Below are 144,179 nucleotides of genomic sequence, written 5' to 3'. Positions count from 1 at the left end.
GACTGGGGCTGGCGGCGAGAACTCAGCCTGGAGGGGGCTAATGCGCCACAGCTAGCCGGGAGGGAGTCCGGGAAAACTCTGGAGCTGCCGAAGAGGCAAGAGACTTTTTCTTCCCTCTTGGTTTCCTGGTGCGCGAGGAGAGGGGATTAAGAGCGCTGCTTAAAGGAGCCTCACAGACGGGCGCGAGCCGGGCTAAAGGCGCGGACCCCAGAGACGGGCGTGGGACGCTGGGGCTGCTGCTGCCACCGCCAAGAGGCCTGTGTGCGAGCGCAGGTCACTGTCCACGCCGCCCTTCCGGGAGCCTGTACAGCCCGTCACTGCCGGGGTCCCGGGATCCAGGGATGGCTTCCCTGGGAGAACGCACGGCGCGCCTCGGGCTGGTGCAACGTCACGCCGGCCTCTGCCGCTGCAGGATCGCCCCGCACTCCGTGCCCCTCCCTCCCCCCCGGCCTGGGTGAGCCAGAGTCCCCGAAGCGGCTGCTCCTTTAACCCTGTCCTGTCTGAGCGAAGAACAGACGCCCTCCGGCGACCTACACGCAGAGTCGGGGCCAAATCGAAAGCTGAGACCCGGGAGCTGTGGGAATAAAGAAGAGAAAGGGAAATCTCTCCCAGCAGCCTCAGAAGCAGCAGATTAAAGCTCCACAATCAACTTGATGTACCCTGCATCTGTGGAATACATGAATAGACAACAAATCATCCCAAATTGAGGAGCCAGGAGTCAGTGCTGTGCCTCTGAGGTGGGAGAGCCAACTTCAGGACACTGGTCCACAAGAGATCTCCCAGCTCCACATAATATCAAATGGCGAAAATCTTCCAGAGATCTCCACCTCAACACCAGCACCCAGCTTCACTCAACGACCAGCAAGCTACAGTGCTGGACACCCTATGCCAAACAACTAGCAAGACAGGAACACAACGCCACCCATTAGCAGAGAGGCTGCCTAAAATCATAAAAAGTCCGCAGACACCCCAAAACACACCACCAGACGTGGACCTGCCCACCAGAAAGACAAGATCCAGCCTCATCCACCAGAACACAGGCACTAGTCCCCTCCACCAGGAAGCCTACACAACCCACTAAACCAACCTTAGCCACTGGGGACAGACACCAAAAACAACGGGAACTACGAACCTGCAGCCGGCAAAAAGGAGACCCCAAACACAGTAACATAAGCAAAGTGAGAAGACAGAAAAACACACAGCAGGAGAAGGAGCAAGATAAAAACCCACCAGATCTAACAAATGAAGAGGTAATAGGCAGTCTACCTGAAAAAGAATTCAGAATAATGATAGTAAAGATGATCCAAGATTCTATTTCCAAGATCCAAAATCTTGGAAATAGAATAGACAAAATGCAAGAAACAGTTAACAAGGACCTAGAAGAACTAAAGATGAATCAAGCATCGATTAAAAACACAATAAATGAAATGAAAAATACTCTAGATGGGATCAATAGCAGAATAACTGAGGCAGAAGAACGGATAAGTGAGGTGGAAGATAAAATAGTGGAAATAACTGATGCAGAGCAAAATAAAGAAAAAAGAATGAAAAGAACAGAGGACAGTCTCAGAGACCTCTGGGACAACATTAAACGCACCAACATTCGAATTATAGGGGTTCCAGAAGAAGAAGAGAAAAAGAAAGGGACTGAGAAAATATTTGAAGAGGTTATAGTTGAAAACTTCCCTAATATGGGAAAGGAAATAGTTAATCAAGTCCAGGAGGCACAGAGAGTCCCATACAGAATAAATCCAAGGAGAAATACGCCAAGACACATATTAATCAAACCTGTCAAAAATTAAACACAAAGAAATCATATTAAAAGCAGCAAGGCAAAAACAACAAATAACACACAAGGGAATCCCCATCAAGATAACTGCTGATCTCTCAGCAGAAACCCTACAAGCCAGAAGGGAGTGGCAGGACATAATTAAAGTGATGAAGGAGAAAAACCTGCAACCAAGATTACTCTACCCAGCAAGGATCTCATTCAGATTTGATGGAGAAATTAAAACCTTTACAGACAAGCAAAAGCTGAGAGAGTTCAGCACCACCAAACCAGCTTTACAACAAATGCTAAAGGAACTCCTCTAGGCAAGAAACACAACAGAAGGAAAAGACCTACAATAACGAACCCAAAACAATTAAGAAAATGGAAATAGGAACATACATATCGATAATTACCTTAAATGTAAATGGACTAAATGCTCCCACCATAAGACACAGATTGGCTGAATGGATACAAAAACAAGACCCATATATATGCTGTCTACAAGAGACCCACTTCAGACCTAGAGACACATACAGACTGAAAGTAAGGGGATGGAAAAAGATATTCCATGCAAATGGAAACCAAAAGAAAGCTGGAGAAGCAATTCTCATATCAGACAAAATAGACTTTAAAATAAAGACTATTAGAAGAGACAAACAAGGACACTACATAATGATCAAGGGATCGATCCAAGAAGAAGATACAACAATTGTAAATATTTATGCACCCAACATAGGAGCACCTCAATACATAAGGCAAATACTAACAGCCATAAAAGGAGAAATCGACAGTAACACAATCATAGTAGGGGACTTTAACACCCCACTTTCACCAATGGACAGATCATCCAAAATGAAAATAAATAAGGAAACACAAGCTTTAAATGATACATTAAACAAGATGGACTTAATTGATATTTATAGGACATTCCATTCAAAAACAACAGAATACACATTTTTCTCAAGTGCTCATGGAACATTCTCCAGGATAGATCATATCTTGGGTCACAAATCAAGCCTTGGTAAATTTAAGAAAATTGAAATTGTATCAAGTATCTTTTCTGACCACAATGCTATGAGACTAGATATCAATTACAGGAAAAGATCTGTAAAAAATACAAACACATGGAGGCTAAACAATACACTACTTAATAACAAAATGATCACTGAAGAAATCAAAGAGGAAATTAAAAAGTACCTAGAAACAAATGACAATGGAGACACGACGACCCAAAACCTATGGGATGCAGCAAAAGCCGTTCTAAGGGGGAAGTTTATAGCAATACAATCCTACCTTAAGAAACAGGAAACATCTCGAATAAACAACCTAACCTTGCACCTAAAGCAATTAGAGAAAGGAGAACAAAAACACCCCAAAGTTAGCAGAAGGAAAGAAATCATAAAAATCAGATCAGAAATAAATGAAAAAGAAATGAAGGAAACGATAGCAAAGATCAATAAAACTAAAAGCTGGTTCTTTGAGAAGATAAACAAAATTGATAAACCATTAGCCAGACTCATCAAGAAAAAAAGGGAGAAGACTCAAATCAATAGAATTAGAAATGAAAAAGGAGAAGTAACAACTGACACTGCAGAAATACAAAAGATCATGAGAGATTACTACAAGCAACTCCATGCCAATAAAATGGACAACCTGGAAGAAATGGACAAATTCTTAGAAATGCACAACCTGCCAAGACTGAATCAGGAAGAAATAGAAAATATGAACAGACCAATCACAAGCACTGAAATTGAAACTGTGTTAAAAAATCTTCCAACAAACAAAGGCCCAGGACCAGATGGCTTCACAGGCGAATTCTATCAAGCATTTAGAGAAGAGCTAACACCTATCCTTCTGAAACTCTTCCAAAATATAGCAGAGGGAGGAACACTCCCAAACTCATTCTACGAGGCCACCATCACCTTGATACCAAAACCAGACAAGGATGTCACAAAGAAAGAAAACTACAGGCCAATATCACTGATGAACATAGATACAAAAATCCTCAACAAAATACTAGCAAACAGAATCCAACAGCACATTAAAAGGATCATACACCATGATCAAGTGGGGTTTATTCCAGGAATGCAAGGATTCTTCAATATACGCAAATCAATCAACGTGATACACCATATTAACAAATTGAAGGAGAAAAACCATATGATCATCTCAATAGATGCAGAGAAAGCTTTCGACAAAATTCAACGCCCATTTATGATAAAAACCCTGCAGAAAGTAGGCATAGAGGGAACTTTCCTCAACATAATAAAGGCCATATATGACAAACCCACAGCCAGCATCGTCCTCAATGGTGAAAAACTGAAACCATTTCCACTAAGATCAGGAAGAAGACAAGGTTGCCCACTCTCACCACTCTTATTCAACATAGTTTTGGAAGTTTTAGCCACAGCAATCAGAGAAGAAAAGGAAATAAAAGGAATCCAAATCGGAAAAGAAGAAGTAAAGCTGTCACTGTTTGCAGATGACATGATACTATACATAGAGAATCCTAAAGATGCTACCAGAAAACTACTAGAGCTAATCAATGAATTTGGTAGAGTTGCAGGATACAAAATTAATGCACAGAAATCTCTGGCATTCCTATATACTAATGATGAAAAATCTGAAAGTGAAATCAAGGAAACACTCCCATTTACCATTGCAACAAAAAGAATAAAATATCTAGGAATAAACCTACCTAAGGAGACAAAAGACCTGTATGCAGAAAATTATAAGACACTGATGAAAGAAATTAAAGATGATACAAATAGATGGAGAGATGTACCATGTTCTTGGATTGGAAGAATCAACATTGTGAAAATGACTCTACTACCCAAAGCAATCTACAGATTCAATGCAATCCCTATCAAACTACCACTGGCATTTTTCACAGAACTAGGACAAAAAATTTCACAATTTGTATGGAAACACAAAAGACCCCGAATAGCCAAAGCAATCTTGAGAACGAAAAACGGAGCTGGAGGAATCAGGCTCCCTGACTTCAGACTATACTACAAAGCTACAGTAATCAAGACAGTGTGGTACTGGCACAAAAACAGAAAGATAGATCAATGGAACAGGATAGAAAGCCCAGAGATAAACCCACGCACATATGGTCACCTTATCTTTGACAAAGGAGGCAGGAATGTACAGTGGAGAAAGGACAGTCTCTTCAATAAGTGGTGCTGGGAAAACTGGATAGGGACATGTAAAAGTATGAGATTAGATCACTCCCTAACACCATGCACAAAAATAAGCTCAAAATGGATTAAAGACCTAAATGTAAGGCCAGACACTATCAAACTCTTAGAGGAAAACATAGGCAGAACACTCTATGACATAAATCACAGCAAGATCCTTTTTGACCCACCTCCTAGAGTAATGGAAATGAAGACAAAAATAAACACATGGGACCTAATGAAACTTCAAAGCTTTTGCACAGCAATGGAAACCATAAACAAGACCAAAAGACAACCCTCAGAATGGGGGAAAATATTAGCAAATGAATCAACTGACAAAGGATTAATCTCCAAAATTTATAAGCAGCTCATGCAGCTCAATAACAAAAAAACAAACAACCCAATCCAAAAATGGGCAGAAGACCTAAGTAGACATTTCTCCACAGAAGATATACAGACTGCCAACAAACACATGAAAGGATGCTCAACATCTTTACTCATTAGAGAAATGCAAATCAAAACTACAATGAGATATCATCTCACACCAGTCAGAATGGCCATCATCAAAAAATCTAGAAACAATAAATGCTGGAGAGGGTGTGGAAAAAAGGGAACAGTCTTGCACTGCTGGTGGGAATGTGAATTGGTACAGCCACTATGGAGAACGGTATGGAGGTTCCTTAAAAAACTACAAATAGAACTACCATATGACCCAGCAACCCCACTACTGGGCATATACCCTGAGAAAACCATAATTCAAAAAGAGTCATGTACCAAAATGTTCATAGCAGCCCTATTTACAATAGCCCGGAGATGGAAACAACCTAAGTGTCCATCATCGGATGAATGGATAAAGAAGATGTGGCACATATATACAATGGAATATTATTCAGCCATAAAAAGAAACGAAATTGAGCTATTTGTAATGAGGTGGATGGACCTAGAGTCTGTCATACAGAGTGAAGTAAGTCAGAAAGAGAAAGACAAATACTGTATGCTGACACATATATATGGAATTTAAGAAAAAAAATGTCATGAAGAACCTAGGGGTAAGACAGGAATAAAGACACAGATCTACTAGAGAATGGACTTGAGGATATGGGGAGGGGGAAGGGTAAGCTGTGACAAAGTGAAAGAGCGGCATGGACATATATACACTACCAAACGTAAGGTAGATAGCTAGTGGGAAGCAGCCGCATAGCACAGGGAGATCAGCTCGGTGCTTTGTGACCACCTGGCGGGGTGGGATAGGGAGGGCGGGAGGGAAACACAAAAGGGAGGGGATATGAGAACATATGTATATGTATAACTGATTAAATTTGTTAAATAAAAAAATAAAAAATAAAAAAATAATAAATGTAATATGTACTTAAAACAGAATATTATTCAGCCATAAAAGGAATGAAGTTGTGATACATGCTTCAACACGGAGGAAACTTGGAAACGTCATGCTAAGCGAAATAAGCCAGACACAAGAGAATATTGTATGATCCCATTCATATGAAATATATAGGATAGGCCAATTCATAGAGACACAAAGCAGATTAGAGGTAACCAGGGCTTGAGAGGAGGGTAGAATGGGGAGCTGTGGATTAATGGGTACAGAGTTTCTGCTTGGGATAATGAAAACATTTTGAAAATAGGGGCGATGGTTGAACAACATCGTGAAAGTAATTAGTTTCATGGAATTGTACACTCAAAAATTGTTAAAATGGCAAATTTTATATAATATGCATATATATCATAATATATAAACTACATATAAACCAAACTAAAAAAAACACAATCAAAATAATTCAGTACATTCATTCTACTTCATTAAATTTATTGTGAAACTTAAAAAAGTTTTGAGATCAGAAACTATTTATAGGAGAAAACATTGAAAGATTTATCATTGTTTCGTATGTGCACACACACAGACACACACACACAAATACACGAGCAGAGAAGTATAAAGTCTCTTAGATCTTAGAGATGATTTGTTGATTTTTGTTTTTCTAAATTGAAAAGGGTAATTCATTCAACAATTTCACTTGAGGGAGAGAATTAAGTATAGACTTTTTTTTTTCCAGTTTATGTGTTTCTTCTCAGAGATCTATGACTGAGTATCTATGAAGATATGCCTTAAATCTATTTAGGATTTTAAGTAAGCCATTATGACAGAATTTCATTTTCCAATATATTATTTTTATTTGCTCAGAGAGTAACGCAGGTTTTAGTTCCCCATCGCATCCTCATTTGTATATTTGTATTAGATCCTCTGTCTCTAACCCATTGCATCATATCATAATTTATATATTATCTTATATCTGGCAGTATTTTTTAGACTGCTGATTTTTTTTTTTTTTTGCGGTACGCGGACCTCTCACTGCTGTGGCCTCTCCCGTTGCAGAGCACAGGCTCCGGACGCGCAGGCTCAGCGGCCATGGCTCACGGGCCCAGCTGCTCCACGGCATGTGGGATCTTCCCGGACTGGGGCACGAACCCGTGTCCCCTGCATCGGCAGGTGGACTCTCAACCACTGTGCCACCTGGGAAGCCCTATACGACGTTTTAAAAAATTCTTTACCAATAACCTTTGAGGGCAGGGGCTATGGACCAGGCCTCACCTCCACTTAAATCAACATTCCCTAGCAAAACATAGATGCCCAATATATGCTGGCTTGAAGACAGGATGAAGTTTATGTCCCTAACCATTCATAGAGGACCTCTGCCTGCCTCTCTGGAGGATCTGAGGAGTATGATTGTGGCCACAGAGGCATGAATGGAGGCTGGAGAGGGGAGACCCAGAACCATCACCTGCTCTGGGAAACATACAAGTTGAAACACTGCTAGGAGATAGTTAGAGGGGGGCTTAGAATCAATCAACCACCCTGTGGAGAAGCATGTTGTGGGCCAGCTGATAACACAAGAGCTCCTAAGGGGCATGAGTTGCTTGTCCAGCTTTTGTGCTTGTGCTAAAGATTAGGTGCCTTAGAGGACAGAGCAAGCCTTAGGTGGGCAGTGAAGTTTCAGTGGAATAAAGGGAAAGGAAAGTGAGTGAAAGGATTATAGAAGACAACGGAGAAAGGGCCAGAAAATTGAAGTGAGGATCAGAAAAGAGCCAAGGGAAGGTCTTTCTGTGGGTAGGATGTTAAAAGAAGATGGGAAATCAGGGTGTTCCTCTGGGTCCCAAAAGAATTCAGGAAAATAATTCTTCACCAATGACTAACCCCTATGCAGGCCCAAGCAGGAGTTCCTGTGCATGCAGGTTTGGGAGGGTTAAGGTGGGGCTGTTATCTGAACCCAGAGACACAGGCCCAAACTTTTAGCCCCTTCTAGGACTTGGAGTCTTATCTCTTAGCCACATACCTTATGGTCTCTAACCACTCCCCTCCCAAGCTTTGCAAATACAGCCCGCCCCCCTACAGTGAATGAACTAGAAGAAAGGCTCTAGGAAAGGGGCAGAAAACAGTCTCTAATGTCTCAATGTGGTTCAGATGGAAGAGAACTGAACACAGGCACGTGAATTTGCAAAGCCCTTTAACCACTGGGTTTTAGTCATTTCTTTGTTAACTAGAATAAAGCCATTTTTAACAGAGGTTTTTGAAGTTAAGAAGAAAAATGACGTTTCTGATGTGCTGACTTGTCACAACAGAGACACTCGCACAATGTATGTATTCAAATGTATCTTCTTCCTTAAGCATTCCCCCTGTTTCTATTCTCATTATTTCATGCCTCACAACCAAATCTTGACCAAGATGAAGCATTTCCCGGTCCTTGCTCAGCAGTTAGTAAGGACTCAGACATTCTTTAAAGTTTTACTTCTACCAAGGCAAAACTACCCCTCTTACAATTACACCTCACAAGTAACCTCAGCTTCACTTGGCTCTTTGCTTCTATGGAGCCACCAGCTCACTCAGATTTGTTGCACCTTCAACCACTTAATTATGGCTCAGCATGGGTAGTCCAGTTATGATCTCTCTGGATTTCTAAAAACTCACTGTTTCATGCTTCTCTATACATAAACTAGTGCAGTACTTTTGGAATCAAACGGTCTGGTTTAGAAGGTCAGTTTCCACTTACTGGCTGTGTAATCTAGCAAATCACTTCATGTTTCTGTACTTTGGTCTGTTTGGTGTGTTGGATTGTTTTAATGATGAAATGCATTAATACATGTAATGTGCCTAATTGTTCCTGGCCCATAGTAAATATTATAGATGTTTTAGTTATTATTATTATTACTATTATTGTTATTATTAGACATTTTGTGAAAATGGGATTATTGGATATTCAGGATGAGTAGAGACCTGGTCTGACCTGCCTCAGAAAGCAAGGACTTTGTAAAACTTTGCTTACAAGCACAATGCTCGATAGTATGTAAGATATTCTAATGGAAAGACTTGTATTCTATTCTTACAAGGGCCCTGTGAGAAAAACAGGACCTGGTGGAAGTTTTAGTCCTATGTATCACAAGATTTTTGAGGTTGCCAGAGACTGAGTGACTTAAGGTGTTATGCTTAGAAACAGGAAGAACCAAACTTACAGAGCTAGTGGTGGCTTTCCTCTGTAGGCCAAAGTGTTCTTGGGAGTAGAATGTTGAACGTGCACATTCTCATGAGGATTCAGGGGAACTCTTTTCTGAGGATGTTAGAAGCATCTACTCAGAAACTTTTGCCTTCCTTGTGGCCCTCACAAATCTAGTATAGACCTGTAAGAAGCCTACATCATGGGTCAGTCATGTGAACCAGATTAGACAGATGTTCATTTACCAACATTTTTTAAGTGCCTTTGAAATAGAATCTGTGCTAGAGTGCTTGGGATATCAAAATATATATGGCTATATGACCAGGATCTAGGATTAGACATTTAGGGAGGATGGAGTTTTTAAAGGTAGGTATTCATTCATTCACAAATATAAGCTAAGCACGTGCTTATTATCTAGCACTGCATGAGGCCAACATGATAGAAGATGATACGTACGTGCATGCATGTGGGGTGGGAGGCACAAAATGATAATTAATAGTTAGTAGAAATCCATTAGCAGTGGTATTTTAGCAGCCACTGTGAGCCACATGCAGGACTATTAGGAGATTTACATTCATTATTCCTCAACAAAACTCTATGAAACATATTTTTTACATCTTATTTTTACTAATAAAAAAATAAAATACGATAATTTGAGAAAATCTTTTAAGATCATGTAACCAGTAAATAATTAAGTCTTTTAAAAGTTCCATGAATACTTTAAATAGTTCCATGATAAAATATAACATAATAGATATACTTCATACATGTTAAATATAAAGTGGAAGACCCCTCACCATTACCTTCATACCTTCCTTAGAGAGAATCCCTATTTATAATCCCTCTGCCCTTTTTTCAACACACTTACATGCACATGTATGAAAATACTAAAGCATACAGTCTTGTTTTTGGAGCCAGGAGCTGTGTGGGGCTCTTTCCGTCATCCTACACTAAGAGCATTGTTGGCTTGTGTGCATTCTTGGGTTAACGTAAATACAGACTAAGACTCCAAAGAAGCCAGTGTTTTTTTTAAGAGTAATGATCTTGTTGTCTTTGTTGTCAACAATGGAAAGAAAAGGGACTTATTTTTAGCATCTCCCCTCGGGAAAAAGAAGTGGGGAAAGAGACCTTGGTTTCCCACCTCCAACACTCTTTGTATGGGGTCTACAAGTTCTTCCCTCAAAGTACCCTCTGGATGGCCCCAGCTGAGTCAGCAGTTCCATAAACCACTCCTGCCATCTTGTGGCTTGTACAGCATCTACAGGCTGCTCCTGGGGAAAAACGGAGAAAATAAGAAGAAAATGCTACCACTTTCTCATTTGGTCACTCATTTCTTCATTCATCATTCAACATTCATTTATTCAATCATTTATTGAATGTTTCCCATGTTCCAGGTCCTATATCAGCTGCTAGGTGGAGGACAGTGACCTTCCCCACCCCAGGAACCTACTTCCTTTGGACACCACCACAGAGCTGAACATGGAGCTGTTGAGCTCAGTCTCCAATGAGGCTAGAGCAAAGATTCCAAACACACAATCAACAGTTGAGGGCTCTCCATAGGAGAGGACCAGAAAACAATCTGATAAATGAGCACTCTCTTCTCTACCCAGGACTTTTAGACCCAGATTCCCACCTACTGTCTGCCTTGGTGAGCTGGAATTTACGTCACATGAATACTCAGGTTTTTCGTGGCCCATATGAAAGGTAAATAAAAGCAACATTTCTTTCCCTGAATTTTTTCTCAGACCTACCTGGCCTTCCAAGGGCTGTAATTAGAGATTACAGTATACAACTTCAGCAGTCAGAAGCAGTCCCAGAGCCTTCTTAGTTGCAGGAAATGAAGAGGCAAGACTTTCGTCTGTCTTTCCTCTAGCCCCACCATAAACAACAGTTCATTTGATCTGGACAAGAACTCCCTCACTGATGGGGAGTGAAGAGGGGGTAGAAAGGAGATTTGAAGCCTTGTGCTCCACCTAGAGTTTAAAACATAAAACAATGGGAGAAAGTTGCCCCCAAAGCCCATTTCATCTCTAAGCCATGTGCTGGTAGCTAAAAGGTGAAGACAGGTTGGTCCAAGTATCCTAGGTTCCAGGCAGAACCTGTTTCTCCCTAAAAGGACCCCCAACACTGAGTCTCTGACTTTTAAACAAACACCATGGCCACTTTTACTATAGTGGTATCCTCTTTCAAAGATCCCTTTCTTTCCTTGACAAGAATATAGCATTAGATTTTTGCTTGTTTGTTTATACCCCCATCGATGATAAAACTCTAACAGAGTGTGTTTTGTGTGTATGCTCATACACGTGCACAAAAGTGTGCCCATGTGAAGGTGTATTAAAGGGTGAATATGGGGCTTCCCTGGTGGCGCAGTGGTTGAGAGTCTGCCTGCCGATGCAGGGCACACGGGTTCTTGCCTCTGTCCGGGAAGATCCCACATGCCGCGGAGCGGCTGGGCCCGTGAGCCGTGGCCGCTGAACCTGCGCGTCCGGAGCCTGTGCCCCGCAATGGGAGAGGCTACAACAGTGAGAGGCCCGCGTACAGTAAAAAAAAAAAAAAGAAAAGAAAAGGTGAATATGCATTTTGTGTTAAGGTATTACTCCATAGTGTGTTTACCTGTGTGAGCCCAGTGGCACATTTATTTGCTGGAAGGCATGGTTCACTCACTTGATTCATGAATTGTAACACTTTTGCCCCAGAAGCACATGGGTATTGAGAAGCATCCCTGAGTGCAAATGAGAATTTAGTCTGAGATGCTGAGAGCACCTCCTGTGTGCTGTGCACACCCTGCCGCAGCACCTTTGTACATAATGGTTCTTCTGCTGAAATACTTTTCCTTCCCCTCTCGAATCTGTACCTACTTCATTCTTACCACTTTTCAGATTTTAGATTGGAGTACCTGCTCACAGAACCCTTCCCTCTCTCCCCAGACTAGACCAAGTCTCTGTTACGCTATTTCACAGTTCCCCATCTTTTATAGCACTTATCATAGTTTATATATAAACTATGATATATATATATAAACTAATTATATATATATGATATATATATAATTATATAATATATATGGTATATATATAATATATAGATAGATTATATACATGATATATATATAAACTAATTATATATAGTGATTATATATAATTAGTACTGTTTGAACAGTTCCAGCTACCATCATACACTCATGAGGGCAGGACCATGCCTCTTTTACTCGCACTGAATTCCTAATCCCTAGCAGAATGCTGAGCACAGGGTAGGCCCTCAGTTTCTGAGCTAGCTATTGCAAGAAAGACAAAATCCAGAACAAGCTGGGTCCATGGCAGTGGAATCAACTATAAATCTGGCTACCAGGGACAGTAACTTTGTAAACTTGGTGAGATCAGGGAATCTTAGAACTCAGCCTGATTCTTGCTCTGTTGCGATCCACTCAGAGATCAGAATCAAATCCCAAAGGTGAGAGCCACCTGTAGGATAGTGTTCAGAGGCAATAAAAATAAGAAGCTGTGCCCAATTTTCAGTCTGGCTGATGGTAGAGAGCCCCAAAGAACACAGAGTGTATGGTGGCAGCTCCTACAGGACACCAAATCTGGGGGGACCTTTGGAAGGACACCAGGAAAGCTGCAGTCTTCATCTCACCCTCCTCTGTTCCCCGTGCCTCTGAATCTTCTAACTTGAAACCTTTTGGTTTCCCATCCAAGCCCTCCCATCCATGCAGAGACAGCTCTTACCACCACCTCTTCTCCTATACACCCCCCTTTTCTCATAGCCCACAAAAAATCAGACTCAGGCAGCAGATGACACGGGAGATTGGATGTAACTGCATCTCAAGATAGGCATTAGCAGAGCTCAGACTGGAGTCCCACGATGGTACAGTGGCAGGGATGGCTGGGTCACTCACAGCACCCCTACCCTGTTCTGGCTCTCATTCTTCCCAATGACTCTGGAACAACATTGTCTCCACAGTAAAGAGCATCATAGTAAATTTGGTTCATAGTGCAGCTGCATTCAAGAATGGGGGACTTAGGGTAGGGGATATGGGGGGAAAGGCGCAGAGGAAAAGATACGGTCTGAACAACTAGGGCTCCTACAACTGCCTCAGCTTCTTCACAGCAGCATCTATGTCACCTTCGGCGGCAATGAGGGCCTGTAGATTGGCTTCAGTATTCAGAAAGCCCATGGCCCGCAATTGCTCTAGCTGCACCCGGAAGTGAGTCTTGGGCTGCAGCTGCTGGGGATTGGCGCCAGCTAGGGCTTGCAACCTCTGGAGGAAGGGCATGGAATGGAGGCCCAGCTCCACAGAGCCTTGTGCTGAGGGAACTTCAGGAGCTGGGGCTAGGGGAGGATCCGCAGGCATGAGGGCACCCTCTCGAGGCTCTGTACTTCCTGCCATACTTCCCAGCCCTGCTGGGCAATGCATGAACAAGAGGAGGAGGTGAGGGGCTTCAGTAGCCAGGATCTGCAGACCCTGCTCAATCTGCAGCAAGGCCTGCATGGCATGAGGGTTTGCCATGGCTGCCTGAAGGTGCAGCAGCAGTGGCAGCTTCCAGCACATCTCGTCCTGCAACTGTAGGGCCTGATTCATTCCGGCTGGCCTCAGAGATCTTGGATAAGCTGGTGGCGGCAGCCAGACATGCTCAGGGGTTCCAGGAGTGACTGCTGTGGGTGAAGGTGGGGAAGGAACAAATGGGTCCTTGTTGGCAGCACACTTCAGCCTGGAGACAAGATCAGGCATGTTGGTGCTGTGGGCAGTGGAGCCATTCCCTGCACCATCTTGGCTTCCAGCTTTTCTAGCACTGCTCTCTGTGGGATATCTCAGGAATGCGGGGCAGGAGGGCTTCCCCTTGATAGCTACTGACTCCCTGGGGAGAGGCTGGCCTGACTCAAGTTCCTGGGATGAGGGTGAAGTTGGGGGAACTTGGCTTCCTGGTGGTGGTGGTGGTTCTTGGCTTGGGCTGAGCGTAGATGCAATCCCCTGCAGATAGGTTCCCAGGGACAGGGGACTCTCATGTAATTGCTGGAGGTAGTTATAGAGCCTTATATTACCTAGAATATTGGAAACGCTATTTCTAAGTTCAGGTACATCCTGGTCCCCAGGCCTCCTGCCTCTCCTACCAGCTGAGCCTGCAAATGTGGAAGCCCAGGGGTTGGGGAGAGGGTCACAATTCTCTATCCTTGAAGGTTGGCTGCTGCTGGTGGTAGCATTAGCAGTAGTGGTGGTAGCAAAGGGATTGCCACCAAACTGCTCCTGCACTGCATTAAGCATTGGGTGCATGATATCTGTATACATGGTACAGAGCACATTGTAGCCACCAGGGATGCTCTCCAGGTTTCTGAGTGCCCGGTCCTGGCTACGCATCATCTTTTGCATCATGGCAGGGTTGCATAGAAACTCCATTGTCTGCCTCATGATTTCAGGGTTGTTGAGAATGTGCCCAATCTCAGGGTTGTGCTGGATCAGCTGCTGCATACAGGGGTTGTCAAGAACCAGCTGGTGCACCAGGCCTGTGTTGGACAGCAGACACTGGATGAAGCGGTCATCAATGACCTGAGCCACAAACTCAGGCACAGACTCATGCTGCCACATCAGTGAGCTTGGCTGGTCGGGGAAACTACCAGAGGTCAGGCCTAGCCCACTGACACCTGTGAGGACACCTAAGCTAAAGGTGGGTAGCCTGTCTGCTGGGTAAATGGAGCTTGGCTGAGGGAGTGATCTAGGGCTTGAGGCTGGGATAGGGACTGAAGCAGCTGGGCATTCAGTGCCCACAGTACAGCGCTGCATCTTGATGACCAGGTGGACAGTGAAGCCATCTCGGACCCCACACTGTGCCAGTGAGTCAGGGTCCTTGAGGATTTTGCCAGCAAAGATTAGGATCAGCTGATCAGGGTGGGCCTTAAAGTACTGGGATATCTCTTCCTTCAGCTGCTGGATGGTGCAAGTGTCTGTAACTGAGAAATCCTCCTTGTCCTTGGGCGTCTTCACTGTCACCTTGATGAGGTGAGGATCCTGGACCAGCACTCGGCTGCCCTGTGGCAGGGCCTCTCCACTTTTGGCCATGGTGGGCAGCAGGAGGCCCAGGTCTGTGGGAACACAGCTAGGGGGATGGGGATGGGAGACCGGGATCAGCCTTTTGGGCAGTGGTGAAAGTAGGAAAGGTGAGCAGGAAGAGGATCTGGGATCTCAGGGTCGGGGAACTGGAGGGTCCACATGGAAGGGGTTATGAGGTCCCTGGGATAGGATGCTTTGGGAAGATTGGGGGTTTGAGAGATGTCGGAGGTCATGGGAGGGAAACCTGAGGCCCTGGGAAAGAGGTCTATAGTTGATGAGTGAAGGGGCAAGGGCAGCATGAAGGGCCCAGTTTGGGGAAACATACCAACCAGCTGTGGCCCCGTCCTTCCTCTTACACAAGGCTCGAAACTGCCCTCATCTTGCTGAACAGCCACCACTGAAGCCTTCTAAGCCAGAGCTCACTCCATCAGGTCTCCTCTGTGACCTCAGCACTGACATCACTGCCTCATACAATGGATTTTTGAGACTTCTCCAAGGTGCTCTGAATCCCTGGGTGCTTCATCTCCCCCCACCCTTCAACTCTTCTATTTCCTTTGTCTCAATTGCCTTCTTCATAGTGAGGGGCCTGGGCTGACACTTCCTTCTCAAGCCAAGAGTTCTGTTTTCACACAGCTGGTATGTGGTATTGGAGACTCAGACTGGGATTGGACAATTAAGAAAAGTTCCTTAATCCCTTTTGTGCCCATGAAAACCCAAATTAGGCTACTTGTCAGTTGAGCCTCTTCCTGGCATCGTATGTTCCTGTTTCCTCTCTGATTCAACATTAGCCATGAATTCTTTATTTATATTTCAACATATTGACTTTCTAATGGGTAGGATCTAGAGTATGAAAGAGAGGTTCAGGATGAAATAAACTTTTTATTTTTTTTCCCATTATTATTATCCCCCAGAAAAATTCAAAGAATGGACTGGTTATTTGTTGAGGTAAAAAAGACCAGGATATAAGGTTGTTAAATGGAAAATTGAGTTCAGTTTTACATATATTTAAGATGTCTATTTCACATCCAAATGAAAGTGTAGGAAGGTAGTTCAACATTGTGAGTCTAGAATTCATCAGCATCAACAGAGTATTTAGAATTGTGCAATTAGTGAGCATAGTAAAAGGACAGAGGTAAGAAAAAACAGTCATGGATAGTACAATATTTAGAAGTCTGGAAGATTAGATGAATTCAGCAAAGGAAATTGAGAAGAAATAAAACATTAAGTCAGAAAAAGAAGTTAGAGAGAGAAAGAAGCCAAATGAAGAAGGAGAAGAGTTTCAAAAAAAAGGAGAGAGTAACCAACTGTGTCAAATGATCCTGGTAGGTCAGTAAGATGAGGACAGAGAATTGATCACTGGATTTGAACAAGAGAGAAAGGTTAGATTGGGGGTCATGATGAGGCCAATTTGGAAGAGTGGTGAGGACAGAAAACCTGATTGGTGTGGGTTTAAAAGTAAATACATAGGAAAGAAAGTGAATCCAATAAGAGTACTGTAAATGAGAAAAGACAGATGGCTGCATGGAAATGGGGAAATAAAGGCTTTGTTGTTGTTGTTGTTTTTTCTTAAGATGAGATGATTGCAACATGCTTTTTTAAAAATTAATTAATTAATTAATTTTGGGCTGCATTGGGTCTTCATTACTGCACGGGGGTTTTCTTCAGTTGCTGCGAGGGCAGGCTACTCTTCCTTGTGGTGTGCAGGCTTCTCATTGTGGTGGATTCTTTTGTTGTGGAACATGGGCTCTAGGAGAGTGGGCTTCAGTAGTTGTGGTGTGCGGGCTTCAGTCGTTGTGGCTCCCAAGCTGTAGAGCACAGGCTCAGTAGTTGTGGTGCACAGGTTTATTTGCTCCGCGGCATGTGGGATCTTCCCAGACCAGGGCTCGAACCCGTGTCTCCTGCATTGGCAGGCGGATTCTCAATCACTGCACCACTAGGGAAGCCTCACAACATGCTTTTATTCTGATGGGAACAATCCAATGAGGAAGAACACAGTGATGTAGGAGAAAGAGAAAACAATTGCAAGAGTAAATTGTTGAGAAGACAGAGGGATTGGAATCAAATGCCCAAGTGAAGATCTTGATTTAGGAGTATGGACCATTTATTCATTATAACAAGATGCAGGGCTGAGTATATGGGTACAGATGCAAGTTAGTTTGTTGATTTAGTGGCGGACATAGGTGAAAGTCACTTCTGATCGCTTTTATCTTCTTGTTGGAATAAGCAAAATATCATCTGAGACTGAGAATAGATAAAAGGGGTGTTGAAGGATTGAGAAGAGGATAAAAGGTATGAAATGATCATCTCAAAAATATAAGATAGTGAATTGGTTAGGGCACTGGATCTCCAAGTGTGGTCCCTAAATTGATATCATCAGCATCACCTGGAAATTGTTAGATATGCAGAATTTGGGGCCCTACCCTAGACCTACAGAATCAGAAACCCTTGGAATGAAGCTCAGAAATCTGTGTTTTAACACACTCTCCATGTGATTCTGATGCAGAGTCTGTCAAAAGAAAAACACCAAAACATTAGAATAAGAAAATGTAGTAGGAATACAAACAGACCAATTAAGGCTTTGGTAATAAATTTAAATAAGACTAGTCAGGATAGTTGTATATCTGTGCCTACACAGAGATTAGGCAGAGTCGGATATAACCGATATTACCATGGTGAGTTTGCTAAGTGGATATTATATCAGAATAATTATGATAGATTGAGTAGTGTTGAAGCTAGAAAACTATGGTTAGGAAGTAAAAGAAGGTTCAAGAAGGACACCTACCCCACTTCTAAGTTCACAGGGAATGAAAGAAGCAGCCATCACTGCTGGAGAAGCAGTATCCTCAGTGGACAGCCAGATTTCAATCACAGCAAAAAGGTGAGGGAACATTTAGAGAGAAGGTTGTAGATATGAGTTTCACTGTCACCAAATTGAGTTCTAAATGGTAGCGTGGAAAGGTTTGGAGAACTGACAAGCGGAAATTGAGTCAGATGAGGGATTTTCCGAGCATATTGGGAGAATCGGGAAGATGATCTGGAGAACTTTGGCATTTTATGTAAACTGAGGGTATAAGGCTTAATTGGATTAATAGAGACATCTTAATGGGGAGGTGAAAAATCTGTTTTTAGCTATAGTTTTCTTTCTTGAGCTGTATCTTTTTGGTAGGTTGTGATGGTGGAATGAGGGTCTTTGGCAGTAGATTTACTAGAAGCACTGAGAGCTTAGTGGGGCCTCCTTTACTCTTGCTGATTGTCATGTCAGGGCTGGAGGATGGGTGACCTGTGAGGACCACACAAATCTGTGAGCTCCCTTTGCAGTCCAGAATCTGAATACTGCTCACTTCCTCCACTGCTCCCGCCCTAATCCCAGACACTGCCATCTCCCAACTGCTCTAACTAGTTTTCCTGCTTCCAACTTTTTCTTCAACCACAGTCTATTCCCCACTCAGCAGCCAGACTGATATATTGAATCACTCCATTCCTTTGCTCAAAATCCAGCAGTGATTTTCTATTGCATTCATAGTAAAATCCAAAGTTATCACCAGATCTACAAAGCTCTTCATGATTTCTAATAATTCTCTTTTTTCCCCCATTTTGGGGTTCACTCCACTCCAGCTACCTTGTTCCTTGTTATTCTTCAAACACAACAAGAATACTCTTATCTCACAGCTTTTCCTCTCATGAAGCCTTCTCTGCCTTGAACATACACCTCCCAGGGAATTGCACATGAATCTTTGGCTGCATGAGCCACGTGTGCACAAGTGTCTGAGGTTATATGTGCATGTTCTTGGGTATGTGAGTATGGTATGATATCTGTGCATGTGGTTCTGTGTGTGTAAATATGATTCTCTATATTAATATATGCATGTGGTGTGTGTGTGTGTGCATGCACATACAGTAGTTGAGGCAGGGGTATTACACATAGACAGTTGCCTTTTTTGTAAAAAATAAAATAAATCCAAACCTCAGATAGGGGCAAGTTCGTGTAGCCATTTTATTGACAGATCTTTCAGCCATGGTCAATGGTCTATTATTCAGTAGAGAAAGCATTGTTTGGTTTCTCCTATTCCAGGACTTCTCCTGGCTGGAAGCATCAGAAAAGATGGAAAAGGCAGATGAGGTGGTCAAATGGGTCAGCAGGAAGGTAACAAAGCAAATAGGTAGGCACAGTGGTTAGAACCCCTGGGATCTCCTGAGCTTATGGATGGCAGCACTGGGTGTCTCCCTCGGTGACAATGAGGGCCTGCAAATTGGCATGGTGGTTCCCAAACCCCATGGCCTGAAGAGATTCCATTTGCTTGCTGAAACGAATCTCAGGGGCTTGTAGAAGGTGGGAAGGGTCTCTAGCTAGGGACTGTAGCCTCTGCAGGACTGTTCCAGATTTGTGGCAGGACTCAGAACCTTTGGGCTCAGCCATATCTGGCACATCCCAGGTCCAGGGCACTGTGTCAGGATAGATGCAGCTGGGTGCAGGAAGCCAACCCAGGCCCCACAGGTAGGGTGCAATCCAGGGTAGAAGAACAGGAGCCTCAGTGGCCAATAACTGCAGAACCCACTCAATCTGCAATATTGCTTGTGTTGCTTTAGTGTCGGCTGGGGCTATAAGTATATTGGAAAGCTATGTCTGCTGCAGAAATGTGGGCAGCTGCTGCCTCCACTGTTCAATCAGCTGGGGCAGACTCATGAACAACATAATCTGGGCTGCCAGGGAAGGGTTGTTCAAAAGCAACTGCATCATGCTTCCTGTAATTTGGGAGCTGGTATGCTCATCTGACTGCTGGAGCTCACCCTCTAATTTCTGGTGAGAGCTATCTAGAGAGATGGTGGCATCTTTGCCTTCTGCCCAGGGCTGCTGCTTGAGCCCTATGCTAGGTAAGGCTGGTACCCCAGCTGGCTGCTCAACGGCACATGTATGACTCTGACCATTAGTGGAGTTAGCGGCAGTATTGGCCCTGGAAGTATGGTTCACCTTGTTGGGGGTAGCATTGTCTGAGTTGGTTGAGGATAGACCACGAGAACTAGCATAGATGACCCGGGCTGTAGAGGACTGTACAAGATGTCTGCTCCTTTCCTGGGGTGGTGGTGGAGATGGGGGTGAGGACTGGACTTGTTCTGGCACTTGTCCTCTCAGGAGAGCTGTGAAAAGGTTGCCCCCAAATGGATCTTGTGAGCAGTTGAGCATCTGGTCATTGAAATCAGCAGAGCTCTAACCCAGGGTATTGTCCCATCCAGGGATTGTCTCTAAGCCCACATTTGACTGTGGGTTCGGTGAATGCTCAAGATTCTCTGCAGGTTGCTGGATCTGCATTATGTCTTGAATCACAGCAAGGTTCCTGGCCAGCTCCAGAGTCTGCCATAGGATCTCAGAATTTTCAAGGATGTGTGAGACCTTCGAGTTCTGCTGCATCAATTGTTGCATGTCTGGGTGTTCTGAGATGAACTGTCTCATGAAGTCCATGTTGGACAGAAGCTGCTGGATGCGAGGATTTTCCAGTATCAGTGCTATGTGATCTGAACTACCCACTTCCAGGTACTGGGTATGCCCCTTGGGCACATCCACTGACAGCGATGACTCCACTGGGGTGTGACTCATACCAGCAGGTTGGTATACTCCACTGCTGTTTCCTTTGGTGTTTTTGCCCTGATGGCAGGGCTCACTGGTTGACAGTTTCCGGGAGGAATGGGCTAGGGAACTGGAGCTGTTTTGGGGGCTTGATGACCATGTAGATGGTGTGGCCATCCAGGATGCCCCTCTGGCTCAGTGTGTCATGGTCTTTAAGAAGGGGCGGCCCATGAAGACGAGCACTAGCTGGTCCATTTGGCATTTAAAGTGAGCCGATAGCTTCTCCTTGAACTGCCTCACCGAGGTATCACTGGCTATCATAAAGTCTTCCTGCTTGCCTGGTGTCTTCGCTATCACCCGAGTGACACTTGAAGAGATGTTCTTGTCTGCAAGCAGCCCTGAGGGATGCCCACACTGGGCCATCCTGGGTGTTCGAGCGATGACATGTGGCATGGACTTTAGTCGGTGGGTAGATGGGGGGCAGGTGGAAGCAGGGGCAGAGGGTTGAGGGCAGAAAAATATTTCCTCTGGCCTCCGTCTCAGGTGTCACATTCTCAGGCCACAGGCTGGTTTCCTTGTTGCCCCAAAAGGGATGAGTGACCAGACTTGGGCCAGGTATTTTGCGATGTTATACCCCAACCCCAATTCTCCAGATATGGCCCAACTGAGGCCTGTCGTGGCTACTGATTCATACTTGATATAAGGTAGACTAAGAAGAGATGACTCGTCCCCAGGCTGCACCTCCCCCTGCCCCACCCACCGAAAGCATAACCTCTTCAGAAAAGGGATATTGTGATGTCAACCCAAGCCTCTCAGTCTCTGCCTGAACTAGTTGGGGAAGGAGACGTATTTGGGGAGTCCAGGTCTCCATAATAAAAGAAAATAAGACAATTTTCCAGGAAATAGGGGACAAAGTTCTCAGAACACAACTATTAAAATAAAAACAGATTGCTTAAATAGGGGGTGTATTTCTCTGTGGTGTTGTATGTGAGTCCCTTGTAAGGATGTCAGGCTTCCTGTCTGAAAAGCTGGGGCTATTGAAGCCATAGATAAAACCGCATACCTGCAGGTAAGAAAGCAATTTCTCCCATAGAAAGGAGCTCATTAGTTTTTTTTAGTGATCTGGAAAAAGTGAAGCCTTAGAAAGGAAAATGGAATAAGAACAAAGTTTCTTGAGCAGAAGAGGAAGCCATGTTTTTCTCTGGGTCAAGATTTTGGGATTCTAGACTTAATTGAGAGTGTTCCCATGTGGTGGGAAAAGATTTCCTCTATCCTAGAAGCAGGAGCAGGGCTAGCCAGGGAGGCTCCTGCTAGAGGTGTAACAAACTAAAGTGAATGAATCATTCCTTGCAAAGTATTTTTTATTCACTTGTCACTTGGTCTTTTCTACATGGTGTTATAGCAGAACTTTTAGAATGATTTCTTTCAATGTCCTAGCCCAGTCTTCAGTGCCTACCTTTGTGTCAAAGCATTGAGGGGGAGAGATGTCTGTAGATCAAGAGGTGAGCGTAGAGGTAGTCAGCAGGAAATTCCTAACAGGGGCAGGTTTAGGTATCTAAAAAGCCAACGTTTCTTATTTAACTTTTATTTCGTTAGTAGATGAATTTTCTGTTAGTGGGTATATTACAACATTTTCATGTCTATTGATATTTGGGTATAGATGGAAATATTGTATATGTAAGGGTGAGAATGCATGTCTGATTGGATGTATATTAGTAAATATATGTATATGTGAAAGTGTAAGCATGAGACAGTGTGTGTGAAGTAATCTGGTATCCTCTGTGTGACTGTGAAGATTTTAGAGTCTGAAACCTTGAACATTCCATCTACCTGCATGGACAGGAGGTACATCATACAGATAAATAAGTCACAAGCAGAGAGTCTGGGTCATCTGTTCTCAGTATGTTGAAAATCAGCAAAGAAACTACAGACAGTTGGCCAGGAGACTTTCTGCTATCATAGCAAAGGATTCTTTATCTAAAAGGCTGGACCTTTAGCCCAATCCATGTCAGAGCTTCCTCATACTCAGCTTTCCATTGCTTAATTCCTAGAGCAGGACTCAAATCTAAGCCCCTCTCTCAATTGTGCTCAAAATGAGATTGATCAGGACAGTGAAACATTGATTTTCACACGAAGACACTGCCCGTTTTCTCCCCAGGTACAGCATAAGGGGTCAGAAATATGAAAGGAAACTTCCACATCCCACTTTAATGATCAGCTCCCCTGGATCTTCAGCACTGGAACCAGAGGATCTTAACCTGAGACGTGCAATTCTAAACCTAGCTCACAGACTTCTACAACTGTAAGAGCTCCAGTCACAGTTTTCAAAACACGGAATGAGATTTGTTTTAAAAACTGTGAATCCAGCTCCTACAATTCTAGGTTCCTGGTAAAGAGGCGGTAACATTGCCCAGTTAGTGTTTTATTTCCCAATCAAACTCCAGTCAAATCCACCCAGACCATGGTTAAAGAGAGCTTTAACATGCTGATTGAGATATTTATTGTAAAGAACTAATCAGATATAATCAATGTCTCCCAATCATTAGAGATGATGGCCATTTTAGGGAGTGGTCCACCTGGAGGGTGAGGAGAAGGACACTATTCTATCAATGCTCTGCCCTGAGGTCTCAGGGCCTGGAGGATTTGTTCGTTTTGACAAGTTTGAGTGGCGCCCAAGCCCCAGAGGGCATTTTGGCTGGTGGTCTTGGTAGCCTGTGCTTCAGTGCCAGGAAGCTGAGGTCATAAATAATTAGGCAGCCATCACTGTAGACATAGAGCTTGTGATCAGAAGGGCAGTAATTGATGCCTTGCAGCGTTTCCAGCATCTTATCCAGCAGGATGCTGAGAGGGCACTCCTGCCCAGTGGGGGTATCAAAAGCATAGAAGATCTCCTCTCGGCAGATGCCCAGTGGGTGTAAGGCATACAGCACCCCGCAGGCCATGAAGGCCCCTGACAGGGCTGGCTTGTACTGGCTGGTGCACCAGCTTTTCTCCACCTCTAGAGTGCTGGTGTTGAGAAGACTCACAACCCGGTTACCCTTGCTCTCTTCAGTGACACAGAGCACCCACAGTCCTTCTCATCACCATCAAAATCTAAGCCCTTCCAGGGCACACCAGCATAGGAGAAGCGGTTGTTGTAGGTGGCACCAGGCAGTGGGCGTCATAGCACCAGTGTGTTGGAGGATAGGTCCACCTTGGCCATGTCAGCTGTGCCATAGTAGTTAAAGTACGTGAAGTTCTTGTACACAGTATTGCCACTGCCATCACCATAGCCCATTTTCCTCTCCTCGTAGTTCTTCAGCAGTACCAGATCATCATAGAACTTGTATAGCTGATAGTAATCAAAGTACCTAGGCCAAGTCCCACACCAGAATCATCAGGGTAAAAAAAAAAAAGGCGGCGAACTGAAGGGAAGATGGCGGAAGAGTAAGACGCGGAGATCACCTTCCTCCCCACAGATACATCAGAAATTCATCTACACGTGGAACAACTCCTACAGAACACCTACTGAACGCTGACAGAAGACCTCAGACCCCCCCAAAAGGCAAGAAGCTCCCCACATACCTGGGTAGGGCAAAAGAAAAAAAGAATAAACAGAGACAATAGGATAGGGACGGGACCTGCACCAGTGGGAGGGAGCCGTGAAGGGGGGAAGGTTTCTACACACTACAAGCCCCTTCGCGGGCGGAGACTGCAGGTGGCGGAGGGGGAAAGCTTCGGAGTAGCGGAGGAGAGCACAGCAACAGGGGTGCGGAGGGCAAAGCGGAGAGATTCTGGCACAGAGGACCGGTGCCCTCAGGCACACACCAGCCCGAGAGGCTTGTCTGCTCGGCCGCCGTGGCGGGCGGGGCTGGGAGCTGAGGCTCGGGTATCGGCTTTCAGTCGGAGCGCAGGGAGAGGACTGGGGCTGGCGGCAGGAAGAGAGCCTGAAGGGGTTAGTGCACCACGGCTAGCCCGGAGGGAGTCTGGGGAAAGGGTCTGGAGCTGCTGAAGAGGCAAGAGACTTTTTTCCCTTTTGTTTACTGGTGCGCGAGGAGAGGGCATTAAGAGGGCGGCTTGGGGAAGCGCCGGAGACAGGCACGAGCCGCGGGTAAGGCACGGACCTTGGAGACGGGCGTGGGACGCCGCCGCCGCCGCCGCCCGCCGCCGCGGCCCGCCGCCGCCGCCGCCGCCGCCGCCACCGCCGCCGCCACCACCGCCGCCCGCCGCGGCCCGCCGCGGCCCGCCGCCGCCGCCGCCGCCGCCGCGGCCCGCCACCGCCGCCGCTGCCGCCGCCGCCAGGGGGCCTGTGTGCGAGCGCGGGTCACTGTCCGCCCCGCCTTCCGGGGGGCCTGTGCACCCCGCCACTGCCGGGGTCCCCGAGACCCGGGGACGGCTTTCCCGGGAAAGCGCACGGAGCGCCACGGGCTGCTGCAACGTCACGCCGGCCTCTGCCGCCGCAGGCCCGCCCCACACTGCGCGCCCCTCCCTCCCCTCTGCCTGAGTGAGCCAGAGCCCCCGAATCAGCGGCTCCTTTAAACCCGTCCTGTCTGAGCGAAGAACGGACGCCCTCCGGCGACCTACGCGCAGAGGCGGGGCCAGGTCCAAGGCTGAGACCCGGGAGCTGTGAGAGCAGAGGCAGGGAAATCTCTCTGTGCAGCCTCGGAGGCAGCGGATTAAAGCTCCACGGTCCATTTGATGTGCCCTGCGTCTGTGGAGTGCATGAATGGACAGCGAATCATCCCAAATTGAGGAAGTGGACTTTGAGGACAAGATTTAAGACTTTCCCCCCTTTTCCTCTTTTTACAACGAATTATTCCAAATTAAGGAGGTGGACTTAGAGAGCAAGATTTCAGACTTCTCGCCCTTTTCCTCTTTTTACAACGAATTATCCCAAATTGAGGAGGTGGACTTGGAGAGCAAGATTTTTGATTTTTCCCCCTGCTCTCTTTTTGTGAATGTGTATGTGTAATCTTCTGTGTAAGATTCTCTCTGTATAACTTTGCTTCCACCATATGTCCCAGGGTTCTATCGGTCCGGTTTTTTTTTTTTTCAATAATTACTTTCTAATTTTAATAACGCTACTATATTTCATACTTTATTCTATTTTACTTTACCTGCTCTTTCTTTTTTTCCTACTCTCCCTTCCTCCCTCCCTCCCTCCGCTCCTCCTTTCCTTCTTTCTTTTTCTTTCCTCCCTCCCACCCTTCTTCTTTCCACTTTCTTTTTCTTTCCTTCCTCCCTCCCTCCTGTCTTTCTTCCTTTCCTTCCTCCCTCCCTCCCTCCTTTCTTTCCTTCTTTCTTTCCATCCTTCCTCCCTCCCTCCCTCCTTTCTTTCTTCCTTCCTTCCTTCCTTTCTTCCCTTCTTCCTTTCTTTCCCTCTCTCTTTCTTTCTTCTACTAATTCTTTCTTTCTACTTTTTCTCCCTGTTATTCTGAGCCGGGTGGATGAAAGGCTCTTGGTGCTGCAGCCAGGAGCCAGTGCTGTGTCTCTGAAGTGGGAGAGCCAACTTCAGGACACGGGTCCACAAGAGACCTCCCAGCTCCACATAATATCAAGCAGCGAAAATCTCCCAGAGATCTCCATCCCAACACCAGCACCCAGCTTCAGTCAACGACCAGCAAGCTACAGTGCGGGTCACCCTATGCCAAGCAACTAGCAAGGCAGGAACACAACCCCACCCATTAGCAGAGAGGCTACCTAAAAACATAATAAGGCCATAGGCACCCCAAAACACACCACCAGACGTGGACCTGTCCACCAGAAAGACAAGATCGAGCCTCAACCACCAGAGCACAGGAATTAGTCCCCCCCACCAGGAAGCCTACACAACCTACTGAAACAACCTTAGCCACTGGGGTCAGACACCAAAAACAACGGGAACTACGAATCTGCAGCCGGCAAAAAGGAGACCCCAAACACAGTAACATAAGCAAAATGAGAAGGCAGAAAAACACACAGCAGGTGAAGGAGCAAGATAAACACCTACCAGACCTAACAAATGAAGAGGTAATAGGCAGTCTACCTGAAAAAGAATTCAGAATAATGATAGTAAAGCTGATCCAAGATTCTATTTCCAAGATCCATAATCTTGGAAATAGAATAGACAACATGCAAGAAACAGTTAACAAGGACCTAGAAGAACTAAAGATGAATCAAGCATTGATTAAAAACACAATAAATGAAATGAAAAATACTCTAGATGGGATCAATAGCAGAATAACTGAGGCAGAAGAACGGATAAGTGAGGTGGAAGATAAAATAGTGGAAATAACTGATGCAGAGCACAATAAAGAAAAAAGAATGAAAAGAACAGAGGACAGTCTCAGAGACCTCTGGGACAACATTAAACGCACCAACATTCGAATTATAGGGGTTCCAGAAGAAGAAGAGAAAAAGAAAGGGACTGAGAAAATATTTGAAGAGATTATAGTTGAAAACTTCCCCAATATGGGAAAGGAAATAGTTAATCAAGTCCAGGAGGCACAGAGAGTCCCATACAGAATAAATCCAAGGAGAAATACACCAAGACACATATTAATCAAACTGTCAAAAATTAAACACAAAGAAATCATATTAAAAGCAGCAAGGCAGGGCCTCCCTGGTGGCGCAGTGGTTGAGAGTCCGCCTGCCGATGCAGGGGATACGGGTTCGTGCCCCGGTCTGGGAGGATCCCATATGCCGCGGAGCGGCTGGGCCCGTGAGCCATGGCCGCTGGGCCTGCGCGTCCGGAGCCTGTGCTCCGCAACGGGAGAGGCCACAACAGTGAGAGGCCCGCATACTGCAAAAAGAAAAAAAAAAAAAAAAAAAAAAAAAAAAAAAAGCAGCAAGGCAAAAACAACAAATAACACACAAGGGAATCCCCATCAGGTTAACAGCTGATCTCTCAGCAGAAACCCTACAAGCCAGAAGGGAGTGGCAGGACATAATTAAAGTGATGAAGGAGAGAAACCTGCAACCTAGATTACTCTACCCAGCAAGGATCTCATTCAGATTTGATGGAGAAATTAAAACCTTTAGAGACAAGCAAAAGCTGAGAGAGTTCAGCACCACCAAACCAGCTTTACAACAAATGCTAAAGGAACTTCTCTAGGCAAGCAACACAACAGAAGGAATATACCTACAATAACGAACCCAAAGCAATTAAGGAAATGGGAATAGGAACATACATATCAATAATTACCTTAAATGTAAATGGACTAAATGCTCCCACCAAAAGACACGGAGTGGCTGAATGGATACAAAAACAAGACCCATATATATGCTGTCTACAAGAGACACACTTCAGACCTAGAGACACATACAGATTGAAAGTAAAGGGATGGAAAAAGATATTCCATGCAAATGGAAATCAAAAGAAAGCTGGAGTAGCAATTCTTTTATCAGACAAAATAGACTTTAAAATAAAGACTATTAGAAGAGACAAGGAAGGACACTACATAACGATAAAGGGATCGATCCAAGAAGAAGATATAACAATTGTAAATATTTATGCACCCAACATAGGAGCACCTCAATACATAAGGCAAATACTAACAGCCATAAAAGGGGAAATCGACAGTAACACAATCATAGTAGGGGACTTTAACACCCCACTTTCACCAATGGACAGATCATCCAAAATGAAAATAAATAAGGAAACACAAGCTTTAAATGATACATTAAACGAGATGGACTTAGTTGATATTTATAGGACATTCCATCCAAAAACAACAGAATACACATTTTTCTCAAGTGCTCATGGAACATTCTCCAGGATAGATCATATCTTGGGTCACAAATCAAGCCTTGGTAATTTTAAGAAAATTGAAATTGTATCAAGTATCTTCTCCGACCACAATGCTATGAGACTAGACATCAATTACAGGAAAAGATGTGTAAAAAATACAAACACATGGAGGCTAAACAATACACTACTCAATAACGAAGTGATCACTGAAGAAATCAAAGAGGAAATTAAAAAATACCTAGAAACAAATGACAATGGAGACACGACGACCCAAAACCTATGGGACGCAGCAAAAGCAGTTCTAAGGGGGAAGTTTATAGCAATACAATCCCAGCTTAAGAAACAGGAAGCATTTCGAGTAAACAACCTGACCCTGCACCTAAAGCAATTAGAGAAAGAAGAACAAAAATACCCCATAGCTAGCAGAAGGAAAGAAATCATAAAGATCAGATCAGAAATAAATGAAAAAGAAATGAAGGAAACGATAGCAAAGATCAACCAAACTAAAAGCTGGTTCTTTGAGAAGATAAACAAAATTGACAAACCATTAGCCAGACTCATCAAGAAAAAAAGGGAGAAGACTCAAATCAATAGAATTAGAAATGAAAAAGGAGAAGTAACAACTGACACTGCAGAAATACAAAAGATTATGAGAGATTACTATAAGCAACTCTATTCCAATAAAATGGACAACCTGGAAGAAATGGACACATTCTTAGAAATGCACAACCTGCCAAGACTGACTCAGGAAGAAATAGAAAATATGAATAGACCAATCACAAGCACTGAAATTGAAACTGTGATTAAAAATCTTCCATCAAACAAAAGCCCAGGACCAGATGGCTTCACAGGTGAATTCTATCAAACATTTAGAGAAGAGCTAACACCTATCCTTCTCAAACTCTTCCAAAATATAGCAGAGGGAGGAACACTCCCAAACTCATTCTACGAGGCCGACATCACCTTGATACCAAAACCAGGCAAGGATGTCACAAAGAAAGAAAACTACAGGCCAATATCACTGATGAACATAGATGCAAAAATCCTCAACAAAATACTAGCAAACAGAATCCAACAGCACATTAAAAGGATCATACACCATGATCAAGTGGGGTTTATCCCAGGAATGCAAGGATTCTTCAATATACGCAAATCAATCAATGTAATACACCATATTAACAAGTTGAAGGAGAAAAACCATATGATCATCTCAATAGATGCAGAGAAAGCTTTTGACAAAATTCAACACCCATTTATGATAAAAACCCTGCAGAAAGTAGGTATAGAGGGATCTTTCCTCAACATAATAAAGGCCATATATGACAAACCCACAGCCAACATTGTCCTCAATGGTGAAAAACTGAAACCATTTCCACTAAGATCAGGAACAAGACAAGGCTGCCCACTCTCACCACTCTTATTCAACATAGTTTTGGAAGTTTTAGCCACAGCAATCAGAGAAGAAAAGGAAATAAAAGGAATCCAAATTGGAAAAGAAGAAGTAAAGCTATCACTGTTTGCAGATGACATGATACTATACATAGAGAATCCTAAAGATGCTACCGAAAAACTACTAGAGCTAATCAATGAATTTGGTAAAGTAGCAGGATATAAAATTAATGTACAGAAATCTCTGGCATTCCTGTACACTAATGATGAAAAATCTGAAAATGAAATCAAGAAAACACTCCCATTTACCATCGCAACAAAAAGAATAAAATATCTAGGAATAAACCTACCTAAGGAGACAAAAGACCTGTATGCAGAAAACTATAAGACACTGATGAAAGAAATTAAAGATGATACAAATAGATGGAGAGATAACCATGCTCCTGGATTGGAAGAATCAATATTGTGAAAATGACTCTACTACCCAAAGCAATCTACAGATTCAATGCAATCCCTATCAAACTACCAATGGCATTTTTCACAGAACTAGAACAAAAAATTTCAAAATTTGTTTGGAAAAACAAAAGGCCCCGAATAGCTAAAGCAATCTTGAGAACGAAAAACGGAGCTGGAGGAATCAGGCTCCCTGACTTCAGACTATACTACAAAGCTACAGTAATTAAGACAGTCTGGTACTGGCATAAAAACAGAAAGATAGATCAGTGGATCAGGATAGAAAGCCCAGAGATAAACCCACGCACATATGGCCAACTTATCTTTGATAAAGGAGCCAGGAATGTACAGTGGAGAAAGGACAGCCTCTTCAATAAGTGGTGCTGGGAAAACTGGACAGGGACATGTAAAAGTTTGAGATTAGATCATTCCCTAGCACCATACACAAAAATAAGCTCAAAATGGATTAAAGACTTAAATGTAAGGCCAGAAACTATCAAACTCTTAGAGGAAAACATAGGTAGAACACTCTATGACATAAATCACAGCAAGATCCTTTTGGACCCACCTCCTAGAGAAATGGAAATAAAAACAAAGATAAACAAATGGGACCTAATGAAACTTAAAAGCTTTTGCACAGCAAAGGAAACCATAAAGAAGACCAAAAGACAACCCTCAGAATGGGAGAAAATATTTGCAAATGAAGCAACTGACAAAGGATTAATCTCCAAAATTTATAAACAGCTCATGCAGCTCAATAGCAAAAAAACAGACAACCCAATCCAAAAATGGGCAGAAGACTTAAATAGGCATTTCTCCAAAGAAGATATACAGACTGCCAACAAACACATGAAAGAATGCTCAACATCATTAATCATTAGAGAAATGCAAATCAAAACTACAATGAGATATCATCTCACACCAGTCAGAATGGCCATCATCAAGAAATCTAGAAACAATAAATGCTGGAGAGGGTGTGGAGAAAAGGGAACACTCTTGCACTGCTGGTGGGAATGTGAATTGGTACAGCCACTATGGAGAACGGTATGGAGGTTCCTTAAAAAACTACAAATAGAACTACCATATGACCCAGCAACCCCACTACTGGGCATATACCCTGAGAAAACCATAATTCAAAAAGAGACATGTACCAAAATGTTCATTGCAGCTCTATTCACAATAGCCCGGAGCTGGAAACAACCTAAGTGTCCATCATCGGATGAATGGATAAAGAAGATGTGGCACATATATACAATGGAATATTACTCAGCCATAAAAAGAAACGAAACTGAGCTATTTGTAATGAGGTGGATAGACCTAGAGTCTGTCATACAGAGTGAAGTTAGTCAGAAAGAGAAAGACAAATACCGTATGCTAACACATATATACGGAATTTAAAAAAAAAAAATGTCATGAAGAACCTAGGGGCAAAACGGGAATAAAGACACAGACCTACTTGAGAATGGACTTGAGGATATGGGGAGGGGGAAGGGTAAGCTGTGACAAAGCGAAAGAGAGGCATGGACATATATACACTACCAAACGTAAGGTAGATAGATAGTGGGAAGCAGCCGCAGAGCACAGGGAGATCAGCTCGGTGCTTTGTGACCGCCTGGAGGGGTGGGATGGGGAGGGTGGGAGGGAGGGAGATGCATGAGGGAAGGGATGTGGGAACAGATGTATATGTATGACTGATTCACTTTGTTATAAAGCAGAAACTAATTAAAAAAATAAAAAATAATAAAAAAAAGTATTAGTTACAGCAGAAACTAACGCAACATTGTAAAGCAATTATGCTCCAATAAAGAAGTATTAAAAAAAAAAAAAAAAAAGGCGGCTATAAAAAATGATCAGGCTGGGCTTCCCTGGTGGCGAAGTGGTTGAGAGTCCGCCTGCCGATGCAGGGGACACGGGCTCGTGCCCCGGTCCAGGAAAATCCCACATGCCGCGGAGCGGCTGGGCCCGTGAGCCATGGCCGCTGAGCCTGCGCGTCCGGAGCCTGTGCTCCGCAACCGGAGAGGCCACAACAGTGAGAGGCCCGCATACCGCAAAAAAAAAAAAAAAAAAAAAATGAGCAGGCTAGTTTTCTAACTAATAGCGGGGGTTTGGGGAGTCAAACAGAATTGATTTGAAATCTCTCTTCTTTTACTTACAATAGACTATGACAACACATAACTGTAAAAAAAAAACTGTAACAGTAATAAGAACATCAACTGCAATGATGCCTAATGGGCACTGTGCATGCGTTATCTCCTTTAATTATTAGTAAGAACAGTGTAAGGAAGGTTTATCCCCACAGATTAAGAGACCAGGTCTCAGAAAGGTTAGGTAATTTGCTCAAGGTTATAACTAAAATCTGTGGAAAGAAAAACAAAAAGCTCTATCTCATTGATTGTCAGGACTGACTTAGATAATGAAAATAAAACTATTAGATATATATACACTACCAAACGTAAAATAGATAGCTAGTGGGAAGCAGCCACATAGCACAGGGAGATCAGCTCAGTGCTTTGTGACCACCTAGAGGGGTGGGATAGGGTGGGTGGGAGGGAGGGAGATGCAAGAGGGAAGGGATATGGGAACAGATATATATGTATAACTGATTCACTTTGTTATAAAGCAGAAACTAACACACCATTGTGAAGCAATTATACTCCAATAAAGTTGTAAAAAAAAAAAGTGGAAGTTCTGGACTTCCCTGGTGGCTCAGTGTTTAAGAAGCTGCCTGCCAATGCAGGGGACATGGGTTCGATCCCTGGTCTGGGAAGATCCCACATGCCATGGAACAACTAAGCCCATGCAGCACAAGTACTGAGCCTGCCCTCTAGAGTCTGTGTGCCACAACTACTGAGCCTTTGTGCCACACCTACTGAAGCCCACATGCCTAGAGCCCATGGCCTGCAACAAGAGAAGCCACCACAATGAGAAGCATGTGCAATGCAACGAAGAGTAACCCCCACTCGCCGCAACTAGAGAAAGCCCCTGTGCAGCAACAAAAACCCAATGCAGCCAAATAAATAAATAAATAAATAAATTTTATTAAAAAATTAAAAAAATAAAAAGTGGAAGTTCTGAAAAAAGAGGCTGCCAGAGAGACAAATTTTAAGCAGAGTGCCTGAGGTTGCTCCCTGGTTTGAGGGTGTGGCAACATCAATGGGTACCTGAATTGGAGGAAAACAGAAGTCACATAAATGAATGATGGAGAGATAATGTAAACAGAGTCTGCTTGGGAAGCTGATAATTTAGAAAAAGAACTGAAATCAGAGAAGAAAAGTTTATGCAGGTGCTGATGGGACTGAGAAAGATGGGAGCATGTAGTGGAGGATAACATGTTGAACGATGCTGTAGAAAGAATGAGCACAATGAATGACTACAGACAAGAAAAGAATGTGAGGACAGAATATCTATGATTATAAATCCATGATTTTTATGATATTTTTATGTGTCCTTCACAGTGTGAACTCACATGGCTGAATGGGTGGGAACTTACCTATTCTGTCATTTTTTTAACATTCACTACATGTCAACTCTATCCCAGACACCAGTGAATAAGACACAGCCTGACCTTTAGAGAGCTCATATTATATTGGGGCTGAAAATATTTCAGTGTGATAAATCCTAGAGAGAGAAATAGATAACTGCAGGGGAATATAGGAGTACAGAGGAAGTACATAACCCAGCCTTGGGAAATGAGGAAAGTCTTCCTGAATGAGAAATATAAACTGGCTAGATTAAAGGGGAGATTGGGGATAGAGGAAGTGGAATTTATAAAAGAGCCAGTTCAGAGACATGCATCTGACCCAGTATCAGTGGAGAAAGCATAGTATGTGTGTATGAATCTATTAGGCAATGGGAAATTATTATCTGTGATCAAGTAAGTAGTGTGCTCAAAATTACCTTTTGGAAACACAATTTATATATGGAGGCTGGTTTAGAGACTGGAAGGACTACAGGCTAGAAGACAAGTTGGGAGGTCTTTGGATAAGTAGATCTGGAGCCTGAAAAGCATTATAAATGGCAACTATAGATTTGGAATGTCTCAGCACAGGCATGCTAAATGAAACCAAAGCAGGTGACAAGGTGGGCCGGGTAGAGTGAAGAGTGAGGGGAGCATAGAGACCCCAATAGAAAATACCAACAGTAAACCTTCCTTCAGGGACAGATGAACCCTTTATGAGGCCTAAAAAGGAAGGTCAGGGACAAGAGAAGAACGAGTGGATGGTAAAGAAATCAAAGCCAAAAGAAGTATCTAATGAAAGGTGTGATTTTGAAGGAAGAAGTGAGACAGGCTAGGTGGATAGGATATTTGTATTGTAGTTGTTAATTTTTTTGTTTGTTTTTTATTTTATTTATCTTTTTTATATTTGGCTGCATTCGGTCTTCACTGCTGTGCGCGGGCTTTTCTCTAGTTGTGGCGAGCGGAGACTACTCTTCGTTGTGGTGTGCAGGCTTCTCACTGCAGTGAGTTGCAGGGCATGGGCTCTAGGTGTGTGGGCTCAGTAGTTGTGGCACACGGGCTCAGTAGTTGTGGTGCATGGGCTTGGTTCCTCCACGACACATGGGATCTTCCTGGACCAGGGTTTGAACCCATGTCCCCTGAACTGGCAGACAGATTCTTAACCACTGCACCACCAGGGAAGCCCCTTGATTGCTTTTTTTTTTTTTTTTTTTTTTTTGCGGTACGCGGGCCTCTCACTGTTGTGGCCTCTCCCGTTGTGGAGCACAGGCTCCGGATGCGCAGGCTCAGCGGCCATGGCTCACGGGCCCAGCCACTCTGCGGCATGTGGGATCCTCCTGGACCGGGGCACAAACCCGTGTCCCCTGCATTGGCAGGCAGACTCCCAACCATTGCGGCACCAGGGAAGCCCCCCTTGGTTGCTTTTAAGATTAAAAATATTTGAATTTTCATAAGTAAAGGTTCAGGAAATTAGGAGTAACTGCTGGTAAATAAGAGGGGGGATAATTGATGGAACAAAGTCCGTGATGAGGTAGGAAAGAAAGTAAATTCGGAGAATAAGTGGTAAAATTGTTCTTGAAAATATACATACATACATATGTATATACATGTACATGTTTTAAAACATATGCCTGCATGCAAGTATCTATATATGTACATTTGTGGGGTTTTTGTGTTTTTTGGTGTGTGTGTGTCTGTATGTCCAGGTTGTTTTAAAAATAATTTAAGTTCACAAACATAAAATGACAACTGTGTGAGGTAAAGGACGTGTTAATTAACCTGATTGTGGTAATTATTTCACAATGTATACATATATTATCATGCTGTGCACTTAAATATATAGTGTTTATTTGTCAATTATACCTCAATAAAGCTGGAAAAATTAAACGTTAAAACTACATATTTATTTTGAGAAAATTGATATTTTAACAATCAATCAGGACTTCTGATCTGTGTACATGGTGTACTTATCCATTTATTTACATTAAAAAAAATCTCTTCTGGCAATATTTTGTAATTCTTTGTGTAGAGGCTTTGACAATTTGAGTTACATATAAAAAGAAAATGTTCAATTTAATTTTATAGTTGTTTGCTGCTAGTATAAAAAATATAATTGATTTATATTGTCTTTGTACTCTCTAAATAAATAAACAAATAAACAAATACATAAACTACTTAAGGGGGCTTTCTCATGCCTAGGTAAAGTAAAATATATTACAGCCCTAAGGTAGGAAACATCAAAATGCAGGAGAGACATCAACACTACTTCCTCTGAGATTGGAGGAAAAGAGAGGAGGATGCTTTCAGAGATAAGATCAATTTACAGGAGTGGAATAAAAAGATGAGGAGTTGGTTCCTGACAGTCTCGAAATCTCAGGTAAATAGGAGGGAACATAGGAAGAAACAAGAACCTGGGCAGTGGTAAAAGTTGTATGGTCGTTGTGAGAATAATTTAATAGGACTGAGGAGGGGTAAAGTAGCCTAACATGTAATAAAGTCTATTGGTATGATTATGTCATTTTCTTCACATCCTGACTACGTGAGCTGAGGAAAGCACTGGTTAGATTTAGCTGAAGCCTGAGCATTTTCACAGAGAATGCAGTAGAAACTAATTGGGACTGAGAAGTTATCAGTCCTGTGAGATAGACATCTAGACCAGATAGGGAAGAAAGTAAAGACGTTCTTACATCAGTGGTTCACAAACTTTCACATGAATCAGAATCATCTGGTGATCTCGCTTAAATAGAAATTGTTGCTCTGACCTCAGAGTTTCTGTTTCATTAGGCGTGTGGTAGCGTCCAAGAACTTGCAAGTTCCCTGGTGATGCTGTTGATGCTGGTCTGGGGACCGCACTTTGAAAAACATTGTTCCACACCTTCCTTCATGTTCTGGGTGATAGCACCACACTTCAGAGCTACATAGGTGACTCAGGAAGCACCACACAATTTAATAAGGCTTCCACAGGCAAAATTTAATTTAACATACCATATAGAGAAACAATTATGTTAGTTTCAGGATCAGAAAATTGTTTCTCAGAAGAGAAAGAAAAATACCATATGATATCACTTACATGTGAAATCTAAAATATGACACAAATGAACTTCTCTACAAAACAGAAACAGATTCACAAACATAGAGAACAGACTTGTGGTTGCCAAGGGGGAGGGGGGTGGACCAGGAGTTTGGTGTTAGTAGATGCAAATTATTACATATAGAATGGATAAACAACAAGGTCCTACTGTATAGCACAGGGAGCTATATTCAATATCCTGGGATAAACCATAATGGAAAGGAATATTAAAAATAACATATATATGTATAACTGAATCATTTTGCTGTACAGCAGAAATTAACACAACATTGTAAATCAACTATACTTCAATTAAAAAATAAATTTAAAAATCTTTTTAAAAATTAAAAAAAAGAAAATTGTTTCTCAGAAAAGACAGTGACTTGTCCAAAATCACACAGTCTAATTGACAGAGATCTCTGAATTAGAGTTACTCACACCCTGTCCAGTGTTCTTTGTAAATGCCAGAGTAGCCTTCATTGCCTTTGTAGTTGTCAGAGCATCTGTGACTGGGGGAAAAGAGACATAGGGTCTACAGTGCCTACTGCCCTCAACCCTACTTTTCCACATAGTCCACCAGGCAGAGGCAATTGCTCTTTGGTGTGAGACTGTGACCCTTTGTGGGAGAACCTGAGGCTTTTGCAGAGCTCAGTACAGTTCACATACCCATAGAGACTGTTTTTGATTTCCTAGCTATTCCTGCTCTTTTCCAAACTGGTGGCACTCTACCAAGTCTGGCAATGTTTTTGAGACCTGCAGGTGCCTGAAAGTCTTATAACTGTATGAGGGGCCTCTGAATAAGGACACAGAGCCTGTCTGTGGGGGTCTAGAGCTCTGTACTTTGTGCAGATGTTGGGTGTGATTCCCTATAGAGAATATGCCTGTGTGAAGAGCCCAACTTGGTTGTAGGATCTGTGAGTGTGTGCAGACCTTGTGGCTGATGGCAAGCCTTTATGTGCACTCTGCTAATATATATGAAGTCTGAAGCTATTTTTCCCTTATGGCACAGGTGAGGTTTCTGCAGAAAATCATGGCTGTTCTATCTGCTAACAACACAGTGGCTGTGAACAACTCTGATACTTGCCTGGTGAGCTGCTTCCTTATTGGCATCCCTGGGCTGGAGCACCTACACATCTGGCTCTCCATCCTCTTCCGCACCACGTATATAGATGCTCCGGCAGGCAATGGCATTTTAATTTGTGTCATCCTCTCCCAGCCAAGCCTGCAGGAGCCCATGTACATATTCCTGTCCATGTTGGTCAGTGCTGATATCTTGCTCCCCACTTCCACCATGCCCAAAGCACTGGCTAACTTCTGGCTAGGGAGCCACATTTCCTTTGATAGCTGCCCCCACCCAGATGTTCTTCATCCACTTCCTTTTCGTGGCTGACTCTGCAGTCCTCCTGGCCATGGCCTTTGACGGCTACATGGCCATCTCTTCCCCTTTGAGATATGCCCCAATCTTCACCAGCACAGTCATTGGGAAGATCGTCACTGCCATGCTGGCCCACAGCTTCATCATCATGTTTCCACCCATCTTTCTCCTCAAGCACCTACACTACTGCCGAGTCAACATCATTACACATACATTTTTTTTTTTTTTTTTTTTTTTTTTTTTTGCGGTAGGCGGGCCTCTCACTGTTGTGGCCTCTCCCCTTGCAGAGCACAGGCTCCGGATGCGCAGGCTCAGCAGCCATGGCTCACGGGCCTAGCCGCTCTGCGGCATGTGGGATCTTCCCAGACCGGGGCACGAACCCGTGTCCCCTGCATCGGCAGGCGGACTCTCAACCACTGCGCCACCAGGGAAGCCCACACATACATTTTGTGAGCACATGGGCATCGCCCGTATGTCCTATTCTGAGATCTCCATCAACGTCTGGTATGGGTTGGCAGCTGCTCTACTCTCCACAGACCTGGGCATCATCCTTATCACTGTTTCCTGCATTTACACCCTCCGAGCTGTCTTCCACCTCCTTTCTTGAGATGCCTGGTCCAAAGCTCTGATTACTTTCAGCTCCCATGTCTGTGTCATCCTACTCTTCTACATCCCTGTCCTCTTTTCTGTCTTTGCCTATAGGTTTGATGGAAGCCTCATCCCACGCTATGTCCATATCCTCCTGGCCAACCTCTATGTGGTCATCCCACCTATGCACAATGCCATTATTTATGGAGTGAGGACCAAGCAGATTTCGGAAGGGGCTAAATAGACGTTTTAAAATCTTGCCAAGAAATCCAAATAAATGCTCCTAACTTGACCTCAAATTAATCCCTTTCTATACCTACTAATTGTTCTATATTCACCCTCTCCTCATCTCTACATCTTCCATTTATCCCTGTGTTATTCTCATCCATGTTCCAATTAATTAAATACATGTTCTACTCAAATCTACCTTTGATTAATTTTCTCAAAAATGTATAGTAATACCCACCCCACTTTCTTCCATCTATTATTCAAATAACTTCTGATCCCCCCACTATCTCAAGAAAAACTAATTAGGGGAAATGTGATAACTTATCTGGCATCTACTACCTAAATAGTACTTTTCTCAGCATCCACTTTCATTTTCTCCTAAATGTGATAACTGATCACTCATATAATTTTGACATTTAGATTTGCCAGTTCAGTATCTTCCTCACAATGGAAACCCCTGAGAACCGTCATGTCTAGAAACTTATAGTTCCCTGGGATGACACTTATTTTTATTACCAGCTACACATGTCCATAATTACACATGTTTATATACCCAAGTTCAGAGACACTAACACACAGTAGCATACACAGTAGGTGGACCCATCCATTTATCATCAGCTAAATGTGAACATACCATTTCAGAAACTTTTATCAAATAAGCCTGGGCCACTGTTACCTGTTCCAGACAGAGCTTTCCTCAAAATATAGATAATAGTATAGGGATAGAGTACTCTTTTCTAACCAAATATGTTTTGTATTTAAAAATTGTAGTCATCATTAAAATGAACAGTCAAATACCTACTCTTATCTAATAGACATAGACTTACATATTCTTTAATAACTTGTTAAAGAAATATAAACATTTACATGTAACTTAGTTTCTTGCCCACTAATCATTACTTATTGACACCAGAGATTAGTCTAGCCTTATGTCCTTGAAGATTGAGAAGAGCAATTCAGCCTGAAATTTATCCCAAGTCCAATTCATCCTCAAAAACCTAGCTCACATCTCAATGCTGTCCACTTCCATACTCAGCCCACAGTGAAAGATCCATCTTTCAAGATTCTCCACCTCTTTTCATCTAAATCACTATTTTGTTGGGTCCTGAGACTATTTCTTCTTGTTTTATTAAAGATCTTTTTCAGGGCTTCCCTGGTGGCACAGTGATTGAAAGTCCGCCTGCCGATGCAGGGGACACGGGTTCGTGCCCCGGTCTGGGAAGATCCCACATGCCGCAGAGTGGCTGGGCCCGTGAGCCATGGCCGCTGAGCCTGCGCGTCCAGAGCCTGTGCTCCACAACAGGAGAGGCCACGACAGTGAGAGGCCTGCGTAACACACACAACACAAAAAAGATCTTTTTCATGTTGGTGGCTTTATGCCCTGTCTAGAATGTATTCCTTGAAGAAAGAGGTTATTTTTAAAGGCTTTTTATTTCTATTGCTCCAAAGCGTAAGAACCTGCTCATAGCAAATATGCAATATGTGTGTATGTGCATAAAATTCTTATTTTAAAGATTTTTTTAATATCACTTTCATGCTCACATTTATTCTTCTTTGAGTGAGCTTTTCTCAGCCCTGGGATTCAGTGTCAAGTAGAGGAGAGAACTGTGTTAAGTGTGAGGCCAGGCTTTGACTTAAAGCCTGGATCTACTACTTACTTATTCGATGAGTTTTAGAGGTTGCATAATCCCAATGAACTTCCTTTACTACTCATCTGTAAATAAGATAAGGATGATGTAACATCATTTATCTATTACATAGTAAGCATTCAATGATTGTTCAGTTCATTTTGCTCTTTCTTCTTTCCACATAGCTTCTGCATAGCTTTCTTTATCCTAGAGATAGTATGAGAGAGAAGTTATTAACATTTATTATGTGGAGGAGAAAACAGGAGTAGCGGTTAAGTTTTGGGGTTCTGGATTTTTGTTGTAATTTTGACTCTTCTGTATACTATGTGACTTTGGGCGAGTTACTTCACCTCTCTAGGTTTCAACTTTCTCACATTTAAAAGGGAAATACTAATAGTACCTTTCTCTTAATGATTTGATGAGAAATATACATATATAAGATATGCATATATATGTATATATTCACACATATATCATATAATAATGCTTGGCATATAATAAATGCTTTACAAATAATAGCTTTACTTGTTTTGTTGTTTTAATTATTAATATCTCATCCAACTCAATAGCTCATCACCTCATAATTAATAAAAAGTTGTCTTGAGACCTAAGCCTATTGCATGGATTATACTCCAATTTTGTTTCTCTATCAAGAAATAGGAAGAAAACAAGAATCAAAAGAAAAGTATTTTAATCTAATGTTTACAGTAACTGAATTGAACCAAATATAATTTTGAAATATCAAAATTAAATGCATTTACAAATCTTTGTAGACATTGCTTTAAATACAATTATGCTACTCAAGACACACAGGCCTTCTGGTTGTTTTGCAGATACAGCAAGTTCATTTCCTCTTCAGGGCTAGGTACTTGTTAATCTTATTGTCTGAAATGCTCACTTCCTATATCATTAAATGACACACTCCCTCCTTTTACTCAGTGTTCTGTTTATATGTCTCTTTCACTGAGACATCTCTATAATTATAATCTTCCAGTAAAACAAACAAACGAACAAAAACCATGCCTCCCTTTTTTTCCACAGGAAAAAAACCCCACCATAAACAAAGTCAAAAGTCAATGGCAAACTGGGGAGAAATATTTTCAAATTATATTATAGATAAAAGGTTAATTTTTTCTTAAAATGTAGAGAAAAAATTATCAAAAGTTTGATGAAAAAGAGGACAAAACATAATTAGAGTAAACTTAGCTGTTAACAAGAGAAAGTATAATGAAGACTACACCAAGACACCATTTCTTGTCAGACTGGCAAAAATTAAAAGGATTGGTAGCAATGTGAGAAAACGGGCCTTTTCATACATTGCTCCTGAATAAAAAATGTGATAGAGTTTCTGTGGAATGAGGAAATATCTTAATAAAATTCTTATGCATTTTTCTTTTGAATCACAATTATAGTAAATTACCTTTCAAATGTACCTTCATAGGTATAAAACAACATACACACAAGGTTAGTCATTATGGCAAAGTTTTTGTAGCACTAAAATATTTGAAACAACTTCACTGGAGTCTGAATTCAAGGATTCCAAATCCACACCCTTATGTTTACTGGTAGTGTAACTGTCCCCAAGCTACACAAAGGCTTTAGAGTCGCTCAGACTTGGGTCAGAATTGCACTCACCATATTCAGTACATAATAGCTATTTGTCACTGGGAAATATATTTAACCTCTTAAAGGCCAGGCTTCCTTCTCTTTAATAAAAATGATAAAAACACCTACTTCAGAGTAGTTTTGATTATTAGTGAGATTACCTACATATAACAAAATAAATAACTGGAGTTTTAATGGACATTTTGTTGCTCTCACTGTTTCACTATGGTGGAATATATTCAGGGGTATTTGTGTGCACCTCACTGTTTCACCATGGTGGAATATATTCAGGGGTATTTGTGTGCACCTCTGGGAAGACTATTTCTATAGGTTAAATGTCTAAAAGTGGAACATTTAGGTCATAGATAATGCATTCTTGAAATTTTGATAATTTATTATTTTTTCTTTATTTCGAGACAACTTGCTTCTATATCTTCTTTATATTTTTTTATTTTTATTTATTTATTTATTCTTGGTGGCACAGCTTGTGGGATCTTGGTTCCCGGACCAGGGATTGAACCCGGGCCCTCAGCAGTGAAAGTGCAGAGTCTTAACCACTGGACCACCAGAGAATTCCCTATATTTTTATTTACAAAATTAACATGTGCTATTAGTAAAGAATTAAATTTGAAAAGCGGAGCACAAAGCTTCCCTAATGTTATTTCCACAAAAGTAACATGTTCTTGTCTAGAATCAAAGGGAGAATCTTCCCTTTTTCATGTAAGAAACACCACAAGGGAGCCTTTCCTTGTGGATTGAGGGTTAAGAATTTGAGAGGGAGATTGAATAAGGGAGGTGTAATCCAGCAGGTATGACATAATTTATATTAAAAAAAGTATCCAGGAGTTTGAGATATTTCTTCTCATGGAGTCCCTATCACTCTTTCAAGTCTCCATCTCAACCCTCCCCTATCACTATCTAAAGAGTTATTCTCAAGTATCTCTGAGAATGCCCAAATGAATGATGGCTTTACCTTTCAATCTGACAGATTTCCAAAGAATTGAAATTGAAAGAACAGTAAGAAGAAAAAGCTAGAACAGTTCCTTCCCCATCCCACTTGCACTTTTCAAAGCCTCACAGCCCTCAATCTCATTAATTTAAACTTTAGCCCTAGAACAAACATCAAAAGACTTCAGATAATACTTTTCTGTGTGTGAGTTTCCAGGTGTCACAGCCTACTGATGGTCACCATCCTTTATTTAGGCTAGTTTTATTAATGAGAGAGTTTATTAAAAAACATATTTGCCTATCTATATCCATATCAATTATGATTTGAATTAAACAAACCTAAGGTGACTGTTCCATTTTAGCAAATTTTGGAAACTGCTTCTACCTCACCTCATATTCTTCCCTTTGGTCCTTAACCTTTCAGTCTGAATAGCCTTGAATATGTTGAGAGACTTAAAGTGCAGCAAGTCCATGGGAGTGAGAGACTGGGGAAGGATGAAAATGAAAGACATGCTCATTTTTGGAGAAGTAGTGAATAGAACTGAAGTTCAGAATAAGCAAGGATCATCTACATCAGTATTGAAGTCATCAAGGATCATGATAAGAGAATAATTATGGAGAGAAGAGGAAAGGAGATGAGAGGAGGGGAGGGGAGGGGAGAGAGAAGAGAGATAAAGACAAAGATTCAGAAGCAGAAGCAGATGCCACCTGGGAAAGAAGGAAAAAACAGGAATTAGTAGGTAACAGGAATATGGACAATTAGTGAGAAGTGTAGTATGATAAAGTGACATAAAGATGCTAGGGTTTCATATTTTAATAGAAGAAGGGAATTAGTGATAAGGTGCAGGGGTGACCTCCAGGCCAGGAGATCTGAGAAGTGTGGGAGAGAATGAACAAGTGTACTATGGAGAGACAGGTTTCAGTTAGCCAAGAAAGTAAAGAGAACGTTCCAAGGAGAAGTTGATAACACAGGGAATTTTGCTGATGGCTGACTATGAGTCACAGGTTACTCAGTAAAGGATTTCAAAAGTTGGAGACGGATGATATATGGAATCAAAACTAGGGATATCCGGAGCCTTATGGAGATGAGTATCTGAGTGATGACCTTGAATCATGAGCTTCTTGCATCTGACAAAACAGGGATAAGATACATAATAGCATACAGGGGAGCACTCTCTTGATTCCTGGGGCATCACCCCAACATTCCATTCCCCTTTTGGACAAGATAGACTTCACCTATTCTCCACAAGGCAGTCAAGTTTTCGCAGGCTCTTTTATGCCTTCACTACACAATGTTAGACTCCATAACTTTTAAAGTGCTTATAAACATATTTGGATCCTAAAAACAATATGGACCTAATAACTCCTTAATATAGGGGGGAGAGTAAGCTACAAAACCAAAATTAATCAATGCTTAACTCACTATTAACCACACTTCAATAATGCTTCAATTCAACTTTCCTAATTACTTTTAATAGGTGGGATGTAGGCATGTTTTCTTTGTTTTAAATTGTGATGGAAAAGCAAAGATCACTGAGGCTGAGACCTCAAAATCACTATCTATTGGCCTCTGGTATTATTTTTGTTTGGCCTCTGGTATTATTTCTGTTTTGTTTTTTGCGGTACGCAGGCCTCTCACTGCTGTGGCCTCTCCCGTTGCAGAGCACAGGCTCTGGATGCACAGGCTCAGCAGCCATGGCTCAGGGACCCAGCCGCTCCGCGGCATGTGGGATCTTCCCGGACCGGGGAACGAACCCGTATCCCTTCCATCGGCAGGCGGACTCTCAACCACTGCACCACCAGGAAAGCCCTGACCTCTGGTATTATTAAAGCCTGTTGTACCTGCTGTTCTTTAAAATCCTGACACAGTTCTTTCTTGCTTAGGACACACATTTCTTCCTCTTCCCACTTTCTGATTGGTGCTGCAGAGTTCTAGACTTGGAATGACTGAATGTATTTGAATTGGCTCTATAAGAGGCTTTTCTGGCTCCTCTTGTTGCTACAAGACACTTCCCCACCCACAGAAGCTTTCCTTACTTTCTGTCCTTTTCTGCATGTGCAAGTATGGGTGAGTGAAGCCAGGCAGCCTTCATCTTCCCTTCGGAGGGTTTCACCTCACCCACCAGACTTCAGCAATTGGCTGGGGTCGGGTAGAGAAATGTAGGAAATTTTGCAGGTTTAAAGTGTAATCCAAGCTTGGGGAGAAACATAGAAAAGCTGATCTCGGGCCATGAAGTGGCTGTGCAAAGGACATTGTCCAGCAGACCCTGACCCAGAAAGCTGAATGAGATGGGAGGGGGAGCCCTGAAGCCTTGGATAAAGGGATTAATCCCTTGGATAAAGGAATTCAGCCATGAGATAAGAGGAGATTGAGAGGCCAGCAGCCCACATTTCTTTCTGCTACAGGAGGTAAGTGCAGTTTCTTTTCTCCCTTTTCTAAAATTTAAATTAGCACTTTATTGAAATACAATTTATATACCATACAATTCACCTATTTCAAGTGTATGATTCAATATTTTTGGTATTATATTCATAGATCTGTGCCACTATCACCACAATCCATTTTAGAACATTACCATTCCTCCCCTGCCCCCAACAAAATGTATCCCCTTAGCAATCATTCACATTTTTCTCTCATCCCACCACCAGCCCTAGGCAACCACTAATCTACTTTCTCTCTTTATAGATTTACCAGTTCTGGACATTTGAAATAAACGGAATCATACAATGTGTGATCTTTTGTGACTGATTTCTTTCATTTTGCATGTTTTCAAGGTTCATGCATGTTGCTGTATGTATCAGTACTTCATTCCTTTTGATAGCTGAATAATATGCCACAGTAAGGATATACACATCTTGTTTATCCACTCATAAGTAGAAGGACATTTGAATTATTTCTACTTTGCAGCTGTTATAAATAATGCTGCTATGAACGTTCATGTGCAAGTATTTGTAGAATTATGTTTTAATTTCTCTTGGGTTTATACCTAGGAGTAGAAATGCTGAGTCATATGATAACTGCGTTTACCTGTCTGAGGAACATGCCAGGCTGTTTTCCAAAGTGACTATACCAAATTACATTTCTTTTTTTTTTAATTTATTTATTTATTTTTGGCTGTGTTGGGTCTTCGTTTCCGTGGGAGGGCTTTCTCTAGTTGCGGCGAGCGGGGGTCACTCCTCATCGCGGTGCGCGGGCCTCTCACTCTCTCGGCCTCTCTTGTTGCGGAGCACAGGCTCCAGGCGCGCAGGCTCAGTAGCTGTCGCTCACGGGCCCAGCCGCTCCGCGGCATGTGGGATCCTCCCAGACCAGGGCTCGAACCCGTGTCCCCTGCATTGGCAGGCAGGCTCTCAACCACTGCGCCACCAGGGAAGCCCCCAAATTACATTTCTACTTGCATGTATGAAACTCCTAATTTCTTCATATACTCTATAACATTTGTCGTTATTAATATTTTTTTAAATTCTAGCCCTCTTAGTGGGTGTGAAATGGTATCTTATTGTGGTTTTGATTTATATTTCCCTATGGCTAATGATGGTAAGTACAGTTTCCTGCCATGTCCCAATTAGCCCTCATTTATACCCCTGGGAATGGGACTAGAAATCCAATGTTAGAAAGATTAATTAATAAATAAAATATGTTAAAGTAAATCCAATTCATTTAGAATGGTAGATGCCTCATATTTAGACTTCTGTTTTATTTTTCTTGGAGCTCATGCTTCAGCTATCATCTCTTAAAGAAGATGATAATCTCTGCCCACTTTATTTTCCTGGGTTGTCATGAAAATTGAATGGCTTGAAAGTCTTTGGTGAAATTAAATGTACTATACAAACATGAAGAAAGAAAAAATGGTAGAGAGTTGTTCACAGAAATGGGCTTTCCAGCTGCCTACAAAACTGGACACTTGCACAGCAAAAAGCAGTGTCTCTGGGCTTGTTCAATGAAGTGCACACCTGAAATTGCCATTTCCCTGTGCTTGTTCCAAGTACGTTTCCTGGTTTTTACTGGAGATATTGGGGGACTACAAGAGAGAATGTGGTTGACTGCCTAAGAGTGAAGGTAGCTCCTGATCCCAGCCTCTTTCCTACCTAAAAAGAGATACCCCTTTCTCCACTATCTTGTAGGTCTGACTCAGGAGATAATTGATATATTATAATAACACACTATTATATCAGATGCCAGTCTGTCCTAGTTTTTACTTCTTGAAGTCTTTGGATATAATAAGTGCAGAACATCTTGCTGAAGTTCAGTACAACTCTCAGTACCTAGAGTTCAATTTGTCTTGAGTCTTTCCTACAGTTCAAAGGAACAGACTCTTTGCCTCCTCAACTAAAGCCAAGGCTTCATAGAGGACATGAAGGTGAGTATAGAAAGAGCTAAAAGAAGTCAAAGAAGGACAATCTAACCTGACATTAACCCCACAGGAGAGGCTTTTGAGTGACTAAGTATGGAAAAACTCTAGAAATTCCATGATCTAGGGTATGGGTATTACATGGCCTGAGGGCAAGACTTGAGTTCTTCCTTCTACAGTGATGGAAAGCATGGGTCATAATGCTACAACTCCCAGAATTGATTCAGAATTTGAAGAGGCAAGTGAGTCAAAACACTCCCAGTGATGAGATCAACAGGCAGAATATGGCTCAGACTGCAATTTCTGTAGCACAATAATCAAGTTTTCAGTAATAAAAGTAATGTGAGGACACAGGAAGAGAATCACCAATCCTGAGACTATTTTTACTCCACATCTCCCACTGACTTTGAGAACTTGCCAAACTCTCTTACCGTAGACACTTGCCCATTCCTGCTGATCATGAATCCTTAATACCCAGATCAGTGACCCATATCTGCTAACTGTCAATATCCCATCTTCCCTACACTATGGTTCCCATAGGGGCTCATACCACAGTTCACAAGACAAAGTGACTGACACTCCCCATCCCACCCCACCCCACCCCCATCCATATATTCTTTTCTGGGACACTTTTCCCCTCCTATGGGAGAAAAGAAAAACAGGTTCAGTCCAGAAGTCATAAAACACTGCTCCCTTTCAGAAAGGCTTAGTATTGCCATCATAACAAGATCAGGTTCCAGGCAGATTATTCTAGTGAACAAACTGGGGGTCATGAGAAGATACAAAAATAAGAACTCCAGGGTCTACAGCCAGAAAGACTTGCTGGAGATAAAGAGGAGTCTATATTACTTTCTTTTGGTGATCTGATCCCTGAAAATGAAGTCATGTACTTTCTTCCTTTCTTCCTTCCACAAGCCATTCCTAAATAATTAGTACATTCTGTGTATTGTTCTACACTCTAGATATACACATATGAATACAGAAATGATCCCTGGCCTTAAAGAGTTCAGAGTGTTTTTCTCCAGCCTCTTGTTTCCTATCACTCCATATATACTCCTTAGGGTTATTAATTGTATCCCGTGGCTTTAACCCTCGCATAGTGTGTTGACTCACAAATCTAGAGTAAAATATAGTGGCTACAGCTTACTTGGAATCCAGAATTTATTAATCTCATACGAATGATATCCAGAAAATGCTAACTTGGTTTAAAAAACAACAACAGGGCTTCCCTGGTGGCGCAGTGCTTGAGAGCCCGCCTGCCGATGCAGGGGACACAGGTTCGTGCCCTGGTCCGGGAAGGTCCCACATGCCGCGGAGCGGCTGGGCCCATGAGCCATGGCCGCTGAGCCTGTGCGTCCGGAGCCTGTGCTCCGCAACGGGAGAGGCCACAACAGCGAGAGGCCCGCGTACCGAAAAAAAAAAAAAAAATGTGCATTTTTTTTCCCCCAGAAAATTTCTTTATCTCCATAATTCCCCACCTTGGTGAAGAGCCTCACCGTCTTTCCAATAGCTTAATGCAAAAATCAATCTTAGAACTTTGGGATTAAAATATACACACTACTCTATATAAAGTAGATAACCAACAAGAATTTACTGTATAGCACATGGAACTCTATTCAATATCTTGTAATAATGTATAATAGAAGAGAATATAAAAAAGAATATATATATATGTATTATATATAATATATATATGGTTGAATCGGTTTACTGTACACCTGAAACTAACACAACATTGTAAATCAACTATATTTCAATAAAAAATTTTTAAAAAGAAAAAAAATCAATCTTAGATTCCTCCTTCTTCCTTCCTCCAATATGCTGCTGTCATAGCCTAATCATTCCGTCTTAGCAACTTGTTTCATCAGTTACTTCATATTCTCACTCTACTGCCTTAGTTTATTTAGTTTCATTTGGACTGTTTCAATAGTCATTGAATGGATCTCCCTGATTTCAGCATTGTGCACTTCCAAGCCTCCAACTACCCAGTCACCCAACAGATCTACCCAAAATACAAATTACTGCATTTTCCATTGCCTGTAAAAGAATAAAATCGAACGTCATGGAATAGCTATTGATTGATGGAAAGTAGATGAGCAGATACATTACACAACAACAGCTATTCAGTACCTGATCTGCCAGTTAACTTTAGGCAAACAAATGTAAATTGAGTTTCTCAGAGTTTCTTTGTAAAGACCGTGTTCCATCTTTCACAAACTTCTCTGTGATAAGCTGAATTTTAAGTGCAAAAATTGAATCTGTAAAAGCAAATGAAGATACCTTTAAGGGATGAGGGAGTGTGGATTGGGATTGAATAAAGTAGGGGTTCAAAAGTGTGCAGTGGGGTGACGGAAATAAGAAAGATCAAGGAAAACTTGTTAGGAGAGCTTGAAAGATAAAAAGATATTCTAAAAACAGCACTGTAACTTTTGACTTGGAATTTTGGAGTAGCTGCTCCCTTAAGAGAAATACAAATCAGAAAAGAAATGCAAGTTGTATTGAATGGAATTGATTACCAACTCTTTGATTTATTCATCCTCATGTTTAAAAAACCTTTTGATGAAATGAATTTTGAGCTAATTCTTGTGCTAGATACCAATGTTCTTTTGAATCTTTTCCTTCCCAGACCTAGATACTGGTCTTCTTTAATATCAAGACTCCCTTGAGCTTTTGCCTTGGCTTTTTGCTCTGTTCCTTCAAGGAACATTCCCTAGAAATAAGTTTCTTCATGTGCTCCCTTGAATATCAGCTCACATTTCTTTTTTTTTTTCTATTTATTTTTATTTTTTTAAGATTATTTTATTAATTTTTATTGGAGTATAGTTGGTTTGCTCAGCTCATTTCTCTTCTTTTTTTTTTTTTTTGGCGGTTCGTGGGCCTCTCACTGTTGTGGCCTCTCCCAATGCGGAGCACAGGCTCCGGACATGCAGGCTCAGCGGCCATGGTTCACAGGCCCAGCTGCTCCGTGGCATGTGGGATCTTCCCAGACCGGGGCATGAACCCATGTCCCCTGCAACGGCGGGCGGACTCAACAACTGAGCCACCAGGGAAGCCCCTGTCCTGAGTTTTATCTGGACACCCTTGGAGGTCCAGGCCCTCCTCCCACAGCTCACCTTCCCAGACCAGGTCAATTTCCTTGGGGCAGGAAGTTTAGCCTTCCTTTTCTTCTCAGAGTTGCCGCGCTATTGAAACCCTATAGTTATAGTTCCCAGGGCTTTATAAGCTTTGCATGTATTCATAAGGACCTAAAGACAAACATTTACAGTCTCTCAGTTATATAGATTAAAATCACAGATATAAGCTTATATCTGTAATGTAATTTTAAATTATATTCGTAATTTTAAATTGATAACTTTTAATGATCTTTCTGCAAAACATGCCATTATAATGCCAAGTGGTTATTTTTCCTTACTCATATAACTTTAGATATTTTTTATTCAGACATTTTAATTGATATTTTAATATGGGGTACAGGTGTATTCTCAGTGTTATTAACACTGACATGAGGTCGGAAAGCTAAAGTGAAGACAATTTACAAGTGCCACCCCCGGCCTTCAGGTGTTCTCCAAGGCCTCAGAATTTTCAGCTCATCAGGTAAGCGGAACAGCTCTCTTGCCCCTGGACGGGGCCCTGGAGTGCAGGACCTAATGCCGCGCTGGACAAATCAGCAGCATCTCCTCCCCCCTCGCCCCGCCCCTTTCCCCTTACGCCTTTCTGCTTTGGTGGAGGCTGCGGCAGCTGTAAATCCTCGGCTCTGATCCAAGATACAGATTCCAGGTTGGTGAGCAAATCCGTTTTCTGGCCAGCCACCGCTGTCCCCACTAGTACTCAGAAGTTGACGCGCCCTACAGGTTGGTTGGGAGGTTCGCGGTTGGAGGCAGGGCGAGGGAGACCTCTGCAGTTTTGAGTTGACTCAAGTTCAGGAAGAGAGTACAGAAGGGGCACCTTTGGAGCTGGGAGTAGCCTGTGTAAAGATAGTGATAATGAAACCCTGATTCTGGAAGCTGAAGGATGTAGGGGAGGCAGCTCTGGAAGTTTTGATAGGGAATGATGGCAGACCCTGTGGCTGGTGTGGATCCAAAGGTCAGCAGCCCTTCCCCCCCATCTCCAGCCTTTCTGCTCCAGGAAGTGAGCACCGTTTATCCTACCGCCCCCACACACACACCCCACCCCGCCCCTGGAGGCCCTGACTCCTCCCAGAGGGAGCTGGGAGACGAGCCTTCCGCATTCAGTCTGTGCAAAGGCCGGGCTGGCCCGAGAGCCCGGCATTTTCCCTTAGGTAGCAGGGCCGTGCGCGGTTGTTCAAGAAAAAAGACCAAACGAGTGAGCGCTCTCAGTTGCTCAGAATCTATGTAAAACTCCTTGGTTTGCTCGGAGGAGCTTTGACCACTTGGAGCCTCACATCTGGAGCCTCCGTGTGCCGGTCACCTGGAGATGTATGCCATCTGTGGCTGGGCCACTTACTGTCACTTGAAGTGACAGGGCAGTAAAAGAAATGGGGTCCCTTCCCTTTAGGAGCTCATGATACAGATAATTTATCTTTTCATCCTCACCGGGAATGAGCTCAGCGAGATTAGGAACAACATTTAATCTATCAATCAATGAAGACAGAAATGTGTGGTTAGAAGCGTGGGTGCTGCAAACAGAGTGCCTGGGTTCAAACTCTGCCTCTGACACTTAGACCCTGGCTGTGTACCCCCCACCTTTTTCGTTGCGGAGCACAGGCTCCGGAGGCGCAGGCTCAGCGGCCACGGCTCACGGGCCCAGCCGCTCCGCGGCATGTGGGATCTTCCCGGACCGGGGCACGAACCCCTGTCCCCTGCATCGGCAGGCGGACTCTCAACCACTGCGCCACTAGGGAAGCCCCGGAAGGGCCCCAAGGGCCTCCCACACACACCTTTTGTTTGAGCTCTTTGAGCTTGTTTCTTCCATCTATAAAATGGACAGAGTAATATTTATATTATAGAATTTTGGTGAGGCTTAAGTGAGGCAGAAGTTTAAACACACAGGAGAGTGCCTGAAAAAATAGTAAATACTCAAATTATTAAGTCATTATTATGGACAAACTCAATGCTTACCTTAAAAAATGCAAAATCAAAACAATTTTTGAAAGAATAGAATAGGGAATAAAATATGTACAAATGCACTATGATAAAGGAGACTATGACTCCTGACATCTCAACAAGTTAAAATTACAGCAGGGTTCAAACGATTAGGAATTACAAGTGGAATATCACAAATGCAGAAAAAAAAATGATTAGAATTTTATTATCTAACCTAAAAAAAGACACTCAGTTAATGGATTATCTAACACTCAGGGAGAAGAAAACCTGTGCAGGACAATATTTTAAGAATTTGGAAAGTTATTGAATCATTATAAGTTTTGAATGCATGAGGTAGTGATTTTTTTGAAGTTTTAAAAAAATTTAAAGTATGTTCCAATTCATATATTTATCGAGTGCTTCCTGCAAAAGGGCAAAAGAGAATTATTTCCTCAGCACAATCTCCACTCATTTATGCATGCAGTTGCCAAGTGTTTAGATTTTTACCCTGTTTTCACTGGAACTCCCAGCTCGAGGGCAGTCCCACCCATCTTATATCTAACTTTCATTCTGAGCCCCAGCCTGGCCTAGTGTTATTCTGAAAGCCCTTTTAATATTGAATTGTGAGCTTTCATTCTAAAAGATGCTTCAAATCTACATATCAGTCCATTCTTTGGCCTTCCCCACCCACCCTCCCCCTTTTCTATTTTGCACACTAAATTGCATTTACCTGGGAAGAAGGCTTCTGTGTTTAAGGCAATGTTTCTGAAGCCTTAATGTGCATACGAATTACCTGAGATCTTATTAAAGCGCAGATACTGAATTGGTCTCGGTGAGGCATAGAGATTCTGCATAAAGAGCTCCACTGGATGCCAGTGAGGCTAGTTAGCAGACCACACGGCCTTTTTCTGGCATCTGCTTCTGATTTAACTGGCCCTAGTCGTGAATTTGGCCTCTTTCATTTGCTAATTTGATCTTCAAGGTTCTTCCCCTTAAGGTCTGGTATCTGCACTCCTCACACAGCCAGACTTATCTTTCTGCCACCCACACTGCTCTTGAGATGTGTCCTTAGTCAGGGACTCTGTTGGCTTTTCTTGTGTCCTCTGGGCTGCGATCAGGAGTAGCTAGTGGTCAAGCCCCTGCTGGCATGTGGGCAGGGCTACGCAAACCCTTTCTAACTGAATGTTAGCTGACTCTGTTCCCCTCGTTCCCTTTCCCAGCCTTAACTTTATACTCTTTAACAAGAGACATCAACTCTTACATAATCTTTTCTCTTCAAGATTCTTTCTCTGCCTTGAATATCTCAAGTAGAGCATTAGATGGAAAAGTAATAGAGAAATATAATAGAGCCACATATATAATTTAAATTTTTCTATTGGCCTTATTAAAATTAGAAGAAGAAATTAGTTAGAAGAAACAGATGAAATTGATTTTAATATATTTAACTCCATACTTCCAAAATATATTTAGAACATGTAATCAATGTAAAAAAATCCATTAATGAAATGTTTTAGATTATTTTTTCTTACCAAATCTTTGAAATCCAGTGTGTGTTTTATACTTAAAACATCTCATTTCCGACTAGCTGCATTTCAAGTGCTCAGTAGCCACCTGTGGCTACCATATTTGACAACACAGTTATTACTTGTGCTTAGAAGATCAAAAAACCAAGCCTCAGTTTTTCGCATTGCATTTCTTCTATTTGGTTTTTGTTAGCTCCAATGAGTTATCATTTACATTTAATAAGTTAGCAATTTTAAGCATACAACTCCATGAGTTTTGACTTGTATATAGTTGTCCAAACAACACAATCATGATATATATAGGGAATTTCTGTCACCCCCCCCAAATTTTTTTGTGTCCCTTTGCAATTCATCCCCTTCGCACAGCCCTGGGCCCTGGTATCCACTAATCTGATCTCAAATAGTAATGTTTTGTCTTTTTTAGTATTTCGTATAAATGGAATCATACAGCAACTTATCCTTGCTGTCTAGCTTCTTTCACTTTGCATAGTGCTTTTGAGATTTATTTTGTTGTATATATCAGTACAGCCATTTTCTTGGTTGGTAATATTCATTGAGGTCATGTTTTCAGCTCACTCGATCCCCAGCAATGCCCTATACTCACCCTGCTCATCTATGCTGTATCTCACAGACTGTTTTCTTAGTCTGGGACACTTTCTCAGGCCCTTTCTCCTGTAAGGGCTTCTTGTTACTGAGAGGCAATTTGATATTTTTTATCCTACCATGCACTCAGGAGGCGAAAATTGGTGACAGTTACAGGACCTGTTACTAGACTCAATGGTCCAGTCACTTGGGGTGCATAGCCAATGGACACACCAAGTACTTTTGATTAAAGTAGAAGCATTTCTTACTTGTGACCAGTAAGGAGACAGGGAGATAGCTCTCAAAGTACCGTCTTTCCGAACAGCTGGATCAGGGAAGTTTTATGCCTGGGGTACGTGCGTGTTCATGCAGGGGCAAGCATGGTCTTCCATGTAGTACGGGTTTCTCTAGGTTGCCAAAAACTGCAAGCAAGCAGGTGCTTGGCTGTTTGCTTATACTGTGATAGCTTGTTGATTGGAATGCACTGTAACCTTTTTGAAACATCTGGTGTTTGGAACTTTATGCAACTTAATGGTTAGTTTCTGCAAAACAAACACACCTTCATTTAACCCCGTCCCTTCCCTACTGCTGCCTAGCTGACAGACCTTGTGTTCTTTAATTATGCCCACACTGACCAAGCTGTACATCAGTGTACATCTGCCTTTGCAGGGGGGCCAGACAAAGAAACACTGTGGAATTATATCTGCTCTCAGTCACCCTGTGGCCTATCCTGTACACAAGGGTCACAACTGGGGGCAGGGGTAGTGTGCCTCCAACTAGGCAGTGCATTTGTCAGCTGGCTCTTCTTTGGTGACCCAAACTAGACTCCAGCTAGGCAAACGGAGCATATGGCTTCCAATGAGTAATTCAATACTGGAATAGTAAAAATAAATAAATAAGTAATCTTAAATGTTTTTTAAAAATTATCTGATTTAAGATTGACATATATACACTACTATGTATAAAATAGATAACTATTAAGAACCTGCTGTATAAAAAGTAAATAAATAAAATAAAATTCAGAAAAAAATGATGTGATTTAAGACAACAGTAATATAATTTAATGACTGAAAACATTCAAGAATGAGAATACGATGTTTTTCAGTGGGGACATACATATTAATTCAGCCCAGACAAAAAATAAAGTTAGGGTTAGTTCCAGCATCTTTAGTTGTCTTGTCAGAGAAGCTACTAGCTTTCTTAACAGACCCTTATTTATGCCAGGCACACAGAAACTGCTGGGTGAGGTCCAGCATTCTCACATTGTCCTTAAATGCCATCTTATTAAATCTTGTTATGAATTGAGGTAGTGGATTTTTCTCCTAGGTCCAAAACAAGGAAGAAGATATGAAAGAGGGTGAGAAAGTGATGCATTCATTCTTATACAAATATTTATACAGAGCTATTCATCCACCAGACTCTGCTCTATCCCTATTTCTGGTAAAAATACTGAAGAGGCTCTTTTCCGCATGGTAAGAGGGCAGAGCACTGAAGGACTGAAGAGCAACGACAGTATAAATGTGGTGACAACTAGTTTTTATTGAGACTTTTCTACACATTGGCTCAGATAAGTTATCACAAGCGTGCTATAAGGGAGGACTTGTTATGAGCAATACACAAAACATTAAACCACATCTCAGATCAGGAATTACCCCAGTGTTCCAGAACTAGAGACAGATAAATTCAGGATTCAGACCTGTGTCTGTGTTACTCCAGTGTCAGTGCCTTCTCTTCTCACCTCACCCTGCCAGGGCAAGGGAAGCAGCCTGAGCCCTGGGGTTGTGCCACCAGGAATGAAGCAGAACAGGGCTGGAGAAGGAGCCTTCACATAGCTTAGGAAGAGCTGTAGGATGCCTTCAAATGCCAGGAAGAAGGGGACTATTATGCTGAATCAATGCAGCCCCCAAAATGAGACAAGCAGCAGTCAGGAGGTGGGTAGAAAGAAGCTGAGCCACTCTGTGACCTGAGCACCCTTGCAGGTGATGGTTGGGGGTGGGGGGGGGCGGGCATAAAGGAAACATTCTCTTCCTTTAAGGACCAGACAACAACCTGAGGTTTGGATTTGCATAAAACTAGATTATAACCTTTATTTTGTCACTTATTCATTCTGAGAACTTTGGTAATTGAATACCTTTTTAGGAAGTTCACTTTTCACATTTGTAAAATAGGTGTTATTAAACGTATCTTATAGAGTTATTGTGGGGTTGGATTATATCAGTATACTACCTGTAAAGAGTTCAGCCATTACCTCACATATAAAGGGATCCACTGTTCCTTGAAACAAATACCTGCATGCATATATACTTGCTTGCATTAATGAGATTGTCTTTGCTATGTGTTCAAAAATGGATGTGTTTCTTGCTCTAAGTCTGAATGGTACACCTCCCTGTAGAGTATATATTTCATTCACCGTTATCTCCCCATACCAACTATAGCACTGTGCTTGACTCTTAGATCCTCTCCCACAGCATGCCTTGTGTAAAAGCTGTGGGGTTGGGACAACACTGAACCAGAAGTCACAAGATAGCTTCTCCCTCTTATTTTCCTCTCATTCAATTTTTTTTAATTGAGATATAGTTCACAGACCATAAAATTCATCCTTTAAATGTATACAGTTCATTTTTTTGGAAAAATCACAAAGTTTTTCAACGAGCACCACTATCTTATTCCAGAATATTTTCATCACCCCCAAAAGAGGCCCCAGACTCATTAGCAGTTATTTCCCATTCCCTCTCCCACCAACTCTTGACAACCACTAATCTACTTTCCATGTCTATAGGTTTGCCTACTCTAGATATTTCCTGTAAATGGAGTTATACAGTGTGTAATCTTTTGTATCTGACTTCACTCACTTAGCAAATGTTTTGAAGGCTCAATCTTGTTATAACATGTATTGATACTTCATTCCTCTTTTTCCTCCATTTTTATACTTTTCTCCTCTTAGCGATTCTAAAATACTTTCCCCAAATGCTATAAGACCTCTTTGTCCCGACCATTCCACCTGCATGCCTCTGCCTCAGGTCGTTTTTCTGTGAACTCTCACTAGAACATATGTGGCCTCGACTCTCCCACCTGTCCCCTCTGTCCCCGACACACGGGCACCTTAAGACTCCTGTCAGAGTTTTGGACAGGCCTGGTGAAATCTCTTCTCCCAAAGCACCAGGTCTGTGCCTGACTTTGACCACCTTCACCACTGCCTTTGGTTAAAGTTATGAGGTTTGAGGACAGAGCTTTGAACTAGGACTCTGGACATGATAGGTTTTGCCAACTCTATGTTTATTTATTTATTTTTTCTGGTTTAAACTAGTTTAATGAAACAATAATGTCAAGAAACATTTATTGAGCATATACTATATTCGGAGGATTGTCCTGGGTCCTCCAGGAGATACAGTGATATACATAGTCCAGATACATAGTTCTCAGGGGCTCTCAATCCGAGGGTAGATACACATGAAAACATCTAACCATAATACCAGACAGAATGAATCAGGGGCGGTAGCTGAGGGACAACTTGTAGACATAGTAAACATCCATTGTTTCACCTGCCCACTATCCCTTCTCTTCTCACAAGTCTCTTGGTTTTCTTTGGGCCACCCCTTTCACTCTCAGTTCACAGTAGAGCTGATTCAACCTCCATGTCCAGGTTTCTTTACCTGTAAAATGGGTATACTGACCCTCCCTAGAAGCATAATTTCTTTTTGAATTTTATTATATTTATTTTTTTATACAGCAGGTTCTTATTAGAACACATCTATGATTTTATAAGATGCATGATTTTATAAAGTCACTTACTGTCTCTATTTCTTTATCAAGAGGCTAAAAATACTCTTATTTATTCAGAGTTTTCCTACGAGAGATAAAGAAAATAGGGGAATATGATTTCTAAATCACAACTGGTTATACAAGTGTTAATTGTAAAGATATAACATCACCTTATTGTGGTCATTTTTGTTTCTTTGGGTTTTTTTGGGAAGGTGACCATGAGAGATGAAAGGGCTCTGTAAAGAGCTGTTAGAAGGTAGACGTGTCGTCACAATAACTGATATTTTTGATCTTGGAGATTAGATCCTGGAGAGCAATGCCAGCACCATGTGAAAGAGAGGTGAAGGAGCTCATGAGAAAGGTCTAATCATCTATGGAGGGATGAGGAGGTTCTAGAGTTTTCTTCATCAAAAGTTGAGGACCTGTGTGTTGGACACTGTGCTAGTTCAATAATGAACAAAAGCAGTCTCTGATCTCATGGAGCTTATATTCCAGTGAGAGGATTCAGACAATTAAAGATCCATATTAGGTGGTGATAAGGAAAATCAAGCAGGTAAGTATATTGAGAGTGATGGTGTGGGTGGCCATGCCTTAGCTAGGCTTGACAGAGCAAACTCTTCTGATAAAACATGTAAGGAGAGAGTTGAATGAAGTCAGAGAGTCATGCAGATACCAGGGTGAAGGGGCTTCCTTGCAGCAGGAACAGCAAGTGCAAAAATCCTGAGGCAACAGCATGTTCTGGTGCTTTGAACATTGAGGATGTGTTTCGGTAGGCTGAGAAAATGTTAAACAGACAGTGGCCTACCCAAGGCCACTTCTCTCCAGTACATCACTGTCCCTTCATCCAGCAGGAGTAAAAGGAAACCATGATCATTGCTCTAATGAGAGTGCAAATTGCTGTCTAATGTGAGCAGGGGCAAAGAACATGCTTGAAGTTAGAATGAGAACCTCTTGTTACCGCAGGTGCTTGACCTGTTTATCCAGAACAGTCAGCCTGCCTCTGTCTGCCTCATTTCTTACCCTGAACCCTTTTTTTTTGGCCATCTACCCAGGATTCTATACACAAGAAACACCTTAGACGTCAGAGCTGGGCAGGCAGGAGCCAGGAGAGTGGCTACAATGACTTCAGCAGTCCTGGTGGACATCCAGGATGAAGTGACCTGCCCCATCTGCCTGGAGCTCCTGACAGAACCCCTGAGCATAGACTGTGGACACAGCTTCTGCCAAGCCTGCATCATGGGGAATAGCAAGGAGTTGGGTATTGGCCAAAAAGAAGAGAGCAGCTGTCCTGTGTGCCAGACCAGCTACCAGCCTGGGAACCTGCGGCCCAATCGGCACCTGGCCAACATAGCGGACAGGCTCAGGGATGTGGTGTTGGGCTTGGGGAAGCAGCTGAAGGTGATTCTTTGTGCGCACCATGGAGAGAAACTCCAGCTCTTCTGTAAGGAGGATGGGAAGCTCATTTGTTGGCTGTGCGAGAGGTCCCAGGAGCACCGTGGTCACCACACATTCCTCATGGAGGAGGTTGCCCAGGAGTACCAGGTGGGAGCCCAGATGGAGGGAAGGCAGGTGGGGACAGACTCCTTGGTAGATTACTAACTTTTCTTTATGCTCTAATCTAATTTCTTTGTAGTCCACCTATTTATGTAGAGGATGAACCTAGAAAAAGCCCCTCTGGCCAAGAGCAGAGACTTTAGCTCTTTCTTGCTGCTCATGATTGGTTCTGCATGAGTAGATGATGCTGCTCGGGGCCAGTAGTGGGCAGAGCAGGTTGAGTTCAGGGGATATGTTGGCAGTGAGAGTAAAGGACTTAATGTGGTTCATGGTCAGGTTCTTTCCCCTGGAGAAAAGAGAATCAGCCTATTCCCAGTGGTTTCTATCCCCTGTTTATAAAAGATAACTTTGACCTTCTCAGTTTTTCATTCCAGGACAGGCATCTCCTGAGGTCAGCATAATAATCTCTCCCCCATTCATTCCATGTCTCCGCACTGAAACAATTTGACACTTGATCCTGCTTGACTTGATACGTTTCTTCCAGGAGAAGTTCCAGGAGTCTCTGAAGAAGCTGAGGCAAGAGCAGCAGGAAGCTGAGAAACTAACAGCTGTTATCAGAGAGAAGAGGGCATCCTGGAAGGTAAGAGAGGTTCTTCTGAAGGTGTCCTGGGACGGGAATCAGGGCAGGGCGTGGGAGCCGAGGGCAAAGGGGACCTAGTTCTGTCTGTTCCCTGACTTAGCTAGAAGAGCTTCCCTTTGCCTCGTCCTTCACTGCAGCCCTTCCAAACAAGGGTATTGTTCTTGGTGCAGAGCCAGGGAGAGAGAAGGGGGAGTTAGAAAATGAACACATCAAAGGGAATCTAGGTTTTTGAAGACAATCATGGGAGAGGAACCATGGCCATTGGCAGCCCTTAATTCCTGATTCTGGACCTTGTTCTATAGTTTCAAGCTCTGAAAGTTGGAAAAATAGGTCATGCACAGGTCACTCACAATATTGAAAACTGGAAGGGGAGGCTGATGGTGAGTCCTGAGAGGCCAGAGAGGCTGCTTGGAATCTAAATCCCACCTAGGAATCAAAGTCTCTATCTCAGAAGCCTAGATAAGACAGCCTGGGGCCAACGGTCTGAGAAGAGCTGAAGGGAGAATAGGAGAAAAGAGCAGGTTCTGCAGGACTTACTCCCCCATTTGCTCATTCCCCCCCAGTGAGACCTGCCAGGAAAGCAGTACAGAGCCTGCCTCCCCAACCCCTTATACAGGAGACCCTCAGCTCAACAGACTATCAACCTCTTTCTCTTCCATGTTCCTGAAGAATCAGATGGAACCTGAGAGACACAGGATCCAGAAGCAGTTTGATCAGTTGAGGAGCATCCTGGACAGAGAGGAGCAGCGGCAGCTGAAGAAGCTGGAGGAGGAAGAGAGGAAGGGGCTGAACATCATAGCAGAAGCTGAGAGTGAGCTGATCCAGCAGAGCCAGTCCCTGAGAGAGCTCATCTCAGACCTGGAGCGCCGGTGTCAGGGGTCAACAACGGAGCTGCTGCAGGTAGGAATTGCAAAGGAGCCCGAGGTCTGATGGTCAAGGCAAAGAGAGACTAACTTTCCTTCCCTTCTGATGTGGGACTCCTTATCTTGGTGGGGGAAAGAAAAAAATTTCCTTTGACCCTGTAGTGCCTCTTCCCTATTAAACAGTTGAAAGTTCATGGATAAAGCATAGGATAATTAAAAGTACAAATGCTAAAGGAATGTCTCATTTTTATTTCTTATGTATAAAGGATAGTCCAAAAGTTCATTTGATACAATGTAAAAGATCGAGTGATGTTTTACTGCAGCATTTCTCAATCTTGGTACTATTGACCTTTTGGGCTAGAAGATTCTTTGCTGTGAGGGGCTGCCCTGTGCATTGTAGGATGTTTAGCAGCATCCCTGGCCTCTACCGTCTAGATACCAGTAGCATCCCACTAGCTGTGACAACAAAAAAACCCTCCAGACATTGCCAAATGACCCTGGGGAGAACTTATCCTCCCTCCCCCTGTTGAGAATCACTGGCCATTAGGTACCTGCTGTCTCTGATGCCGTGTTGGGATTGGTCAGGTTCTTTTCACTCAGCGTAGTCACAGGCAAACACATACCAAACTCAAGTACTTAGAGATTTTTTATGTAATTACCAGCCCTTCTTTGCTTCACTTTCTTCTCTAGGGCAGGATCATTGAACATGTTGTAATAGAAGTTTGAACAGGACTTTAGAGGCACAAACAATGAGCTCTGGTCTGTGTGTGTATGTATATTGGGAGGGTGCAAGCTGTCAAATCCAAAGAGATCTGATGGAGAGATTTGAACTGAGGTTGAAATCTGAGCAGCTGTTTGCTTCATAGAGTGAATAGTGTGACTATTAAGTTGAAGCAGGATGTACCTTGTGACATTCTGGAACCTTCAGGCTCTTCCTTATTTTCTGTTTGCTTTCTTGCTTTCCTCTTGCTCCCTTTCCTGGTGGAATAATAATTTCTTTACTTATACTTGGGCCCTAGTATTGGGGTCATGGGGTAGTTATTTTCCACCTGTTGGAGCTTTTCCTCATTCACTGCTTCTGGTTTCACAACTTCAGTTTATTCTTCTTGCTTTTTTCTTCATCTTTGATGTTGGGTTGCCCTAATGCTTGCTCCTTCCCCCACTTGTTCTAGCCCCTTTACAAGTCTCTTCAAACTGGAAAAATTGCTTCATAAGTGCAAATGGATCATCAGTTTATATAATAGCTAGTCCAGGCACCTGTCTAGACTCTTCTACCCACTAGTTAATATGACTGCCCAATGGTCATTTTAACTAGAGTGTTACCTCACAGTCAATTTTTCCGGAACTTGCTCATCACAGACACTTCCTCCTTCTCTTTTCCATATCTGTGTGACATTGTTACCCATTAAGATTTGACAGCTGGATGCAAGCCTGCAGCTTTCAAGTTTCAAAATGTGAACCCCTGAGAATAAAGCTAAGAGGAAGAGGCATGAAGTGTCACCCTGATTTGATCATTTGAGTTCCTTATTACAAGTATGTCTTAAGATTGATACAATCCTGGATCCACCTCTACCACTTTACATATCCAAGCCAGTTTGAGTTGTGTTTTTGTCAAGTACAACCCAAAATAGCTCCAATACCATGAAAATAGTTATTCCTATGTTACATAGATCAAACCATTGGCCTTTTCTTCTGCTGCATTGAGGTGTATAGAGCAGAAGTTAGGAAGACCAATTTGGAGGCCATGAGACAATTCTACTCATGAGGCAGGCAGTGGCAGTGATGATGGTAAAGAGCAGTAAGGGTGTGAAATGCACTGACTTGGTCTAAGATGGGATGTCAGGTAGTTTTTAGGACAGTACTTTGTCTACATTTGGTGACTGGATGCTGGGATCATTGAGGAAGATGGAACAGAAGAGACCTCATGGTTGCAGGAAAGGTAAGTTTTCTTTCAGATATCTTGAATTTGTGGTGCCCGTGGCTTATGTGCTAGGGTATATAAAAGAGATGTAAGCAGAAGTACAGATTTAGGAATCATCAACACTTGTGTGTGTTGAAATCAAGAAAAATACACAAAGTCAGCAAAGGTGGCATAGAGGGTTAGGGGAGGTGGAATTTGAGAAACAACCACATTTATGGCCCTTGTGTCCTCAGCAACCAGAATGTGAGCATCTCGAGGACAGAAATCAGGACTTAGTCATGTGAGAGCATCTAGAAGCAGGCACAGTGCCTGGCAAATAAAAGGTGAGGTACATATATAACACCACACACACACACACACACACACACACACACACACACACACACACACTGTTGTAAAACTAAAGGTACTAATGAATGACTTGAATCATTTCCTGACATCCCTACATAGGGTGTCAGGGAGAGACTGCTTTGAGTTCTTATCTCTACTTTGTGGCCTCCATATTGGATCATCTCTACCTCTATCATCATGGGGTGGTGAGAATGGGATGAGGGACATGGATGAGGCTGTAGTAGAGGACAAGGCCTATTACCCTTGACTTAACCTGTCTCTTTCTTTCCTAGGATGTGAGTGATGTTGCAAAAAGGTATGTGTAGAACATGATGTGGTTCCCTTGGGTTGACAAAAGACTCCTGTACCCATAGAGTTACCTTGTGGTCAGTAGGAAAGGAAAAAAAAATCACAAAGCAGAGAAGATTTAGGACTGTGGTGTCTTGAGTTGCTTTTCATGAGAATTTGGGGTCCCCCAAAGTAAAGGGAATGACTTGGTTTCAATGGTAGGAGAATTTGAGTGGCAGAAGGTCACAAATTGGGACAGTAGTGTTCTCAAGAATCAAGGATTACCATATCACTGACTCCCCACGTGCCTCGTGATGGAACTCCTTTTCCACAAACCTCTGTACCTGCTTCCAGTCCTGATTCTAGTAGTTCATAGCTACCTCAAAATACACAGGGATTTTCTTTGCCCACATACTTTATCAGAGGGAAATTTCCCATTTGCGTTTTTCTCCAAGGTCCAGAAATCAGCTCTTGGGACAGCTGCTTAAATTTCCCTTTCCCCGTTGGGTTTGGAACAGGCCGTGCCTTGCTACCTAGTTCTCCTCAGTCTTCCATTTTTCTCAATTCCAGTAAAAACATAGACCTGAGGTCTTGAAAAGAGTGGTTTTGGCCCTGGAACAAAAACATGTTCTCTTCTCTATCACCTACTCTAGAATTTCATTCATCAAGGTGACCCCTAAAGTAGCCCACATACCTGGTACCTTGAAGCGTCTCACAAACACATGACCTATGGAGCCTGTTGTCCCTTTGGAAGTCTTTATTCTCAGTTTGGAGGTGAGGACGTTTCCTTTCTCCAACTGGTGTAACGTTCCCAGAGACCAAGAATCCTAAGAGGCTGTTCTGAAGGTCTTTCTCCCTAGGCCTCTGCAAGACCTTGAGACCTAAATCACAGACTCTTCTAAGGGAGCCCTTCACCTGATACTCTGAAAGCCCTAGCAGCAGGTCCTGATGTCCTGCCTGTCAACACAGATACCTGTAGACCCTCTAAGAGGGTGCTGACATTTTAACTATTTTGTATCTTTTTTAGAGGTAGCAAAAGATTTCCCAGCCATTATTTTATTTAATATTATACAGTCTCTAGGATGCCGAGAAAGAAGGGAAAATTATTGTATTTTACAAAACAACAACAAACCAAACAAAGAAACAAAAATGAGGTTTTGAGGGATAAATCCTATCAACATTTTTTTAAATTGATGTATATATAGTTGATTTGCAAGAGTATATTAGTTTCAGATGTACAACATAGTGATTCAATACTTTTATAGGTTATACTCCATTTAAAGTTATTTTAAAATATTGGCTATATTCCCTGTTCTGTACAAAAGATATATTCACCCCAGTATTCATCGCAGCACTATTTATGATAACCAAGATGTGGAAGCGACCTAAGTGTCCCTCAACAGATGAATAGATAAGGAAGATGTGGTATATATATATGTATATATATATATATATACACACACACACACACACACACACAGAGAGAGAGAGAGAGAGAGATACTACACAGCCAATAAAAAAAAGAATGAAAATCTTATCAGTGTGTACACAGATGGTGAGAAGCTAGTTTTTAGTCCAGTTCTTCTGGCTCCTATGCCAGAGATCTTTGCAGAATGATGCTAATTTTCTTCAAGAAAGCGTGTTGAAGTTCACCAATGGGCCTGGGAGATGAAGGAGACAGGCGTTAGAGACACCCAAGGTTAGCAGTGTTGAAGATTCATAATGTCTGTTCTCTCTAGGAGTGAGTCCTGGACCCTGAAGAAGCCAGAAGCTCTCCCCACCAAGCTGAAGAGTATGTTTCGAGCCCCAGATCTGAAAAAGATGCTGCGAGTGTTTAGAGGTGAGGAGTTCCAGGGAACAGCGTTTGGATGAGGGATCATGGTAGTATAGGAAATAAAAAGAATGAAGGGTATGGTTGGTATTTGGGAATAGTGTCAGAGAAAGTGATCAGAGGTGGAGGGACAGAATGTGCTGAAGAAGATGCAGGTCATACTGAAGGGGGAATGAAATGGCCAGTTCACATCCTTATAGAATTCCCTGCCACACCTCTCAGCCAGGTAAGGGAGAGACAGCAGACCTGAGACTGATGGTTCTATATAATGTGATTGACTCTTTATCATTACAGAGCTGACAGATGTCCAGAGCTACTGGGGTAAGTAGAAACTCTGGCCTCTTTGAGCTGACATGTTCTTATCCTTGCCAAACATACCCACACACACTCTCAGGTATGAGGTGTTGCTGTTTCCCCACAGCCCCCCACCACCTAGCTCCAATTCCTCCCACCCACATCCTCACTTCCTCTTCTCAGAGTCATAAGGCCCACATACCCATTCTCATCTGCTGATGCTGTACCTTTCTCCCACAGTGGATATGACTCTGAATCCACACATGGCTAATTTAAATCTCGTCCTGTCTAAGAACCGGAGGCAGGTGAGATTTGTGGGCGCTCAGCTGCCTGGGTCTCATCTGGAAGAGCATTATGGCTGTGGTGTCCTGGGCTCTCGGCACTTCTCCTCAGGAAAGCATTACTGGGAGGTAGACGTGTCCAAGAAGACCGACTGGATCCTGGGGGTGTGCAGTGATTCAATGGGACCTATGTTCTCTTTCAACCAGTTTGCGAACAATCGGAATGTTTACTCCCGATACCAGCCTCAAAGTGGATACTGGGTGATTGGGTTACATCATAAGCACGAATACAGAGCCTACGAGGAATCGTCCACCTCCTTGCTCCTCTCCATGATGGTGCCCCCTCGCCGAATTGGGGTGTTCTTAGACTATGAGGCCGGCACGGTCTCCTTTTACAATGTCACCAACCACGGCTTCCCCATCTACACCTTCTCTAAGTATTACTTTCCTACCAGCCTTTGTCCGTATTTTAATCCTTGCAACTGTGTAGTCCCGATGACCCTGCGCCGCCCAAGCTCTTGAACTTTCTGCTCTTTCCACCATCTGAGCCGTACCCTCTACTCCAAGGTTCTTCTGCATCTCAGTTTCTCCTTTCTTACCTCCAATTTTCCTGTGTTCTCACTCCTTTCCTGTTGAGCATTTACTCAGTGCTAGAGCTGAGTAACCCGTCGGTGACAGTGAACATCCTTGACAGATTAATTACAGATCTTGAGAGGGGTGAGGGGTAGCTGTCAATATTTTTCCTTTTTTTTTTAAAGAAAGAATTGGAAAATTTTATTCGAGCCAAATTTGAGGATTATAACCTGGGAAGAGCATCTCAGAAAGCTCAGAACTGTTCCCTCAACATTTTACCATTAAGCATGGCATTTGGTGGAGATTTTTCTTTGTTGATGTATGGAATCAAATTTAGGAAATTCTCTTCTATTAATTTGATGTCAGTTTTTGTACTGAGTGGAAAGTTGAATTTCAACATATATTGTTGCTGTAGTTATTAAGATGATCACACGTCATTTTTATTCTGTTCTTGGAATACATTGATTTATTTCCATTTTTAAATCTAACACAGATTTCTGGAATAAACCACTATTATTCTTCATGTGCAATACTGGATTTGTTTTTGCTCATACATTGTTTAAGTTTTGTTTTTATCTCTGTTTATGAAAGAAATTGACCTGTAATTTTACATTCTTGTAACGTCGTTGTCAGGTTTTATAAAATGCAATACATGGGGCTTCCCTGGTGGCGCAGTGGTTGAGAGTCCGCCTGCCGATGCAGGGAACACGGGTTCGTGCCCCGGTCCGGGAAGATCCCACATGCCACGGAGCGGCTGGGCCCGTGAGCCATGGCCGCTGAGCCTGCGCATCCAGAGCCTGTGCTCCGCAACAGGAGAGGCCACAACAGTGAGAGGCCTGCATACCGCAAAAAAAAAAAAAAAGGAATACATGGGCAAAGAAATTGCTGTTTTTTGGGAGAAGTATATATAGGATTGAGTGCTAAAATCCATTATAATGTTAATTTGGGTGGCTTTAAATTCAATTTTAAAAAAAGATTCTAACTTCAGTTTTTACTACAAACTTCATGGATCTTAAAAATCTAAGGTAGCGATTGAAAAAAAATCTAAACACACTGAAGTAAAAACGGGAGAAGAGGAAAATGATCAATCCAATACAGATTTTTCTGTCAGAATGGGAGGAAAATGTAAAAAGAAAATAATCAATATGAAGCACTTTTAGGAAGAGAATGATTTCTTCTAGCTTCTCCATACCTCCTTTTCTTTATGATCAAATATGAACAGCTTGTGCATGAGCGCTTTGCCTTTGGGAGAGGGATGTTATATGCTTTTTGAGCTAACTGTAAAAGAAATTATGATAAGGGGTCTGTAAGGATGGAATGAATATCAAGGAGTTGAATATCAAGATCTGGCTGTCCACTATGATAGCCAAGAGGCTCCGGTGGCTGTTGAACACTTCAGACATGCCTAGTCTGAATTGAGATGTGCCGTACATATAAAATACACACCAAATTTTGAAGACTTAGCTCAAAATATAATGTAGGGGCTTCCCTGGTGGCACAGTGATTGAGAGTCCACCTGCTGATGCAGGGGACACGGGTTCGTGCCCCGGTCCAGGAAGATCCCACATGCCGTGGAGCAGCTGGGCCCGTGAGCCATGGCCGCTGAGCCTGCGCGTCCGGAGCCTGTGCTCCGCAACGGGAGAGGCCACAACAGTGAGAGGCCCGCGTACCACAAAAAAAAAAAAATATATATATATATATATATATATATATATATATATATATATATATATATATATAATGTAAAATATCTTATTAATAATTTTCATATTGTAGATTGCAGTGATGATACCTTGATATATTGGATTAACTAAAATATATATTTACCTGCTGCATTTGGCTTTTTTGATGTAGATACTAGAAATTTAAAATTTAAATTTAAAATTTAAAATTACATATGTATGGCTCATATTACATTTCTATTGGACAGTTCTTCCTGTAATGCAGTTTTTATCCCCAAGGGGGCCCTAGTGTAAGGCAGATATGTTTATTTCTTCAGGGACTCGTGACACCTCTGAGGCATATTTATAGCAGAAGGTAGTGGCAGAGAGAATTGGATCTCAACCTACCTAGAAATTTACAATTTGGAAGATTGTAGGAAGGGTTCATAGCCAGAGAATATGCCATACTGCCTAATCTGGTCCCTGTTTTTGGCCCTCGGTCTGTTGGACACTTGATATTCCTTCATGGTTTGAGTTCATCCTTGGGGCTCAGCTCTGGTGTCTGTGGTGAGATTAAGTAAAGGCTATAGTAAAAGCCCAGTACTGGTTTGGTCTAGGATAGGGTTTCATTTAGGAGATTAGAGGCCAGATGCATACTCTTCACCTTGTTTTGCATTTCAGTTGGGAGAAATATGAAAAGAGATAGAACAGGCAAACCCGGGTTCATGCAGCTGGTTGATTTGGGGGGATGAGAGATAATGGTAAAAGAGAATCTGTCGAGTAATTGCTCCCTTCCCACTTATTTTCTCATATAATAAATCCCAGGCAAAAGCAGTTAGCCCAGCTGTCCGCTATCTGTAGAAGTGTCCAGTGAATGACCTTAGATAATAGGAAAGCCAAAGTACCTGCTAGTATTCTGTAGGTGGTATCTGGGGAAGGTTGTTCAATCTTAGATTTGGCAAGAATTATTAGGATCCTTGGAATGAGTTTGCAGCCCTGACTGTCTTCTGAGGGATTAGGGGATCTGGGCAGAGGCCTATTGGTGCACAGTAATGCTGGCCCTGAAATGGTTCACAATCAAACTGCAGTGCCATGCTTGGACCTGGCTGAGCAGAGTCCTTGCCCTAAGCTCCCTTCTCAGGGGAACTCTGTGCTTTGGAGTAGCTTCCTCAAAATTTTTGAAGTTCACTTTTGGTGCTTGGGGCCAGCTGGGGATAACAATGCTATCTGTGCAGAGTGCTTCAAACGTGGACCAAACACACATGGGCCTAATCACTAATTCTAAGATTCTCTTTTTCCAACACCCACTACCTTATGGAGTCAGCCATTTGCCCTAAGGAGCTCCGTGACCCATGTCTATAGGATTGTCTTCGTATCTCACAGCTGGAACCTGGTTTCAGAAGAGTGGCTTGGTGAGCAGATAAGTCTTTCTGGACAGCATAGAATTTCTTTCATGGAATCACATGAAATGAAGCCACCAGAAGAGTTCTGACATGCTGACTGGAGGTGACTCTTACTTATCACTCATGGCAGACATAGGATAAGTTCAGGGCTCTGGTCTACCAATGGTCCATTCCTAAACCTTGGCCTTGAGCTATGTGTTAAAGCTGTTCACTGACTCTCAACCATCTACATTTACACTCTCATACTGCCCCCCAGCTACAGCACCCAAATGTAGCAATGGGAGCAGCAGACCTCCTTTACCTTACTGCCTTCCTTCCTTCACCGTAGCACTGGTGCTCAGAGTGACTATCCCACCTCCTCCACAGGCTCCATACTACCTGTCAGCTATTCTTCCTGAAGTGGTTGCATCTACCTACTACAAAGGATTTGTGACCATTGCTCTGCAATGTCACCAAGTATTTTCAGTCTATGTCCTTCTTTATATCCAATTGATATGATGACATGCCATCCTGAGTCAATGTTAAATAATGCCAGACGAGATACGGGTATTCCTTATATGAGTGAGAATGTTCTTCTCACTCTGCCCACAGATGCCTTACCTATACTTCAAGCTGGTGACACTGTGTGAAAGGAAGCAATGCAGTAAGAACTGAAAAAGATCATCTTCTAGACATGCAGTCATTAGGGAGTAAATATTTTAGGTGGCAAAAGATGTGTTTTTCTACATTAATGTTATAAGGTCTAGAAAAATAAATTTAATGTAAACAGTAAAAAGATAATTGTTCACATTTTCCTGAAGGATCTGGTTAAGCCTGGCATTTGTAGTCATCATCAATGAAGCACAGAAGGAACCTTTGAGAGAGTCATTGGAAGCTATTATTCATGGATAGTATAATGGAGGATGCAGCATCCTACTAATGATGCAATCAGCATTAAACAAATGGAATTTGAAAATGCTAGAAGGAAGACAATCTATATCATCTGAACAGCCATGGCATTGTAAATAATAACCATGTTAGTACCTTCTTTCTGTAGCGGGAGAAATGAAATGGCCAGAAATGCCCTGTTTTCACAATTAAAAAACAAGTAGATAGCTCATGGGGCTGAACAGAAAGAAGAAAGTACCTGGAAACTACAAAGAATCTTTATGTGCAGGGATTGGACAATAACCAAGTATATAATTAATTCTTCTCTACTCATTATCTTAAATCTTCATTGATAAATTACTATATATCACATAGTATTTATCATACTTTTTTTAGTCAAATCGTTTTGTATATTCAGGGACCCCAGAAAAAATATTTGCCCAGGCACCACATACAGAGATATGTCAGCTCCTGCATACATTTTTACATTCAGCCTCTGTGAACCCAATTTCTAACTTCCCATTTCACTTCTGTGATCTGTGTCAAGGTAATACTGTCCTGGATCTGAGCAGGATCCCAATGTTCTGGGAATAATGTGTATGCAATTTGGCTATTGATTTGTGTACGATTCTGTGTGTATGTGTGCACAGATGCTTATGTTTGTTTTACACATGGACTGAATTTGCTAGTGTCTGAATACTAAATGTATTTACATACAGATTTAATAGCAAATATATATGGTCTGATAAGAAGAAAAAATATGCAAAACATGAAAATAGTTAAGGAAATGGTGACAAGAGAAAAAATAATTCCAGATTTAGTTAAACTCTATTAGATTAAATGTTCCAAGACAATACCATTTCCCATAAGCCTCCCTTACCTTCCCAGATGTTCCTTCTCTATGGGAACCCTTTATGCATCACAGGATACTGCACAGAATACAGAAATCAGTCTAGCTCATGGAATATTAGTGTTGTTTCTTTCTATATTATTCACCAACACCTTGAGAGTAGACATAACTCAGTTTAATTTAAAGAAGTAAACTTTCATGACATTTAATCCAGATACAGTGTCTCTCAAATCTGTTCTAGTATTGATCCACTCATTTGGTTTACCAATCCATAATTCATAACATTTAGTCAGAGTATTGATATTAAAAAAACTTGGAAAATTCCAGATGCTTGCAGACACTTCCATTTTCCAGGCACCAAACTGGAAATTTTGAAGAAAATTACCAACACTTTTCCAAAGTGGCTTTATGATTTTGTACTCCTATCGACAAGTATGAGAATTCCAATTGCTCCACATTCTCACCAATATTTGAGGGGTTTTTGATCTTTTGAACTTTAGCTGTTCTAGTGAGTGAGAATCAGTATCTCATTGTAGTTTTGATTTTCATTTCCCCAATGACTAATAATGTTGATCATACTTTCAGCACTTATTGACCATTTTTAAATCTCCCTTTGCGAAGTTTATATTAGTCTCCAGTAACTATAAAATTAACTACTTTGATATATATTTGAATGTAGTTCAAAAGCCTTTGAGACATTGGAGTTCAAAGATAAAACTGCCTATGTCAAAAGTAAGACCAGTAAAAATATATATACACATATATGTTATATATTATATTTTATGTATGGTATATTATTATATAAAGTAAAAGTAAGTTTAAATAGAAAAATCTACAGTAAAAGATAAAGCTGCTTACTAGCTGAATTAGTCAGAGTTTCAGAAAAAATATTTGGCAAAGTCAATCTGGGGCCCTTAAACTATGGCAAGCTATAGGCACAGTGTAGTTCCTGGAAAATAGAGACTCAGAGACACTGTGAAGGAACCTACCTGACAGGAGTCAGGAATTATTTTGAGGGACTCACCCAGCCCGTGATGACCTTCAGTTCACCTGCAAGGAGAGAGCACATGAAAACCAGAGTGAATACCCTGACTTTCCTCCCTCCTACCCTCCTGCTGGTGTTTTCTATTTTCTGAACCCAACCAGATGTCGAAGTGCAAAGGAGGCCTTCAATGCAGTACATAGGTGTGAGTCCTCCAGGATACAGAGCATGGAGTGGTCCTGGAGAGGCAGAGAAGATATGCAGCACTTTGGCCCACATAAACGAAGAGCTGGAGAAAAATTCTGAACAGAAACCTGAAGACCGGCATTTTTATATATTCTCTTTTCCATACTATTTTTCAGGATTATATCTGTGATACTGTCTCTCTTTTTGTTCTCAGAGTCCCCTTAGAAGAGATTAGAAATTTTTTTATCCTTTTAGATAACCCAAGAGTTATCCAAAATAATGCTGATCCTAAAAAATCATGTTACTAATACCCTTTGAAATCAAATCTACCATGCTTACCTTGAGGATTAAAATTTTTTAAAAAGAAGGAATGGAATAATCATGTAATTGCTGTGCATGTTCTATGTTTGTATTCCTATACATTCTCATATAATTTTATATTATTCTTTCCCTAAGGCTCAAAGTGAGATGAAAAAACTGATATGCCAGGAGTATTCTTTTGCATGTTTTATAAGATCCATGGATATTTAAGAAAACAATGAGCTTTCTAAAGCTTTAACTAGTATTGAAATTCAAAAACATTGATATGAAAATGTATAGCCAGGTGTAACATTTTGCGGAGAATATTATAAATGCTCAAGAAGAGTCACTAACTTTTATTCTTTATACTCTTTTATCATAAAATAAATCAAAGATTTCTGAAGAGAGGATGGTTATTCACTTTGGAGCCATACAAGTAAAAATATATGTAAAATATCTTGAAAAATTGCAGTTAGTTACCTGATAGCTCACATAAGATCTTTTGTTATTTGTTCCAGAGATGTAGTTGATTTGACCATCGCATACATATAATTCTAAAATTACAAGCAAACTTTTATTGATTCAGCTTATATTTATTGAGTACCTAAATAATGTATTGTCCAGCTCATTATAGGAGCTTAGTAAATGTAGGTTGAATCAAGGAATGTTTGCTTGTCGTATGAGCATTACTGACACCTAGCGGTCAAGCTAAATGCATTTCTTAAATAAATGAGTCCTTTATAAGAGCAACCTAGTGAACTAAAAAGTAACTGCAAGGGTGTGCAGGCTCCTCTCCAGTTGTGGAGCGCAGGCTCCAGGGCGTGTGGGTTCTATAGTTTGGGGAACGCAGCCTCTCTAGTTGAGGCCCGCAAGCTCAGTAGTTGTGACGCGTGGGCTTAGTTGCCCCACGGCATGTGGGATCTTAGTTCCCTGACCAGAGATTGAACCCACGTCCCCTGAATTTGAAAGCAGATTCTTTACCAACGGACCACCAGGGAAGTCCCAGAAGCAACTTGTTTTTTATTAACTAGTGTACAGTGCTTATGTACAGTTCCTTTTGCCTTTAGTTTTATAGACTCTGCTCATTTCCTTTATTCCTCTACCTGCTTCAGAGAGGTTGCTTCATATATTTGCAATATATTTAGATTCTTTTATCACACTTTGTATTTCATGCTGGGTTCCCCAAACCTCCTGAATGATCATTAAAACTTGTATGCAGGGCTTCCCTGGTGGCGCAGTGGTTGAGAGTCCGCTTGCCGATGCAGGGGACATGGGTTCGTGCCCGGTCCGGGAAGATCCCACATGCTGTGGAGCGGCTAGGCCCATGAGCCATGGCCGCTGAGCCTGCGTGTCTGGAGCCTGTGCTCCGCAACGGGAGAGGCCACAACAGTGAGAGGCCCATGTACCACAAAAAACAAAACAAAACAAAACAAAACAAAAAAAACCTTGTATGCATTAGGACTATTTACAATAGCCAAGACATGGAAACAACCTAAATGTCCATCTACAGATGAATAGACAAAGAAGATGTTGTACATATATATATATATATATATATATATATATATATATATATACACACACACACACAATGGAATATTACTCAGACATAAAAAAGAAAGTAATAATGCCATTTGCAGCAACATGGTTGCAACTAGAGATTATCATACTAAGTGAAGTAGGTCAGAAAGAGAAAGACATATACCATATGATATCACTTCTATGTGGAATCTAAGATATGACACAAATGAATGAAACAGAAACAGACTCAGAGACATAGAGAAGGGACTTGTGGTTGACAAGGGGGAGGGAGGTGGGGGAAGGATGGACTGGGAGTTTGGGATTAGCAGATACAAACTATTATATGTAGGATGGATAAACAACAAGGTCCTGCTGTATAGCACAGGGAACTATATTCAATATCCTGTGATAAACCATAATGGAAAAGAATATGAAAAAGAATATATATATGTGTAACTGAGTCACTTTGCTGTACAGCAGAAATTAACACAACATTGTAAATCAACTATACTTCAATAAAATTTTCAAAAACTTGCAGGCATTAAACTTTAAAAAAAAAGTAACTGCAGTTCTTCTATTCAAATTCCATCAAAAACATCTATTTCAAATAAGTAATAAAGACAATATCCATTTTAATAATAGCTTGGATCTATAGCTGAACAGTACTCTATCTCAATGCATTATCTCACTTAATTCGGAGAAAAAACCATGTGACATGTGAATTGTCATTTTCATCACCCTTGTGACTCTATAAGGGGGAAAGTGTGGCTCAGAGAGGTTAAGAAATGCACTCAGCATCTCTCAGCTATTGAATTGCAAATGAAAGACTTAAACTTAAGTTTTCTGACTCTAAAATGTTGATCCCAGAGATAATGCCATAAAATAATTATAATAGCCAGTGTTTATTTATCAATTAATTTCTAATAAACAGTGGATGAGAACCTTCTAGGCATTATCCTATTGTATCATTACAATCCTGTGTTAAGTCGATATGATTTTTTTCTCATTTTCCTTGTGAGAAAACCAAAGCTGTAATGGCAAATTGAATTGACCAAAGTCACAGAACAAAGAGATGGACAAAGGGGGCATGTTCTTAATATGCAAGATGCATAACTAATATTATATATAGTGTTAGAATTGCTATACTCTCACAAAAATCATTTAGTGGAATTCTCAAAACAGATATAGCTCAGGGTTTGTAAACTTACATTAGAATTCTGGCTCTACCATTTATTAAATGTACATATATTTCTGAGCTGAGTTTGAGAAATGCTGGTTTTTTCCCTACAGTGTTCTTACCCTGCCTTCCCTGCCTGTCTGCCAAAAGTAATTTTGACCTGATCCACAGTGAGATTTGAAGTGTTTGGTGGGAGGCCGTTATACCTCTGACAGACTAGACTCCTGGGACCTCTTCAGGAGGGTACTTGCTGGAGGGTGCAGATTGCAGACCATCTGTAACCAGAATGAATCTCTAACCAGAAAATATATAGATTTATCCTCAGGGATATAGAATTTTTCTGTGCCATACTACAGGTCCAGGGACACAACCCACAGTGGGGAGGCCCTACCCAGGGAGCTAGAGTTTTCATATAACTCCTTGGCCCTGGCTATTGAGAATTCAATCACTTGAAGATTGTAGTCTGTGGCATCCAGTTCTCCACATACAATTTCTCATATGCCAACTGGAAGTAGGTGAGTCAGTTTCTGGTTATGCTGGAAGAGGGATCACAATGACAGTAACTAAAGTGATTCATGGGATGATGGAATTCCAGAGACTCAGCCAGAGTCTCTGTAGTTGAGGCCATCTCCAAACAGAGTAGCAAGAAGAGAGATAGGAGTTGTGTTGAGAACCTGAATTTGTAGCTGCACATCAGTCACTAACACAAAACCACACAGCAAAACACTCACAGTGCTAAATATGCAAACTGATATCAACAAACCCAGGATATAGAGAGATAAATAGAAAGATAGATAGATAGATAGATAGATTCAAACATATGAACAAAGAACGTTATATGCAAACAGGAGGGAAAAAAAACAATGGTAACTCATTAACTGGCACAAATGAAGTCCTTCCTTCCCTACATCCTTCTATTTTGTTGTCTCAGAAGAGAACCTCTTACACTGGGTACAGTCATCCTAGTGGGAGGTTATGCATCTCTGAAAACGAGGCACAGAGGGGTTGAGAGATGGGAAGCCTGGAAACCTGGGCAAAGTGGTTATTCAATTCTACTGCAAAGGATGGAAGACAGTCCCTGGGAGAAGCTCAGAACAGTTTACCCAGGGAACTGAGTCTCTGAAAAGGAACAGAGGTTCAGAAAGGAAGAGAAAAAAAGAGGATTAGAGAGTTATGGTGAAGATAAACTTTAAAAATATACATGGAAGTGTTTATTAAACAGAAAAAAATATTAAGCACATAAAAGTTGAAGATGACTGCATCAACAGTGGTCATAGTAATGATAATGGTTGCAACAGAGACAGTGACCTAGACAGACAATAATTTTTGCCAGTGACAATAAGCTTATATTGACCAGGAGCATTCTGAATCCATAATATACTTAGAATACCAAAGCACTTTTTAGACGGTTTCCCTACGAAGACAGTAGAAAACTTACGTGAGGCCAAGAAAGAAAATACTGGCATTACTAGATTTTAAGCTCTATGAAGTTGGGGATTTAGACTCAATCCCTGCGGCATGCCTACATTTGGAGCACTACTTGGCAGATAATAAGTTCTCCAATATACTTGCTAAATGATTTAAAGGATTAACAACTGGGAACTTCTACAATATAACAGTTGAGAGCAGAGGGTGGCGGTAGTATAAGTTTGCAGATGATCCTAAATATAGGTGGAAAATGCAAGTCATTGGAAGCAGTTATTAAAACATGTAACAACCTATAAGATTTTAGGACCTTGATACATGAGCTTAATCTTTTATTGCAAGAATAAGATAACAAATCCAAGTAGGTGAAATAACCTCTACCCTCCTGCCTATCCTAAGTCACCAGGAGGAATGAAGAGAGGACTGTTTAAACTATATGGAAGACCTCAATCCCTGTCCCCTAGTTCTGCACAGAGGTCCCTACTCCCTTTGCACAGGATATGAATCACTGCTTCTCAGTCACATTTTATTAATAGTATTATATTGATCAGTCATATGTTTTTCAAAAGGAAAAATATTGAGAATCGTTTGTGAAGAGGGATGAATTATAGAAAAAGTTGAGATAAAAGATTATAGAAGTCTTAATTAATTCAGTGGTTGTGAGGGGGAAGAAAAATAGATTTGATAGCTATTTCTAAAAACTAACCCTATTAAACAGCTATAAAGTTTACCTGCTCCAATCAATCTCCAGCACTAACAGCATGGTACAAGATAACATCACCTTCGACCTGGATGTCTGTGATAACTTTCTAACTGATCTGACTACAAAGGCACTTGCTGCCTTTAATACATTTTTGAGAGTGCAACCAGAGTGAAAATTTTTTAATTAATTAATTAATTAATTTTACAGTAGGTCCCTGTTGGTTATCTATTTTAAATATAACAGTGTGTACATGTCAATCCCAAACTCCCAATCTACCCCTCCACCCCTCCGTTCCCCACACCCCCCACCCCGTAACCATAAATTCATTCTCTAAATCTGTGAGTCTGTTTCTGTTTTGTAAATAAGTTCATCTGTATCATTTCTTTTTAGATTCCTCAGAGTGATATTTTTGAAATGCAAATTGGATCATGTTATACTGCAGCTTAAAATCCTACCGTTTCTTCCCTTTGTTTCTTGGATAAAGATAAACTTCTTAAAATTAGCCACAAGAGTTTACATAACCTTTTCCTACCTCTGTCTCATCTCATCTACCCTGTGCTTGCTTTTTAAGCCCTAGGCCTTTCACTCCCTCATATTTACCATGCAATTTTCCATCACTCAGCCTTTGCACTTTTCGTTCCTATTAACTAGACATATTTTTTCTCTGCTCATTTTCCTTTCTACTTATTAGCAGATTCTTATCCTTCAGCTATTAGTTGACACCTCCTCAGGAAAGCATTCCCTGTGAACCCTGACTGGGTTAACTAAGCTTGGAGTGTACAGTAACTCTTCCTACTAGTCCAGTTGTTACTTTACATTTATTTAAGATTTGATTAATGCTGGTCTCCCTCACTAGACTATGTGGTTCATGAGAACAGGACCCAGATTTGATTTTGCCCACCTAGTACCTTGAACACTGATACTAAGCACCTAGAATTTATCCAATTATTTTTGTGTGTTTAAATAGAGAATAAATAGAAATTGATGAATGTTTGGATCTGAAACAAGAGGGAATGTAGAGAAGTGGGAAGAAGTCTTCTAGAAACACATTTCTTAGAATCACAAGGGAAAAACTGTGGTACTCACAGTCAGGGAACTGAATGGAATCACCCTTGTGAGACATACTGCATGAGTAGAGACTGTGGTCAAGGACAAAACACTACTTAAGGGAAAGATGAAAAAAGACAAGAAGTAAACAAAGTTCAAGGAGTATTCTGAGAGCTAGAAGGAATACAGAAGGGAGAAGTGGTTTAAAAGCTGAGAGACAAGGGCTTCCCTGGTGGCGCAGTGGTTGAGAGTCCACCTGCCGATGCAGGGGACACGGGTTCATGCCCTGGTCCAGGAAGATCCCACATGCCGCGGAGCGGCTGGGCCCTTGAGCCATGGCCGCTGAGCCTGTGCGTCTGGAGCCTGTGCTCTGCAACGGGAGAGGCCGCAACAGTGAGAGGTCCGTGTAAGCTGAGAGACAAGAACATTTTATGAAGATGAAAAGGATGTTAATAAATGAGGGATTTCTTATTCTCCAGTTTGCATGCCACATGCAAAAAATTTTAGTTATTTCTGGTCTCCAGATGACAGGAAAGATGGAGTCGTGAGGACTGCATGAGATTCAGTCTCAAGTCCAGAAAAAGCAAAAACAGAGCATGCATTCTAAGGCAAGTTGCTTGGAACGAACCAAGAATTGTTAAGCCTTTCTGCAGTATATCAGAATGTGTGTGTGTGTGCATGACTGCATGTGTGTGTGTGCCTTGGGAGTGGGGATTATATCTAAGAAGAATTTTTTGTTTAACTAAGAGTAAACATGAATTTTATTCCAAGCCATATCTAGGAGCAAATTAAAGCTTTGTCTCTGACACAAGAAAACATTTGCGGGTAGAGAAAGAAGACAAAGTAAGGTGTGAGGTTTAAATGCAGACAAATGAGTAAGAAGAGAGTAAGTTTCCCAAGACTGAAGGAGAAGATACCTCCGAGAGAGTAGAAGCACAATGCCATCTGTAATATACCCTGTGACACACCTCCCAGATCTGCTTTTCAGGAACTATGTACCTATCTCCCAGCTGCTGGGAATATCAGATACTGGGAGCTCACATCTGCACCCCTCCCTGGAATTGTCCTCAGACCCAAGGAACTACCTTATCCAAAGTTTTGTCCTATCACACAGGGTAATCCTCCGCCAATGACAGGATACCATGGGAGTACAAATAACTGGCTTCCTTGCCTCATTATGGGATAACACAGAAGGGCCATTCCAGCACAGAAGCTTCCCATAGTATCATGGAGGCATGCAGCCTCATGGTGAGTCAGCTTCTCCTTTGACCCAATCATACATTACTAGTTTTTTACAAGTATAATTCCTCAGAGATCTCCTCCAAAATCCTTCTGCATGCTATTCTATAACCCAGTTTGTATTTATCTAGGACCTTGTATACAATAACTGGAAAGATTGCTTCCAGTAAACTTTTAACTTTCATTTGCTAATTATTGCTGATCACTGCCTATCACTATATAAAGTATACCATGGAGATAAATCTGACACTGATTTTCACCTCAAAGAGATTATACCCTAGTGGTAAAAATTTAGCAGTTTTTTTTTTTTTAAGCTAGAATGAGCATCAGAATAACCTGGAGGGTTCAATAGCATATTACTATGTCCCAGCCCCAGAGATTCTGATTTAGTGAGTCCGGGGTAGTGTCCAATAATTACCATTTATAACATATTACCAGATAATGCTGATACCCATGGCCCAGGGACTACACTTTAAGAACCACTGATAACCAATGATAACTAACGCAACAGCAAGATAAATAGACCTCTGGAAAATAATGAAAAGAATAAATAATCATGAAATAAGCCAACTGGGGAAGGCTCTCTGGATAGTATGTCATTAAATCTGAGCTAAGAAATATATTGGTGATGGGTGCTAGAAGGGAAAAGTAATAAGACTTTGTAGTTCTGAGAGAGACTACTGTTTTGCTGGAATTATAGAATAGTCTCCCAATATGTCAAAATTTCTTAATTCCATTCCTTAGCTCAGATCCCAACACCAGCTATTCAATCCACCACTTTTACTGGGTTCCCTCCCATGTACTATCTTCTTTTTTTTTTTCACTTAGCAATTCCTTGTTCTTTTTCTTAAAATTTTATTGACGTATAGTTGATTTACCATGTTGTGTTAATTTCTGCTGTACAGCAAAGTGACTCAGTTACACATATATATATTCTTTTTCATATTCTTTTCCATTATGGTTTATGACAGGATATTAAATATAGTTCTCCATGCTATATAGTAGGAACTTGTTGTTTCTTCATCCACATACCATCTTCTTAATTTTCAGGACTATTTTGCAAGAATGTATCATTCCCCTAAACCATCCACCTCAATCTAAGTCCTGTGATTTTACACACACACACACACACACACACACACACACACACACACACACACCATCTTGTTTAGGCTTTACATCATGATTAACAGATATAATTAATAAATATTTGTTATTTTATAGCCATATGTAGGTTCTTCCTTAGAGACTGAAGGGAAAAAAGACATAAGAAGTGAAGTGCAGAATTACTGTTTTTGGAAAATTTCTACATGGTTTTCTATGTAGGTGAGGCAAATACTTTGAAGTGAGAGTGTCTTTTTAACTCTGGCTCATATTCACTCTCTAGGTCTCCTCTGCTGTACTATGGAATTAAAGAATAGATTTTCTATTCCTCCAGAAACTAGGCAACATGCTCTGAAAGAGGTTATGTTCTCTCGCTGGAAGCAAGAAAACTCCTGCAAAAAAATGCGTCTATAACCAATTCCCACAGATATGCTGTGCCCCAACAATATACAGTTCCATCCTTCTTCCTTCCTTCTGATAGGGATTCCAGGGCTGCAAAATGTGAACATCTGGATTGGCTCCCCCTTCTTTGCAGTGTATCTAATAACCCTTGTGGGAAATGTCACCATCCTGTTTGTGATCCAGACTGAACGCAGCCTCCACCAGCCTATGTTTTACTTCCTGGCCATGTTGGCCTTCACTGACCTTGGCCTGTCTACAGCCACCATCCCCAAGATGCTGGGTGTTTTCTGGTTCAATCTCAGGGAGATTGTGTTTGGCGCTTGCATCACACAGATGTACACAATCCATATATGCACTGGCCTGGAGTCTGCGGTGCTGACAGTCATGGCCATAGACCGATACATGGCCATCTGCAACCTCCTGAGATATGGCATGATTCTCACCAATAAGGTAATAGCCGTCCTGGGTGTAATCATCATAGTCCGGACTTTGGTGTTTGTGTCTCCTTTTAGAGTCCTTATCCTAAGCCTTCCTTTCTGTGATGCCCAGATCATCCCCCACACCTATGGTGAACCCCTGGGTTTGGCAAAGTTGGCTTGTGCCAGTATTAAGGTCAGTGTTACCTATGGCTTGATTGCTTTTTCCATGGGATATATTGACCTTTCTGTGATTGGATTTTCCTATGTCCAAATCCTCAGAGCAGGCTTCTACCTCCCGTCCTGGGATGCCCGCCTCAAGGCACTCAGGACATTTGGATTCCATGTCTGCTTAATGTTGGCCTTCTACCTGCCAGCACTCTTCTCCTTCATGACACACTGCTTTGGCCACATATTCCTCATTATATCCACATACTCTGGCCAATCTATATGTGGTTTTTTCCCCCTGCCCTTAACCCTGTAATCTATGGGGTCAGGACAAAGCAGATAAGACAGCAGGCACTTAGGATGCTTAACCCTAAAAGCTCTTGATATTTAACCCCAAGAGGATCTTCCATGATCATTCAGTGGAATGATAAGATCAAAACAGAAGTAAAACACTGGAATATTTTTGTTAAAATCCTCTACGTGTAATCCTCTACTACATTTTCCTCATTAGTCATAATGTACACCACATTAGAAGGCAGAGCTCAAAGATTCCAGAATAATCACTCTATTTTATGCCACAGGAAAAGTACAACAAAAATTCTCACATTTAGGGCTTCCCTGGTGGCGCAGTGGTTGAGAGTCTGCCTGCCGATGCAGGGGACACAGGTTCGTGCCCTGGTCCGGGAGGATCCCACGTGCCGCGGAGCAGCTGGGCCCGTGAGCCATGGCCACTGGGCCTGCGCGTCCGGGGCCTGCGCGTCCGGAGCCTGTGCTCCGCAACGGGAGAGGCCACAACAGTGAGAAGCCCGCATACCGCAAAAAAAAAAAAAAAAAAAAATTCTCACATTTAAACCCCACTGATACTACAAAATTCCTAAGGTGAGAAAAAGGTTTGAAAAAGTGGCCCCAGTAACTACCTTAAATACTTTTCTTTCTCATGGGGATTCTCTTCATTCACATGTCAGAAGCTGAAGTTCATGACTATAAAAATGATGAATTTCATGAAAACCAAGCAGGATATAGTGGGAAGAGAAACGCACAATGAGTCATGAGATACAGGTTTAAATTCAGGCTCTGGCCTTGACTGGAAGATGTACGTGAGAATGTCACTTAGAGCTCTTTGAGCTTCAGTATCCTTACCAATAAAATAACTAAAAAAAACCTGTTGTGAAAATCTTTGCAGCTTCTGAAACGTAAAAAGGTTTGACAACAAACAAACACATGTATTTCTAGTGTGGTTGTTACTTCTGGTGCATGTAGATTTAACTTACTAAATCCAATCCTACTATACAGTCACTGGTATGAAGTGAGGTCTCCAGCTCCAGATGACCCCATTGCTTGGGGGTCTTTAGGGACTCAGCCCTTAACTTGGTCAGAGCGTTTCATTTAGAAAACTATAAAGCCTGAAGAGTTAAGAGGGCTTTCTCTGGGCTTGAGGACTCAGTGAAACCTCACGCCCTGTGGTTCTGGTTAGGGTAAGCTTCAGGGCAGAATGAAACAGAATGATTGCTGACATAATATAAAGTCATTCTCATTTGAGTATGTCAACTAGATAGGATAATTGATTTCTTTGGGTATTCTAGGAGCTGCAAAAACTTGAAGTTGGCTTCTAATTGGAAATGGGACCCTGGCTGAAATTTAAGGTAGAATGAGCAAGGAATATACAGAGAATAGGGCTAAAGTAATAGTAATGTAAACTAAGAGAGGAAGTGAACTGAAAAAAATGATACTTTGGGGCTTCCCTGGTGGCGCAGTGGTTGAGAGTCTGCCTGACGATGCAGGGGACATGGGTTCATGCCCCTGTCCCGGAAGATCCCACATGCTGCGGAGCGGCTGGGCCCGTGAGCCATGGCCGCTGAGCCTGCGCATCCGGAGCCTGTGCTCCGCAACGGGAGAGGCCACAGCAGTGAGAGGCCCGCGTACCACAAAAAAAAAAAAAAGTCCTATAAGCACAGTCTTGGTTGGCTAGATTTAGTATTAATTAATGCATTTGAAATTAGTAGACTGTAGATGTTTTGTCAATTTAACTGAGAAAATCTGTTAAGAGTCACTTTGCTATTATAGTCTGACTGTGGTCCAACTATACTGGAAGAAGGTGTATTAAGAACAAAAGAAGGGGAAGGTGGGACCTACCACCTCACTCCCTGGTTTGCAGGTTTGTTGAATTTGCATGAGAAATTTGCATGAGCAACACAGATTCTTTTGAGAAAAAAGATCTGAAACCACTGAACAGTATTCAGGAACAGAGCAGATTTAAATCCAGACCCAGTAACAAGAGAGAGCAACAGGTTACCTGGGAATTAAATATCTAGAGGAAAAAGAAATCTATCCTGGTGACCAATGCTCAAAACAAAGACCTAAATATTGTTGAGGAAATAAAACTGTGTATTCCACATATCATAAAGTAGAGTTTGGGAGCCTCTTGGTACATAGTCATCTGATACGCTTCAGATATATTCTAAGCATATGGGTGTTAACGATGGGAGCTGTGACCTCAGAGGCCTAGTGTGGGACATCAAGACTGGCAGTCAGGGGGTCTAAACAGCAGGGCATTACTGCCAGGAGTAAATAAATGCTTCATTGTTGGCAACTCAACAGTGCCTCCTCGTGGCTATTAACCAGAATAACAATACTGAAGTGATTCCAGTTAACTTCTGCTTGGTGTTTGAAAGGAAACTGACAACTTTGAAATCAGAAAACTCCTGGGATCTCCAACGCTAGCGGAGGGTCCGGGGATAGCTTAAAAAAGAAAATAGTGTACTTCATGATCATAAGGCACGTGGGGATTTTAATGATTAATTTAAAAAATAAAAGATATATAACAGTTTATACTCTGATTTTCTTTTCTCCATTGACATTGAAGAGTCAACATCAAATCAATGACATGAGTCAAGTATTCATAAGGATAGAGTATATCTCAGTATTTTATAAGATGTTACATTAGCAATGTTTGACTAAGGACTATATATAATAGTAACATTTCTTCATTTCTTCATTTTTCAACCAAAAATTAGTTATCGAGTGCTTTATGTGTGATTAGCATGGTAGTGGTTAGCATAGGTAGTTACCAAGAAGTAAACTACTTTCAAAGAGATTATGTTCAAAATAGCCCATGAATTATCATTATTCCCAATCTTGCCGATTAGGCAATTGAGCAAAAAGATAAATTACTAATGATCATTTAATTAATAGTGACCAGAGTCAAGAGTGAGACATTAGGCACATTTGCTACATAAATCTATTTTTCCTATTACATTTTCAAGGAGTGAGCTGCATAGTTAGACTTCAACTGGATAGTTTTGTAGTTTTCTGAAGTTTTTCAGGCTCCAGATTGTGAATAACAAAGGCAGAGCCCTACACAACCCAACATATATTGAATTATTCAATGCAAGTAAAGTTAGTTTCTACCACAAAGATATCACAGTAACGATGTAATAAAAGTTGACTTCTCATCCACATACCATTCCAATGAATGTGGGCTTTGTTTCACATCCGCATTTAGAGACCCATGTTTCTTTCATTAGTTGGCTCCTTCATGTTCTTGTCCCTTACAGATTCTGCCACTGGTTCTTCTGAATCTGTCAGGCAAGTGAAGGAAGAGAATGTGCAAGATTTTGTAGGAGGATGTAGGGGCTGAATCTGGGAGAGATTTACATCATTTTCTCTATCATTCCGTTGGCCAGAAACTTCACATAAATCTAGCTGGAGAGACCAGGTGACTAAATATTTATTTCTTAAGAGAAATTACATGAGAGACCCTCACATATAAAACATACGTAACCGGGGCTTCCCTGGTGGTGCAGTGGTTGAGAGTCTGCCTGCCGATGCAGGGGACACGGGTTCGTGCCCCGGTCCGGGAAGATCCCACATGCCGCAGAGCGGGGCCTGTGAGCCATGGCTGCTGAGCCTGCGTGTCCGGAGCCTGTGCTCCACAACAGGAGAGGCCACAACAGTGAGAGGCCCGCGAACCCAAAAAAAAAAAAAAAAGTGCTAATTGTCGGGTGCTTTTACACTACACTGTGATTCTAGCACATGGAATTGACCTAATACTAATATATCAGAAACCTGTTAGGTATTTGAGGGGGTTCATTGCCAAAGAAACATGAGCTTGGCTTTTAAAGAAAGCTTTTGATAAAGAATTGAAATAGTTATTGATTCTAATATTTTATAAGCAGGAAACAGGCTGCAAATATGGTACCTGCAAAAGAAGTCACATGCTCCAATGCCTGCTTCATTTAATGTCATTGGGGACATTGAAGAAGGCACAACCGCCTAAAAGCAGAACAAGGGGATATAGAAAACAATGGCCAGGAGACATTGTCCCAGAGAACAAAACCAGTGTCTAGTCAGGGATCTTCCCCAACTGTCAGGAGATTAAAATGTTGTGTTGCCTGCCCCCAAAGTATTCCAGCATTACTATTGAAAAGTTCCTGCTAAATGTATTCCATGCTTCACTTTCAACTGGGACTCTTAATGGTTGGTACCCAGTTTCTGCTCCACCATTAAATATGCAGTGGGAGAAGGAGAATGATTGGTCCAAGAGGAAGCACATCAGGATGGAGATGACCACACACTCCCGGAGATCTTGGACTCTGTGCTGCATACAGTGACTACATGAGAGTTTGGGTAGTCTCACTTGGGAAGAGGTTATGAACGTTTTACATGTGAGAGTCTCTCTTATGTCATTTCTCTTAAGAAATAAATATTTAGTCACCTGGCCTCTCCTCTAGGCAGCTAGATTTATGTGAGGATTCTGGTCAATGGAATGATAGAGAAAACGATGTAGATCTTTCCCAGATTGGCCCCTGAAACATCCCACAAGATCCTGCACTTTCTCTCCATTCGTCGTGTGACAGCCAGATTCCAAAGGACCTGTGGAGGTCTCAGAGGGTAATGTGGAATACCCACATATGATAGAAGCATGGGTCCCTAAATGTTGACGTGAAGCAAAGCCCGCATGCACTGAAATCAGGATGTGGATGAGAAGTAAACGTATACTGTGCTAAGTTCCTGTGATATTTTTATTGTAGTAACTAACTTTACGTGTATTTACTAATTCAATATATGATGGGTTTTGATGTGCACTGCCTTTGCTATCTATAATCTGGACCATGAAAAACTTCAGAAAACTACAAATCTATCTAATAGAAGTCAAAAAGTGTAGCTCAATCCCTAGACAATATAATAGGAAAAGTAGATTTCGTAGCAAATATGCCTAATTTATCTCTCTTCATCCTTGTCCCTGTTAGTTGAATGACCACTAGAATTTTATCTTTTTACTCAGTTGCCTAGCCTGCAAAATTGGGAATAATGATAATTCGTGGGCTATTTTGACCATAATCTCTCTGAAAGTAGTTTACCTCTTGGTAACATCTATGCTAATCACTACTGTGCTAATCACACGTAAAGCACTCAATAACTAAATTTTGGTTGCGCAGATGAAGAAATAAATAAATGTTGTTATTACATCAGTCCTTAGCAAAATACTGCTAATATAACATCTTATTAACTATAAGAATACAATATACCCTTGTGAATACCTGATTCATGCTATTGATTTGACATTGTTTTTAAATGTCACTGAAAAAAAGGAAAACAGGAAAAAAAAAAGGAAACCAGAGAATAAATTATATCCCTTTTATCTTTTAAATTAACCATTCAGCTCCCCACATGCTTATGAGCAGGAAGTACAGTATTTTCTTCTTGAAGCTACTCACTACCACTCCCCCTGAGTGTTGGAACGCCTGTTTTTCAGAGTTGTCAGTCCCCTTTCAGAAACAAGCGGAGGTTGAGAACTAAAGTATTGCTATTCCTACTTATAGCCACAGGGCGGCAATATTGACATGTCAGCAACGAAGCGTTTCTCTACGCCTTGCAGTAACGTCATCCTGTTTATAGACTCCCTGGCTACACAGCCTTGAGGTTCCATAGTCCGCCTCTGAGGTCACAGCTCTCATCCTTAACACCCGTATGCTTAGAATATATCGCGAAGCACAGTAGAGTATCAGATGACTATGTACTAAGAGGCCCCCAAACTCCACTGTGGAAAACGTAGTTTTGTTCCCTCAGCAATATTTTGGTGTTTGTTATGGGCATTGGTCACCAGCATAGACTCCCTTTTTCCTCCAGATAATTTAATTCCTGGGAACTTGTTGCTCTCTCTTGCCACTGCATCTTGATTTAAATCTGCTCTGATCCTGGATAGCAGTGTTCAGTGGTTTCAGATCTTCTTTCTCAAAAGGGTCTGTGTTCCTCATGCAAATGTGACTAACCTGCAAACCCGGGGAGTAAAGTAAGTGGCCTTAGTAGGTCACTTCTCCCCCCTTCTCATGTTCTTAGTGCACCCCTTCCAGGACAGTTGGATCACAGTCAGCCTACTGTAGCACCGTGATTCTTCACAGATCTCAGTTAAACTGAGAAAACATCTGTATCCCAGCATTTTATTTATTTTATTTTTTCTTTCAGTTTTATTGAGATATAATTGACCTACAGCACTTATAAGTTTAAGTTATACGTATGTTGTGAAATGACTACCACAAGAGTTTCGTTACTATCCAACATCTCATATAGGTACCAAAAAGACGAAAAAGAAAAATGCTTTTTTCCTGTGATGAGAATTTTTAGGATCTACTCTCTTAGCAACTTTCAAATATACCTTACAGCAGCGTTAATTATAGTCATCATGCTGGACATTGCATCTTTGATACTTATTTATAACTGGAAGTTTGTACATTTATACTCCACCAACTTAAAATGCCTTCAGTTTATGCTACTTCATTCTATCCACTCAAGACAGTGTTCAAAGATCTCTACTAAGTATGTTTTTTAACGCTATGGGAACTTCACAGCAGAGTTGTGTCTGCCCTTCAAGACTGGGCTCTTTGAGTTATCCTGTTCCTCCATCCCCTTTATCTACATGTAGATTCACCCCAAAGCCTATCTTAGGACCACTGTGTCCCATTCCTTGAACCACCTGCACTGGGCTTGACAATTCTGTGAGAACCTGTGGTCCTCTTAACTTCTCTCCTTACAACCACAGCAGAGAGCCACCCTTATGTACATGGCATATCTGTTTGTGCCCTGCTTCTATGAAACTAGAGATGCACTGTAGACACTGTCAACTCTTGACTTAGTCACTTCAGTCTTGTAAGTAAGGGGATGTTCACTGAGCCCCTGGATGTGCAAAAATTGTGCTAGTTACTGTGAGGAATGACAACTGGTGTGTTGGTCCCTACATCCTTACAAATCCCTACAACAAGTTGGTAGTATCTATCCCCATGTGCTCCAGTTTGAGTCAAGCTTCTCATAATTATGTCAGCTGTTTGCATTGATCTAGAGAAGCCTAGCTGAGGAATTAAGACCTGAATTTTGTCCAACTAACAGACTCTTATTTGAGTTCTTTCTGGGTTTGCAGCTGGGAAAGCATAACAAAGGTAGAGAAAGCACTCCTACAGACCAACAGAGTAGACCAGATGTTTGAAAATATTCCTTGACAATACGTACCATGTTCCTATGAATTATATTCTTTCTGTTAGATCTTTTTTAAAACTCATTTTTTATAATCATCCACAGAAGGCTCTTATGAAAATTAAATGTTATCATGAACAAACACTGGTATATTGCAAGTGTTCAAAATATTTGAGCTTTTAATTTCATGATTATTACTATAATTATTATCAATATATAAGGACATTGAGATTATTAGTGTCATTAGGCAAGTGGTGTTGAAGTTGGCCCTCCTGTCCTCTGAGGGACAATAGGAGACGGTGGTGCATAAAATTCTTCCGGCAACCATGAGATGGAGACAATTCCTATTAAAGAATTCCTTTTTAAAAAAATGATAGGGCTTCCCTGGTGGCACAGTGGTTGAGAATCTGCCTGCTAATGCAGGGGACACGGGTTCGAGCCCTGGGCTGGGAGGGTCCCACATGCCGCGGAGCAACTAGGCCCGTGAGCCACAACTACTGAGCCCGCGCGTCTGGAGCCTGTGCTCCGCAACAAGAGAGGCCACGATAGTGAGAGGCCCGCGCACCGCGATGAAGAGTGGCCCCTGCTTGCCACAACTAGAGAAAGCCCTCGCACAGAAACGAAGACCCAACACAGCAAAAATAAATTAATTAATTAATAAACTCCTACCCCCAACATCTTGAAAAATAAAATAAATAATAAATAAATAAATAAATAATTTTAAAAGAGTATTCAGAAACTTTTAAAAAAATAGAATGTCTTTAAAAAAAAGAAAAAAATAGGTGTTTCTATAGAGAGTCTCCTTCTGTGTATTTAAAGCTCCCTCTGGGAGGAGCTGGAAGAAGTTGCTGTTGCAGGTGGCGCTGCATTAGGAAGACCAGATATCGTCTTGTGCTACTGATCATTGATACGTTCAGGAGAACCTGAGGCCCAGGAGAGTTATTATTATTTGTCAGGAGAGAAAAGAGAAGGGAGACACTGGAATTCCTGTAACGACTAGGAGTGTGGCTGAGAGGGTTTTGATGCTCCAGCTGGATGTCAGGTGTGAGCCTCTGAGATGGGGTAGCTGAGTTCAGGACATTGGACCACCAGAGACCTCCCAGCCCCACATAATATCAATCAGCGAGAACTCTCCCAGAGATTTCCATCTCAACGCTAAGACCCAGCTCCACTCAAACACCAGCAAACTCCAGTGCTGGACACCTGATGCCAAACAACTAGCAAGACAGGAACACAATCCCACCCATTAGCAGAGAGGCTGCCTAAAATCATAATAAGTTCACAGACATCCCAAAACACACCACAGGATGTGGTCCTGCCCACCAGAAAGACAAGATCCAGCCTCATCCACCAGAACACAGGCAGCAGTCCCCTCCACCAGGAAGCCTACACAACCCACTGAACCAACCTTAACAACTGGGGACAGACACCGAAAACAATGGGAACTACAAACCTGCAGCCTGCAAAATGGAGACCCCAAACACAGTAAGTTAAGCAAAATGAGAAGACAGAGAAACACACAGCAGATGAAGGAGCAAGGTAAAAAGCCACCAGAACAAACAAATGAAGAGGAAATAGGCAGTCTACCTGAAAAAATATTCAGAGTAATGATAGTAAAGATGATACAAAATCTTAGAAATAGAATAGAGACAATACAAGAAATGTTTAACAAGGACCTAGAAAAACTAAAGAGCAAACAAACAATGATGAACAACAATAACAACTATATATATATATGTATATATATATATATATATATATATTATACAAACATTCATCAAAAAAGCAGGAGTGGCTATATCAATAGCAGATGAAGTAGACTACAAAGCAAAAAAAATTGCTAGTGACAAAGAGACACATTACATAATAATAAAAGCATCAATTCGCCAGGAAGATATATCCTAAGCATGTATACACCAAACAACAAAGCCTCAAAACACATTAAGCATAAACTGAACTAACTGAAAAGAAAAATAGACAAATCACAATTATAATTCAGTACTTCAAAACCCCCTCAGTGTTGAAGTTCTTCTGTCTCTGCAACTGATAGAACTACTAGATAGAAAATGAACAAGGATATAGGAGAACTGACCAACATAATCAACCAACAGGATCTGGTTGACATATATTGAAGACCACCTAACAACAAGTGACCATACATCTTTTTAAATCAAGCACCCATGGACAATTACCAAGATAGACCTTATTAGGAACTATAAAACAAACCTAAGCAATTTTTTTCCAGTTTTATTGAGAAATAACTGATATACATGACTGTATAAGTTTAAGGCATACAGCATGATGATTTGATTTACATATATTGTGAAATGAGTACCAAATAGGTTTGGCTAATATCCATCTTCTCATACAGATACAATAAAAAGAAAAGAAAGGAAAAAATTTTTCTCCTTGTGATAAGAACTCATAGGATTTTCTCTCTTAACAACTTTCCTATATCATACAGCAATATTCGCTATAGTCATCATGTTTTACATTACATCCCTAGTAATAATTTATCTTATAACTGAAAGTTTGTACCTTTTGACCACCTTTCTCCAATTTCTCCTCCCTCCACCCTCTTCCTCAGGTAACCAAAAGTCTAATCTCTTTTCCTATGAGTTTAGGGGTTTTTCCTTTCTTCATCTTCTTTTTTTTTTTTTTAGATTCCACATATTTAAATGAGATCATACAGTCTTTGCCTTTCTCTGTCTGTGTTATTTTACTTAGCATAATGCCATCAAAGTCTAACCATGTTGTCACAAATGGTAGGATTTCCTCATATATATACCACAACTTCTTTATCCATCAATAGACATTTAGGTTACTTCCCTGTGTTGGCTACTGTAAATAATGCTGCTATGAACATGGGGTTGCAGATATCTTTTGGAGTTAGTGTTTTCATTTCCTTTGGGTATACACTTGACCCATGAACAATGCAGGTAATAGGGCCACAGACCCCCCAAACCCCAAACAGTCGAAAATCCACATAAACTTTACATTTGGCCCTCCATATCCATGGATTCAGCCAACTGTGGATTATGTAGTACTGTAGCATGTATTTACTGAAAAAAAATTCACGTATAAGTGTACCCATGCAGTTCAAATCCATGTTGCTCAAGAGTAATCTGTTTCCCAGAAGTGGAATTGCTGGATCATATGGTAGTTCTATTTTTAATCTTTTGCGGATCCTTCATACTACTTCCCATAGTAGCTGTATCAATTTATAGTCCCACCAGTGGTGCACACATGTTCTCCTTTTCTCCACATCCATGCTGGCATTTGTATTCTCTTGTCTTTTAATGATGGCCATTCTAGCAGGCATGAAGTGATAGCTCATTCTGGTTTTAATTTGCATTTCCCTAATTACTAGTGATGTTGAACATCTTTTCATGTACTTATGGGCCTTTCACACATATTCTTTGAAGAAATGTCTATTCAGGTCCTTTGCCCATTTTTTTATTGGGTTATTTGGTTTTATGCTATTGGGTTGTATGAGTTCTTTATGTATTTTGGATATTAGCCCCTTATCAGATACATGGCTTGCAAAGATTTTTTTCCCATTCCATAGATTGTCTTTTCATTTTGTTGATGGTTTCTTTTGCTGTGCAGAACTTTTTAGTTTGATGTAGTTCTACTTGTTTATTTTTTATTTTGTTGCCTGTGCTTTAGGTGTCATATCCAAAGAAAAATATTACCAAGATCTATGCCAAGAAACTTTATTTCTATGTTTTCTTCTAGGAGTTCCATAATTTCGGGTTCATTCACTGAAGTTTTTAATCTATTTTGAGCTAATTTTTGTGAGTGGTGTAAGATATGGATCCAGTTTCATTCTTTTACATGTGAATATCCAATTATCCCAGCACTATTTATTGAAAAGACTCTCTTTTCTCCATCAAGTATTCTTGGCTCCCTTGTCAAATATTAGTTGACTGTGTATGCTTGTGTTTATTCCTGGGCTCTCAGTTCTGTTCCATTGGTCTATTTGTCTGTTTTTCTTCCAGTACCATACTGTTTTGATAACTGTGGCTTTAGAGTATAGCTTATGTTCTTCTTTCTCATGATTTCTTTGGCTATTCATGGTCTTTTGTGGTTCCGTATAAATTTTAGGAGTACCTTTTTCTACTACAGTGAAAAAAATACTATTGGAATCTTGATAGGGATTGCATTTGAATCTATAGATGGTTTTTGGTAGTAGTGACATTTTAACAAAATTAATTCTTCCAGTCCATTAACACAAGATACCCTTCCCACTTACCTGTGTCTTGTTCGATTTCTTTCATCAATGTATTATAGCTTTCAGAATAGAGATCTTTCGTCTCCTTAGCTACATTTATTCCTAATTATTTTATTGTTTTTGATTCTATTGTAAATGATTTGGAATCATTTATTTCTTTTTCAGAAAATTTGTCATTAGTGTATAAAAATGCTACTGAATTTTGCATGTTAATTTTGTATCCTGTAACCTTATTGAATTCATTGATTAGATCTAATAGTCTTTTGATTGAGTCTTCAGGATTTTCTATATATAAAACTATGTCACCTAAAAATAGAGGCCATTTTACTTCTTCCTTTCCAATTCAGATACCTATTTATTTCTTTTTCTTGCCTGATTGCTCTAGTTAGGACTTCTAGTGATATGTGGGGGTGGTTTTTTTTGTTATTTGTTTTGTTTTGTTTTTTAGCCACACCACTCAGCATGTGGGATCTTAGTTCCCTGACCAGGGATCAAACCCGCACCGCCTGCATTGGAAGTGCGGAGTCTTAACCACTGGACCACCAGGGAAGTCCTCTAGTACTGTGTTAAATAGGAGTGCTGAGAGTGGGCACCACTGTCTTGTTCCTGATCTTAGAGGAAAAACTTTCAACCTTTCCCCACTGAGTATGAAGTTAGATGTGGGCTTATCGTATATGGCCTTTTTTATGTTGAGATATGTTCCTTCTATGCCTAATTTGTTGAGTTTTTATCATGAATAGATGTTGAGTTTTGTCATATGCTTTGTTTGCATCTATTGAGATGATCATGTGATTCTTTTTTTCATTCTATTAACATGATGTATCACATTGATTGATTTGTGTATGTTAAACCATCCTTGCATCCCAGGGATAAATCCCACTTGATCATGGTTTATGATACTTTTAATGTATTGTTAAATTTGTTGCTAATATTTTGCTGAGGATTTTTGCACTTACGTGCATCAGGGATATTGACCTGTAATTCTTTTTTTTTTTAAATATCTTTGTCTGTTTTTGATATCAGGGTGATGCTGGCCTCATAGAATGAGTTCAGAAGCATTCCTTACCTTGCAGTATTTTGGAATAGTTTGAGAATAGTTTGAATTTGGTTTGCCGTATTTCATTGAGAATTTTTGCATCTGTATTTATCAGGGATATTGGCCTGTAGTTTTCTTTTCTAGCAGTGTCCTTTTCTGGTTTTGTTATCAGGAGAATACTGGCCTTGTAAAATGAGTTTGGGAGTGTTCCCTCCTCTTCAATTTTTTTCAAAGAAACTCAAACACTTTGAGTTTCAAAGAAACTCAAATTCAAGCTCTTTTTTCAAAGAGCTTGAGAAGGCTGGAGGTTAATTCTTTAAATATTTGGTAAAATTTTACCAGTGAAGCCATCCGGTCCTGGACTTTTCTTCATTGGGAGAATTTGATTACTGATTCAATCTCCTTACTAGTCATTGGTCTATTCAGATTTTCTACTTTTTTCTGATTCAGTCTTGAACTGTAAATTGTATGTTTCTAAGAATTTTTCCATTTCTTCTAGGTTGTACAGTTAGTTGGTGTACAGTCATTCACAGTAGCATCTTATGATCCTTCGAATTTCTGTGATATCCATTCTAATGTCTCCTTTTTATTTATAATTTTGTTGATTTGGTCTCTTTCTCTTTTTTCCTTGGTTAGTCTAGCTAAGGATTTATTAATTTTGTTTATCGTTTTAAAGAATCAACTCTTAGTTTGGTTAATATTTTCTATCATTTTCCTGTTCTCTATTTCATTTATTTCTGCTCTAATCTTTATTATTTCCTTTCTTCTGCTAACTTTGGGCTCAGTTTCTTCTTGCCTACATTCCTTAAGGCGTAGGGTGAGGTTGTTTATTTGGGAATCTTTCTTGCTTCTTAATGTAGGCATTTATTGCTGTAACATTCACCCTTAGAACTGCTTTTACTCATCCCACAGGTTATATTCTAACCACTTAACATGTGTAAAATGGTACTACCATTTTTATTAGGTTCTCATCCTTTTTTAAATGTGTCACTGATGAAGTTATTAATGTTGTGCCCCTACTCTCATTTTTCCCATAGGCCCTGTGGTTTCATTATATTATCTCACATAGTGTGGTGATTTTTAGAATATGTCTCATTATAGCAGAAAGAATTTTACTCAGTGGACATGTGGATGATGGTGAATAACTCTTTTTCATTTCCATGGATACTGAAGGCTTCTGAAACTGTAGGAGCCCCTGTTAGCAAATGCTGTTTGCGTGGCTGTTTGGGCCAGCAATTTTGTCCCACAATTAAGAGCAATAAATATTTATTTATAGACAACTAACTACCAGGCATTGTGATAAGCAGTGGTAATACTGAGGCTAATAAGCACTGCCTGTAACTCTTTCAGTCTAGTGGGGGAGAGAGAGACAAGTAATTACAACAGAGGGGAATTGATGCTATTAAAGAATAAAGAAAGCAAGGTCTTCTCTCCAGACTTCAGGAAGTCAGCAAAGACCTCCCAGAGGAAGTGTTCCTCTAACCCAGATCTTTCCACCGCCAAATGTCAGTCTCTTTCCTTGTTGCCCCCATCTCTGCCTCCTTACTCTACTTCCTGAGTTACCCAGGCTAGCAGAGGCAGAACAGGGAAGAGTTAATGTGGCCCAGGTGGGAGGGGTAAGGGTCCTGAGGGAAGTGGGTGAAAGGGCCCCACAGGCATTTGTCAAGGTGAAGAGAAGCTGCAAACACACGGTGCTTAGGCTCTTTCCCCAGTCAAGTCTTCTGCTGGTGCTTTCTTCCTCTTTCATTTATCCATCCAACCTTCATTAAGTTTCTGCCATGGGCTAGATTCTGGGAGGAATCGGTTCTACTCATCCTGCCTCCTCCAACACCAGAGATGATTCTTCCTCTTCTGGCTGCTACTCTGGGTTGAGTGCCATCTCCTCCCCTTCTGTCACCTGTTCTGCCTCTGGCACCCCAGGAATGAAACTCGAGGGTAACTCCCTTCTGGTTCGTGAAGAAGGAAAGAAGACAGAGAAGTTCCTTTTTTTTGCTGCCATCTCTTTCTCCATTGCTTCCCAGGCCCAGCATCAACTCTCCAGCCCACGTTCAAGTTCACTACTTCAGCATCAAGTTAAGAATAAAATACGCATCCCACACCCCAAAAACCCACCAGGTTTTCTCTGTCACATCAGCCTTCACTCCAGGTCCCATCTGCCTCCTCCTCCTGTTTCTCCCTTTCTCTCTACTCTCCTTCTTTCTTCTTGTGGGGTTGGTGCCCAGAATGTTAAAGCTGGCAACACTTAAGATCATTGTGCTCACCCCCACTGTAGAGCTGAGGAAGCTGAGGCCCAGGAGTTCTGCTTAAGGATACACAGTCAGGGACAAAACCAGCCTGAGGCCTGATCCCCACCCAGCACTGGCCTTCTCCCCATCTACAAGACTGAAATTGACTCTACTTGGACCCTTAGGAAGAAAAACACTCATCCCCGCTCCACTCTCAGCTGAGCTCCAAATGGAGGGCTCCAGCTATACTAGCCACTGCAGCAGTGACACCACACTTCACTACCACTGTCTCTCATTACTCTCCCTGCAATACTCATGGACTTTCAGGAACAAGGATTCTCCCATCCTAGCTAGGGTTGTGACCTGGATTATCCATCCAAAACCCCAATCAAAGGTTATAACACTGCAATCCTCCCAGCCCTGCACCACTCCTACACATACCTGGATGGATCTATGCCACTGCCACACCCCCCACATCTCTCCCTTTGTCCTTCCCCTATCAGGAGTGATGCCCCCATGAGCCCTAAAGCTTTGACTCCACAGGATGGCAGAAGCTCCACAGTCCAACTCCACCTTCTTATGACCAACCTTCTTCATACTGACTGGAATTCCAGAGTTAGGGGTTGCCGAGGCCTGGCTGACACTGGTCTTTGGGCCCATGTATCTGCTTTCCCTGCTGGGCAATAGAGCACTGCTGGCAGTGGTGGAGATAGACTCCACACTGCACAAGCCCATGTTTCTGCTCCTGGCCACGCTGGCAGCCACAGACCTGGGTTTAACCACATCTATAGCTCCAGGGCTGTTGGCTGTGCTGTGGCTTGGGCCCCAGCCTGTGCCATACATTGCCTGCCTGGTCCAGATGTTCTTTGTTCATGCGCTGATGGCCGTGGAATCTGGTGTACTGTTGGCCATGGCCTGTGATCGTGCTGTGGCAGTAGAGCGTCCACTGCACTACCCCATCCTAGTCACCAGAGCCCGTGTGGGCTATGCAGCCCTGGCACTGGCACTGAAAGCTGTAGCAGTTGTGCCTTTCCCTCTGCTGGTTGCACGATTTGGGCACTTCTGAGCCAAGACCACAGACCACGCCTACTGTGCACACTTGGCGGTGGTGGAGCTGGTCGGGGTAACACTCGGGCCAGCAACTTGTATGGGCTGGTGCTTTCATTGGCCGTGTCAGGTGTATAGATATTCTAGGCATCACAGGCTCTTATGGGCTCATTGCCCACGCTGTGCTGCGGCTGCCTACCCGGGAAGCCCATGCCAAGGCCTTTGGTACACGGAGTTCCCACATCTGTGTCATTCTGGCCTTCTACGTGCCTGGTCTCCTCTCATACCTCACGCGCCTCTTTGGTCGTCACACCATCCCAAAGCCCATGCACATCCTTCTTCCTAACAACTATTTGCTGCTACCATCTGCCCTCAACCCGCTCATCTACGGGGCCCGCACCAAGCAGATCAGTGACCAGCTCCTAGAAACCTTCTCATTCAGAAAAAGCCAGTTCTAGTAGGGAGTGAAAACAACGGAGGCTGGGGGTGGAAGTGGGGGGACATTCAGAGGAGCCTGGGGTCTGGAGGTATGGATTATGTCATCTTTGTCCCATGGTCTGCCTGTGACTGTGATAATCACTCAACAGGTACTTGCTGTGAAGGCTCTACTGTGGGTACCACTGGCATATGTAGACTGGCCTAGTCATGCGTTCTGCCTGGGAGGAGGCAGGAGACAGGCTACCACATGTTACCATGCAGAGAAAATAAGAAAAGGACCCAGGGAATTATCATGGGATCACAGTACACACGATTTAACCTAAAGAAAACTACCCTCCGTCTCCTCCCCCTACTCTGCCCCATCATTTTAACCTAAGTCTGTCCCTGTTCCCACACAAAAGCTCCTCTACAGATCCTGGACCCAGGAGCCTGGGAAGACTGACACTGCCTCTGGAGGCAAGTGCTTGGGTACCTGTCTGGGATCACAGCCTTCTATGCCTGGAGCCAGATGCTGTTTTCAGTCGGTCCTTAGGGAAGAAGCTAAACAGGCTTATTCCCCACCTTCTGAGAATCTGGGTAATGTGCCCCTGAGTCCCAAATTTGTCCAAGACCCTGATCCTTAAGACATATTCAGTTCAGAGAATCTTCTTGGTCTCATGCATAATCACTATTACCCCTACCCTCACTGTGCTGCCAAAGTCTCGGGAGTTAATGGCTACAACGTCTCTCCCTGGGCCTGCAGCTTCAGGGGCCAGGGGTCCAACTGAAAGAAATTTTGATATCCCAGAAAATCGTTGTATTTAATATTTCACCTGTTTGCCTGAGGTCAAGTCTTTACGGTCTCTTACCAGTCTGCCCTTTTGTGCATCCTGAGCCAGAATGTAGAATTCTCAAATAAAATCCTCATCAAATAGAACCCTCATTTGTTCTGGCCAACATCACGAGTAGCACACGATGCTGGTGCAATATGATGAAACAGGAATATTTCACACTGCTGTGGCTTCCAGAGAACAGAGATATTAAACAGGAAGTGTCGTGGTATTGCCCAACATGGGAATCACTTTCTGCTCAAAGACTCCACACTGCAAGGACATTGCACAAAATAATCTTTCATGCCAGCATAAAATCCAGAATGAGAATATTCTCAGACAAAAGGCAGGGAGTCACTGTTATGAGGTCAGAGAAAGCTATGGGCTGCACAGGCAGACCCAGGCTCTCTGGGAAAATGATCATAACCGTGCGTATTAGAGTTAGCCAGTAAGACCTGAAGCCCAGTACAATCTGGACCACTCAGACGGCTAGACCAAGCACCATGGGGTATCACACAGGAGGGCTGCAGATCCGAAAAAGCAAGTGATGCCATCTCCAGAGCCACATGGGGCCTCACCAGGTCCTCATTAACAAGGAACTAAAGAGATAGCCCAGGAGCTCGGTGTGATTTTCAGAGGTGTTAATGCTGAAGCCAAGTGGATGAGGAGGAAATCTACAGTCCTCCTCAACCCAAGTGTGGGCTCAGTCATTCTCAAGGCTAATCTTTTTCATGAAGCTCTAAGTTAAAAAGCCCTCCAGGCAATGATTTTACAGATAATTGTGACAAAATTCTAATCCTAATGGGTGATGAGTCTTTAAGATGTACACATCATTCTCTTAGAGATTCCTCCTCATTAAATCTATCCTGACAAAATAGATGTGAACAAAGATGTATGCAGTAAGATATTTATTACAACATTATTATAAAGAAATATAAAGAAATGCGTGACAGTCATGTGTCACACATACACACACACACCATTTTTTGTCTTTCACCTCTGGTACGTGAAAAGGGAAATCATGTGCAGCCGATGTTCAAAAGCAGTGAGTTCTGCCTCCCTCCCACCACAGGAAGCCTCTCTGCTAAGGCACCTTCACTCCATGGTTGTGCACAACTCCCAAGGCAGCTGAGTCCAAAGCTGTACATTGTTCACTGCTAAGCCAAAAGTCCACCCCCGCAGACATTTATCTTTTGTTTTGGATTGAGATCGCATACATACCTTAGCATGCAGTGTGTTCAGAAGGCTTTTCCGGTACTCTTACTCCTCACTACCACCCGAGAACAATTATAAGCCCATAATCCCTTACCTATAATTACAAAATAAAACATCTCTGAAGAAACAAGTTTTTTCATAACTTTGACCCCAAATCTGGCCTGACCCGTTATGATCATATTTGTACTATTTTTCTCACTTAGTGTGAATATTCATACATTTAGCTACAGAAATATTGATGGGTTTGATGACAGGGCACAGCCCTCAATCTCACTGGGGTATTCCTTTATATATCATAAAGGCACAATATTCCCTTTCTAAAATCTGAAAAATTCTGAATTCCAAAACACATCCGTCCCAAAAGGTTTCGAATAAGCGATGAGGGACCTGTAGGATTATCCCTGTAGCCTGAGAGAAGTGAAGAGACTTGTTAGGGCTCTTGATCACTCTGAGGGCTTTGCTATCCAAACTATTCTCTACTGCCCTGGAGGCTCTTGCAGACAGCAGCATGTTCTCTGGATAACAGCCCCTACCTGTTTGTTTCCCTCGTGCTCTCCACTCTGGTCGCTCTTCAGATATGCTGGTAAGCTGTGCCTTTTTTCCCAGGGAGACCCCAGAACGTGCTACCATGGTGGCAAAACCCATGAAGAGGATATGGCCCAAAGAGCTCAGGCCTTGGGCTCATCAGCTCCACCTAGAACTCAGCTGTCATGTGCTTTCCTTCATCAACTTTCAGTCTCAGACTCTGTGAGCTGAAAGGAAAGACAGACTTACTTATAGGGAGCCTAGAGAATCATGGTATTCAGACCACAAAAGACAGAAAACAGAGGTATGGGCTTCTGGTCGAGGAGTTCAACAGTACCCAATTTCCCCTCCGAGCTCCCTCTATGAACAAAAATCTGAAAGAGAGCCTCATCTGATTTCACCAACAGCTCATCATCCTTGCACCCCTATTTCAACCACCCCCTTCTCATTGTGGACCCCCTTCAGGATACAGATGTGCATCACTCTCTGCCTCTGTCTCTCAACAGCTCTCAACGTCTCTGTCCCTCTGCATCTGTCTCCTTGCACTGTTGGTCAGTTTTGCCCCAAGTCTGTGTCTCTTGTCCTTGTCTCTGTCTACCTCACTCAGAATTCCTTTCTGAGGGAACAGAGGTGTCAGTTGTACTCTACCAGGTGACCTCTCCTTGTCAACAATAACAAAAAATGTGTTAAAGGGGCAGTAGGAGGAAGAGACTTGGTTTCACCTAACAGGAAGCTTGGGGTTTCCAGTTTGGTCTGTTGTGGCTCTTCTCTCATCCTGCCCATTTCCTTGTCACCACATCACATTGTACTTCCACCTGGCACACACCCCTCCCACCACACTCAGGCGAGCAGGAGGAACGTGTTGATCTCTCCCTTCACCAAAAGGAACTACTGGTTAATGGTTAAAGCTGGAATCAGGCAGACGCAGATCTGAATCCCAGATCCTCCATTAACTCACTGTATGCCTTGCACTAATGTATTTAACCTCTCTGAGCCTGTTAATTCACTTGTAAAATGGGGAAATGATAGTTCCTACTTCAAGAAGTTACTAAAAGGATTAACTAAGCTAATGCATTCAAAGCGTTTGGAATAGCCCCTAACACATTCAATTTCAACAAATATTTGAATATTAATTCCTCTCCTGGAGCACAGGCCCATGCTCACTTGCCAAACCTTTGCTCAAAGACCTGATACCCAAACTCTCAGCTCTCTAGGAAGACCGGCCCTCCCTCTCCTGGGGCCAGTCACCTCTCCTTTAAGAAACTTTTCTTGGTAACACTCTCTCCCACCACGGTAGGACCCTTCCCAGTGCTCCATACTCAAGTCACCTCAGACAATGGCCCACTTTGTGGGATAACTCTACATGCTGGGCAAGGATAGGGGAGGATGCTCCCCACACACAAGGAGACTTTGTGGGCACACAGGAGTGTAGTGGGAAAGCAGCTACTAGAAGGACTCTCTAGAGTGGTTCTTCTCCAAGGAAAAACCACTCTTCTTCTCCAGCAAAACACCTGGTTGAGATCTCTGGATGGAGACACAAGTGAAAACCACACACAGATTAGGGCCATAAAGGAAGAGTACCCACTAGATACAAAGCAGCCTTGGAAAGGAAGTAGAGGATGAAGACAAATTTCCTTATATTTAGCTGCGTAATTTTGGCTTCCTGAAAGTTCTCTCCAGTTACTAAGGCAACATTATCCCAACTCGATTCTTATCCTCCACATTGTCACCACTCAGCATGGCATCCTCCTACACACACCTGGTTCTCACTGCAATTGTAACCCACTCATTAATAATGCGTTTCAACCTAGGCTGCACATGAGAATTGCCTGCAGAGCTTTTAGAAATCCTGATGCCCAGGCATACTCCAGACCAATTAAACCAGAATTTCTGGGAGTAGGATCCAAGTACCAGTAATTTTTAAAGCTTCCAGGTAATTCCAAAGTATGGCCGAGGTTGAGCGCCACTGCTTTGGTCTCAGTTTAAGTCCTGATCTATGCTTCTCCCATGTCCTTCAGGACCCCAGTTCAACCTCACAAATAAGTCATCTGCAACTGACAAGATAGCATAGCAAATTGCTTTAAGGAGGAAAGGTCTGATACTGTTTCCTTAAAGAACTCAGACCAAGAACTACACACACACACACACACACACACACACACACACAAACATACACACACATAAAGACATATACAAACACACCCTAATGGATACCTGCATCTACCTCTCCTAAAGCAGGAGAATGAATAGGTGACTAAAGAGTATGGACTCAGGTGGTGGGTACAGTGAGGCTATGAAAGTGACTGCCCTCTCCCCACCCAAGGCCCCAACACCCAGCAGGGCCTCTATGACCTCATGCTGTAGTAGGTCAGAGTTCAGGGCGTGGGGCCTCACCTCCATGGGCAGCTTGGGGTTTCTGCAGCAGCTACTGCCCTGCCTAACCTCTCCCACACTCCATCATGTTGGTCGGTACCCCTCACTTGCTGACACTGGATGAAGCTGATGCTACCTGGACCCTCATCAAAGATAAGGTAGGTAAAGAGGGCTAAAGAGGAAGTAACAAACTGTGACCTACGTGGGTCTGAGCAGTTTATAAGTTGGAAGGAGTTGGAAGCCTAAAGACAATAATAACTAACATTTACTCGGTGCTGGCTTATGTGTGAGGCACTGCATTAAGTGCTTTGCACAGTGTCCAATTTAATTACAATTGCAAAAACAGTAAGAAAGGTTCCTTGAAAGACAATGGATAGGGAGCTATGAGAGCAGAAAAGAGAAGTGCTAAGTCAGGGGTAGACTTAGGAGGTCAGGAAGGCTTCCTGGAGTGAGTACATTCTAGCTTGGCATATAGGAGTTATTCACATGGAGGGAAGAGGAATACCTGGCACATAAAGGGTGCTTAATAAACACCTAATGAGCAAGGGGCCGGGGGGGGGGGCGGGGTGTGAGTGAACAGTGTACTAGATAAAGGCAGAATATATGCAAAAGCCAAGAGAGAAAGAAAGAAAAATGTAAATTAGTGAACTACAAATAGTCCTCTAGAACAGGGTTCAAAGAATTAGTGGTGAAAATGAGGAAGAAGAGGTATAGGGGCTGATGGTGAAAGGCCTTTTACGTTCTCTAAAGAACCTGAACTTTACCTTTGACCTCTTCACAGATATTCCCTCCAGCTTAACTTCCACAGAATGAGAAATTTGGGTTTTGAGCCAAATATACAGATTTCCAGGAGCAGGCAGGTCTCAGCTCTGAGTTGCTGGTGTCCAGAAAACCCCACAAAATCTAGATGGACACTAATTTCTGATATTAGAGAATTTAGGGATCAGGTTCCAGTCAGGCTATCTGAAGGAGAGTGAATTTAAAGCATTTGCAGAAAGCAGCCCACCAAGTTTAAAACAATCATCTCAAAGCAGTGCCTACCAAACTCAAAGCAGCCTTAATGGCACGTAGCTCCCATTTGCCATGGAGTAGCAGCTCACCACAAAGTTCAGCTTCCCAAGGAAGCAGAAAGAGAAGAGCCAAGGTCCTCCCAAGAATGAGAGCAACTAGTTTCAGCAGCGTTAGAGGTTGGTCCTGGACTAGATCAATCAGAATTAGGGGGAAGAAAATGGGGTCTTTAACTATTACAAAGCTACACCATCTCTGAGTATCAGAAAAACTCCCTGTCCTATTTAAATGGAAAATTGCCAGGAAAGTCAGGGTAGGGACATTCAGGATAAATCACTGGTAGTATGTGACAAGTTCAAGAAGTAGGACACCTTTGAGTAACCCGGTTTCCTCCTCCAGAACAGCTGATTTACTGGGCACTTTGTAGAAAAACAGAATGTGGTTCAAGGGCTCCCTATTCAGAATTCAAACCAGCCAAGGTAGCTCCAGGAAGATCATCTTCCACCATCACTTTCCTGGGCTGCCCCGGGGAGAGTTGAATTTGCAGGCCTCTAAGTCCTCAGAACTTCTACCCAGAAGTGCAGTGGAAGCAGGTAGTGGTCTCAGATGGTGACTGCCAAGAACACATTCACCTTAGCATAGAGTCGAGTGCTTTCTTTTTCCTGCTTTAGGATAACCACTAGGGCCCTCAGGGTAAGAATAAGGGCCTAATAAACTTCCACAGCAAATTCATGTCTATATTCTGAAACAGAGTTTCCAGCTTAAGCACCTTTTAGCAGAAATTTAGACCGTAATAAACATCACACTCCTGTTAGAGGGACCTCTCCTGGAGACACTCCAATTCGTCTCATTTTTACAGAATCCTAGGCACCAAAGGAGCAGCTAGGCTGGGATTCTGAGATTATATTTGATGGTTATGCTTGCCCGGTCACGAGGCAGATCATTCTATACAAAAATGCTAACCCACCATTGCTCGGCTCTCACCCCTGGAAACCCAACTGTTCTTCAGACCTGTGCCCCCACCCAAAAGTTAAATATCCCATATCTTAGTGAAACAAAGGAGAAGGAATGATAGGAAATTCTTCCATGCAGATCAACAAACAGCACCAGTTATTTCCTTGGCTAGGTGACAAGACAGTAGTGACAAGCTATCTCAGCTTGTGTAAAGTCCAGACACAACGAGCTATGCCCCCCCACTCTTACGCTGGCGGGCAGCACTTCCAAAACAGCTTTACATAGCAAAAAGCAGATCAACCTTAAGGGACCATTGGTGAATTCTCCAAGAAGGCCAGTAAAGTGGGCAGTGCCCTCAGCAGGGGCACAGACATATGGGATTGGGGGTCTGGCGGAGGGAAGTAGAGCATACAGCAGTTTAAGAATAGGACTCTAACATGAAAGGGGCCCAAAGAGCAAACTGTGTATGCTCCTTAGCAGAACCCAGAGCCAGAAGTCTCAGCCAACAGTATCGTGGATGAGTCAAGATCATATCTAAGTACAATTCCTGGAGAGGATCTTACAGGGCTTCCCAGCTGGTCATGAAATTAAATTTTCCAGAACTGGGTTACCAAGCACAAAAAGGCCAGAAGGACAAAACCAAGAGGAACTGTAATCTGTGAAAGCCTACTGGAACTAGCATTACAAAGAGGAGGCCTCAAATCCCTAAAAGAACTATCCTCTGCATCTCGGGCAGAAGGTGTATATAAGATGTTGTAGACACGGTGTGGACTTCCAAACCTATTTCTGTGTAACCACTCTCAGTTAATGACCTCACCCATCTAACCCTAATCCTTGAGGATGCCTTTTCCCACACCCCTTAAGTGACCAAGTTCTACTAATTCTATAACCTAAATACCTTCCCCCATTATTTTAGTTCAGGGCCTCACCCCATCTTGCCTGGAATTTTACAATACTCTTAACTGACTTTTTCTATCTCTTTATTTTATGCCTTCCTATTCAAAATTAACTTTCTAAAATGCCTATCTGAATTATGCCCCTCCTAACCAGAGCCCTTCAAGTGGCTTCCCATTGTCCTCAGGATAAAAGTCCCATCAGAATAAAAGTCCCATCACTTAGCACACACACAAGGCCTTGAATAATCAAGCTCCTGTGTGCTTGTCCCTCTCCATACCCTACACTTAAGTAATAGGAAATTATACTTTCCTGACTATGCCCCTCTTAGTTTGTAAGTTCAAGTTTTTTCACTGGCTGTTCCCTCTGCCTGGATTGACCATTCTCCTACCTGGCTAATTCCTTCAAAGTTAAAGCATTACCACCTAGAAACTATCCTTGATCCTCTTCTATCAAAGACAAAGGCTGTTAAATCACATCTCATCTGTTCCACAGCTTGCTCTCTGAGCTATACCAGGACAAGAACAAAGTCTCATTTTTTAATGCATTCCCAGTATCTAGCAGAGTCTGGCACATAGTAGACATTCAGGTTTTGCTAGAGGGGAGAACTGGGAGACAAGCAGGAAGCACAACAGTTTGAGCACAGTGTGGAGTGACAGTGGGAGGGTCAAGCTAGAGTAGGCTACCAGGTAACTCCTAACTCTGACCCTAACTCAGTCCCTGACCTATAAACTGGCCACCTGCAGGTTACAGAGGAGCGCTTTGGGCCCAATGTAGTGGCAGTACCTTTCCTGTCAGATGCAGCCTGCTTTGACCTACTGGGTGTGCTAGTGAAACAGTCCCGCCCAGCCCACACCCGCCTGGCTCTGCCAGGTCGGCAGGGCCGGCGGGCACTACAACCAGTGGGGCCACTACCGAACCTCCTGGAGCAGGCAGGCTCTGAAGGTGCCTTTGCCCACTGCACTAGAGAATACTCACCAAATGGCCGGGCAGAGATAGCCTATGAAGAAATGCGACTATTGGATGGGCAGCCCTGCCGGATCCGCTTACATATGGGTGGCCTGCGCAAGAAGGTGGCCTTCCTGCTGCTGCCACCAGGGCAGGTGACCTTACAGCAGACTCTTCCCTGGCTCCAAAGCACCCACAGCATCTACGTCATCTACCAGGTCTTCTCCTGTTCCTGGCTACAGCTGGGGCTGCTGCCTACAGCCCGTGAGCCCCAGCTGCTCTGGTTACAGCGGTCACTGCCTATTGCCTTCTCCTGCCTCAAGTTTTCACTGCAACCCAAGGGAGTGCTGGGACCACAGAAGCCTCTGATCAAAGACCCACTGCCCCGTAGGGCCAGTTGGGTCAGACCCAACCTCAGCATCATGCCACCTCCGGTGCCCACGTCAGCCCCTGCTGATGTCCCCAAAGCTGCTGACGTGCCCGCACCTGGCCCAGCCCCACCTTCCCCACCTCCCCAGGAAGGGCCAGAGGGCAGACCACCCAGATTCTCCTACAAGGGCCGAAACCCCTTCCGAAGGGGGCCCCAGATGCTGTCAGGTACTGCTAGGGGAAATGAAGGTGAGAGGGATGGGGTAAGGTGGAGGGAAAGGGCGTGGGGTGTAGAGCCCAGGAGTGTGTGGGGCACCCATAACTCCACACTGGACCCTGGGGAGGGGGGTGGAGTGAGGGAGCCAGGGGAGGGCGAGATGGAAGCGTGGTCCTGGTGAGGGGGTGGGTACAGCACAGAAGACCAGAGGGAGGGACCAGGGCGGCAGAAAGACAAGGGCATGAGTCAAGCTGTGGCTATCCCCAACCCTGGCAGAGAACTGGCTCTTCAGCCCCCGAAGCCCCACACCAGGAGCCCAGAGAGGGGGCCCCGGGGACCCCGAGCGGCACTCCATGTCCCTGCCCCTGCTGCAGGGTCTGTCTTCGGAGTTCGACAGCGACGAATGAAGCTGAGGCGAAAAATGCGGGGGGCCAGGCCCCCAAGATCTGACATAGGGGTAGTGGTCCCCAATAAACATCAGCTGCTGCTCCCCCAAACCATCCTGGGCCCATGGTGCTTCTTCCCGTAGGAGTCTGGAGGAGGAAAGTCCCAATGTTTTTCCTCAGGCTTCATGTCCCCTCACCCTCTAAAGGCATAAGTACCTCGAAACCTTGGCATCGTGTCCTCGCCAGAGAGAAAACACCCTGACCACTTCCCCATCCATGTACAACTTTCTTGGGGACCCAGCCCTACAGAAAAAGGGTGGGAAAGAAGAATGAGCACAGAATAGAGATTTCCCTTTTATACATATTGCAACAAGTTCTCCAGAAAACATTCATCGGAAATAAATTAAAAAGTCCTCTTGCCACTGCCTCCAAACATAAAAAGGAGCCTACACCCTGGCCCCAGCACAGGCCACTCAAGGCCCTGATTGTCCATGGAAGAAAGTTAAGGATTGAGGGGCCCAAAGCCTGAGATGGGAGGGCCAGATCCCTCCCCTGAAGTATCCAACAGGAAAGGCGAGGTGACAGCGTGGGCCTGGGAGATGGCAGCCAACTCCTTGAGAAACTCAGGGAAAATGACTGCACAGTAGACAGCATTCTTGACTCGCAGAGCCTCACCGTGGCGGTCAGGGGCCCCACCCCGGGGGGGTAGGACCGGTGTTGATGCCCCAGGGGAGCCCCCACCTAGGCCAAGTCCTGTGCCGTCTCTCCCAGGCTGAAGAACCATCTGTGCCGCCTGCCGAGCCCTGGTTGGACTGTGTGCATGCCGCAGGAGCAACTCCCCCAAGGACGGCCTCCGGCTCTTCACTGGGAACAAACAGGAGTGTCGTGAAGCTGCTGGCGTCAGGCAAGGTTCCCTGGCCTGGGAGAGGAGATTCCCCTCCCCACGCACCCCCACTCCCCCAGGGGCATGGACCTCTCCACTAGAACTCTTAACACCAAAGTGCTGCCTGCCCAGCCTCCTTCCCTCTACCCAGCCTCTCCACCAGCCAACCATCATGCTCAGTCTTTAGGCAGTCAACCCTTCAGACACTTCGTTCCCAGACAAGACCCCTCCCTTCTCCAGGCCCCTTCACCTTGAGGGGTTCTCTTACTGCGCCTCCCTTTCCAATCACTCTTCTACCATCACCAGGTTTGTAACGTGCCCTTATTCTTGCTGCCCGGCACCCTCCTGTACTAGAGTCAAACATTTCCTCCTTCCCCTGCCTATCTATCTATAACACCTCACCCACACCCCTGCTCCTTCAATACCCACAGGTGCTACAAATGCAGTCATAGTTCAGTGACTTTATCAGATCTGTCACACACCACTGTCCCTCCAAGATCTGCTCTCCCGTGCCACCACGTGGCCTTCCACCAATCCCTCTCCTACATCCACCAAAGCCACCCTCCCACTGGCTGTGGCCAGACAACTGCATGTCAGCTTAGACTCAAATGAACCATTTAAAATACTGCCTTCTCTTCTCTAATTTCCTTCCTCCTAGATTGCCGGCTCCGGATCTGTTCTTGGCCCTGTCCAGGACCTAGGGCCTAGACTCTAGGGATCTAGTCTCTAGATCATGATACCATTCCCATTCTCGACCTCCCTCTAATAATGGCTACAGAGATATGCTAAACAGATATCTTAGATTTGGCGTTCAGAGCCCTTTGCAACCAGGTTCACACACTTCCTCCCACCTCTTCTAGAAACTCTCCCTGCTTTGGCATCCACACCTACGTGCTCCTCCTGGAACCCTCCAGGCTCCTTTCATGCCTCTGTAGCCCCTTCTGCCTTAATTTTGCTTTCCTCAATGTTTTCATCCTTGGCCTAATTTCCCCATCCCTACCTCTCCTCTCATTTGCCCTCCACTAACTTCCCATTTTACTGCCCTATCACACTGCATTTTAATAACTTGTTCTCATGTCTTCTACCTCATACATTAATCTGTGAGTTTAAGGGCTTGGACTCTGTCTTATTTACCTCTATATCCCTGGGCCCTCCACAGTGAACATAGTACCAGGACTGTGGAAGCAAGAAATAATTCCTGGTACTGGACCATGAGGAAATCGTGCTAAGGAACTTCAGCTGGGCCTTCACAGCTATCTAATAACTCTTCTGGTACTCTCTTCCCAACCTATACACTTTCCTCCTTAAGCCCCCATCTCACCTCTGCTCTCTTGCTCAGCATATTATTTTGCCTCCTACTTCAATTAGCAAATAAAGGATGACTTCAACTCCCTAAAATTTCCCTCCACACCTCAAAACTCCACTTGTACATAACATTTCCTCCTTTGATCTCTCCTCATTTGCCCCAAAGGGGGCAAAAACTTTCCTGTGCTCTGGATCCCACTTACTTCCACCACCTTTGGGACCTTGCTCCCTCAGTTATGACAATCCTCTAGTCACTACCTAGACTGTCAGCTTTTTGAAAGCAAAGATCACATCTTGCACCTCCCTGAGTCCCCTGTATCAAAGACAACACCTAGCGCATACGGCAAGCACTCAGACACTGGTTGATGAAAGACCTAAATTTAGAATATCATGGTTGTATTCAACTCTTCCTTCTTCCTTATACCCCACAACCACTCACCAAACTCTGCCAGTACGTCCTTCCCATTTCCACCTTTTCAAATTCTTCCTTTCTATTTCCACTATTCTAATTCAAGCCTCACAGGTCACATCTGCATTATAGCAGAAGCCTCCCAATTGCTCTTCTGACTTCATCTTCTCCTAGCTCCAGTGCAACCAGCACATGAACTAACACACTTATCTCTCCATTCCCAGATCTAAGAACCTCCAATGGTTTCTCACTGCCTAAAAGTTTACAACCTCTGCCTAGCCCAACTTCTATGCTGAGGACCTTCTGCTCTGACCAAATCTTTCCCACCTTACTACCAACTGTTCCACCACCTTCCAAATCCCCTGCTCCAGCTAAACAGTTCATGCTGTCCCCTGAACAAAAGAATAAAGCCATCCCACTTCTTTGCCTACCCAAGTCCTACCCACCTTTCAAGGCCCATGTCCAATGCCATGTCCTTTACCAAGCTTTAACAGTATCTCAACCTAGAGACTATTCTGTCCCCTTGCCCGTCCCCAGCTTCTAGAGTAGCTTTTGCTGGTACTGCTGGTTTGGCTCTCAGTGGACAGAACTATGTTCTTCCTCTGCCCAGAAACCTGAGGACAAAATCAAGACTCTACTCTCTGTAACTCCCTAGTTCCCGGCACAAGGCTTCAACCTTAATAAGAAACTCAGTTAACCTGAGCTAATTAGTTGCCTAGGGAGGACAGGGAGGTGGTGGCAGGGTAGGCCTCACCTAGGGAATCAGATCGGCGGGGGGCAGATCCTGCCGCAGGGCCCTCAGTCCAGTCCAACTTGCCACGGGCAATGAGGTACTTCTTGGCTTTGGATAGCAGTGCTGGGAAGTCCTCCTGGGAGGCTGCAAAGCTCTCAATCTTATTCTTCACAGAGCCCAGCACCTATGAAGCACAACTTCATGACACTTCTGGGTGGCTCTAGACTGACACAGTCCTTTCTAGCCCCGCTGGGCCTATTCCCAGCCCCCCCAGGGCCACTCCAGCTGTGGGCCTGGCCCACCATGGAGCCTGGACGCACCCATGCATGCATGCATCGCACACCTGCAGCAGGGACTTGACACTGGGCTGGAAGACCATGTTGGTGTTGAGCAGGAAAGAGCGGAGCAGGGGCTGGGGGTGACAGGCCAGCTGGGCCACCAGCCCCGTCAGCAGGAAGTTGACATAGACGGAGTTCTGCAGCATGTTCTCGAGTTTGGCAAAGAGCACAGCCATGAAGGGGCCTGGGGGGGTGGGCACAGGGATACAAGGCCTGAACACAATGCACATCACATGCATTCCTCCCCAAAATGAGACCTCCCCCCACCACTAGATGAAAATTATTTGTGTCAGAAAATGATGTGCATGTTTAAGTATCCTGTGACCACCGATTCTGGAGGAGATAAAATGGCAGACACCACATGGACCCACAAGAGGTCCAGATGCCAGCTTTATACACATTCTAGCTGAAGGGGCAGACCACAGGCTCTGGAATCAGACAGACCTGGTTCAAATTTTACCTTTACCATTTACTAGTTAAGTTACTGGATGAATCAAAACTCTCCAAGCATAGTTTCCTACTTGGTAAAGTAAGGAAATACACCCACCTCATAAGGTTATTAAGAGGATCAAAGAGATACTGATACACAGCCTTTAGGCCAAAGTCTAGCAAATTATATAAGTATTCAATAATAACCATAAGCTATATAATATTTCTTAGTTTTTTAAAAAGCTTCACCCAAGAGGACAAGTGAAGAAAGAACAAGTGAGAAAGTGATTAGACCAAAAGAAGAAATCAGGTTACATACAAGACAGAGGATAACACTAGACCTGAGTCAGAAATAAAGCAAGAGGAAAGCACAGTGAAGGCAAAGACAGTGACTAGATTGGTCAACTTAAAGTTAGGGGAGGAATCTTTGGAGAACCAAAAAAGAAATCAGGTCTGTTCAGGAGCGGGGAACCAAGGTGGTGAAATAGAATCTGTAGGGGAAAAAGAGCTTAGTTCAGGGCCAGAGAAAACCGATTCAGGACAGACTCTTTGGTGGAAAAGAGGATGGCAGAAGGGATTAGAATGATCTTCTGGGAGAACTGGCCTCAACTGAGCCAGATCACCAACACTAGGACTGTAGAACCATCACAGTCTGTCTGGTCAGGGATTTGTCAGGGAGAGGGAGTGTGCCTAGGAACTGCACTAAGACTTGAGGCAGGAGAACAATGAAGGGCAAGAGACACTGAATCCTGAAAAAGATCCTAGAACATTCTTACTCCACACGCACATGACTAGCCTTAGCTCTAAAACAACTCTAGCTTAGCAGGGTCCTAAGATATCCCATAACTTTGTCCTTCTCATCTCCGGGGACTTTTTTGCAAGAGAAAAAGCTCAGATGAGTTTAGAAGAAGAAAAAGGACAGAACTTCAATTAACGCTTCAAGAAAGTGGTAAAACCTGCACACTACCTTCTAGAGGTGTAGAGAAGGAAAGAGCAGAGCAAAGGCTAAATAAATGAAAAGGTATATTTTCTGTAGTCTGCAAGAGAGTTGTCGTCATTACTCCAGAGCAAAAGGCCTGATGCTGTGCAAGGCCCAGTCAGGACATGTACTGATCAGTGCGTAACAACCTGACTACAAACAACAGGAAGATATGCGGGTACCTTGGTCAACTTGTATCTGCCATGCACCCAAGAGATGATAATCCTAAACTACCACATGCTGAGTTCTCACAATGTACCAGCATCATAGTGAGTGATTTACATGCATCAAAGACATAGATGGAATGCTAACTCAAGGTATGTCTAGTCCAAAGCACTATACAGCTACCCAGAAGTGCCTCCCCACCAATCTCCAGCATGGGGTGTAGAGTAGGGACAAGAGCCAGATGAGGGTTGGGCTGGGTAAAACTGGCTCTCAAACAAAAACAAAGAGGAGTTAGCCCAGCCACTCAGGCCAGATCTAGCTCCAAGGTCTTTTGGAGAGACCAAAAGAACTTAGCGGGGGGCGCTCAGGGCCATGCTTTGTCATTTGCCCTGATAGAGGTATTTCACTGATCTAATTTACCCAGATAGAGGTATTTCACTCTATCTGCTTCAGTTCTTACCACTAACCATAAACCCTTAGAAAGTCTTACTGAGCAGTCAGGGCAACCAATAAGGTGCAAGGATAGGGAACAGGAGAAACTTGAAACTGAGCCCTTCTCGAAAGAGGCTGGGAGAAAGGAGGCCAGGGCTGAAGAAGAGAAGTATCCCAGAGAGCTGACCCTGGGCCACAGAAGAGCTGACAAGAGACCCAACACCCAGACAGATATACTGGTGGGAACAACATGGAACGGCATGATTTACAGGTGCCTCCCATACAGGACAGCACGTATGTCTTCCACGTGGTTCAGATGTATTACTTTCATTCACCAGGAAACACCAAACACAGAATATCCTGATCACACATCCCAGAAAATGGCCAGACTGAGGAAGAGGAGGAACATGCATAAAGGACAGACATACAAGACTTAGACATAAGTCAATACTCAAACCAGCACAAGCATGGAAGACTACAGACAGACACTGAGACACAAGTATGACATGATATGTATCTGGAGGGGACCCAAGCAAAATGGATGAGGAGCTAGGCAAGTACACAGGAATGACATGGGCAAGAAGTCTCAGAAACCAGCACAAACATGTCGAGAACATGCAAAGAGTACACAAAGGAGAAGACCTAGGCTAAGTAGCTTACCAGTGAAGGGCTGGCTTGGCAGCTGGTTGAGAGTCCGCAAAGGGCTGCTGAGGAAGGGGCCAGGGGGCTCAGGGGGACAGGTGAAGCTTTCGTAGGCCTCCTCCTCCTCAAGAGGTAGTGAAGGCTCTAGAGGGGGCTCTGAGCCAGTGCCCCCATTGCTCAACGCCACCTCCAGCTCCTGGAGCTCCTGCCCAAAGCTCTCTAGTCCTGCCACGCCCTCGGAGGTGCCCTCTAGTAGTTCCCCAGCTCCCTCCTGTGGCACCCGACGAACCTTCTTGGCCCCCTCAGGCCATGGTCCTGGCACCCCATTGAGCTGGGGAGGGAGCAGGTGGCCAGGGCCCTCCCTTGCACCCAGAGCCAGCGCCCCCCTCCCCAGCTCTTCCACCTCCCCTTCCCCTGCATTGTCCCTGTCCTCCTCAGGCAGTAGGCTGCGTTTCTTAGTCCGGGAGCCAACAGGACTGGGCTCAGGAGGGGGCCGCTCGCCATCATAGGGGGCAGACCAGGTACGGCAGGCTTGGACACAGCGGTCCACACCAAGGCGCGCCTCACGCAGATACTCCAGGTAATTGTCTTCCAGCTCACCGGGCTCCTCCACAGGGCTGGGCCGTCGGCCAGGGCTGGAGGCTGGGGATGCAGCAAGCCCTGGTGAGCGAGGGGCTGGGGCTGGGGACTCGGAGCCACCCAGGCTCTGCTGTCGCAGGAAGAGGGCCAGACGAGATGGCGTGGAGGCCCGGGGTACCGTCACCACAGAAGAGGAGTCAACACTTGGGCTTCCAGGGCCTGCAGAGGGGAAAACACATAAGAGAGATCAAAGAGCCAGAGGTGCAGGAGGAGGGATGAGACACCTTGGGTAACTAAGAGAAAAGGCAATGAAGCAGAAGAAACATGGGACCGATTCAGACAGCTGACTCTCCACCCCTCAAATTAAGCTCTCGCTCATCTACCACCCCCTCCTCATTACGACCAACACCACAAAACAATGGAAATAGAAGAGTACAACTGGAGTGAAGAAAAGGAACAGCTTTGCTCAGAAGCTAAATTTCTTTGGTGGAGTTAAGGATCCACCCTACAGCACCCCTCATCAACCTCCCCAAAGATGGAATGCCACTCACGGCCACCTCCCTCCTCCCACCTTCTTGCTGGGCTCCCCAAGAACCCAGGCCATACCCGTCGTGTCCTCCCTTCTCCCTGCCTCTCTGCTAGGCCCACCTCGAGCCCACGAGGCATGCTCTGGACGAGGTGGGCTGGAGGCACGGTGCCGACAACAGCGTGGGATTAAGGAGAGAAATTTGTCTGCTGCTCGTCCATATAGGTCCACATCGCGCACAGCTGGCTTCTGGCTCAGCATCACATGGTTACACGGGACAAGATACCTGGGAAAGACAGCAGAAAAGGGACACAGGATAGATCAGGAAGGAAGGACAGGGCTTGGGAGAACATCAGTGGAACTATATGGCTAAGCCAGGCTTCGAGAGGACACACACAAGCAACCCCAATGCAACCCATCACCCCAGCAATGCACAAGGTCCTGAGGGCCCGGAGGGTCCAGGATCAGCCATCCCTCAGCCCTGCCCCCACAGGTACCTGAGAACCAGCTGCAGCAGGACATCCTCACAGCTGAGGTTCAGTAGGGTCCTGAAGAGACTCAGAGAGACCATGCAGAGCTGGGGGGAGGGGGGGGCGGGGAGTCACCATAAGAGCTCTCTACCCTCCAAGATGCTTACCAAATGGAAACCTCCCCAACCCCAGGCCCAACCAACCTCTCCTGGAGCAATGATGGCACAGGGCCTGGCACAAAACAATCATTCAAATATTAAATAAATGATCACATGATCTTTGTGGTCAAGACTTCATTATTCACAGATAGGAACGAACCACATGTCAGATTTAATGTATCTCTATAGACCATACACATGTCGGCAAACTCTCTGGCTATATATACCTGGCAGCAGAGATACCAGCAATACTTAAATGGAATGAATACCCATGAAGAGACCCCAGGAAATACTGGGACTAAGTGAATGACTAACAGGAGACAACAGCAACGTGATAACTAAGGGAATGCCTGTCAACAGACTATAGCAGCATAGTAACTGAATGCCTACCAACAAAAAACCAGAGGGAACCTGGAAGAATCCCAGCTGGGAAGTGGGTGGGGCTGTGAACATGGAGTCTGAGTCACCTCTCCAACACCAGTGTCTCTCTCAGAAGGTAGGATAAAGAAAAGTTCAAGGGCAGCTGACAGGAAAAGGAAAAAATAGGTGGGTCCAGAACAAGGGAAACCTTTTGTTTTAGAAAAGTAAAAAGGGTGGTTCACCTCTGGCTAGATGAAGAGAAGAGACACATGTAAGCACTCCCTCACTCCTATGAATCCCCGCAGCACTTTCTCTATACTTCCCTTACGGCAAGTATACCTTGAGCACCCTGAAGACAACTATTGGGTCTTAGTCCAGGGCACTACCTGCACAGTCCAGGTGCTCATCATTAACTAAATGACTGTGGGGGAATTAAAAGCCAATCATGGGACTTCCCTGGTGGCGCAGTGGTTAAGAATCTGCCTGCCTGTGCAGGGGACACGGGTTCGATCCCTGGTCCGGGAAGATCCCACGTGCCGCGGAGCAACTAAGCCCGTGCGCCACAACTACTGAGCCTGCACTCTAGAGCCCGCAAGCCACAACTACTGAGCCCACGTGCCACTACTACTGAAACCTGCGTGCCTAGAACCCGTGCTCCACAACAAGAGAAGCCACCGCGGTGAGAAGCCCGTGCACCGCAACGTAGGGTAGCCCTCGCTCACCCCTAGAGAAAGCCCACGCACAGCAATGAAGACCCAACACAGCCATAAATAAATACATTTAAGGAAAAAACAAAACCAAACCAAACAAAAGCCAATCATGGTGGGAAAGAGATAAGATAGCAGTTCACGTTTTAGACAGCATTGGCTGTTTATCCTAAATGACCATTTTAACTAGCCATGAAAACATTCAGACTCACTGAAAGATTGTGTGGGAGGTAGAAAAAATGGCCCCGCAAAGATGTCCAGGTCCTAATCTCCAGAACCTGTAAGTTACCTTACATGGCAGAAGGGACTTTGCAGGTATGATTAAGGTTATTAAACAATTTAAGATGGGGAGAGTAGCCCAGATTATCCAGATAGGCCCAATCAAATCACACGAGTCTTTAAAAGCCAAGAACCCTTCCTAGCTGGGTCAAAAAGAAGAGAGATTTGAAGCATGAAAGGGCCTCGATCCACCACTGATGACTTTGAAGATGGAAGAAGGGATCACAAGCCCAAGATTTAGTTGGTCTCTAGAAGATAGGAATGGTCCTCAGCTGACAGCCAGCAAGAAAACAGGAGTCTCAGTCCTATAACTACAATTAAGTAAAGTTGACCAATGATCCCAATGAGCAAGGAAACGAATTTTCTCCTAGGGCCTCCAGAAAGGATGCAGCCCCGCTGACGCTTTGATTTTAGTGGGGTGAGGTCCGTGTCAGATACATGACCTACAGAATAGTAAGATAATAAATTTGTGTTGCTTTAAGCCACTATGTTTGTGGTAATTTGTTAAGACAGCAATAGGAAACTAATACAGATACTCAGGCTAGCTAGCCAGCATGATTCACCTTAAGCCACACAAGTCAGACTATAGCAGTTACAAAGTCAGGCCAACAGAATCAAGCTTAAAAGGGCCAAACAGGGGAAAGGAAAGCACCTGCATGTTTAACATGGGCATCCTGAAATCAGAAGAGATTTGGTTCCTCCAAGAACTGAGAGCCAAGAATAAATACCCCCAAACAATGAAAGGCTCCTGAGACCAGGGGACCAAATGCAAGACTAACAGAAATATATGCTGAAGACTAAAGACACTGAGGGAGAATCAAAGAAGTTAGGATAAGGTTAAGACAAAAGCAAGATGGACAGAGCCCAATACAGGAAGAAAAATCAACCCTAGGAAGGAAATCAACATTCCCAAAACATGAACGGGACATTCCATGAGGCCAAACAGATTTAAGACCTTGGTCGAGCTTCAGCATAATGAGAAATAAAACGCTTTCAATACCTTTGTAAAATTAAAGCTTTGACATCTCTTCCCTATCGGTTTATGACAATAATTCTTAACCCAAGGCATGTATCATAATTACATTTTGGAATATTATAAAAGCACACATGCCTTGGGCCTACTCCCAAAGATTATAACTCAAGAAATCTAAGGCAGAGCCTAGAATCTGTTGTTATGGTTATTGTCATTTTCAAATTTTAAAGTGTACACTTGGTTCAGAGACACTGGTCAAATCAGAGTCAGTCTAGAATATCTCACATACACCCTAACGTAGCTTCAGAAACCTCAACTATACAAAACACAGCTATCCAGGAACCTTACTTACCTGGAACCCTACTACCAGGTACCTCAGTTATCTAGAACAGTTTTTTAGAACCTTTAGTGATCTAAGAACTTCTATTTGAAACACAAGGACCCAGAGAACTTCAATTATTTATAATAAAAGAAGGAAACAAAAATGGATGACGGAGCCAAAATAAATGCCATAAAGTCCATGGCTAAACTAATGCTTTACTCCCCCAGAAAGACTTCAGGTCTTTATGACTTAGAAACAATTTACTCCTATTTTATATACATTTCTATTGGTTAAAATCTAAACCTCTTACCATGGTCTACAAGGCCACACATGATCTGAACTCACCCACCTCTCCTTCCCTTCTCCCCTTTGCTCACTATACCTCCAGTCACACTGGTCTTTCATTTCCTCAAATACATTTCATTTCCTCTTCCCCACTTATGTACTTTGCATGCATTGCTCCCTCTGCCTAGACTGTTCTTCCACTTGCTCTTCAACAGGCTAACTCCCTCATGACCTTTAGGTCTCAACTCAATGTCACCTCCTCAGAAAGGTTTTTTTGACCACTCTACTGTTTTCGAAGCACCCTGTCAGGCTTTTTATAACAGTGACCTCAATTTTCAATTATTTTGGTTATGTGTTTACTTGTCTACCTCCTCTATAAAGGAAGCTCCATGAACTCAGCAACCACTGCTTACCATTATAGCCTCAGTACCAGAGAACAGTATGACACATAGACATATAGTGAACATTCAATCAAAATGTTCAGGAAGAAGGAACGTAAGTAGGTAAGCGGGCAAATGGGTGCCCCAAGTTATAGCTGTTCAAATACAGCAAATCCAGAGGGAAGAAAAGGTAAACATACTAGTAGCAGCTAGATCACCTATCAAAGCAGACACAAAGCCTGAAGAAGTGAGCTTCAAGTCACCCACAGCAAGTCACAAAGCGCTACACAGCTGAAGAGAACCTCAGGCCAACACTACATAACAAGTGTTGCACAATGGCAAAACCTATAGCCAAGACGAGCAGCCGAAGTCATCCAGAAAAGGTAACTGTGTCTTAGATTTGTATATTACAAAAGCAGGAGGCCACATTAAAATTGTACCCAAAACAGTTAAAAGTTTAATACTAGAAAGAAAATGCCACCTAACTTTGAAGTGATTGCTGGAGACAAAGGCCAAAGAAGGGCAGGAACACCCTCCCAGAACAAAGGTCGGAGAGAGAAAATGGCTCACCCAGGTAAGCCAGGACAGAGGTAGGGGCCATACCCGGGAGTTGCTGCCAATACGGGCAACAAGGGTGTCAAGGATGGTGTGGGTGTCATGCCGGTGTAATAGCAGGAATCGCAGGAAGGTACGGAGCAAGGCAGGCTCTGAAATACTCCGTAGGAAAAGTTCCAGATAAGCGGTACTGGCAATCATCTCCTCCACAGAGGTCTGTACAAAGAAAGAGAAAGTTTGGAAATTTAGGGCTTCCCCGCACATATGCTAAGCCATTTTCCCTAAGTTCTAAGGAGGTACCAGGAGCAGACAGGGAAAAAGGGAGGAGTACCCAGCCCACTGCCGCCCACACTGGTCCTGGCATCGAGGTTACCACCCCTCAACCTAATCCCTTAATCTGCCTTGCCACTCATGACTCTCACCTTGTGCAGGGCAGGGCCCATGACAGGCACCAGGAACCCATTATGGATATAATCTACCAGCTGCTTTTGCACTAGAGGGTGAGCCACCTGTAAGGGTGCAAGACAGAGGACGGAGGATTTTGAAGGGGACCATTGTCAGGAAGGGAGCAGAATGGTAGAATACAAATAGGCACCCTACCCCCAAGCTGAAAGAAAACCAGAACTCCAGGGAATGCACCCCCTCCCACCCCATCTCCCCAGAATGACCAAAGGCCAGACCTCCTGGAAACCCCAGTCCCACCTGAATGACTGCGTTGCAGAACTCTAGGGAACTCATGAAGAGAGCAAGCGCTGGCACCCCCAGCCAGTCCTCCCGTCGTAGGCAGTGCCAATCGTCTCCTGGAACTTCAATCTTTCGGGGCAGTGAAGAGTACAGGGCACTCAGCCCTGTGGCCAGCACCTGGGGGCCATCCCCAAGGACAGGTTACCAAAGACTCATACGATATAAAAAAGGGGAACAGGGAACTATTAACCCAGAGTTTTTATGCGAGTAGGGGTAAGAGCTATTACCAGAGCAGATATTAGTCACCCAAGGTGCCAACACATCACCTGGGAACACTGGCCCATGAAGAGCCTTCACAATTGCCTTATCCACCTAAGCCCACGTCTCATCCCCACCCCAACTCCAGGTGCTGCTTTCAAACCCGGGGGGGGGCTACTTCCTGAAGGAGAGGTCCCTGGTACAGTCCCTCCACATCTCCTGGACAGGAAGGTGCTCTCCAGTGCCTACACCATACCCTACCCCCGATCCCGGGAGGTGCTGACCGGGCAGAAGTAAGAGTGATCTGCGATGTAGCGGCCCACAGTGGGACTTCCAGCTGACAGAGCCATGAGCAGGAGTAGGGCATCACGGGCCTGCTGGCCCAGAGTGCCCTCTCGATGGACAAAAGGTACAAGGCGAGAAAAGAGGAGAAGACGGGGAGCAGCTCCGGGCTCAGGAGGTGGCTGCAGGAAGAACTCAAGCAATGAAGGCTCCCGGGCCAGACACACGCACAGCTGGCTGAGAAGTAGCACCAGGCCTTCATCCAGTGCTGGGCTACTGGGCACAGGGCGGCCACAGGCATCCAGCAAGATCAGCAGAGCCTCACGAACTGGACTATGCCGCAACAGTGGCTGGCGAGCTTCGCTCACTAGCATCTCAAATAGTTTCAGTTGCTCAGCCCGCCGTTCCTCAACCCCATCCCCAAGCTCATCCCACTGAAGCTGCCACGTCAACACACGGGTTAGCAGATCCTCGCGCAGAGCAAACTCCAGCAGGGGCCCAGGAGCTGTGGGAGCCGAGGGCACCGCACGATCCTCCGCCAGCAGTGTCAGCATCTGGTAAGTGTGGTTGCACACAGCACTGAGATCGTCGGCTCCCCCAGGAGCTGCCCTAGGGCCTTGCCGCTCCAGAATTCGCACCACCTGGGGAATCAGGACAGATAAGAGAAAAAATTTAAGATGATCAGGTGACTAGATGGCAAGGTGAGAGAACAAAGAATGTTAGGACTTGGGCAGCCAGTAGACTGGGACCTTTAGCATATAGTCTCCTACCTGGGACCAGTGATTCTTAAAGACCATGAGGCAGGTCTCAGGGTCGGCCATGACAGGAGTCTGCAGACTGGCCCCTTGTGGTACACGATGCCCAGGGCCCCGGGAGGCCAGTCTGCTCAGCCAGTTCATCCTCTCCATGAGGTAGGCCGGGCAGGGCCAGTGGCCAGAGGGCCACACTCTGAGAATTTGCCAGCCGGAGGCTTCCTCTACTTGTGTCTCTAGTCTGCTTCATCCGGTCTGTAGGAGCCAGTAACTGTCCATGGAGCCAGAAGATATACCAGGCTGGAGTAGTGAGCTCAGAGGTCACTGCCCGATCCAGACCTACAAATCTGATTCAAAGAGAAAGGATGGAAGAGGTTAATAGAAGTTTGCCTCTCTCTACCGCCCAGCAGGAAGAACTCAGAACCACCATTCCACTGAAAATTCCACACACACAGTCAGCACGTTAAATTCAACATGTCTAAAACAGAACTCATTCCAACACTAAACCTGTGTTACTCCCCCAGCCTGCTCCACCTTAATAAATGATACCAATATTCACCTACTTGTTCAGGCCAAAAACCTAGGCATCATCCTTCTTTCTTCTTGTCCTTACTTCTAATATCCAGTTCATCAGCCTATCATCTATACCCTCCAAACATGTCTCACTATTGCAATAGCTTCCAATCTGGCCTTCATACTTCCAGTCTTGCCCCTCTGAGAATCTATTCCCCACACGGCAACCAGAGTTTTAAAACATAAATTATACTACATCTCTCCTCTGCTGAATATCCTCCAATGACTCCCTATCACACTGGTAATAATCCAAATTCTCTATCTTGGTCTCTAGGGCACTACATAATCTAACCTGTATAACCTCCTGCCATACCCCTCCTCACTCATACTTTACTCATACGAGGCTTCTTGAATACTTGCTCTTCCCTCTGTCTGGAGTGTACTTTTCCTGATCTTCACATTGCTTACATCACTCAGTTCTTTCCAAATGCCATCTCCTCAGAGAGGACTTACTTAACAATTCTATCTAAATAGCACATCTTCCCACCTTCACTCTCTAGCTTCCTAATCCTACTTTCTTCTTAGCAGTTTTTTTACTTTCTAAAAATATTTATTTGCTTATTTATTTGTCTATCTTCCCCACTACAGTGAAGCTCATTGAGGGCAAGGTTTCTCTGTTGTATCCCCAGTACCTAGAGCAGTGCCTAGGGACTCAATAAATATTTGCTGAATGTATGGATGTTTAAGTGAATGAGTGAATGAACAAACAAAGAACAATCAGGAAATCCAGTCTTGATCTGACTCCGGCCCTCTGGGACTGCTGAGGAAGAAATTTTTTTCTAACTATTACAGGTCCCTCCCTAGAAGCCCACCCAGGAGGAGATACACTAACAGACCTTTAGCTGGCTGAATAATCTTAAGAGGTAAAAATTCAGAGCCAACCAAAAGAGCAAAAGGATTTTCATTCTAGCAAAGAACACAAGGATACACTCCCATAAACACACATATACTCACTCCTGTCAGATGCATCCAACACTCACTCCTGGGGACATGACGTGACACCCTCACTAGAGACTGGGGAAAAGTACCAAAACAGCTGTTGGCCTCGGCCATGGCTCACAGTTCCTTCTCATCACATCTACCACCCCCTCAGCAATACTGTCTCTCAACAATATCTCACAAGTATAAAAACTTCAGAGGAAAAAAAAAAAAAAAAAACTTCAGAGGAAAGGTGTGGTTCAGTTGTCCTTCCTCTTTATACTCAATAAGGCTAAAGGAACCCAGAGACCTGGCAACAGGCCCACACTCGGCCTCCAGTTGTATTAACCACCATCCCTTCTACCCAGATACACTCCCTCTCACCACTATCAGCTCACACTAAAGGAAGATAGCAACTATGCTTAAGAAAACCTTCTGGAGAACAAAAGACAGTCTTATAAAGGGTGGGAGCAGTCCTAAACAGCAGGCAGGGCTCACTCATTAAGTCGGTGTACATCATACTGATAAGTACTGGGACACTGTGCTAATAATAGGTAAGAACTGGAAATACAAAAATGGATAAAAACCATTGGGGGAGCATAAACAAAAACTCCAATAGATATTATAAACAGAGGTACTTACAAAAATGTCATGGGGGTGCTAAGAAAGCAACTAAATCTTCCTGGGAAACTATGAGAGGATTCCAGAAAAGAGGTGATATCTGATTTAAATCTTTAACAATGAGATACTGGCCACAAAGAAAGCAGACGGAAAGGCCTTCTTCATATTAAAAACAGTATGTTCAAAAATATGGCACTGTGAAAGAACATAGCAAATTTGAAGAACGGTTGCAAGTTTGGTGTGGCTTAATCTCAGACTATTTAGAGAAGAGAGCTACAATATTAAGTTGAAGGGCAAACATGGGTGAAGGTTATAAATATCACTGAATATCATGCTAAGGAGTTTGGGTTTTATCTATCAACACCCTGGAATAAAGGAGGTTTTTAAACAAGGAAATGACAAGAACAAATTTGCCTTTAAAAATATGTCAGATAGCAACATAAGGTGGAGCAAAGGGAGATCTAACCTCACACTCATACCCCAGGGGAGCTGAAGAAGGGCCAAGCATCCAGTCTCAGCAAAGGCCTTAACATGTCCACAACTAAACTGCTTCCAGCTTCTAGAACTCAATTCCAAAGACTAACAAACAGCTTCTACCTTGGGATGTACCTGGGGCGCCCACTTCTGCTCCACTCCTTGATTAACATACAGCACTGCTCACAGACCCAAGGGGAACTGGCCTCCAGGACTTTCCCTCCCCATCCCACCCCCATTTCTTTTCAAAGACCTCAAAGAGAAAAGCCACACTGAAATCACTGTCTCAGAACCCAAAAGCTAACACTTAACCTGGACCCTCTTCACACACTTCAGACATCTAAAAGAAAGCCACAGCTTGGTGTTCCTGTCACCTACCTAAGGCTCCCTCACTCCCTGTTAACCCTGAAAAGTTCAGAACAAGACAGAAGAGAATGGGATCACCACCCTATTACTGTGCCCTTTCCTCCCACAGCAAAGTCTAGAGAAAAGTAGATCCCTCTTCCCAAATTTACTACAGGCTCAGCCACAGGGGACAAAGGAGATGATCTTTCAGACCCCCCAAAATGGCCAAGGTCAAGCACTCACCGTAGGGCCCGAAATACAGCCTTATAGGAACACTTAGCAAGGGTGTCCACCAACCTCGGAATAGCAGACACGAGGCAGGAAATGGCTCAGTCTCATTTATGAACCTTTGCCCTGGGAGAGGCAAAGAGGGAGGAAGGTGGGGGCAGGGATACACCTGCAACATCTACAGCAGAGGGAGAGAGACCAAAACAACCTTCTAAGAACAGGTCAGTCAAGTTCTGAGGCTTCTCTCCCCCTACAATGGCTCTTCCTCTTACTGACATAAGAGGCAGCGATGGGTTCTTACCCTAGATTCTGAAAGTAGAAAGATCTGATTAAAACTTCATAGTAATACAAAAGGGAAAAACAAATAAACAAACCCCACCTCATAGGAGCCTACATCTAGAGCTCAGCTCACACATATCCTCTCTGCCTGTCTATCCCTCAGCCTATATGTATGAGACAAATGGGATATCAGTGTATGGTCCTAACTCACTACCTCCCCTCTCCCCAGTACCACCTCTGCTTCTTGCAGGGATCTCCCCACCTCACTCCAGCAGAGCCCTCATAACTCACAGCGTGAACTCTATTGCACAGTGACTCCCCTTTACAACAGTAAATCCCCATGTCACACACGGCTTTCTCCACCCCTTTTGCAGAAGGGTGACAAAGAAGTCAAAGAGGAGGTGAAAGTGAACTAGATCCTAATGGATGAGGAAAGTTCACTGGGCAGAGAAGAAAAGGCATTCCTAGTAGAGGAAGCAGCTATTACAAAGATTTCAAGGCTCAAAAAAGTAACATGTTTGTCAGGGAACTGTGAACAATTTATTCAAGCTAGAACACAGAGTAGAGAGAGAGTGGCCCGAGATGAGGCTGGAGAGGTGAGTTGAGGCCAAATGATGCCATATTAAGGAATTTGGATGTTATCCTACAGAACACAAAGAGCCAGAAGTTTTTAGCAGAGGAGCTCCATGATCAAATTAGCATTTTTAGAAAGACCATTCCAGGGACGGATTAGAAAAGAGCAAGTCTGAAGGCAGGAGACTGTCTGGGGAAAAAAATCCAGATGAGAGATGAGGAGGTAGTAAACTAAAGCCTTAACTGTGAAGATGTAGCTGTGGGGATGAAGAAAACAGATAATATAAAGGGAAATGTATTAAGATTTTCGTGACTGACTACATACAGGGGGTGAAGGAGCAGAGAGATGGAAGATGACACTGAAGTCCTTGCCTGGATTGCGATATGACACATGGTACAAAAGCAGACTTTCAAAGCAAAGACAATGAGTTCTGTTTTGGACACGTTAACTGCAATACCTGTGGAGATATACCATAGATCACTGAGTAAATATGACTGGAACATACAGAGAGACTGAGACTAGATACAGACAAGTAATCACCTCATTATGATATACTTTCATATTTCACATTCTCTCTCTCAACTGAAATTATCTTTTTATGTGTCCATCTCTCCCAACCAGATTGAAAATTCCTTGAGACTTCACAGGACCACATCTTAATCTATCTTGTTATATCATAAAATGTGAGCATCACAAGGGCAGACTATATGCTGAAGTATTTGCTGAATGAATAAATGAATTACTATATGAATGAATGAATTTTTTCTCCCAGCACTTATAAGAGGGCCTGGCACATAGCAGATGTGGAATAGATGGTTACACACAGCACCCCAAGCATGTTTCTACCTCTACATCATCATCCTCATCTATGTTTCATCTCCTCGTATCTACCACTCAGCTATATATATCATCAAGCAAAATCCATTATACTTAACGCACTACTGTTCAACAAAGAGTTCAGTATAGCAAACAGGAAGCTTACAAAACCCAGTGCTTTCTCCAGAACAGCCAAGAATTTGGACAGTCCCTAAGAACCCTCAAACATGTGACTTGTCTCACCTGTCACTATCACAATGTGATCCAGGTATTATGTACACCTGTTCCTATGTTTTTGCCACATTATTAAACAAAAACTTCAAACCCATGTCACCCTCAAAGTCTCTTTAACCTCTTTTGGAAACAGAACAATTACAAATCATAGAAAAGACTTTTTTTGCCAGGATAATGTCCTACATGTCATCACAACCCTTCCTGTACATCACATGCTTTTTACTCCACATCACCTTCACTCTCTGTTACAAACTTTTTTTTCCCAAGTCACTGTCACTCTCTTGAGACCAAATTTTGGGTCCAGCTTTGCCACTTTATCACTATGTGGTCTCTGGCTCTTCGATTTGATTCTCCATCTATAAAATAAGAATTCCTGCCCTTGCATACTTCATAAGGAATCTATGTAATTCCAGTAAAATCTGACATCGCTATGTAATGCATGAATGCAATTTAGATGTCAGACAGTAATTCTACTGTATAAATGCAGGCTTCCTCAACATAATACAGCAGCCACACTATCATCACCCTAAATTCCTGGATTTCATGAACCAGTAGAAATAGATTTTTTAAAATTTTAAATAGGATTGTTACTTTTTATTTTGGCAAATAGATCAGTTTTTTAAAACCCATCATCCGCTGCCACCATTACTTTACCAGTGAGAGAGCACTTTAATACCAAAATAGGAAAGATAATTTAAGAATAAATTTATCTTTATGGAAAACTCATGTTCCATATGTTGCCTTTCTCTCCTTCCACCTTGAATAGATAAAAACTTTATCATGGACTGGCACTGTCCTTGACCCAGTGTTCAGGAATCATTGTTCTAAACTCTTTCATTATACATGTAAGTGCTATAGGGTTCTGACCATCTGGGAAGATTGCCAAGGGTTCCACCAGCATGAAAACCTGTTCAGCCTCCAGAGAGAAGCAATGAAAACATACCACAGGACAGAACAGTTGGTTCTGAGGCTCAGACTCTAGAACAGAATGGGGACTTGGGCTGCCTCTAATTCCCAAAGAATGGTCTGGATAGGGAAGGTCTACCTCTTCCTGAGGTTGTGGGAGGTATCTGCTCTGTGGCAGACTGTCAAGAGAGAGGAAATTTTAGTGGTGTGAAAGGAGCCATTATCTGAGTGCCAACCCAGCTTTCTAGAACATTCAAAATTTCCATGTGCATATGGGTTGGCAGGGAAAAGGGGACCTGTAAAATGCTAATAAAGTGAACCCAATAACATGTCATGGAGCGAGGAATGAACTGCAAAGGGACAGGAGAAAACTTTTGGGGGTGGGAGAAATGTTCAGTATCTTGAAAGTGGTGATGGTTTCACAGATGTAAACGTATGTCAGAACTCATCAAACATGTACATTTTAAATATGAGTAGTTTATTGTACATAAATTCGCTTTTTTTTTTTAATTTAACTGTAAGAAAATGAAAGCAAAGCCATCCTGTTTGGGAGTCGAAATACAGCGTTGTATGTAACAAACCATATGATTTCCATGAAAGTAGAATTAGCAGCTGTAAGTGGTTAGTCCAATACAGATGGCAACGGTCAAAGCCCCACAGCTCAGCACAGGTAAGGAGCAGCAGTGGAGTAAGGTTGCCCAGAAGCAGGTGGAAAGACAACAAACATAGGCGGTCATAGCCAAAAAATCTCCATGAGAGGGACCATCTTCAAGTCTGCAGTCCCAAGGAGGAACTTGAGGGAACGAGTGATTCCAATGATGACTCTGTTGAAGAGTAAGCCTAAAAAATGATTTCCATTATCATTGTTACTACTGCCCACGACGCTTTTATTTTTTGATCCTCCAAAATATGTAGAGCCCATGCAGCAGAAGAGCCAAGAGCACAACACTTCCACCCAAGCTGTCCTACTCAGTCTAAAACTACTGCTCTCACTGGGCAGAACACTCCACTCAGAACCGACCTCTCACCTTTATCCAAGTCTCACAATCCTCATTCCTTCCCCCATGCCCTGCTCTCAACTCCCTCCCGATTCACCACCAGCCCGCATGCTCCCGCCTTCGCCCTGTCCATTCCCCTCCCCGCGCAGGCCTCAGCCCCTCACTCTGGTCCCAGGGTTGTCCCTCACGCCTGCCCACAGGAGCCCCAGCTCCTCAGTAAATCGTGTTCACAAGTCCCTTCCACTTGGCCCCTCAGAAGGCATCCCGGCCCCTCATACAACCCAGCTCTTTACTTGCCCACTCACCCCGAGGCTCTCGCCCTGCTCCCCTACCTTAGACACTCACACCTGGCCCCTCAACACATGCCAGCCCCTCACCCTGTCCCCTCACAACCAGGACAGTCACCAAACCCAGTGCCGTCATTCCCCAGCCCCTCTTCCCCTCTCACACGCCCTCCGGCCCTCACTTACTGTTCAGTCACAGAACTCCGACCCTGAGCAGGCCCGATCGCCACCGCGGTGCTAGGTGAGTTGAGGCCGCCATCGCTCCTCAGGCGCACCAGCCGCGCCCCGCCCCGCGCCACACGCAACCCGCGCCCCCGCGCACCACACGTAACCGCCCAGCGACGCACCGCTGGGCAGCGGCGTGCCAGCTCATTGGCTGGACCCGGCCAAAGCCAGAGCGTCGATGCTTGTTTCCTAGCAACGGCAGAGCGCAGGGGCGGGGTCGCCGACGGCATTCCAAGCTAGGAGTACCGCCTCTTCCCCCAGGTTCCGCCCCCTCGCACTGCAAACCCCGCCCTTCTGAAGGACTCTGGCGTGTCATAGGGGAAGGCCTCTGGGGAGGCGGAGGCCCGCGGGGCGGGGGCGGAGCCTGAGGAAGAAAGGTCGAACCGTAGGGCAGAAGGAGGGACCTAAAGAGCGACGCGACTTAAAGAGGCAGGGAAAGACTGGAGGGCGGGGCTTAGGACAGAGATCCAGCTGAAAGAGACTAACGTGATAGGGGCGGGGTCACGGATCTTGGCGGTGCTGACAGTGGAAGAGGGGGCGTGGAAGGGGAGGAGATAACAAGAGGGTAAGCCTGAGGGGAGGAGTCGGTAGGTGGGCGGGGCCTGTGGAAAAGCAGAGCCCTGGAGAGGGCTGACAGCGAGAGGACTAGTTCCTATTTTGCACCGTCTGCACGAATGGCTTGGATAGTACCTGGGCGATGACCGCCCCTCGTTGGCTCGCCAACACCTGCTGTCTCGTGATCCCTTGGGCACTATCGTTTTCAGTCAACCCAAGGAACATGGAGTGAGGTCCTCTTTGTCAGGCAGGATTCCAGATCAATTAAAACCAGTCTCAGCCCTCCAGGACCTCAGCCCTTATTGGTAGACAATTGCAAAGTAGTGTAATTGCCATCGAGGAGCAGCACTTAGCGTGTTATGTGTGTTTAGAAGATGAGGGGAAAGAAGAGCGAAGGGGCCTAGGGAAGCCGTCCAGGAGGAGATGATGTCTGAGCAGTCTTGAGAATCAAGCAAGAGTAAGATTGAGAAATGGAAGTTTCAGATAAGGTCTGCAGTTTAGTTGCAAGTATTGTATCGATGTTAATTCCCCGGTTTTGATCACTGTGCTCTAGTTATATAAGATGATAACAAGGGAACATGGGTAAGGAGTTTACAAGGACTTTTATACTATTTTTGCAACTTTTCTGTAAGCCTAAAATTAGTTCAAAAGGAAAAGTATTTAAAAAGAAAAAGAAATGGAAGTTTCAGCCCAAAGGATCAGCACATAACAAGGTGAGAAAGAATGGACAACATGTGGGAGGTACTCTGGAAACTATAATCAGTACAGCTTGTCTGGAGCCTAGGGAACATGCAGAGGAAACACTGTGAGATGAGGCTGAAGACACAAACAGAGGTCAGGTACCAGAGAGCTTTGCAGTCCGTGTTAAGGAGTTTAGATTTTTATCCTTGGGATAATAGAGAACTATAAAAATTTTATGATCAGATTGATAAGGCCCAAATTAGAATAGTAAGGATGTAGAGAAATGGATATGTCCTTATTAGGTCACCAGGGCTTGATGACTGGATGAATATGAAAGGAAAATAAGAGGAAGGATTAAAAACTGATGCTTAGTTTATAGAAGTCAAACACAGGCAAAACTAAACTACAGGATTGAGAGCCAGGATAGTGATCACCCTTGGAAAAGCGTTGACTGGAAGAGGACAGAGTGGGGCTCTTGATGTGAGTGCTGGTTCATGACTGTGTTCACCTTGTGAAATTCATCAAGCTGTGTACTTAGGAAATATGTACTTTTCTCTATGTATGTTCTGGTTACTATGCTGTGTAACAAATCATCCCAAACTTAATAGTGTAAAAAAATGGCCATTTTTTTACGCTCACAGATTCTGGGAATTTGAACAAGACATGGCAGGAATGGCTTGTCTCTGTTCCCTGATGTCTGGGACCTCATCTAGAAAGTTCAAACGTGTGGCGGGTGACTTGAGGCTGGTGGCTGGAATCATCTGGAGGCTTCTTCACTCACATGTCTGATGCTTGAGCTGGGACTGTCAAACAAAGTACAGACACCTGACTGCTCCTGTGGCTTGAGCTTCTCACAACGTGGCAGCTAGGCTCCAAGAGGGAGCATCCTGAGAGGGAGCTTCCAGATAGTGAGTGTTCAAAGAAAACCAGAAGGAAGCTGCATGGACTTTTATGATCTGGTCTCAGAAGTCACACAACATCATTCCTGCTATACTCTATTGACTGAACAGCCACAAGGAAGGAGCATCAAAGAATTTGTGACTATTTTTTAAAATTGCCACAATGTTATACAATAGTAATATTAATAAATCCTGGTGCTAGGTATTTTGGCTGATAAGCCAGAGATAGGGATTATGAGAGAAAGAGCAGATGGGGGAAGATAATGAGCTCAATTATGTAGCCAATGGGCTGAAGGTGACTGTGGAATGTCTGAGTGGGGACATCCAGACAGCAATTAGTGGTATAGGTAGGTCTGGAGCTCAAAGAGAGTCCTTGGGAGACATTAGATGAAAAAGGAGATCCTGTGGGTGACCAAGATTGACCAGAGAGAGTTGGGAGGATGGAAAGAGAGGAAGGTCTAGGACAGAGTCCAAAAAAACCCCAAAACAGGAGGGGTGGACACAGGGGCTTATGAAAGAGACTAAGAAGAAATAAGCAGAAAACCAAGACATTATGGTATCAATAGAAGCCATGGGAAAAGAGGATTTCAAAAAAATAAAATGTTGGAAACTATAGATGTTCCTTCCAAGAAACTCTCTGAAAACACAAATCTAGCCATGTCACTTAACCGGGCAAAACATTTCATGAGTTCTTCATTGCCTTTAGATAAAATCCTAGCTGTATAACATGACTGACAAAGCTCTCCCTGAGCTGTCCTCTGTCCACCATTCAGCCTCATCTTTTGCCACTAGCCTCTCAGGTTCACTACAAAAACCAAGTGATGTTCGTGCCGTCACCCATGCTTTTTGAATCTCTATGCCTTTGCATACTCTATACACTTTGCCTAAGTGCTCTTCACTCTTCCATCTTACACTTGACTAACTCCTATTCATCCTACAGAACCCAGTCTCAATTAGGACCCTTTCTATGTACTGTAATAACCCTCTGTGTACCCACCTAACAGAGTACCCATCAGACTGATGTGTAATTGCCTATCTACCTGACTCTCCCCCCCTACCAGACTGTGAGTTTCTGGAGGGCAAGGAATGTGTTTCATTCCTCTTTTATCCCCGATACTTAGCACAATATTGGCCTGGCACATAGCAGGTGTTCTGATTATGACTTGTTGACTGAGAAAGATGATAGTAGTGAAAGGGACATCAAGTTGAGGGAGAATTTTTAGGATTTTTTTTGTGTGTTCTGGTATGGGAGGTTTAAGCATGTTCACAGAAAGGGAAAACTGAAAGAGGTTGAGGATCTAGAAAACACATGACATAACGGGTGAGATCAGGCATGAGAGGTAACAAGAAGGGAATGAGGGCAAAAATGCCACAGGATGGCCCCCATCACACTCATCCAGCAGGAAGGAAGTAAATAGGGTGCAGGTAGTGGAAACAGAGCTCATATCTGATGTGACAGGCATTCTTTGTCCCTGGAGACTAGTTCAGCACCTGACACAAATGAGCCATTCAGTGAATAGTTGTTCAGTGAATAAAAAATGAGGTGCGAGCAGGGAACTTGCACAGAGTTAAAACAGAATGAATTTCTGAGCCTACACTGGCACACAGGTCTCCTGACTAGAGGGCCCCTGTGTAGTTCAACTTTGAGGAAGGTGGAGGGAGACGAGGCGTAGCCTTAACATCAGAGCCATGCACCTCCACCATCTCCAAGGACCCCATTAGAGATGTTTAGTTGGGCAGGTGTAAGCCCAGGCCCTAGGAGAGGGGGCGGAGCGCTGGAGCCACACTGCCTCCTCCTCTTCAGTAGCAGCTCGCCCTGGTTGTGTTGCTAAGAGCTTCAGAAGCCAAAGACAGAGGAATTGCAGCTGGAGACCAAGGGCAGCTTGGCACTACCCCCACCTCCTGAAGCCACCTGCAGGCAGAGGCCCTGGATATCTTACACCCAGGGACCAGGCCACAGAACCATGCGCCAGGACAGCAACGAGAAGACGACAGAGTCCAGCAGTTCTGCCCCAGCCAAGGCCAGGTGAGAGACCCCGGTCCCCTGTGTAAGATCTGTCTGCCTCACCAGATGGAGCCTGACCCTTCTTTGCTGCTCCCAGTCACAAGCGCAGCACTGAACGGTGAATAAATGAAGCACAACTTCCCCTCTTGCCCACAGGAAGTTGCTGCCTGTCCTGGACCCATCTGGGGATTACTACTACTGGTGGCTAAACACTATGGTCTTCCCAGTAATGTATAACCTCATCATCGTCGTGTGCAGGTTCGGCGCTATGGGAAGGGCCCTAAGCAGAGACCAGGGCTAAAGAGTGAGGCCCAGGGATTCCCTGGTGGCGCAGTGGTTGGGAGTCCGCCTGCCGATGCAGGGGACGCGGGTTCGTGCCCCCGTCCGGGAGGATCCCACGTGCCGCGGAGCGGGTGGGCCCTTGAGCCATGGCCACTGAGCCTGCGCGTCCGGAGCCTGTGCTCCGCAATGGGAGAGGCCACAACAGTGAGAGGCCCACGTACCGCAAAAAAAAAAAAAAAAAAAAAAGAGTGCAGCCCAGGAGAGGGGCGAGTCCCTTGCACGGGGCTGGTGTAGGGGCGGTGTCTATACGAGAGCACAGCGTTTAATGCTCAGCGGCTGCGGGAGAACACCTAACATACAGAGGGCGCCCTGAAGCCAGTCCTTTCTGTCCCTGCCACGCAGAGCCTGCTTCCCCGACTTGCAGCGCTATTATCTGGGGGCCTGGTTAGTACTGGACTGCACGAGTGACCTGATCTACCTACTGGACATCGTGGTGCGCTTCCACACTGGTCAGTGAGTCTCAGGACTGACTTTTTCTCCATGTTCCCTTCCTAAAGAGAGCCTCTTAGTAACAAGAAAGTGACCCCCTCCCTGACAGCACTTTCACATGCCTCTATGTTTACGGTATCCCTGTGCTCACCCCAGAAACCCTGGAGCAGGGTTAAGCCGGCCCCCACCCTGTCCCCGGTAACTGTCTCCCCGGCCTCCCCTGGCCTGCCCACCCTCAACCTCGTTTCTGGAGCAGGCAGATGCCCTGACTCCACCCTATATCTGACACCACCCACGGCGGCCCCCACTTCCCCCACCAGGATTCTTGGAACAGGGCATATTGGTGGTGGACAAGGGTAGGATCTCGAGTCGCTACGTTTGCACCTGTAGCTTCTTCTTGGACCTGGTTTCCCTGTTACCCACGGAAGTGGCCTACGTGAGTCTGGGTCCGCACACACCCATGCTGAGGCTGAACCGCTTTCTGCGGGCGCCCCGCCTCTTTGAGGCCTTTGACCGCATGGAGACCCTCACAGTTTACCCGAATGCCTTCCGCATCACCAAGCTGATGCTTTACGTTTTTGTTGTCATCCATTGGAACAGCTGCCTATACTTTGCCCTGTCCCGGTACCTGGGCTTTGGGCGTGACGCCTGGGTGTACCCCGACCCCGCGCAGCCCGGCTTTGAGCAGCCGCGGCGCCAGTACCTCTATAGCTTTTACTTCTCCACGCTGATCCTGACCACCGTGGGCGATACGCCACTGCCAGACCGGGAGGAAGAGTACCTCTTCATTGTGGGAGACTTCCTCCTGGCCGTGATGGGTTTCGCCACCATCATGGGTAGCATGAGCTCTGTCATCTACAACATGAACACTGCAGATGGTCTTCCACCCAGACCACGCCCTGGTGAAGAAATACATGAAGCTGCATCACGTCCACCGCAGGCTGGAGCGGCGAGTCATTGACTGGTGAGGATGCTGGGGTTCCAGACCAGGACAGGGAGAGGTGTACTGGCTAGAATCTGAGGAAGGTGGCTGGGTTCTTATTGCCTGTTGGGTCAGGCAGGGCATTCAGGATGTGGCTCATTGGAGGGTTCACTGGGTGGGACTTGGAAAAGGATTTCCTCCACTAATTGGATATGGACTTAGGGTGAGGGGTTGGGTAAAAGATTGACAGGGAGAGGAATTCATACATAAGGAAGGATAACCCAGAACCCAGGGAATGGGAACTGCCACCACCTGGTAGGACTCAGAAGGTCCTGGAAGAGGTAAGAGGGAAAAGCATACTGTAGGCTAAACAAAGGGAAGTGTCACCAAGTTGGGGACCTAGAGCAGAGGATTGCTAAAGAAGATGGGGCTTGGTGACTGAAGTAGATATCGGTGATATGGTACAAGACATCACTGAATGGTGGGTGAGTAGAGCCTGACAAGAGCTAAAGGGTATCCTAGTCACTGTTCACTGGTGGAGGCTTCCAGGCCCTGGGTGAGGCAGAAGCTGTCAGAACATATCTCTGACCAGCAGGTAGTGCATTAAAGATGTTTATCAACCAACTGTCAAGTATTCCCATGACCCCTGTGAGAACTCAGTGTGGTTGGGTTCTTGGCTGAGGCTGAGCTGAGAGCCTTGATGGAAGACATAGAGGGAGGCACGTAGCGGGCTGGTGAGGACTGATGATGTACCTTGCCCTCAGGTACCAGCACCTGCAGATCAACAAGAAGATGACCAATGAGGTAGCCATCTTACAGCACTTGCCTGAGCAGTTGCGGGCAGAAGTCGCCGTGTCTGTACACCTGCCTACTCTGAGCCGGGTGCAGATCTTCCAGAACTGTGAGGCCAGCCTGCTGGAGGAGCTGGTGCTGAAGCTGCAGCCCCAGACCTACTCACCAGGCGACTATGTCTGCCGCAAGGGGGACATTGGCCGAGAGATGTACATCATCCGAGAGGGTCAGCTGGCTGTGGTAGCCGATGATGGTGTCACTCAGTATGCTGTGCTTGGTGCAGGGCTCTACTTTGGGGAGATCAGCATCATCAACATCAAAGGTGGGCATGCCATCATTCATTCTGGAGACAGGGCTAGGGGAGGGCAATGGGGACAGAAGAACCCCATGCTGAGACCAGGTGGTATTTCAGAGCCTACAGATTAAGGACACCTGGCCCTTGCCTGAGCCACTAGAGGGCTCAAGAGAGCAGCAGGACAAGGAGGGTCTGTTCCCTGAGAAGGGGCTGAGCCAAGGTCAGTGAGCAGGGCGGGTCCTTGGAAGAGAGAGTAGACCTGCTCTGTGGATGGCCACCCAAGGTACCAACACATCAGTGGAAAGTGCGGAGATAATAACAATCCATAATAATAATAATAATAATGGCTAATATTTATTGCATGCTTACTACATGCCTTGTTCAAAGTTCTCCACGTGTACCAACTCATCAAATTCTCACAGCAGCTCTATAAAGTAGGTACTATTATCCCATTTTAAAGGTAAGGAAATTAGAGCACAGAGAGTTTGGGGAACTTGTCCAAGGTCACACAGGTAATAAGTATACACTCCTGGGATCAGTACAAGAAACAAATTTCTCATAGCCAAGTGGAAAGGAAGGTAGAAGGAAGGAATTCCTATTTACTGCATCAACTCCAGTCCAGGCCAGGTACTGCACACTGGCTCATTTGTTCCTCTTATCAGCCTGTGCAGTAGGAGTTGTTATACCTAATCACAGGTAAAGACACTGAGGCCACAGGAGAGGGGAAAGACTGGAAATGGGGTGAGAGCACTGGATGTGCTCTCAGTCTGGGGATCCCACTCTCCAGTTGTCCTAAATGCCTCACATCTTCCTCCAAGGACCCCCTCAAGACCCACATCTTGTATGTGGTTGGCCACTGTTTACCTGACTTTGGACAAGTCACTTCCCTCTTTTAGGCCTCAGTTTTCTCACCTACCCGAGAGGGATGATATTAAAAACCCAAAGAGTTATTTGGGAGGATTAACTGAGCTATGAGTGAGGCACCCAGTGCAATGCCTGGCACATAGCAAGAGTTCAACAAACGGTAGTTCCCTTGCCCCTTCTAAGGTCCTTCTACCTCTGAGACGTTGCAGCATTCAGACGAACCTATCTTCCCACCCACCACCCACCAATATCTTTCTAAAATGCAAATGACACCATACAGTTCTCCTGCTTAAAATATTTCAATAGTTTCTCACTGTCCTCAACACAAGGTCTGGACTCCTTGCCAGGGCTACGAGACCAGCATGACCTGGCTCTCTCCATCTCTCCTCATACCCTGAACTTCAGCCTCCCTGGACTGCTTACTGTATTTTGTAACCACCTGACTCTTTCCTAAGTCCATCCCTCTGCCTAGCTGCCCTCCCCACCCCCTCCCCTAGTTACCTCCTACCAGTCCAGGCATCAGTTCCTCCAGGCTTCCCTAAATTCTCTGCCTTACAGCTTGTCAGGGGCTCTTTGCCTGTCTTCCTACAGTACCAGATGCACATCTACGCTGCATTGGCTATACTGTTACATAACTATCCCCTTAAATGTCTAAGTCCTCTAGACTGTGAACTTTTGGAGGCAGGTCACTGATACCCACCCAGCACAGGGCCCAGTCCCTACCCAGTACTCTACTGGATGAAAGAATTAATGAGGCAGGAAGAGAGGCTCCAAAGCACAAATGTGGAAGTGGGGGTCCTGGTTCCGGAGGGAAATGCCCCCTCATGCCCACCCTGACTAACCGCCCACATGTCTGCCCGTGGCCACAGGGAACATGTCTGGGAACCGCCGTACAGCCAACATCAAGAGTCTAGGTTATTCGGATCTGTTCTGCCTGAGCAAGGAGGACCTGCAGGAAGTGCTGAGCGAGTATCCACAGGCCCAGGCCATCATGGAGGAAAAGGGCCGTGAGATCCTGCTCAAAATGAACAAGTTGGACGTAAATGCCGAGGCAGCTGAGATCGCCCTACAGGAGGCCACGGAGGCCCGGCTGCGAGGCCTCGACCAGCAACTCGATGATCTGCAGACCACGTTCACGCGACTCCTGGCTGAGCTGGAGTCCAGTGCACTCAAGATGGCCTATCACATCGAGCGGCTGGAGTGGCAGACTCGGGAGTGGCCAATGCCTGAGGAACTGGCCGAGGCCGACGATGAGGGCGAAACTGGGGAGGGAACGTCCAAGGATGGAGAGGGCAGAGCTGGCCAGGAGGGACCCCCAAGCCCAGAGTGACCCCATGGCTATTCCCCAGACCCCCACCACCAAGTGAATCCAGAGTTGTAGGAAAGCCTGCCTGCAGAAACTCTGCCATCCTGTCTGCTAGGTTACAGAGATGGGAGTGAATTAGGTATGTAGATGCACCACCTAGAGATGCAGGAGTATAGCACACATTTATCCCCTGCTCACCCAGCACACATACACACACACACACACACGCACACACACCTATTTGCATATATCCACACTGGCCGTGAGACTGAAATCCATATAAAATGCTCTGGAGTTCCCCTTCTCAGAGCACACATGCTTTCTCACATAGATACGTCTTATACCCACATCATATATGCACATTCAGTCACACACCTCATAAACACACATATACTGAGAATCACACATCAGTACACACAGATGCCTTCCACAGGTTTGCGCACACTTGTGAACGCACAAAAGTACTCCCATAACCCTCTTGTTCCAAGATATCTTTTAAATGCTCCTCCATATGGGAGGTTCACAAGTGTACCCTGCAAGTAGCACTTCAATAAATATTTGCTTCCTCACTAAGCATTTATGGGGCTGATGGGAAAAAGCAAAGCCAACGTGGTCCAGGATGAATTCTGTCTGAATTCTCGGTTACAGGGGCAAGGGGCACAAGCTGTGTAGAGTTGGTGGGTTGGATTCAAAGAGGCGGGAGTACCTGATGAATCAAGAAGCACTGAGCCGGGCTTCCCTGGTGGCGCAGTGGTTGAGAGTCTGCCTGCCGATGCAGGGGACACAGGTTCATGCCCCGGTCCGCGAGGATCCCAAGTGCCACGGAGCGGCTGGGCCTGTGACCCATGGACGCTGAGCCTACGCGTCTGGAGCCTGTGATCCACAATGGGAGAGGCCGCAACAGTGAGGGGTCCGTGTGCCGCAAAAAAAAAAAAAAAAAAAGAAGAAGCACTGAGCCAAGGCAAAGCAGGCTTATGCATCACACTGCTGTAAGTGTGCACATGTTTTCATAGACACATTCACATATACACACTGACCATTGCATCTCACAGCAGAGTTTGTGTCCTCAACCTCATGGGCTCTGAAGGGTTTGATCTAGCTTAGTAAGCCAGAGGAAATACCCCTGCTCCGTTTTCCTTCCTTTGGTTCAGCCCTGGAACCTGAGGCCAGGGCTACCTTGCTCTCGGGACTGATTCCAAGGGGAGAATAGTTCCCAGGACTACTCAGCTGGCCCTGTCCTACCATGCTGGTTCTCAGAGCTGGCCTTTGTCCTGTCAGGAACCCAGCCCTCCTCCTCTATACATTCCAAGATATAGGGTGGAGAATAGAGACTAGGTGGAGTGGAATATCATGACTGGGAACAACAGGAGGTGAGTGTTTGGGGAGTTTTGGAGAAACTTTTACATACTTAGAAGAAGGTCTGCAGGTTTGGGGCTGAAGAGGTGTTATAGGGTCTGTGGAGCAGAGTCAGGTGTCATCTCTGAGTCAGATTCACCCTTGCCACAACTCTCGCTCCTCCAGGGCCTGGCAAGTCTTTGGGTGTGGGCTGTGCCAGGTGGTATTTTAAAATGTGCCTGGAATTTAATTTATCAATATCAAACTGATAAATTTATATTACACTGACTGAGTGATGACACACTCAGAGATCAATGCCATTGAAAGAAGAATTTATTACTTACAGTCCTCAACAGGAGGGGGCACACTGTGCCATGCAGGGCCACATGGGGAAGCACCAGCGTTGGTCAGGAGGCAGAAGGAACAAGAAGAAAACATGGGTAAAAGAGCCTTTATTTCTATAGTGGTAGCAAGTTTTTAGGTGGGGCCATCCCCTATTCGGTAGGAAGCAAAACACAGTTTGGGGTCTTGTGGTTGAAGTGTTTGTAACATGATTTTCAAGCATCCATGAAAGATCACAGGGGAGATGTAAACAACTTTGGTCATTAATTTTCTCATGATTTCAAGATGTTGAATCATCAGTTACAGAATATCAAGAATGATTATTACAGGTAGTACAAAAGAATGTAGGGTAGGGCCCCCAGTGCTGTGAGGGCAGGATGTGTGGGGAGCATCTGCTAATGTGTTGTCATGGAGACATTCCCCAGAGCTGTTGGGGTCCTCTAAGCTGATCAACCTTTTAGATATGATGCAGGACTCAGACATGAAGGACCTGAAACAACTTTTTCAAATAGCCATAGAAACTGAGGCTGTGGCTGGAGCCAGGGTGTCAAGAGAGATTATGAGGGTCATTGCACATTAAGTCTTTTTTTTTTCTTTTTTTTTTCGGTACGCGGGCCTCTCACTGCTGTGGCCCCTCCCGCTGCGGACCACAGGCTCCGGACGCGCAGGCCCAGCGGCCATGGCTCACAGGCCCAGCCACTCCGCGGCACGTGGGATCTTCCCGGACCGGGCCACGCACCCCTGTCCCCTGCATCGGCAGGCGGACTCTCAACCACTGTGCCACCAGGGAAGCCCCACATTAAGTCATTTTAAAATGTGTGGTTATTTTTTGATAGCCTCCTCACAAATTATGAGATCCATTGTATTGTCACTGTCTGTCTTGATTATCACTGTATCCTCAGAGTCAAAACTGTGCCTGGCATATGGTAGGTACCTAAATATATATTTGGCAACCAAAGAGATGGGAGTCGAAGCAGGTAAAGGCCCAACATTGGAGGAAGACCTGTGTCAATTTCTCAAGTGGTTTTCCTACCATCTCTACCTTCAAATCATGTTGAGATAGAATGGGTGGGTATGTAATGAAGGCCTTTTTAGTGGTTCCTGATGGATTTGGGGTGCTGAGAATAAGCTTTTCATTGATAAGGTGCACACCTGTCCCAAGAGAAGGCTCTCTTAGAACAGGTGGCCCTGCCACCCCATAGAATACTGGTCTACAGCCCAAGGAGGGTAAATAACTGGCCATCTTGCCTATCTTGGATGCAGAAACAAAATTCTTCTGGAGTCAGCAGGGCATCTTGCTCTGCCTCTGCTTTTCCAGGATGAGGAGATCAAATTCCTCCTGGTGGAGCCACCACACCACAAGACATCTTGAATATCAGCAATACCGTGCTGGGGTCCTCTAGTCGTGGAGTGACTTCTGTGTGGAAGACAGTGTTTTGACAACTTGGGATCAAGCTGCATAGTTGAGTCAGGATGGGCAGAAGGGAACACAATTTTAAGTTCCTGGAATCACAACAACAAAGCAACAACAAAAATAATCTTTTAGCCCAAAGAATATTACTTACTGTGTGTCAATTGCTAGGCTAAGTACTTATATATGTGGCAAGAAACTTCACTGAGATATTCATTTGGGTTTTGTTCATTTTATCCCTCCTCTCATCATAAGAAAGTACCTAAATCTTTGTATCCCCTTGACTTAAAGCTTTTTGGTTTTTTGTTTGTTTGTTTGTTTTTATTAGTGAAATATTTTTAATTTCTTCAGGAAAAAAATTCCTGTAGTTTTGATTCTCTCCCCACCATTTAAAAAAAATAAATTTATTTATTTTATTTATTTTTATTTTTGGCTGCATTGGGTCTTCGTTGCTGTGCGCGGGCTTTCTCTGGTTGCGGCAAGCGGGGGCTACTCTTCGTTGTGGTGCGCAGGCTTCTCATTGCGGTGGCTTCTCTTGTTGCGGAACACCGGTTCTATGCGTGCAGGCTTCAGTAGTTGTGGCTTGCAGGCCTCAGTGGTTGTGGCTTGCGGGCTCTAGAGTGCAGGCTCAGTAGTTGTGGTGCATGGGCTTCATTACTCCGCGGCATGTGGGATCTTACCAGGCCAGGGCTCGAACCTGTGTCCCCTGCTCTTGCTCCTCCTGCGGCTGCCGGTCGCGCCGCCGCGGGCTCGCCCCGGGCTCCGGCTCGGTCCCCGCCGCCGCCCGCTCCGCCAGCGCGTCCCCGTCCTCGTCGCGCTCTCCGGCGCCGCCGCCGCCGCCGCCTCCAAGCAGCTCCCCGGCCGAGCACATCCCGCCGCCAACTCCCGTCGCCCGGGACGGCCGCCAGAGGGGCCAAGCCGCGAAACCTGAGGCAGCGATCGCCGCCCGAGGGCCGCCCCGGGATCGGCCGCGCTCGCTGCTGACAGCGACTTAAAGCTTTTTGAATTGCAGCGTCAAAAATAGAAATTTCCAAAATGGGAAAAAAAATTTGAAAAAGAATAGATACATGAATATGTATAACTGAATCACTTTCCTGTACACCTGAAACTAATACAGCATTGTTAATCTACTATACTCCAATATAAAATAAAAAGTTAAAAGCATATATAAATTTTCAGAAACTCTCTGCCCTAGCTTTTGTTTGTGAAAATCAGAGCTCCGAGGTTTCCACAAAAAATTCACCTAGGGTGAATTGTGCCCGATTGTCTGGGAGGACTGAGAATTGAGGAAGCAGAAGCTTATGGACTTCTGAGGAAGGAGATTCCCCAAGACTAAGAAAAGGAATGGGATTCTTCAGCATTTTATTAGTTTTCTTATGCTGCTGTAACATATTGCCCCAAATTTAACAGCTTTAAACAGCACCGATTTATTATCTCACAGTTCTGGAGAAGTAACACCAGAGGGCAAAGACAATGGAGTAAAAATTCTACCTATCACAGGGTTTCTGGGAAGGAAAGCAGCCTGGACCCCACTTTCACCCCAGACCCAGAATAGGGAACACTAAGAATTGAGTCTTTGGAAACTGGAGAAAGATCACCTTGCCCCAGCTCACATTGGAGCCTCAGAGCAGCACCCTTAGGGGGAGCACAGGCTTGAGCGAGGTGCATACCTTCATAACCAACATGGTCTGACTGCCAGAGGCCCTCCCCCTCTGCAGCTATTCTGTCCAACATAAAACCCCCAGAGACTTTTATAAGACCC

General features: G+C 43.8%; 7 protein-coding genes and 2 pseudogenes across 12 annotated transcripts; 5 read left to right on the top strand and 4 right to left on the bottom strand.

Annotated features, from left to right (window-relative positions):
- Positions 1–13,536: 13,536 nt before the first annotated feature.
- On the bottom strand, positions 13,537–15,522 carry UBQLN3 (ubiquilin 3; the record flags this gene model as incomplete). Its single annotated transcript, XM_081240035.1, has 1 exon — positions 13,537–15,522. Exon 1 carries the CDS (start codon positions 15,505–15,507, stop codon positions 13,537–13,539), a length of 1,971 nt encoding a protein of 656 aa, XP_081096161.1. The 5' UTR covers positions 15,508–15,522.
- A 4,149-nt stretch (positions 15,523–19,671) lies between these two features.
- On the bottom strand, positions 19,672–21,514 carry UBQLNL (ubiquilin like; the record flags this gene model as incomplete). Its single annotated transcript, XM_081240031.1, is given in 6 exon segments — positions 19,672–19,713; positions 19,715–20,116; positions 20,120–20,704; positions 20,708–21,208; positions 21,210–21,281; positions 21,284–21,514. Coding segments are annotated over 6 exon segments (1,833 nt in total).
- A 2,174-nt stretch (positions 21,515–23,688) lies between these two features.
- On the bottom strand, positions 23,689–36,793 carry LOC308620784 (olfactomedin-4-like; annotated as a pseudogene). The gene is made up of 2 exons: positions 36,756–36,793; positions 23,689–24,411 (listed from the first exon to the last, which is right to left on the bottom strand). The product of its transcript is annotated as an olfactomedin-4-like (transcript).
- A 1,345-nt stretch (positions 36,794–38,138) lies between these two features.
- LOC308620465 (olfactory receptor 52B6-like) lies at positions 38,139–39,345 on the top strand (the record flags this gene model as incomplete). Its single annotated transcript, XM_081240038.1, is given in 4 exon segments — positions 38,139–38,486; positions 38,488–38,715; positions 38,947–39,117; positions 39,121–39,345. Coding segments are annotated over 4 exon segments (972 nt in total).
- Positions 39,346–51,674: 12,329 nt separating this feature from the next.
- TRIM6 (tripartite motif containing 6) lies at positions 51,675–67,396 on the top strand. Of its 2 annotated transcripts, XM_081239961.1 has the most exons (8): positions 51,675–51,710; positions 59,821–60,310; positions 60,807–60,902; positions 61,572–61,802; positions 64,310–64,332; positions 66,044–66,144; positions 66,430–66,456; positions 66,670–67,396. In XM_081239961.1, the coding sequence occupies exons 2-8, from the start codon at positions 59,888–59,890 to the stop codon at positions 67,230–67,232; spliced, it is 1,464 nt and encodes a 487-aa protein (XP_081096087.1). In that variant the 5' UTR covers positions 51,675–51,710; positions 59,821–59,887; the 3' UTR covers positions 67,233–67,396. The 2 variants fall into 2 exon arrangements, with proteins under 2 accessions (XP_081096087.1, XP_081096086.1); XM_081239960.1 differs by lacking the exon at positions 51,675–51,710 and having other exon boundaries at positions 59,812–60,310.
- A 14,781-nt stretch (positions 67,397–82,177) lies between these two features.
- Positions 82,178–99,201, top strand: LOC308620783 (olfactory receptor 52E5-like; annotated as a pseudogene). Its single transcript has 3 exons — positions 82,178–83,153; positions 83,316–83,320; positions 98,240–99,201. The product of its transcript is annotated as an olfactory receptor 52E5-like (transcript).
- A 1,700-nt stretch (positions 99,202–100,901) lies between these two features.
- LOC308621200 (uncharacterized protein C11orf42) lies at positions 100,902–108,968 on the top strand. The gene is made up of 3 exons (XM_081241458.1): positions 100,902–104,261; positions 107,706–108,504; positions 108,770–108,968. The coding sequence occupies exons 1-3, from the start codon at positions 104,190–104,192 to the stop codon at positions 108,898–108,900; spliced, it is 1,002 nt and encodes a 333-aa protein (XP_081097584.1). The 5' UTR covers positions 100,902–104,189; the 3' UTR covers positions 108,901–108,968.
- A 57-nt stretch (positions 108,969–109,025) lies between these two features.
- FHIP1B (FHF complex subunit HOOK interacting protein 1B) lies at positions 109,026–130,308 on the bottom strand. Of its 3 annotated transcripts, none has more exons than XM_081241457.1 (12): positions 130,201–130,308; positions 122,783–123,111; positions 122,015–122,653; positions 121,491–121,649; positions 121,211–121,297; positions 120,837–121,004; positions 116,797–116,876; positions 116,380–116,585; positions 115,795–115,992; positions 112,553–112,731; positions 112,231–112,393; positions 109,026–109,743 (listed from the first exon to the last, which is right to left on the bottom strand). In XM_081241457.1, exons 2-12 carry the CDS (start codon positions 122,918–122,920, stop codon positions 109,382–109,384), a joined length of 2,379 nt encoding a protein of 792 aa, XP_081097583.1. In that variant the 5' UTR covers positions 122,921–123,111; positions 130,201–130,308; the 3' UTR covers positions 109,026–109,381. The 3 variants fall into 3 exon arrangements, with proteins under 3 accessions (XP_081097583.1, XP_081097582.1, XP_081097581.1); XM_081241456.1 differs by having other exon boundaries at positions 115,213–115,992; positions 116,422–116,585; XM_081241455.1 differs by having other exon boundaries at positions 109,027–109,743; positions 115,213–115,992.
- A 4,030-nt stretch (positions 130,309–134,338) lies between these two features.
- CNGA4 (cyclic nucleotide gated channel subunit alpha 4) lies at positions 134,339–139,353 on the top strand (the record flags this gene model as incomplete). Its single annotated transcript, XM_081239358.1, is given in 7 exon segments — positions 134,339–134,400; positions 134,536–134,637; positions 135,064–135,170; positions 135,471–136,026; positions 136,028–136,114; positions 136,837–137,186; positions 138,893–139,353. Coding segments are annotated over 7 exon segments (1,725 nt in total).
- Between the last annotated feature and the right edge of the window lie 4,826 nt (positions 139,354–144,179).

This window comes from Mesoplodon bidens, assembly GCF_964165515.1.
Source record: "Mesoplodon bidens genome assembly, chromosome: 7".
Taxonomy (NCBI): Eukaryota; Metazoa; Chordata; class Mammalia; order Artiodactyla; family Ziphiidae; genus Mesoplodon; species Mesoplodon bidens.
Note: the sequence above shows the minus strand (reverse complement) of the source record. Positions and strands in the feature narration are given on the sequence as shown.

Coding starts and splice junctions, on each gene's coding strand:
- TRIM6 (XM_081239961.1), top strand. CDS start 59,888: ATGACTTCAGCAGTCCTGGTGGACATCCAGGATGAAGTGACCTGCCCC. Junction 60,311..60,806: donor AGGTTGCCCAGGAGTACCAG/GTGGGAGCCCAG, acceptor CGTTTCTTCCAG/GAGAAGTTCCAGGAGTCTCT. Junction 66,457..66,669: donor AGATGTCCAGAGCTACTGGG/GTAAGTAGAAAC, acceptor TTTCTCCCACAG/TGGATATGACTCTGAATCCA.
- LOC308621200 (XM_081241458.1), top strand. CDS start 104,190: ATGTTGGTCGGTACCCCTCACTTGCTGACACTGGATGAAGCTGATGCT. Junction 104,262..107,705: donor GGACCCTCATCAAAGATAAG/GTAGGTAAAGAG, acceptor GGCCACCTGCAG/GTTACAGAGGAGCGCTTTGG. Junction 108,505..108,769: donor GGGGCCCCAGATGCTGTCAG/GTACTGCTAGGG, acceptor CAACCCTGGCAG/AGAACTGGCTCTTCAGCCCC.
- FHIP1B (XM_081241455.1), bottom strand. CDS start 122,920: ATGGAGAGGATGAACTGGCTGAGCAGACTGGCCTCCCGGGGCCCTGGG. Junction 116,877..120,836: donor GTATTGGCAGCAACTCCCGG/GTATGGCCCCTA, acceptor CCCTCCCCCCAG/CTCTGCATGGTCTCTCTGAG. Junction 115,993..116,379: donor GAGAAGGGAGGACACGACGG/GTATGGCCTGGG, acceptor TCCCCTCTGCAG/GCCCTGGAAGCCCAAGTGTT.